The sequence below is a fragment of the Marmota flaviventris genome, chromosome 14, assembly GCF_047511675.1.
Source record: "Marmota flaviventris isolate mMarFla1 chromosome 14, mMarFla1.hap1, whole genome shotgun sequence".
NCBI lineage: Eukaryota > Metazoa > Chordata > Mammalia > Rodentia > Sciuridae > Marmota > Marmota flaviventris.
This window is the reverse complement of record NC_092511.1, coordinates 58476040-58602664: the sequence shown is the minus strand read 5'-3', so window position 1 is coordinate 58602664 and position 126625 is coordinate 58476040. Positions and strand designations below refer to the sequence as shown.

General features: G+C 42.8%; 3 protein-coding genes and 2 pseudogenes across 6 annotated transcripts; 4 read left to right on the top strand and 1 right to left on the bottom strand.

Moving 5' to 3' along the window:
• Positions 1-20589: 20589 nt before the first annotated feature.
• Positions 20590-25428, top strand: Cd207 (CD207 molecule). The gene is made up of 6 exons (XM_027934576.2): positions 20590-20665; positions 20747-20863; positions 21556-21930; positions 22515-22666; positions 24680-24795; positions 25278-25428. The coding sequence occupies exons 1-6, from the start codon at positions 20590-20592 to the stop codon at positions 25426-25428; spliced, it is 987 nt and encodes a 328-aa protein (XP_027790377.2).
• A 3887-nt stretch (positions 25429-29315) lies between these two features.
• On the top strand, positions 29316-49359 carry Clec4f (C-type lectin domain family 4 member F). 4 transcript variants are annotated; one of them, XM_027934573.2, is made up of 8 exons: positions 29316-29427; positions 37617-37646; positions 38512-38619; positions 38921-39028; positions 42239-43042; positions 47358-47509; positions 48398-48516; positions 48970-49359. In XM_027934573.2, exons 1-8 carry the CDS (start codon positions 29328-29330, stop codon positions 49121-49123), a joined length of 1575 nt encoding a protein of 524 aa, XP_027790374.2. In that variant the 5' UTR covers positions 29316-29327; the 3' UTR covers positions 49124-49359. The 4 variants fall into 4 exon arrangements, with proteins under 4 accessions (XP_027790374.2, XP_027790375.2, XP_071457789.1 ...); XM_071601688.1 differs by lacking the exon at positions 37617-37646 and adding an exon at positions 32242-32323 and having other exon boundaries at positions 29350-29427; XM_027934574.2 differs by lacking the exon at positions 37617-37646.
• On the top strand, positions 30953-31647 carry LOC114091950 (14-3-3 protein theta pseudogene; annotated as a pseudogene).
• Positions 49360-52437: 3078 nt separating the features above from the next.
• LOC114091967 (BRCA2 and CDKN1A-interacting protein pseudogene) lies at positions 52438-60714 on the bottom strand (annotated as a pseudogene).
• Positions 60713-74867, top strand: Figla (folliculogenesis specific bHLH transcription factor). Its single transcript, XM_027934281.2, is given in 5 exon segments — positions 60713-60943; positions 63619-63771; positions 65538-65735; positions 65737-65763; positions 74826-74867. Coding segments are annotated over 5 exon segments (651 nt in total).
• Positions 74868-126625: the final 51758 nt, after the last annotated feature.

Here is a 126625-nt window from a genome sequence, read left to right as displayed (position 1 = left end):
TGATCAGATTGAGGTTTGAGTCTGAGCTCAGGTTTCTTTTTTGAACAGGACATTATGAGTGGTGCTGGGGACTTCCTCCTGCATCCCCCGAGAGGCGCTTTCCTTCTGGTATCTTTCTTCTGTGTAATGAGAACCTCTGGACAGGGTGGCAAGGGAGGAGCATCCCCTTGTCTTGGGTACACTCTGGAGAATACTAAACTTGCAGGAGCCCAGTGAATTTCCTGGCCTCTTGGTGCCTTTCTGGGGAGTTCAGAGCAAACCCAGGTCTAGAAGTCTGAGGTCTAGACTAGTCTGCAAATTCGCAGCTTGACTCAAAGTTCTGACTTCCTTAGGTGGTCTCAGGACACAGAAGCTAAATTCTCTGGGCTATGATGGATGATTTCATTTAATATTAGCTAACTAAACCACTAATTATTTTCATAAATATTTGAGCATGCCATTAAGGTTCAGAGCGGATGCTAGAGCTAGGCTGGAGTCTGGTTGGAATACCAGATTTGCTGCTTAAATCACTTTGTAACTTTGAACAAGGTGCCTGATCTCTCTGTACTTCAGTTTCCCCATCTCAAAAATGGGAACAGGGCTAACTGGCCACCTCAGAGCTGTTGTGAGTAAGGTGTTCTTTTGGGTTAAAGGTGATCATTTGGGTTAAATGCTGGCTCAGGTAAAGTCCCTGACTTATGCTGGGTGCTCACACCCTGTCATTTATTGTCATTGGGACAGAGTGAGATCCTGGGGCTGCATGGAGAACATGACCCAGTGCCTGTTATTTGAAAGGCAGACAGTACAGGATGATGTTGCCACATTATTGTAGAGTCTGTAGTTTACAGAAGATAGATTAGAGCCAGGGACAGTGGCTCATGCCTGTAAACCCAAGCCACTCTGGGAGGCTGAGGCAGGAGGATTACAAATTGGAGGCCAAAATTTTGTTCTTTCAAAATAAGAGGGATGTAGCTCAGTGTCAGAACACTTGCCTAGTGTGCAAGAGGTCTTTGCTTTCAGAGAGAGAGCGAGAGAGAGAGAGAGAGAGAGAGAGAGAGAGAGAGAGAGACTGGCAAACAGACTTAGAAGGAAAGAAGGGACAAAGCGTTCATTCTTTGGGTGATATTTAGTTTCTGTTGACATTTTTTATAAACTGAACCTTAGAGAAAAAATGCACCAAATGCAAAAAGTAGTAAAGTAAACTCAGCATGTGAGCCTAAATGTTCAACAACCAGCTCCCAAAAGATCCTGCTTTTCATAGTGAGACCCAGATTTTCATGGTGAGTCAAAACAAATGTGCACTCAGCTCTACTCAGCTGTGCTCCAGATCCACAAGCCCCCACCCCGCCTGCTCTTCAAACCCAAACTCCTTTTGAGCTACTTGACATTACTGGGGTGGGATGTGTGTGTGGCTTAGTGGTGAAACTCTTGCGTGAGGCCCTGGACTTTATCCTCAGCACTCGTTTAAATTTTCAGGGGCAGGTGATAGAGCTTAGTGGTAGAGGGCTTGCCTAGCATTCAGGCAATTCTGGGTTTGGTCCTTAGCACTTTAGTTACTAAAAGAAAGACAACATGCTATCTGCCTTAAGTTGAATACTAAGAGCACAATGAGCATGTTTGTCATAGTCACTGCTGGTATCCTCGGCCCTTAGAACGCAAATACGCAATGTAGGATGTCTGAATTTTTGAATCAGTATCAGCAGGAATTGCAGTTATATCTTGTGTCACGGCTTAGCGTGCCACGAGGTCCTGGAATGTGTGATCCTCCTGTCTCTGCCTCATCAACTGCCACTAGCTACATTTCTTTTGAGTTTTTACATGAATTTATTCATTAATGGATTTTAACTTAGTAAAACAATAAAAGAGCAATATTATATCTACGTTTGTCTTCAGAAATTGGCTGAAGACATTAAATGATTGCAAAACACTATGTTCATCTTCTGAAGGTAGCCCCCCATATTTTTTTTAAACATGCCTACAGACATCCTAAACAGATATTGTGGCAGATTAACAAGCTTACTTAAAAATTAACTCTAGAGCAAGGATAAATAGAATTATGCAGATTATTTATTAGTCAAAGGGATAGTTCTGATTAAGATCAGGTTACTATTTAAGCAATTTTCCTTTGTCTCCATTGGCTGATTTTTCAAGAGATTTATAGTTGTTTCTAACTTGTACCAGCCCAATGTACTGGGAGATAAGTAGTTAGGTTTTGTTGTTGTTGTTTTGGAACTGGGGATTGAATTCAGGGCACTTTACCACTGAATAGCTACATTTTTTAAAAGGTCAGGACTTCATTATAACTATCATCAAGTCATACTAATGTACACTGAGGACAAGATTCACTGCAAAAACTCAAAAAGGAGGGAGCTCTTTCTGTGCCCAGGCATAGGTGATGGCGCCATCTATGGGTCACTGAAGGAGATCGCATGATTGTGATTTTATTTTTTTTTCTTTTTCTTTTTTATTGGCACATCATAATTATACATAACAGTGGGATTTGTTATAATATATTGTTATAATATATTCATAGATATACACAATAAAATAGTATAATTTAATCAATTTCATTCTCCAGTACCTCCCCTTTCCCTCCCCTCTCTTCCCCTGATCCCCATCTGCTATTCTACTGGTCTCCTTTCTATTTTTTTTTTTTTTAATATTCTGATTAGTTGTACATGACAGTAGAATGCATTTTGTCACATTGTACCCAAATTTAGCACAACTTCTCATTCCTCTGGCTGTACGTGGTGTAGAGTCACACTAGTAGAGTAATCTCTCTCTCTCTCTCTCTCACACACACACACACACACACACACACACACACGGGAATAATGTCTGTCTCATTCTACCATTGTTCCCATCCCCACAGATCCACCCCTCCCTCACTCCCTTCTGCACAATCCAAAGTTCCTTCTTTCTTCCCTACCCGCCCCCACCCCCATCCCCATGGATCAGAGAAAACATTTGGCTTTGTTTTTTGGGGAATTGGCTTATTTTACTTAGCATGATGCTCTCTAGTTCCATCCATTTACCTGCATATGCTATCCATAATTTAATTTTTCTTTAAGGCTGACTAATATTCCATTATGTGTGTGTACCACATTTTCTTTCTTTTTCTTTTTTAAAAATTTGTTCTGATTAGTTATATATGATAGCAGAATGCATTTCAATTCATTGTACACAAGTGGAGTACAACTTTTTGTTTCTCTGGTAGTTCACAATGTAGAGTTACATCCCTCATGCAATCATACATGTACCTAGGGCAATGATTTTAATAAGGCCAGTAGCCCTGGCAGGGATTTCAGGAATTGGATTCCACACTCTTCCTAGACATGAGAAATGGAGGGACCAATATGTGATCCTGGCCTGCTTCCTAGCCATAGCAGAGGATGGTGAGGACATAAAGCAAGATACTAAGGGGACACTTGGGAGACATGAAACTCCTTTGATGGGTGTCTGTAGCTCAAGAGCCCCTCCCCACCATTGACCTTGCTGAATACTTCCTAGACAAATAGCAGCCGGGAGTGGACACTTCCACCAATTTTTCCTTTTTCCTTCACTCGGGTTAGACTGGTCTGAGGGCTCTCTCCTCCCAGCTTCCTCCAACGCCCTCCAGATGTCCTCACAGGATCTCCCCTAATAAAACTAATGTGTGTTGAATTCTGTGTTGGCATCTGCCTCTCAGGGGACCTGGAGATGCATTCCTTTTGCTCAAGAATCAAAGCCCCTTTTAAACTTTTCCTCCCCGGTGGGGCCAGTCCAGGTCCCCCAGTGTTGCTGAGCGGCTTTTCTAGAAGCTCCCCATGGGTCTTTTTGCTTAATTTCTTCATGCCCCTGCTTAATTTTTTGAACATATGGGACACAGCGATAATGTCTATCTGAACTTCCTTCTCTGGTGGTTCTGATGTTGATCTTAGTGGACTGATTTTTCTCATCGTAGGTCTTGTTTTCCTATCTCCTTTCAGGCCTGGTAACTGATTAAATGCTAATCATTTTGAATTTGTCCTTTTTGGGGACTTGATATTTTGGGGTACTTATGAATCTCTTTTGCTTTATTTTGAGATGCGGTTATGTTACTTGATAATAGGAATGTCAACCTCAAAAAAATAATCAGAAAGAAATCCTCCAAAGAATAATACTATTTATTTGGAAATAGCAGAGCATTAGAAATACATGTGCTGTGGTGACCATTAACACATTCAGAGAGACTGAGGTAAGGGAAAGTGGTTTTTAATTTTCTTTCTCCTTTTGGGTTCTGGAAATTGAACCAAGGGCCCTACATATGGTAGGCAAGTGCTCTACCACTGTGCTACATCCCCAGCCCTTTTTAAATTTTATTTTGAGGCCAGCTCTTGCTAAATTGCCCAGAGCTGGCCTTGAACTTATGATCCTCCTGCCTCAGTATCCAGGGTAGCTGGCATTATGAGTTTGTGCCACTAAGTCTAAGGGGAAATTTTTTTAAAGTTAAGAATGAGGAAGATTACATCAGATATTTTGAAACAACAATCCTTGGCCACAGTAATTTGTAACAACAGTGGTGTTAGTTGGAAGTTGAACAGACAGTTGCCAGGCAGATGTCCTTGTAGAAATAAATTTTGTATAAGATTGCAGTGGTCTCTGGGCAAGATGGTGGTTCTGGCAGGGTCTTCTATGAGAGTTGCTATCAGGGAATCATGTGTAAGAACCCTTCCTTCATAACCTCATGAATTCATTTCTTTCTTTCCTTTTTTTTTTTTTTGTTGTTGTTAGGGTTGACATGAGCGACTCCATTTTGATTCTGACCACTTTCATGTCTGTCACAGATCCTTTCTGGTCTAACTGTTATGATCTGTGAGGTAGGTTTGGGAGCTGGTCCACCCAGGGATAAGCCTCCTCTACAGGTAAGGCAATAGCTTTCTGAGCTCTTCACCCAAGGCCCTGTGAATTATGAGTTTTCTAGTCTGGTTGATGGGAACAGACACTGTTCTAGTCTTGGTGCTACTTCCAGCCTCTATTCCTTCCAATCCTTTTGAGTAGGTCCGTCCCCACCTCAGGTACTCCCCTCACACACACGTGCTGATCAGTTCTTGCTGGGTACTTGAGGTGGACCCCTTGCAGGTCTCTGGAGTTCTAGGTCTGTGCAGCTCTTGCAACTTAGGCTCTGTCCTATGTTCCTGGTGACCCTGCTCTCCCTGGACTCTCAGTTCTGTCTCCTCAGCTCAGGGACCTTCCTGGCTCTGCCTGTCCTTCCTCCTGTGTTGTAGCTGGAAACTCCCCAGGCAGTAAGCTGAGGTGATCACGGGGCTCACCTCATTTGTTACCTTTGTCTCCGGGACCACTGTCCTTCATTTTTTAGTGTCTTGAAACCATTGCTTCGTTTTCATCCTCTCGAGTAGAAGAGTGAACATGGTCTGTTACCCCCTCTTGGCCAGAAGCAGAAGTCTTTATTTGACTGCTTTAGTTTTGAAGTAGGATGGCTTAGAGGATATCCCTGGAGGAGTCCTAGGGCATCTTAGTAGATTTGCATCCAGTTCCTATTCTCTGGATTCACAGAGTAAACGGAGTAAATGTACAGTTATTCCCCACATAGCTGGGTGTGGTTGGTATTCCAGGTGAAGGGAATAAGTCACCCATCCTAGAGAAGGTGACCATAGGCCACATTGAAAAAGGACTGTTAAACATGCCCATCTCAGGGCATCACAGTGGTGGAGACAGCCAGGTCTGGTCCTGCGGGCCCACGATAGAGTCCCCAAGGATATACATCCAGTGGGTAATATTGGAAGAAAATGGTCTTTCTGGCTCATGGGTCATCTTCTTGGTCTTAGTCGGGGGTCCCTTGAACAGGGGCTTCTGCACGGAGTGGCTTCCTGGTTTCTATGTCCTCCCTCAAGACACATTTGCTCTGTGGTTTGGACATTGCTACCAGAAGGCACCAAACACTTGTTCACAGTAGCTCTGGACCCCTTGCTGCCCAGAAAATTCTCCATTATTGTTCTAGCTGGGGAGGGCTCAAGACTTGAGCAGCTTCAGGGCTGTGGAGCCCAGAGGCACCTGGAGGCCATGTTGGGCAGTGGTTGATACACACCTGCTCGGCTTCCAGCTCAGTCACAGCTTAGTGCCCTGCCCACGAGGTACTGTCAAGATGTACTAACATCTTTAAAATAAAACCATCTGAGTCTAATCCCGAAGAAACAATAGACAAATCCAGAACATTCTATGAGCAACTGGCACAGACTCTCTAATATGTCACTATCATGAAAGATAAAAAGAGGTGTGTGTGTGTGTGTGTGTGTTTGAGAGAGAGAGAGAGAGAGATGTGGTGGTGATGAGGCAGTTCTAGCTTAAAGGAAACTAAAGATTCATGACAATCAAATCCAATGTAAATGGAAAGGGTTTTGGCTCCGTTGTAGACATACAGCTGCTTCCCCACCCTCTCCCTGGTAGCCAAACACAGGTCTCTATGTCCTGGTGGTTCTTGCTCCAAAGAAAGTACCCAGGAACTAGGGGTTTTCCTATCAAGTCACCGTCTTTGGAGAAGATGATCATAGACCACATTCAGGAAAAGGAGCCATGCTCACGTCAAGGCACTGTGGTGGTGGGGACAGCCAGGCCTTTTGTGGCCAGGGAAGAGGAACAGTTCGTTCTGGTGTTTATAGGCAGAACTTGTAACAAGAAACAGCATGCTGTTGGTTGGAACTGGTGAAAAGGGACCAACAAGTTCTGGGAATGAAAAATCTCCAAGAGGGATGGGGGTCTCAGACTTCCATTTCATAGAGGTTGTTGAATCTTTTCTCTACTCTGGGTCTTTCTGATAGCATTTAACAGGGTCATACTCCTAGTACTCCTGTCCTTTCATCCCAAACCTACAGCCAGCTCCCTTTCCTCTCCTTCCTGGAGACCAGTGTTGGAGAAAAGCCACACAACTGGACAGATTGAAGTCGTAGGAGGAAAACACTACTTGTGCCTTAGTGGTGTGTTTGAATTGGTTCTTTCAGGTTCTTGAAAGACTGTAGCGTGCTTCTCTTCTCAACTCTGCATTCAGGGAGTGGTGTCAAGTTGAAACCTGCCATGGTGGGAATATTTACACAATGGCAATTGGCAAACGCTGCATACACATCAGCATTTCTCTTCTAGAACCACAGGGCCACTTGTTAAACATCTGTGAGCACACCGCTGTATATTCTTTTTTGTTTAAAAGTCTCTTCTACTCTTTCATTTTCTCAGGACTTTTTCTTGGGCTAATAGCCTTAACTTTGAGTATAGGATTAATGTTGAGAATGGTATTCATAAAAACAGATCTTAGAAACATAAGAACTTTCCTCTCCCACAAGACTATAGGGAAGCAGATCTATTTGAAATGAGTTTTGATAAGGAAATGTATTGAGAATATGCACAAAGAACATCAGTTTTACTCTCCTGCCCAGAGGGGAGACTTGTTGAAAGCATATAATCCTGTTTCGTTTTATTTTCAAATAACAAAGGAGTCTTTTAAGATGTCTGTACTTCAGGGATTGTTGTTATGTACTGTAAAGTGTTAAGTTTTAATGCTTAAAAGTCTATAATTCTGACTGGTTGTTGCCCAATAAGTTGATGCCCTAATAATGATGCTTACATTGAAATATATGTTTTATCCAAGGGTATAACTTGCAAGGTTTTAAGTTAACTCAGAAAAATAGCTTTGGCATTTTCCTTGTCTAATTGTGCATACTCTGGATTCCTTATCCAAAGGGTCTGAGAACTTTTGGCATTTATTGGGCTGCCTTGAATTTCAGGGTGACTATGACTCTGTGGTCTCAGAGCTTCCTGTCCATTTCCTTGTCTTTGGTGAACTTCTTCCATTCTCCTTTACCACTATTTGAAATCTTCACACTTCCTTTGGGTTTCAGCGTGTAATTTTGGCAATTGATCTTTCCTCTTCGTTTATCAAAACAACTAGGAAAGAGTGAGGGAGAACAGCTGCAGAGAATCTTACAGGCAGATTTCTGGAAACAATGGTGGGGTAGGAGCTAGTAGCTAACCAAACTTCCTTCCAGCCAACCAAAATGAAAGAACACAGTGGCAAAGATCATATAGCAGCGCTAAAACTAGGAATGCCAAGAATCTTGGGAAGAATTACCTAGAGCCCCAAATTTGGACCCCTGCATTGAAATGAGATTATATAATCCAACTTGGTTCTTCTCCTTCAGAGTGACATGGGGAGAAGGCCATGTGGAGCTCCAAAACATTTCATGCACCCAACCTCTTTTATACCAAGCCTTTGTGGTTTGGGTGTGAGGTGTCCCCCAAAAGCTCATGTGTAAGACAATGCAAGAAGGTTTACAGGAGAAATGATTGGGTCATGAGAGTCTTAATCTAATCAGTGAATTAATTCCCTGATGAGGTTAACTGAGTGGTAACTGAAGGCAGTCAGGTTGTGGCTAGAGGAGGTGGGTCCCTAGGGGTGTGCCTTTGGGATATATATTTTGTATCTGGTGAGTAGAGTCTTTTCTCTGCTTCCTGACCACCATGTGAGCCGCTTTCCTCCACCATACTCTTTTTTTTTTAATATTTATTTTTTTTTGGTTTTTGGCAGACACAACATCTTTGTTTGTATGTGGTGCTGAGGATCGAACCCCGGGCCGCACGCATGCCAGGTGAGCGCGCTACTGCTTGAGCCACATCCCTAGCCCCACCATACTCTTCCTGCCATGATGTTCAGCCTCACCTTGAGCCCCAAGGCATGGAGCTGGCCTTCTGTGGACTAAGACCTCTGAAACTGTGAGACCTCAAATAAACTTTCCCTCCTCCACAATTGCTCTGGCTGGGTCTCTTAGTCACAGCAGTGAAAAAGCTGACTAAAACACAACCCCTTAACCAAGTCTTATTAATCCTCTTCCTAAACATATCTGAATCCCTCCAATTTCTCTAAGTATCCATATTTTTAAATGAGCTGATTTTGGCATATAGGAAATTTATTCATGTAGGTTATTTCAGAACCATATGGATATTGAACTCTCTTAATTTAAATAATTATTCCAGATGCTTCCTATGGATTTTATAGGTAAAAAATCATATTATCTAAAAATAATAATAGTTTTATGTTTTTCCCTTTAAAAAAAAGAGAATTGGGACTTACAAGAAGAAAGCCAAAGGTATATTGATAGACAGATGTAAGTAAAAGAAATAGATATAATGTACATCTGGATATAAAGACTATTTTAAGGACATCATATCTCATTAAATCATTTTACAGCTTTGCAAAAATTCTGTTGAAAATCTCAATAGGACTTGCCAAAAGGTAATTTGCCACAAGGTAATTTGAAAGAATAAGTTTAAATGGCGAAGAAAAGTTTTATTCTAAAGGTTAAAAATGGAACTGGCTATATTTTAAAACATTTTATAAAGCAACTATTCATTTTGTAATAATAAGAGAGTTAGGTGATCATTGACACAGAACAGAGAAATCTTTAACAGATTCTGGAATAAAATTACTTTATAAATGTCTTTGGAAGCCTCTGAAGTTAGTGGGGAGGTGGAGATAATCAACAGCATAGTGATGATATTATGTAGGTAGGAAATCCTCCTTTAAAGGGGTCATGGTTTCATTGTGTGATTCAGCTGGGAAGTGCTAAGACCTCGAAGAACAAACTGAAACTTGGAAATCAAAAGGAACTGCAACCTATCTTTTTTCTTTCCTTAAATTTCAGCCACTGTGTTTCGGAGTGAGAAGTATCATTTACTAAGTGAGATGTAAAAGCAAAATGACAAAGGAAATCTGGTATAGAAACATCAAGCTTCTTAAAACATTTAATGTGTTCCCAGTTACCATGAATCACCAAGAAAGAAATACTGTGTGGAATACTTTACAAACTTCCTTTATTTTGGAACTTTTCTGGGTGGAGCACTTTTCTGGACTAGTGTTCCATGCAACAGTTGAGGAAGCCTAGGTCAGTCTTAAAAAGAGTTAATATCGTGGTGGGTGTATTATTCAGGGCTTTTAGGCAACAGCAAAGCCATACCTACATAATTTAACCATAAAAAGGAAATTTATTGGAGCTGGGCTCAGTGGTGCATGCATGTAATCCCAGCAGCTCTGGAGGCTGAGGCAGGAGGATTGCAAGTTCAAAGCCAGCTTCAGCAAAAGCAAGGTGCTAAGCAATTCAATGAGACTCTGTCTCTAGTTCAATCTCTGGTACCAAAAAAAAAAAAAAAAAGAAAAAAGAAATTTACTAGTAAGGTGACCATTTACTCTCAGACTCAATGGGAATGGTTGGGAAATGGGCAGAACAAAGGAAGATCAAAGAAGACTCTCAAAATGTTCTTAAAGAAACTCAGACGTCTCTGAAACAGTGCATTATTGTCTCACTCACACAATAATAGTGGCATCTGAATACCTGAGCCTGGTAATATGCCTGAGATCCAGCTACCAGGTAGTTGGGGGCGGGAACTATTTCTCTTTGTCCTCTGACTAGGGATTGGGGTCCCATCTACCACTGAGTTTGAGATTTGTCTTTACTATGAAAAGTATTCTGGATAGCCAGAAAGGACAAGTCTCTCTACAGCCCTTTTCAGGCTGTGTCACTTGGACTGGTGAAGCTGTGTTTTATTAAACTGCAAACACATCCTCTTTCCAAGAGCAAGAAACCCACTGTCTTTTTTTTTTTAATTTTTTTATTGTTGGTTGTTCAAAACATTACAAATTTCTTGATATATCATATTTCACACTTTGATTCAAGTGGGTTATGAACTCCCATTTTTACCCCATATACAGATTGCAGAATCACATCAGTTACACATCCATTGATTTACATATTGCCATACTAGTGTCTGTTGTGTTCTGCTGCCTTTCCTATCCTCTACTATCCCCCCTCCCCTCCCCTCCCCTCCCCTCTTCTCTCTCTACCCCCTCTACTGTCATTCATTTCTCCCCCTTGTATTATTTTTCCCTTTCCCCTCACTTCCTCTTGTATGTACTTTTGTATAACCCTGAGGGTCTCCTTCCATTTCCATGCAATTTCCCTTCTCTCTCCCTTTCCCTCCCACCTCTCATCCCTATTTAATGTTAATCTTCTTCTCCTGCTCTTCGTCCCTACTCTGTTCTTAGTTACTCTCCTTATATCAAAGAAGACATTTGGCATTTGTTTTTTAGGGACTGGCTAGCTTCACTTAGCATAATCTGCTCTAATGCCATCCATTTCCCTGCAAATTCTATGATTTTGTCATTTTTTAATGCAGAGTAATACTCCATTGTGTATAAATGCCACATTTTTTTTTTATCCATTCGTCTATTGAAGGGCATCTAGGTTGGTTCCACAGTCTTGCTATTGTGAATTGTGCTGCTATGAACATCGATGTAGCAGTGTCCCTGTAGCATGCTCTTTTTAGGTCTTTAGGGAATAGACCAAGAAGGGGAATAGCTGGGTCAAATGGTGGCTCCATTCCCAGATTTCCAAGAAATTTCCATACTGCTTTCCAAATTGGCTGCACCAATCTGCAGTCCCACCAGCAATGTACAAGTGTACCCTTTTCCCCACATCCTCGCCAGGAAACCCACTGTCTTTTAAGTTATCACATCCAGCTCCAAATCCAGGATCCCGGAGGGTGTGATTTCCTTCCTCTAGATCTGTCATGATTCCATTATATCCAGTGGTAAATGAGAAGAAGAAAAATAATTAAAGTGAAATTAATGATATAAAAACACACATGACACAGTAAGAAGGAAAGACTGGGAGTGGCTTTAGCTCTCATTTCTGCTGTGTTCATGAGGCCATATGACTTCCTTCCATAACCATTTATTCTGCTTTCCTTTCCCCTTTAGCCACTACATCAACTGTCTGGGTTCCTTACTTGGTGGCATGAACCACAACTTCATTTTTGGTTCAGCCTATAAGTCATTGGGTTTGTTAAGGTTTCCAGAAGAATTCCAAACTTTACAGATTGAACTAAGTGGACAGACACAAGGTATCTACTGCTTGGGGTCTAGTCATGACCCTCCTTGTCCCTTGTCTTAGCCATCTATGCTGCATAACATACTATCCCCAAATTTATTGTCTTTCAACAACAAACATTTATTACCTTATAATGTTGGTGATTCAGGTATACAGTTGTGGGCTTAGCTGGGTACCTCCAGATCAAGTTCTCTCCTGAGATTCTGGTCAAATCATTGTCTGGGGCTGTGGTCTCACCTGAAGACTTAACTGGTGGGGGAGGGTCATGCTCTCAGTTCACAAGGATATGAATATCAAGAGGCAGGGATCATTGGGTGCCATCTTAATGGATACTCACTACTTCCCATTTATGTGTCAGCAAATTCTCTCTCTCTCTCTCTCTCTGAGTGTTTAACCCAAGGACACTTAAACACTGAGCTATATCCTCAACTCTTTTAATGTTTTATTTTGAGACAGGGTCATGTTTAAGTTGCTTGGGGCCTTGCTAAATTGCTGAGGCTGGCCTCAAACTTGTGATCCTCTTGACTCAGCCTATCTAGTTTCTGGGATTACAGGCTTGTGCCACTGTGCCTGGCTTATCTATAGCCTTTAAAATTTTTTATTTATTTGGTATTGGGGATTGAATACAGGGGCACTTAACCACTGAGCCACACCCCAGCCCTTTTTTGTATTTTATTTAGAGACAGGGTCTCAGTTAGTCACTTAGAGCCTCTCTAAATGGCTGAGGCTGGCTTAGAACTTGTGAGCCTCCTGGCTCAGCCTCCCGAGCTGCTGGAATTACAGGCATACACAACCACTCCTGGCTAAAAGTTTTATTTTGAGATAGTATCTAGCTAAGTTGCCCAGGCTGGCCTCATACTTGGCCTCCTGCCTCACCCTCCTAAGCAGTTGGGATTACTGATGTGCTCCACTGGGAGTGGCTTTCCTTCCTTTGCATCTCAGGGTCAACTATCTTATGTAGTCAACATGGAGATACACTTTCTAGATCCTCCTTCAAATAAGAACCTGTTGCTCACTGTTGGGAGTGCTGTCAGCAGATGGCCTCCAACTGTCAGCTCCTTAGGGAGCCTTAGTCATAGAGGTCCCCTTATATTCATTTAAAAAAAAAGTAAATAAAAACTCAGATCAATGGATTTTGGAGGAAGCAGCAGTCCTGTTTTAAAGCATGTGCTATACGCATAGAACAGCTCCCTGACTTTTCAAGGCCTTGTCTTCCAGCTGATAACTGACTCATTGATGAACTGGTCCACTAGTCTATAAGGCAAGCTATTTATCTGGGTGATAAATTCAGTGAAACCTATAGGCATGAGTCTGTTACTTTTTTTTTTTTTTAAAACTTCAAAAAAAGCTTCTTAGAAAATAGGCTGGGTGTGGTGGTATACATCTGTAATCCTAGCTACTCAGGAGGCTGAGGCAGGAGGATTGCAAATTTGAGCCCAGTCTTTTGTAAGATCCTACTTTAAATTAAAATGATAAAAGTAAAAAGGGCTGGGGATCTATCTTAGTGGTAGAGCACGCCTGGGTTTAATCCCCAATACTAGGGGAAAAAAAAAGCTGTGTTGTGTGGAGTGCCATAACATTCAATAAATGACTATGGATAATGTTGCTGGCAGGAATGTGGCAAGAAGTGAAAATAAATCCAAACTCAAAAGCAAATTTCTTTGTTAAGAAGGACAAGGCATTGCCCCCTCCATGAAGGTGGGTACCAATATAATCAACTTGACACTAGGTAGCATTTTAATCCATCAAGGGAATGGTACCATTGTGTGTGTGTGTGTGTGTGTGTGTGTGGTGGGGATTGAACCCAGGGCCTTATGTATGCCAGGCAAGTACTCTACCAACTGGGCTATATCCCCAGCTGAGAGATGGTACCATTTTGAGGGCTCACAGTTAGCTGCCGGGTTGGTAGGTTGGGCCCTCAGCAATGTCAGCCTTGGGGAGGTGAGACCCATGCTGTGGAGCCCATGCACACCTTCAGTGTATGATCAACACTTTGATCATGAGCCCACTGAGTAATCATGGAAAGGCCAAGCAAAATAACCTTAGAATCATCAAGTCCAGTGATTATTGAGAGTGTCCTCTTCTGGGAGGCTCTTTGGTGAGTATTGATGTGGGACAAAACTGTTCCGCTGAGCTGGGCCAATTCATCATCCTGTTCCTGATAAAAAGGGTCAAATATAATTAATGAATTACTAGATAGTTGAGTACTCCTACCTCTGAGTGTAGAGAAGTAGAGCTGTCTTTACTCTTAATAATTATAGACCATTTATCTATATACTGGTGCTTGTATTAACTCATTGAATCCCTATCATCCCCATGAGGTTGATATCATTGCACCTGCTTTACAGACAAGGTGGTTGTATCACAGAGGCCTTAAGAAACGTTGTAAATAGAGTTCTGTCTTGAAAGTAGCCAATCCAGATTTGAGAAGGTAATCTGGCTCCAGAAACCTTGTTCTCTAAGACCATGGGGTGCCATCTCTTTGTCCCAGTTTCTCTGACCTTCCTTCTTCCTTTCAGGGTGCCACATTCTCTTAGGACCCCACTTTTCCAGGAATTACCTTCTCTGCCATAAAAGTTTACTCCTACTTTTCCCTCAGATCTCTGCTCAACTGGCTCTTCTCAGGGGAGCCTTCTCTAATCCCTGCTGTTCTCTTTTACATGCTCTGATGACTCCAAGTGCTTTCCCTTCAGGGCGCTGAACCCAGCATGGGAGGGACTTATCTGTGTCACATTTATTGTAAATGCCTCACTCTGTGTTCACCATCTATGTAGGGCCTGGCATCCAGAAAGCATGCTGTATGTAAACTTGTTGAATGGCTCTCTGGTGCGTGATTTTGGGTGTGCCTTGATTCCCTTGGAATGTTCTGTGTGTGTGATGGATGGGCAGTGGATTGCTCTGAAAAGACCCTGGACATACTTGCAGCCATGGATTAATTATTATGGACCCTGGAGGTCTAAATGTTGGCCACAAGATGGCTTACTTCTCTCTTCTCATTCTAGTTCAAGATTGTTAACTCTGGGCAAGAACCATCAGATATTTTCATTCAACAATCATCTTGACCGAATGACTTTTGTTATGAGGCTCTGAGTTGGATGTTTCCACATAAAGTTACCTTACTTCACTGGAACTGTCAAGATAGCAGAGGCTCCCCTGTGTCATCCAACCAACTAGTATATGGCAGAACTAGGAATTCTGCCATAGGATACATGTTTTCCCACCAGATTGCTGGTTTTCAGCCTTTCTTCTGTAGAACTCACCTAGACAATTATTAAAAATACTGATGCCTAGGCCCCAACTGACCCTGGTTAGTCACACTCTCTGGGGTTGGGTGCTGACATTTTTAAATATGTGTACCTAAGACTGAACATCACTGCAGTAATTCCTAGACTTGTAGCTCTCATTCTCCTCCTGCCTGACCTGGGGAAGGGGAGGAGAAGTGTGAGCGTGGAGTCTGTGCTTTGTGGGCCAGTTGAAAGGCAGCTATATTGTGAGAAATGGATTTATTTGTAGGAAACAAAAACATGTAACTATATGATTCTTTGCCTTGTGTTTTAATAAAACTTGTTTGGAAAAATGTCATTTTGACAACACTTCACACTACATTTTGCTATTGTTTTGGGCTTTGTCAGGGATGTGCTTTCTTTTTCTTTTTAGTTATCAATGGACCTTTATTTAATTTATTTATATGCAGTGCTGAGAGAATCAAACCCAGTGACTCACACAGGCTAGGCAAGCGCTTTACCACTGAGCCACACCACCAGCCCTTTATTTTTCTTATCTACAAGGTGGCCAAGAATTATCCAGAAAGAATTGTGCTCTTCTGCAGAGCAGGGACCATAGCTGATTTACTCAAGGCTGAAAGTTTACATCTAGCATAGAGCTTGGCATACAGTGGACACTTCAGAAATCTCTCTTGATGAATAAATGAATGTGTGAGTGAATGAATGAGAAGCAATGTCATCATCCATTTTGTTTTGTGTGTGTGTGTGTGTGTCCACAATAGCTGTAGATGGAAGCCACTCATTGTAAGGGGCTTGGTTGAAAACAGTACTGCAGGGATAATTTAGGGGACTGGGGAGAAAAGTGAAGGTTTATGTTCCAGTTAGGGAGACTGATAACTACAGAGCCGGCTCAAGAGCTTGGTAAGGGAAAGAAGTTTGCAAACTTAGTCAGACAGTTAAAGAAACAAAAGCATAGGGCTGGGGTTGTAGCTCCGTGGTGGTGTGTTTGCATTGCACGTATGAGGCACTGGCTTCGATCCTCAGCACACATAAAAGTAAATAAATACATTGTGTTAATATACAACTAAAAATATTTTTAAAAAGAAACAAAAGTATTGAATTGCAACTGGGAATGGTTATCTAATTTACTTTCGGAGAAAGAACAAAACAGAAATGTTTGGAGAGCTGGGGTTGTGGTTCAGTGGTAGAGCACTTGCCTCGCCTGTGTGAGGCCCTGGGTTTGATTCTCAGCACCACATATAAATAAGCAAAATAAAGTCTATTGTCAACTAAAAAAATATTTTTTTTTAAAAAAAATAAATATTTGGAGAAAAATCTGTTGTTAAAGTTGGCAAGGAAAGTTGAGGGGAGCCTGCCCAACATTCATGTATAAAATGAAGTGTTCTGATTCACTAGAATGTGGGCATTTGTCAGGGTTGCATAATTTGTTGGCCTGCTGATTTTAATTTGTAGAGGATAGAATGTCCTGTTGTAATATTGCATATATTATTGTGGGATTTTGTGTTTTTAGAAGTCCTGTTCCTTTTGTGGGTTTGAGCTTAGAATATGTTATAGGTTGTATGTACACATGAGAGATCAGTTCTCATTCCATTACCTCCCTCCCCCAGAAGGAGAGGGGAACTGGGCCTGGAGCAATGTGATATGAATGAATGAATTATAAAATCCTTGTCACGGGTTATGCTGCCATCATCTTCAGTTCCTTCTTGTTGAGGAACCAGTGCTAACTCCTGACCAGTGTGGTTAAAGGGACAGTTTCATACCTGGGGATTCTCTTTGGTGTTCCATGACATTAAGAAATGTAAGATAAATTTGTATTGTTTTAAGTCACCGAGTTTGTGGCAATTTGTTATAGCCACAAGAGGAAACTAATATAGGAAGCAAAACACCCTATCTTCTGTGGAGAAGTAGATGAGCAGTAGATAGGAAATGCATAATGCAGTGATTAGTTCATTTTAATTGAAGTCTTCATTTGAAATGTTGAAAGCTTTTCCTTTGAGACTAGAAATGAGATGTAGATGCCTCAATTCACCATCTCTATTCAACAACTGGAGGTCCTTGCCAATGCAATAAGGCAAGAGAACTAAAAAGTAGAATTGGGAATATAGAAATAAAAATAACATTAATCATAGATAATAGGATTCCATTCATAGGAAACCCTAAAGCATCTACAGATAAATTGTTAGCATTAATTAGTAAATTTTATAAGATTTCAGGATAAAAGCCTATTGAGGGAAGGAGAGAATTAAGCACCACCTCCTGAAGGGAAGAATATCTATGTGTATTATTTGGGATTCTCCTGTAGGAAAATTTGTCTTTCTGCTCTATTTATTTAAATTAGCTTGGACTCATGTAGGTTTATTTTATATTTTGGTTTATAAACCATTTGTTGCCCAAATAGCTCCAACTTTGGCCACTGGGAATTCTTTCAGATTGGCTCTTGTGTCATTTTGACACACTCTCATCCTGTTGTTTATCCTTTTGTTTTTCGAGCACTTCTTTATTTTTTGGTACACGAGATATTCCAGGCGTATCTGAATTCTCCCTAATATAACCTTAGAATCATCAATTTCTCCAAAGATCCCTGGTATCTTTTTTTGGAGAAGCCAAGATATTGGTGTTAAGTGTGTTTGTTGCTACTGGAGTGTTATCATTTCTAGACTCTCTCAGCCAACAAAACTAGGTAATTGATGTATGTATACTAACCTTTCTGAGGACTGTGGGTCAGTTCTGGCCAGATGTAATGGTCATTTTCTCTAATTGCATAGTCATTCTCCTCTCTTCTCTCTACCCTGTTCTTCCCTCCCTCTTGTCTTCTACTGTCTCTACTCCCCAGATTGTTGTTCACTCTCATGTTCTTCATGCCTTGACTGGAGGAACTTAGATTACCACTTCTTGGAGGTAACTCTCAGCACTACTGGGACATTTCAAACAACTGAAGTCTATTTTTTTATTCTCATTGATTGTGTCCATGATCCTCCTTCAAGCATAAAGCTGTTTCACCCCAAGAAGTGGGGAAAGTGGTCAAACTTCCTTCACCCTTATCCAGAGAAGGTCTTAGAACCCTGGGATCATGGAGAGAAATGAGCACAGACTTCCCTTTCTCTTATCACAGTAGTGATTTTTGGTCACTCTAGGTTAGACCAAAGTTCCTCTTTACTTAGGAAAAACAGATAATCTCCTGAATGTTCACAAAAAATTGTCTACTTCCCTGGTTGGAAGGTGTGTCTGAGGAAACTGCCTCCCTGCTCCGTCTTTTCTCCTTCTAGTCCAGGGACCACTTAGAGCACCCAGAGGTTTGCATGGGAGAAGAGCTCAATAAATACCTGCAGATGAGCATGGCCATAGGAAAATAGCTTGTGAATCACTCCTTCCTCAAAAAGGAAATGAAACTTCTTCTGGTTTGGGACTTTTATGTCCGGCTCCTCTGGAAACCCAGGATTTCCTGTTTCTTGCTTAGCTTCCTCCTGCTGGGCCAGCCTTTTGCTCAGCAATCAGCAGAATATCCACCTGAGGCCTCCATTTCCATCACTAGGAGTAATTGCTACCTAACCTTGATTTTTTTCCTAGGACTACTAAGGAGGTATCCAGGGGCCCTATCCAGAACTCATGCTACAAACCAATAGTGATTTGGGAAAAGTCAATTTCTTGTCAGAAGTGGAAGAGACCAGATACTCCCAAGATGTATTTTGTGGCAACTTCTATCAAATGCCCCAGGAGGAGCCTGGGACACCTGAAGGAATCTTGTGTAACTTGGATTATTTTCTACCTCAGGACTGACAGATTGTAGATATAGGGCCAGGAAACAGGAGCAGAAAGGCTGGGGTGACTTTGGGCTTAGACTGGGTACCAAGCAAGAAAACCCAGAAGCAGAATATTCCAAGCCCTTCTAAGCTTTGATCAACCATCAAATCTTCTGCTCACTTATCATCTATTCATCCATCCATCCTCTATCTATCCATCCATCCATTAATCTTCTCTTCTTTCACTCTTTCACTAAATACTCCGTTCTCCCATCCAAGAATTCTTCCATCATCCTACCCATCCATCATCCATTCTTCATTCATTCATTCATCCACTGATCATCCATCCATTCATCCAATTATCTGTAACATCTTCTTTCCCTTTCTTCTCCTTCTTTTCTCCCTCCATTTTCTCCCTTTCCTCTTTCCCACTTTCTGAGAAATACTTGTCTAAAGTTTGCTATGTGCCAGGTTACTCAGATTTGGCAGACTTCTTTTAAGCATGAGAAATTTTTCAGGAGAACATTTAGTCCTTCATTGGGCCCTAAATCATCTCCTTTGTTCCTTAAACATCTCTCACATATGGAACTCTCTAGTTCAGGTTGTAGAGAAGGAGACAGGAGGTAGGAAAATAGAATAAGGGAAAGAAAAGAGAGAGAGAGAGAGAGAGAGAGAGAGAGAGAGAGAGAGGAAAAAACCCCAGTTCCTAGTCTGATGCTACTCAGCCTCTCCGCTCTGTTGGAGGTACTAACAACTACAGGAAGCAGGGAGGAAAACCTACATCTTACAATTATATTTTCACTCTCTAAACTGCATTTTAAAAAAGGGTACTGCATCAGCTAAGATGCCTTAACAAAATAAAGCAGACTGCTTTATTGAAATTGTCTCCTAATTGGTCTCCCTGCTTCCAGGATTCCTGCAGCCTGATCTATGCTCCTCCACAATCAGAGTGATCTTTCTATAATGTTCCTGTGCTTCTTTCTTCCCTTCCTGAAGCTTTCTATTGGCTCCATATTATCCACAAGACAGAAGTCAAGTTCCTCAACATGATCTAAAAGGATCTTCATGATCTGACCCCAGGCACCTTGTTAGCTCCACACCTCCTGCCTTCTGTCATATACTTTATACTCACATAGCAACATCTACTTAAAATTTCCCAGGCATTCCGTGCGGCATTATGTTACCCTGTTTTGCATATGCCCATCTCTGTACCTGGAACATTTTGTCATTACTCTTCCTTTGAATTGTACATGTTCCTCCATTGTTATGCTTGGCACATTGTATTACAATTCCTTTGCTCAGGTCTATATTTCCTTTCAGATGTTGAGTTGCTTGAGTGAGCCGTCCATCTTTGCTTCCCTGTGCCTGGAGCAGAGTTTGGTGCCTGGAAGACACTTGATATCTCTTTGTGGGGTATAAGGATGGGTGGGCGGATGATAGATGAAGGAAACTTTACAAGAGAAATGGGATAGCTTTGAGGCAAGATGGTTAAAGTGTCCATCCACAGACTCCCAGGGAAGACAAATGATTTCTTTCTGAAAACTCAGAGCTTTGAGGAGACCAAGCTGTGGCCTTGGTCTGGCCAGGTATCTAAGCCAGGAATGGGGAACTTCAGGATGACATAGTGACCTGCTGTGGGATCACTTCCTGTTTTCTCTGGATAAAACGTGCTTGGGGGGACAGGCGGCCAGAAGCACCTATGCATGAGTGTGGGGGATGAAGGCCACAGAGATGGAGGTCCCCGATGCGCACTTCACTGTGGACAAACAGAATATCTCCCTCTGGCCCCGAGGCAAGCACCAGTTGTTGTTTTGTGCTCTGGGTCCAAACCCACTCTTTGCTGTCCTTAACAGAACTTTGATTCTTCTTCCAGAGCCTCCTCCCAAGCAGGATCCATCTCTGGTCCTGAGGAAACCTCTCATCCTCCGCGTGGCAATAATCTGCCTGTCACTGGTCCTGGTCGCCTCCGTTGTGCTGCAAGCCATTCTCTGTAAGTCTTCAGGATTCACATCCCTTTTGTCCTTCTCCACAGCTAGTTGGCTCCCTGGGGACCCAGACCTTCTCTTTCCTGCTCTCTCTTTCCTAAGGCATTTCATTTGTCTCCTTTCTCCTCTTTCTGTGTGCAGTAATAGGGTGCCCTGTCCCCAGTAGACTGAGCTGCCACTCTTCCTTCCCAGTTTCTGAGAGGTTTTCCTGATTGGCTCCGGGGCCTGCATGTTTGTGCTTCCATCCTCAGGACACATTCACCTATTTTTTTCACCCCATGCTATTGTCTCCCCTTTCTCCCAACTGAGGTGGCCCAGAGCCCCAGGCTATGGGGAGAGTGACAAGGGGTGCTTGAGGATATGCCTTTCCCAAATTTGCCCTGAACACTCAGAGGAGATTCAGGACTGAGTTCTAATGGCTGCTTCTTCTTGCCTGTGAGGTCTCTGCAGAAAACCTGTGCTTTATCTATCTTCTCATCATCTGTCTCCACCGGAATCCTGGCGCTCCCTGGGTGCCCACTGAATGCTTGCTGAACATTAATGAATGACTGGAGAGTAGAAGTAGCTCCTTGAACTGCCTTGGATTCTTAGGAAGTTTGAGCCTGACCCTCCCCTTCCTCCTTTCTCACCCTGACTACACCCCCCTCTCCTTCCCTGGGAATCTGCTCAACTGACCTCTTAACTTTCATACATTCAGATCCCTGGTTTATGGGCACAATATCTGACATAAAGACGGATGCCCAGTTGCTGAAAGGTCGTGTGAACAATGTCAGTGCCCTGAGTTCTAAAGTTGAGAAGAACAGCCGTGATGTGGAGGCAGCCGGCGTGCAGATCCGGATGGTGGATGCCAGCCTGGATAGTGTGAATGCTCAGATCCTGACATTGACAGCCAGCATAGAAAAAGCCACTGCACAGATCCAAAGCTTAACAAGAAATTGGGAGGAGGTGGGTCATTTAAATGCCCAAATCCCAGAATTAAAAAGAGATCTGGACAAAGCCAGTGCTTTAAATGCCAAGGTCCGGGGACTGCAGAGCAGCTTGGAGACCATCAGCAAGTCGCTCAAACAACAAAGTAAGTGACTCAGGAAATGGCATTGCAAAATGACCAGTGGCCCCCCCTGAGACCTGCTTGCCTCAGACACGAGACCACTGAGCTGCTGGGTGAGAAGCAAGGGGCAGTAATGTGCTGGAAAATTAAGGAGTGAGAACTTAGCATTGGGGTTGAGGAAAACTTTGGAGATATTAGAAGAGAAAACCTCACGGTTCAGCTTGGGCCCCCACACCAAGGAATGGAGCATTATGGGATCTCTGTTCTGGCCCACATCTCACCATTTCCCATTAAATTCCTTACCTCAAGCCCAGGGGCCAGCTATTTGTTACTGTTAGTGGAGAATTGCTTTTCCTTCATGGGAAAGAAGGGTTTGCAATCCATCCCCCTCTTAGTCTCTCTTTTCTAATCCCAGAGACCCTATCCACCAATCTCAGTGAGACTTTCAGGATCCATGAGGATGTCCCCAAGCTCCCATAGCAGGATCCAAAGACCCCAGGGCCCAACCCCATTCTTTGTTGTCTCTGGGATCCCATTCAAGTACCCAGCCCCATCCTGCAGCCCCAGGGAACAGAAGCCAGTGCTCACCTTTGGCCCTTATCCTCCAGATGACATTCTGCAGATGGTTTCCCAAGACTGGAAGTACTTCAAGGGGAACTTCTACTACTTCTCTCACACCCCAAAGACCTGGTACAGTGCCCAGCAGTTCTGTATGTCCAGGAACTCACATCTGACTTCAGTGACCTCTAAGAGCGAGCAGGTGAGTGTGGTTTCTCGGGGGAGCTCTGTAAAGGGGTGTGCTAACACCTGTCTCAGGGACGTTGGGCAAGGCTAATAAAAAAGCCCTAAATATTGGTGACCTAACAATGAAAGATTATTTCTCTTTTATACTACCTGTCTCACAAGAACCAGCAAGCAGGTTCTGCTCATTACGGTTGCTCAAGGACCTCAGTGTCACCTTAACACATTATCTATAATCACTAAGATTTAGGAAAGGGAATGTAGTAAATTGTTCATTGACTTTTATAGCTTCTGCCCAAACGTGACAAAATTACTTCTGCTCACATTTCACCGGAGAAAGCAAATTACACACAGTACTGTCAGCTTTTAAAATTTTTGTTTATTTATTATTTTTTGTTTTGAAACAGGGTCTCTGCAGATTTCTTAGGGCTTCACTAAATTGCTGAATCTGACTTTGAACTTGCAATCCTTCTGCCTCAGCCTTCCAAGTTACTGGGATTACATGTGTACAACATTTTGCCTGGCCAGTACTGCTAACTTTTAAAGAAGGCTGGGAGGGGTGTTCTTTCCATGTGTTCTGAAGACGGAAATATTTGTGAATAGCATTAATGACCTGACAAGACTTAAGAAATTTCTTTTCTAATGAGGCAGCATATTGATCTTTCTATCTGGGAGGTGGGAAGTACAGCAGAAAAGAGCATGTGCTCTGGAGTAACCTAGAACCCTAACCTGCCATCTAACTAGTCCTGGAGCCTTAGGGCAGACTACTTACCTTCACTGGGCTTCAGACTATTAGTTGATGAAACCTGCATAGTAATGGTGCCTGCTTCAGAGAATAAAGGAGAAGATGCATAATATAATATGTGCAAGGCACCAGAATACTGTTCCTGGTATCTTGCACATATTAAAGGCTCACTGAATTTTTTTTTAATCTAAAAATAGCTTTTTAAAAAAATTTTAAAATTTGTTCTAATTAGTTATACATGACAGTAGAATGCATTTTAACACATTGTACACAAATGGAGCACAACTTCTCATTCCTCTGGCTGCACATGGTGCAGTCACACCGGTTGTGTAATCATATGTGTAAGAGGGTAATAACGTCTGTCTCATTCCACCCTCGTTCCCATCCCCACAGCCCCACCTCTCCTCTCACTCCCCTCTGCATAATCTAAAGTTCTTTCATTCTTTCCTATCCCCCACCCCCACTATGGATCAGCATCTGCTGATCAGAGAAAATGTTTGGCCTTTGGTTTTTTGGGATTGGCTTATTTTACTTGGCATAATATTCTCTAGTTCTATCCATTTACCTGAAAATACCATAATTTCATTCTTCTTTAAGGCTGAATAATATTCCATTGTGTATACGTACCACATTTTCTTTATCCATTCACCTGTTGAAGGACACCTAGATTAGTTGCATAGTTTAGCTATTGTGAATTGAGGTGCTATAAACATTGATGTGGCTGCGTCACTGTAGTATGCTGATTTCAAGTCCTTTGAGTGTAAACTGAGGAATGGGATAGGTGGGTCAAATGGTGGTTCCATTGTAAGTTTTCTGAGGATTCTCCATACTGCTTTTCAGAGTAGTTGCACCAATTTGCAGTCCCACCAGCAATGTGTGAGTGTGCTTTTTTTCCCCACATCCTCTCCAACAATTATTATTGTTTGTATCCTTGAGAATTGCCATTCTGACTGAAGAGGCTCACTGAATTTAAACACTGTCATCTGGGCCATTCTCTTGGGGTCTTTGCTCTGTAGTTTATCTGAGTCTTTCTTGTACTCTAGTACCTGCTTCTGGAAAAGTAGAAAGACCTGGGTCCTCAGTTTGTTAGTTGCAGAGCAAAGACAAAATCAGAACTTGAAAGACAGACTCTGGGTTCCCAGTAAAGGCAGGAAGAGGCCTGAGAGGGTCCAGCATGTGCCTTGGGCCTGTGAGTTCAGAGGCTATCACTGAGCATCGATATCTGGAGACAGGAACTCAAACTTCAGGTCATGGCCAACACCTCTGATCATTCTGAGTTTCCCACAGGAGTTTCTGTACAAGACAGCAAGTGACTTTCCATTCTGGATTGGCCTAACCAAAACAGGGAGTGAAGGGAACTGGTACTGGACGGATAATACTCCATTCAATGACCCAAGTTCGAGGTGAGCCTCTTGTACCCTCCTTCCCAACCTGATTCTCCTAGGGCATCAAGGATGGGAGTATTTCCCATGGAACATGGGGTTTGTGATTCATCCCTGTCCTAGCACGATGGGAACTGAGACCTGGCTCACTGCTGGCACTCATTGACTGAGGGACCTGGGACAAATCTGTGGCCTTCCACAGCCTCTGGGATTTGGCAGCAGGGCCTTCAACTCAGCTTGAGCAGGGAGTTCCATCCCAAGTCTAGGTCTTTGCAGAGTGGGTTCATGAAGGGGCTCATAAGTGGTGGGCTTAGAGGTTGAAATCTAACCAATCTCCCTCCTCTTAGGCTTGGGTGCAAAAAATTTGTTTTGGTTTGCTCTTACCTAGGACCAAAGGTGAGGGAAAAACAAAGGGGTTGAAGTAACTCATTTCCTTATTGGAAATAAGTTATTTGTTTTCCAATTTTGCCAATATGTCTTTCTTTGTTTTTTTGATTTGGAAGGTTCTGGATTCCAGGTGAGCCCAACAATGTGGGAAACAATGAACACTGTGCCGATATAAGGTTTCCTTTGCTCATGTCATGGAATGACATTTCCTGTGATAAAATGTTACCTTTCATCTGTAAGCGGCCCTACGTTCCCTCAGAACCCTGAAAGGACTTGCCCCAGCTCAAGGCTTGTTGAATTTGAGGAACTGTCTCTTCTCAATACGCCAGGATGACTTTGTACTTTAGTTTCCCCCCCCCCCCCCCCCCTTCTTCAAAATTAACCCCATGGCATCCTGAAGTCTGGTGTTTTTTTTTTTTTTTTTTTAATGGTGCTGGGGATTAAACCCAGGGCCTTGTGCATGCAGGCAAGCACTCTACCAACTGAGCCGTATCCCCATCCCAGTCTGTCTGTCTTGACTGGGAATTCTCTGACCCCCCACAGGGGCAGCTGGAATGGAAAGCACTTGGGTTAAGTGGGAGGGGAAGGTGGAGAGAATTTAGAAGTTCACACAGCCTGGCTAAGGTGCATCCAGACCCTGATCTCTGAGGCACTGCCTTAGGCTCCCCCATTTCTTCATAAACGCCTCATCTGCATCACATAAAAATTACAAGAAAAGATCAATGTCTAGAAGAGACAGACCCGTTTTACTGCATTTAAACAGCACACCATGTATATCTGTATCAAAACACCACATAAATATGCACAATTGTTTTGTATAAGTTGAAATTTAATTTAAATTAAAGAAGTAAGAATGAAATATGAAAAGAATTTACTTCAGACCCATCAAGCAATTCTCTTGATATTGTTTGCTCGAGGCTTTTCCTGGTTGATGCCCCAGAATTCTCACTTGCCTGCTTAGGAGGCTGGTGGCGGGCAGGTGCCCACATCACATTCCCATTGCCCTCTTCATCTGAAGCTTGAACCCCTTCTTCCCTGGGGCGAGCTGCCCTGTTCAGGTCCGGGGCTGCCGTGGACACACATCTCCTTTTGAGCTGGCTTCACCTTCCTTCCTCTTCCTCCTCCTTATTCCGTTCCTCTCATTCACTTCCTGCCTCTGCTATGATCATCTGTCCAGCTCCTCCCCTGCACCTCCTCTGTTCCGCATTTCCTCCCTTCCTGCACCTTGTGTGGGGGAACTACTCTTTTGGTACCTGAAGGAGTTCATTTCAAATCTTTAGAATGGAACGTTGCCTGGGTCACGGCCTCTCTCCCTGCGCCCTTTTCCATTCCTAATTGTACACGTGGGCGTGACGGAAAGGCAGTCTTCCTTGCTGGATGTGAAATTCTGGGGCACTGTTATGGTTTGGGTGTGAGGTGTCCCCCAAAAGCTCACGTGTGAGACCATGCAAGAAGGTTCAGAGGAGAAATGATTGGGTTGTGAGAGTCTTAACCCAATCAGTGAACTAATGCCCTGATAGGGATTAACTGAGTGGTAAGTGAAGTGGGAGGGTGTGGCTGGAGGAGGTGGGAATTGGGGGTGTGGCTTTCTTGCATTTTTTTAATCTGGTGAGTGGAGTCTCTCTGCTCTCTGATCGTCAGGTGAGCTGCTTCCCTCTGCCACATTCTTCATTCTTCTGCTCTGTTGTTTCTTACCTGGAGACCTCAGGAAAAAAGCCAGCTGTCAATGGACTGAGACCTCTGAAACCTTGAGCCCTCAAACTTTTCCTCCTCCAAAGTTATTCTGGTTGGGTCCTTTAGTCACAGCAGTGAAAAAGCTGAGTAAAACAGGCACCCTTAAGGCATAGTTGGAAGGTCAAAAATAACCAGGAGGGCTGGGGTTGTGGCTCAGCGGGAGAGTGCTCGCCTAGCATGCAGGAGGCACTGGGTTTGATTCTCAGTACCACATAGATATAAAATAAAGAGATTGTGTCCACCTAAAACGTAAAAATAAAATATTAAAAAAAAAAAAAAACAGGAGTAGGGAGGGACATTCTGGTTCTGGAAATGCCACAAAATATGAACAATACTCATCTCTAGTTTTTTATTGAAGTTAAGTAGAGCAAGGTCTATAATATCATGACCTTGGTGATCTCTCTTCTTGGGTGTCCCTGGAGAGTCTTCTGTTCTCTAGCTTTGTTCCGAGGAGAAGTCTGGTCAAGTTTCCCACTCTCTTCAAGGAGACGCCATTCTCAGGTATCAGGTCCAAATCACAAGTCCAGTGGCTGAGGCAGGAATGCAGGCAGAGGCCGCCCCAGCCAGGGGAGCAGAGAGAAAGCAGGAGGGAGCGGGGTTAGTGTTGGGATGGGCTCAGCAGAACAGTCCTACTAGGGTCCCCATTAGGACCCCAGGTGCCGCAGTCCGGCTGCAGCAAAATAATCGGGGGGTGACGAACAACTTGTGTAGATTGATACAGCAGGAGTGGGAGCCGTTTATTGTAGGACAGGAGCGGTATTTATACATTCCACACAGCTTATCTTAATTAGCATAAACTAGATACATCAGTCAACCAATAAGGAATCTCCACACTTAATGGCTCACTGGCGTTACTTCACAAACCACTCCCTCTGGCATTTTGCCAGGCACCATCTTGACTTGTTTACAGACCCTAACATTTCTCTGGCAAAATGCCAGGCGCCATCCTGACTTGTTTACAGACTCTAACACCCAGGGAAAGCACTCTAAATGAGCAACCAGCAGCAGGTTGTTCCATGTGCAAAAGGGTCAGAGCTGAAGGCACAGGCTTGTGTTTAAGCTCTAAAATATGTGGTAAAATCTTTAGAATATGAATTTGAGCCTCACAGGGCTTTAAAAACCTAGCCCTAATTTCCTCTGTCTCACCAGATATGGTCCCCCTAAGCTGAAATGCTCCCCACGTGGCTAGTTCCTTACTAACTGGGTCAGCTAAACTTCACCCAATGATAGTTTCCATTTCCCTGCCAGCTGGGAAATTATTCAACAACCCCAATCACACTCTGCTGCAGGAACTGAAGCCCCTCATCTAGTGCTACTATGACACCAGCTTTCCATAGCCCTTGCTGGTTTGCTCTGCTCCCAAGAATAACCCCATGGGCCCTGCATGACATGTGGTGTCTTTCTCCCCTGGACTGAGTCTACGTGATTAGTAAACTGCTATCAAGCTTATCTGTCCAGTGGCAGATGTCATGGGTTTGGCTATCCTATACTATTTTAGTGCAGAGGATCCCTCCCTCACCCATGGGGTGAATGGGGCATGATAGAACAAGGCTGGTCAGGTATCTATGTTGGTCCTGGTGTGAAGACACGGGCTGGGAAAACTAGACCATTTTTTTCTGGGAAAAAAAAGTTGAACCAGGAAATATCAAAGGGAATGAGGCAGCTAATGTGAAAGTTGGGCTGCAAGGCCCCAGTTAGAGAAGGCCATGGGGCCATCATGGGGCACCTACGGAAAGTGGCAATGAGCAGAAGCCATGAGAGAGAGAAAAAAGGTGAGCAGAAGCCATGAGAGAGAGAAAAAAGGTGAGCATAGAACGCCCGCCTTGCATGTGTGAGGCACTGAGTTCGATCCTCAGCACCACATAAAAATAAACAAAATAAAGATATTGTGTCCATGTATAACTAAAAAAATTTTAAAAATAAATAAATAAAGATATTGTGTCCAACTACAACTAAAAATAAAAAAAAATTTAAAAAGCTTAAAATATAAAAAGAAAAGAGGTGAAGCACATGAGGACTGTGTCTACCAGAGAGAAGGGAACGTTTAGCACAAGAGTTGCTAAGATATAGAGGCGAAGGACTCCCAGGGCAGACCCCCAGCTCTGCTTGCTCAGGTTCCTGGTGCTGCCTTACACCCATTCCTCCGGATCCTCCTGGGTTTCTGTGCACAATGGTTCCTGTGACAAGACTTTCCCCCTGCCCTCACTCATCACTTTTCCTTACAACTGTAAAAGCCTGAGTCAGCAAGGCTGTGTTTTTATCTGGGGCCTGCACCCCATCCCATAACCAGCAAGCACAATGTTGTGCTGTTCCTCTGCTGGTCTTGTGATCTTGGCTCCTCCCATACGTAGGGCTTGCTTCTCTGACAGTGAGGTCACCTGAACTTCTGCTTACAATGGGGCCTTGCCCAACAAGTCCCAACGGGCATTGTCATGACCCAGGCAGCTCCTCAGGTCTTAAACCCGACAATATTTGTTGTGAAATTCTGGGAATTTTTCTATTGTCACATAGAAAGTTGGGAGTCAGGGGCAGGTAAGAACTTTGTCTCATTCACTTGTGTTCTTATTTTATAATATTGATTTTTATTCTAATTCACCAAGCTAACAATGCTTGACGTACTGGTTCTCAAAGCTGTAGTAAAATATTCTCGAAGAACCTGTAGTTTTATATTTGAATATAAAAGAAAAGGAGAAAAAAAAATACTTGACTGACCCCTACTGACTAATCCTAACTCTTATGGACACGCACTCTAATATTTTATTTTTCTACTTTTTTACATTTTTGGCAGGGGTGGGGGGATACTGGGGATTGAACTCAGGGGTTCTCGGCCACTGAGCCACATCCCCAGCCCTATTTTGTGTTTTCTTTAGAGATGGGGTCTCATTGAGTTGCTTAGTGCCTCACTTTTGCTGAGGCTGGCTTTAAACTTGCGATCCTCCTGCCTTAGCCTCCAGAGCTATTAGGATTATAGGTATGCGCCACCTCACCCAGCTATACTTCCTTGATTTTTATCTAATCTTTGTTTTTCTTTGTTTCTTTTTCTCTTTCTTTTTTTCCTTTCTACCCCTTCTCATTTCTTTTCCTCATGTTGTATATAGACTGTGGTTTCTTTGTTTTTATTTTTCCAGTGCTTTGGAAGATACACTGTTATATGGGGTTTTTTGGGGTGTGGTTTGTCTAGTACTTATTTCTCTTCCCCTTACAGAGCATCTGGCTTCTGGGATTGCCAGCATCATCTCTAATATTGTCACCTGGTTGGAGCTGGGCCCTGGACTCAGGGTTTGTCCTCTACCTCCTTACAGACCCCACCTGTCCAGTGCTCCCGGAAGCCCCAGTAGACCTTCCTCTTAGATTTCAGACTCTCTTTTCCTTCTGCCTCTCCATTCCCACTCTAGACCTCCAGGTCTCCCCCCATCTGTCCTGTGGAAACTTCCTATTATCTTTTCTTTTTTCCTCCTCTTCCTCCTCCTCCTTTTCTTCCTTCTTCTTCTTTGTCATAGAATATATGACTCCATTTTTAGGGGAAAAACACAGTTTACCCAAATAATGATCAAATCAGTATGTTTTCAAAAGGGAATTTTTCTTATTCTATGAGAGCTTAAAACAAAAGGATTCCATAAGACTTCCTGAGGAAGATGCATAAACTGAGTCTTGGGAAAGGAGCAGGATTTAGACAGTGAGTGGGACGGGTTCGCAGGCAAGGAATCCAGGAGGGAACAGTGGGAAACTCAGATGCTTGAACCAGCGAGAGAAGCCCATATGGCTGGAGTATAGTGTGAGGTGGAGCAGGGGCAGGGCAGCTTGCTTTCACCTCATCTCGCACTATCAATATAGTTCATGCCTGTTGATGCTGACCTTGACACTGAAGAGTTTTTCAGGTTTTATTCACTGCAGTTATTCTTTCGGCTCTTTTCCATATCTTTGAGGGAAGTCACTATGTGCAGCCCACACTTAAAAAGTGGAGACTCACGCCCTGGCTGCTGATCTCTAAGAGGACTCCTCTGGATCTGGGTCAGGCCTGGTTGGCCCTTGTTCGCCTTGCCCTTGACCCTGGCCTGGTGCCCTGAAAAAGATAGAGCTGATCTAGAAGGCCAGGTTGGCTGAGCAGGCCTAGCACTGCAAAACATGTGGCCACTTGCCTGCAGGCTGTGACTGAGCAGGGCCTGAACTGTCTGATGGAGCGGATAGCCTGCTCTTAGTGGCCTATAAGAATGTGGGTAGGTGCCACAGGTTTCCCTGAAGGGTTATCTCCAGCATTCAGCAGAAAGCCTACCCTCTGACAGGGTGCAGCTGATGGAAGACTCACGAGAACGTGGAGTGGGAGGGGAAATCCATCAGCACCATGGACCTAGAATTATTGAATAAATATTTAATACAGAGAATAGGGTCTTAGACCCGAAAATGAAGGGAGGTTACTTCTGGTACCTTGCTCAGGTGGTGCTGCTGGAACACAAAAGACTGATAATTCCCGAGGAGCTTACCAAGATGCATTTCATATAAGCAAGAAAGAGATACAGCCCACACACCCATTCCACCTGGGGCTGGCTTTTAGCTTTTTTCTATTTTACCATGACATCTTTAGTAACCCAGAGCTTGCCTGCACATTGGCTAAAATGAGGCCTCAGCAGAATTTGATTTAATGAATGAAGACTCAGACAAATGTCACCCCCATCATGCAGTTGCTTAGAGACAACATCATGCACATCAGACAGTGCAGAAGAATGTGATGCCACAGAAGGGGCCGGAACCTAGATGCAAACAGGGTATCATCCTGCCTTCCGCTTGGAGAAACCTTTTTACACGTCTCCATTCCTTATTCCACTTGGACGTTCTCTATAGCAAAGAAACCCATTCATGTGCATGGAATCAATGGCTTAGCATCTTTTCACACTGATGTGTGGGGAATTCTCCATTCCTTGGTTTGTGTTTGTCTTGGCCTTATAGGGGTAAAGTTAAAACAGTATTAATATATTGATTTTATACAGACAGGAGTAAATTCCTAACTCTTATAAAGAAGACTAAAACTGTGCCTGGTATTTAAATAATCTGAACCAGTTGTGCAAGTGACTACATTTTGTATTACTATAAAGATATGAAAATATGATTTTTTAAAAAAATTTTCTAGTTGTTGATAGACCTTTATTTTGTTTCTTTATATGTGGTGCTGAAAATCAAACCCAGTGCCTCACACATGCAAGGCAAGTGAGCTACCGCTGAGCCACAGCCCCAAGCCTGCAAATGTGATTAATTTTAATTTTGGGGGGAGTACTAAAAATTAAACCTAGAGGCTCTTAACCACTGAGCTACATCTCCAGCCTCTCTTTTTAATTTTTTATTTTGAGACAGAATTTCACTGAGTTGCTAAGGCTGGTTTTGAACTTATGATCCTCCTCCTGCCTCATCCCCCCCCAAGCTGCTGGGATTACAGGTATGCGCTACGCTATCAAGCCCGGCTTGATTAATGGTAATTTAAAGAGTGTTCTACATAACTTCTTGATTTCTACATTCCTTCCCTTGTTCTCCTTTGGGGATTTCCTCTCAGTAACAAATTTTCCATGTTCTTACTGTTTTCCTTTTTACTAGGAATCTGAAAGTAGTAGATAGAATGGGAAAGTGCTTAGTGATTCTGGGCTAGGGGTCACAAATCGAAATGCCTCCTATATCACACATTACGTGGGTTATGTCTGCCTGTGACAATAGGGAGCTTCCCTAATCACTCTTTATATGCTGCTGTTTAAGTCGACAACTTCCCTCCCCAATAAATATTCACTTAACATCTCCTGCTTCTGTGGTTCTGGTATTCACTTTATTATATAATAGAAGTAGCCCGTTGCTGTCAGAATGGAAGCATTGTTTCTGGTAAATTAAAATGCCTGTCATTTCTTGTTTTGTTCCTCATATTTTTTATTGGTGCATTTTAGTCGTACACAATGATGGGACTCGTTGTTACATATTTGTATATACACATGATATGGCAATACAATTTGGCCAATATTTCCTCTTTCCTTCAATGCAAGTCATTTCCTAATACATTAGAAAGGGAAAATAAACACTAAGTTCAAATCTAACACATCAGTACTTTTCCATGCAGATTTATGCATATGTTAGAGGGTGCTCAATTTGTAAAATGATTGTTCTTTCGAGTTGGACTATTTTTTTGTGGTGCTAATCATTGACTGTAGTCCTAAAAAAGTCTATGAAAATGTCATGTTCTGTATAATAGCAGAGTAAGATAATGTTTTATAAAACAAAACAAATAAAAATACAGTGTTATAGTCTGCCTTCTAGATGGTGAAATAGCTACATAAATTATTTGAAATGTTTAAACTTGTTTACTTATTTATTTTATTTGTCAAGATTTATTGATTTATTCAAATATTAATTTAGATCAGAATGAATTTGTGTATATTTGTATTTTGGGTTATAATCCAACTCTATTTTCTTGCTCTCTTCCTGTCTTTGGCCCTGGGAGCTCTTTCAGTTGGTTCCTGTGTCCTTTTGATATTCTCTCACCATTGTTTTTTTTTTTTTGGGGGGGGGGGTTATTTTTTAAATACATGACAGCGGAATACATCACAATTCTTATTACACATATAGAACAGTTTTTCATACCTCTGTTTGTATATAAAGTATGTTCACATCAATTCATGTCTTCATACATATACTTTGGATAATGATGTCTATCACATGCCACCATCCTTGCTAATCCCCTGTCCCCTTCCTTTCCCTCCCACCCCTCTGCCCTATCTAGAATTCATCTATTCCTCCCATGCTCTCCCTCCCGACCCCACTATGATTAGCCTCCTTATATCAGAGAAAACATTTGGCATTTGTTTTTTAGGGATTGGCTAACTTCACTTAGCATTATCTTCTCCAATGCCATCCATTTACCTGCAAATGTCATGATTTTATTCTCTTTTATTGCTAAGTAAAATTCCATTGTGTATATATGCCACATTTTTTAATCCATTCATCCCCTGAAGGGCATCTAGGTTGGCTCTAGAGTTTAGCTATTGTGAATTGTGCTGCTATAAACATTGATGTGGCTGTCTCCCTGTAGTATGCTGTTTTTAAGTCCTTTGGGGATAGTCCGAGGAGAGGGATAGCTGGATCAAATGTCTCATCAGTGTTTTCTTTTTAAAACATTTCCTTAATTTCCAGTTACACAAGATGCTGCAAGCACATCTCGTGTATTTCCTGCCTGGGTCTTAGAATCTGCCATTTGTCCAGTGAGCCTGGTTTCCTTTAGAGGAGGATGATCTCAGAGCCCACCATCTTGCTGCTGATTGTGGTTGTTGCTATCAGGCTCTCATTGCTCAGCTGAGAGAGCTGGGTAATGCACAAGTGTGCACCCACTGGTTTTTGAAAAGGTCAATATGCATTATGTTGACAGGATATGAGAAGGGGCAAGAAGAGAAGCACGGAGAAGAGTTAGGAGACTATTTAAATTAAAGCCAGATGAGATGGTGGCTGCTTAAGGCCTGTGGATGGGAGGAGTTGCTATTGGGTTTGGGTGTGGTAGACAGGGTGCTCTGTGCCTCTGAAAACAGGTGCTCACGTTATTCTCTCTACCCTCTGTTCCGGCAGTCTCTGGTGTGGCTTTGGTGGCAGGCAGACTCTCCAGGAATGGTGACCTGGTAGCTCTGAGCCCACAAGCCCACACCTTTGCAAGAGAAGCTCAGAGGAAGGAGCTTCCCTTTGCGACTGTTTCAATAGAAACCTAGGATTGGGTTACATTCCATCCCAGAAGTAATGAGGAAGGTCAGGGAGACATGTTAGGTGGGTCAAGCCATGACTTTGTCCTTGGAGCTGCAGATTGGGGATGGTATGGACTGAGGATGGGAGGAGGATGGTTCTCAAGGCAAACCATAGGGACAATGCCTGAGCACAGAGCTGTGTCATTCCTCAGTTGCCTGGCCCTGGGTTTGCAGGCCTTTGCAGGCCTTGCTTGGGTTTTCCCATTACTAACTGCTGGATCTGGCCTTGGAACAACTCACCAACCCTGTGGTGTTAGGGGTTGATATGGAAAGTGAGATACCTCCCAGGATGTCTCTGAGCTACAGGTCTATAGCTCTAGTTGGTAAAGGAATGGATCGTCAAGAGCATGACCCTGTGACCTTCAGTAGGGGCAGGAAAAACAAATGCATGAGTGAGTCCAGCTGTGAAGTAGTTCTGGCAATCGAGTTTTCTCTACCCATTTGGGTTTTCTCTGGCTAGACAGCAGAGGACCCTCTCAGCAAGGACATAGCAACCTCCCAGGTTTTGTTCCCTGCTGGCAGATGGTGTTCTCATGGGAAATATAAAATTGGGACCCTGGAGTGGAGGTGGGAGGCAGCAGGAGGGTATGGGGACAGGAAATGCAGAGCAAGAGGAGGAGTCCTGCTGGTCATAATCTGGAGGACTATGTCCCTCTCCTGGTCCAGACTCCACCTTTCTGCTGAGCAAGGGATCCCCAAAGTTCTGCTTTCGAAGCCCTCTCATCTTCAGTGGCCCTTGGGGGAAAGAGTTCCTGAGTGGGACCAACCCGAGTATTTTGTGTGGGGAAATAGAAACCAGGACTGCCCGTTTCTTTCACCTCCATCCCCGGGGAGCCACCTCCAGCAGCTCCTTTCCCATGTGGAGAAAGGGCTTGGGGGACACTGCTGGGGCCCTGGAAGGGCTGCTGACTGGCCGAGAAACAGCAGTCCTGGGGTGACTTTCTATTTCCCCAGGTCAGCGTTCAACAGGCAGGAGGTCAAACAGAAGGCCAACAGGTGTACTCTGCAAGCCACACCGCTCCCTGCACGGTCCTACTGACACACGAGCACCAAACATAGCATTATGAACAGGGAGAGGGCAGCCACTCCCTCTCTACCTTGCAGATCAGCCATCCTTGGGCTACCTGCCCACTGAGTGGACAGGGGCCTCCATCACACAGCCTCCTCCTCGACCCGTGCTGCAATTCTAGCCCCTTTCTATGTGGCTTTTCCACCGATGGAGTTTGAAGTCATTTTAGTTAGTGCCTAGGGGCCTATGGGAGGCTGTCGCCAGGATTTGTGAAAAAGGCACAGGAAAGGGAAGTGGAGAGAGAGGATAAAAACAGGAAAACAACAATATGGGGAAGTAAGCAATTTGCAAATTTGTCATTGACAGCTTGCAAGAGTGGTGGCGATGGGAGACTGACTTGCACTAATACTACCATCTGAGGCAATGGGGAAAAGGGGAACCCAGGGACAAGAATCTGCCAGTATCCCCAGAACTGGCTCTTGGAGGGATGTCTTGACCAGCCAGTGGAGAATATTGGTTCTGTTGAAGTGACTATCCCTTAGTAGGGACAGGGACATCAGGCTTGCATAGGTCCATGGTGACATCCACTGGGATACTTCACTTCCCTTTCTTCTAGTTCTAGGCCCACCAAGGGGTAGGAACCTCCTGAAGCAGTAAACACGGCTAGAAGTTATACATCTCATGGAAAAGCAGCACACTGGGCCCAATTTGATTTGATTTCGACCCTAACTCCCTGAATTAGCACAGACCACACAGGTTTAGGGCTCTATCCCCCAAGACAGTCTCCACTTCCCATACCAGCAATGAATGGGGCTCCCAGGTGACCCCACACTTCTGCCTGGCTGACTACAAATTTGGGGATTCTCATGACACTCCCTCAGTTTTGATGGCTTACTAGACCAACTCACAGAACTCAGGAAAGCATTAGATTTCCTATTAGAGTTTATTGCAAAGGGTACCATCAGCCAAATGAAGAGGGCATAAGGCAAGGTCCAGAGGGGTCCCAAAACATGACAGCCTCTGTCTCCATGGAGTCAGGTGGGACATCCCAGAACATGGGATGTCCAGCCCAGAGACACTCCTTGAGTTTTGTTCAAGAGTTTGTAAAACCCCATCTCCAGTTTCTCTCCCCTACCAGGATGTCTGAGAGGAGGGAGTGGGGATGAGTTTCTGAAAGTTCTCCCTGCTAATGGTGGGTCTTTAGTGCACCAACCATCCTGAAACTCCCTAGTGTACCTGAGCCAGTCATTAACATAAACTCAGGTGTGGTCATTAGGTATGACAAAAGGCACTCCCATCACTCAGCAAATAGAGTTTCAGGAGCTCTGTGCCAGGACCTAGGACAAAGACCAAATATATATTTCAAATCATCTCAGCTTCTTTCCTGTAATCAGGTTTTAAGGTACCAAGTGGGCAGTGAGTCACCCCATCCCTTCCCTTAACCTGCAGCTCCCTGCCACATGGACCCTGCAGTCTTCCATCACCTGACCTCCTTTTACTTTAGAGGGACTGGGGTGGGACTAAGGACTAGCCACAGTTGCAAGAATGCTTTCTCTGCAGAACTGAGACACCTCTACCCTCTTCCCAAGCAGCCAGTTTCAGCCCCCAGAGAAGAGAACAGGTGTATTTGTGACTTTGAGGCAGAGGCTGGAGTTTGGGGCACTAAAGGAGGAGGTGCCAATGGGAAGAGGAAGAGGACAGGGCCCGGGCTGATGGACTCCTGGAAGCCTGATGGGAGGGGCTGTGCTGGGCTGGGTTTCTGCAGAGTCAGTAGGGAGGGCTTTGAATGTGATCATGACCTTTCCAGGAGCATATAAGTCTGGGGTATTTCCGTTTTGCTCCCACTGTTACTGGCTTGCTGGTTACTTGGTCTTTGTCCTGGGTCCTGCTCCTAGCGGGAGCAGCAGGGCTGAAGGACGCAGAGATGGAAAGTGACACGGTCCACTTCTGCACAGATAACCAGCGTGTCTCCCTGCATCCCCGAGGTGAGAAAACTTTGGGATTAGCCCGCCTGTCTCCCAGCCCTCTGAGCTCTTCCTTAGCAAGTCAGAGCACAGATCATTGCTGTCTTGGCCTACACAATAAGCAGGTAAGGGCAGAATGTGGGTCACGTAGAGGATAGGGCACCTCTTGGTCTCTGCATGAAGTCTCCCTAGACCTCTTTTGTTGAGGATGGCAAGGAAAAGGGGTTGCACTTTGAATTTAGTCGGACCTGGTTTTGAACCCCAGTTCTGTACATGGGCGGACCTGTAAGCCTCTGGGGGCTCTGGGCTGGTTTCTAGCCACTGTCAGTGTGTTTCCTTGGGCACATTTTGTCTCTAATCACAGTCCCATACCCATGGTGGCATTCTAACCCCAGTAGCAGAGGCTCCAGGACTGTTGCATGTCAGTGTGTGGGGAGGCAGCAGTGTGGCCCCAAAGGGCTCTGGCTCTTGCTCTGGTCAGGATTCATGAGCAAGACTGGCCCGGGGAGTCCAAGGGCTCTGGCTCTGTCCTTCCTCTTTTCCCCTCTCCCTCCCTTTTCTCCTTTCTTCTTTCACTCAAATCACACTTTCCTTGCTCTCCCCTCTGTGCCAGGTTCTGTGCCCCTGGTGCCACTGCAGCCTCCTTGGGATTCTGAGCACTGGGGTCTCAGCAGCATGCCTTTCCTGGTGTTGCTCCCATACCCCATGATGAGCTCTGGCAAATGTCCCAAGTGCTTCCCTTTCCTTCGGCAGCCACCTGGGTGATAAACATGATGGGTTTTCCATCCCCACTAGATAGACCCGGAGCTTGGGTCAGAGAGACTGCCTCTGTCCCTGCGGGCATGGAACCCTCTCATCCTGGACCACCCTGGCTTCTCCTTTGCAGAGGTGGATTCTGAGACAGTGGCTCCGGCAGCCCCCAGGATGTCAAGGCTTGTTGTGGCCACCCTGGCTGTGATCCTGGTCTCCTCTCTTGTGGCTCTCTTTGTTGTGGGTAAGTTTTCAGGTGACCCGAAACCCACTGACTCTTTCCTTCCTGTGTGAAGGTTCCAGGGGACCCAGATGTACATTCTCTGCTCCCAGAAGGGCCATTTCACTACCAACCCGGCCCAGACCACAGCTTTCCTGGCAGTAGAGACCACTGGGAGCCTCCCAGAACTGAGGCCCATGAAGGAAATTCTGAGAGTGTCCTTGGTGCCATCTCCATCTTTCTGGAATTCTAATTGGTGTAGGTCAGCCTATTCTCCAGGGTCAGTGCTGGGGATAGCACTGACCCAGTTAATGGGGTGTCTCAGCTCTCCAGTCCCGAAGCCCTGCACCGGGGGATCATCCTTCCTTCCAAGAGTTTAAAGCCATGTTTCCGGGAGACAACACTACTGGCCAGTCACCTGTGGAGCCCCACAGTGAGTAGCCATGGTGGGGTAGGGGCTGGGAGGGAACTGGGACACTTGGAAGCTTAGACCCTGGGACTAGCTTCTCCTCTGAAACCTCCAGGTCTCTGAATAGGTTCCATCTTCCTTAGAAAGATTCTAAAATTTTTCAAATTCATCATTCAGCCCCAGAGTGTAACTGTTGGCCCTTTGTGATCTCCTCCTCACACCTATCCCAGACAATCACTGATCTGATTCCTGTAACTGAAGATTAGTTTGCTTTTTCTAGCATTTTATATAAAAGGGGACATGACATATGCACTCATTTTTAATTCTTTACTGGTCATGTAATTTGCAAATATTTTCTCTGCATCTATGACTTGCTTTTTTATTCTCTGAACAAGATTGTATTGTGTGTGTGTGTGTGTGTGTGTGTGTGTGTGGTGCTGGGGATTGAACCCAGGGCCACGTGCAAGTGAGGCAAGCACTATACCAGTTGAGTTATATCCTCAGCCCAAGATTGTAATTCTGATAGCCCTATTTATTTATTGGTGCTGGGGATTAAACCCAGGGCCTTGTGCATGCTAAGCATATGTTTACCACTGAGCCATACCCTCAGCCTCTCTCCCTCTCTTTCTCTCTCTCCCTCTTTCTTTCCTGTAATGGACCATGCTTTTGGTCTTTTTTTTTTATTTTTAGGTGCCAATGGACCTTTGTTTTATTTATTTATATATGGTGCTGGGAATCGAACTCACTGCCTCACACATGCTAGGCAAGTGCGCTACCACTGAGCCCTAGCCCCAGCCCATGCTTTTGGTTTTGTTTCTGATCAATCTTTGCATAACTTAAGGCCACAAAGATGTTCTCTGTTTTCTCCTGGAAATTTTATAGCTTTTGTTTTGTTTTTGCATATGGCATTTGTCTCAGCACTATTTTTTAAAAGCATTATCCTCTAAGAATTACCTTTTCATCTTTGCTGACAATCATCTGTCCATATCTGTGTGGTGGTACTTTTGAAGTCTCCATTCTGTTGCACTGATCTATCTTTTTTTTGTTTGCTTGTTTGTTTTGTGGTGCTGGGGATTGAACCAGGGCCTTGTGCATGTGAGGCAAGCACTCTACCAACTGAGCTATATCCCCAGCACTGATCTATCTTTTTTTTTTTTTTTTTTGAGAGAGAGAGAGAGAGAGAGAGAATTTTTTAGTATTTATTTTATGTGGTGCTGAGGATCGAACCCAGCGCACTGCGCATGCCAGGCGAGCACGTTTCGGCTTGAGCCACATCCCCAGCCCGATCTATCTATCTTTATAAGACAGAATATTTGACTGGGCTTCAAAGGCCATCTGCTGAGGCCTCACACACCCACCTAGACAGAGCATGAGGAATAGTACACGAATATTCCAGAAACAGTCCCTGCCTTCTTGGGTTCTTCCCCCTATTTTTTTCTTCCCTCTATTTTTGGGGGAGGCTAAAATCAGGAGGCAACCAGAAATGTCTGAGATTAGGTCCTAGTTGATGAGGTGAGCCAAGAATGCAAGCAGGCCCAAGGCAGGGGCTAGTGGGGCTGGTAGGAAGACCCCCCAGATTAAAGAGGCTGCCGAGTCTCTAGGAATTACCCCGACAACAAAGGCCTGCCTTCCTTCCTTCCTTCCTTCCTTCCTTCTTTCCTTCCTTCCTTCTTTCCTTCCTTCCCTATGTTAGGCAAGTACCCTACCACTAAGCTACACCCCCCAACTCTTCTTATTTTATTTTGAGTCGGGGGTTCCACTAAATTGCCCTGGCTAGCCTTGAGTTTTTGATTGTCCTGCCTCAGTCTTCAGAGTGGCTGAGATTAGAAGTGTGCGCCATCACACCAGACTTGACAAAGGCCTTTACTCAGGTCTCCCACATCCTCAAACTTTTCTGTAGGCCCCTTTCCCTATGTAATATTGAAGTTCCAGCCGTTTGAAAGGACATTTCAATGTAGATCCGTTGTTATCAAAGGGCGTGGCACTCCTCCATTCTGGCCTTGTAAACTGAACGGTGTGCTTCCTCCTGAGATACTTATCTCCCCGCACCCGCCCAAATTTGTGATCATAAAATGTGTATTTGTGGTCTACAGAGTGTTTAGGAAGTAACAAGGGCAAATCAAGGGACTTCATGCTTAGCGTACAGATACACCATAGGACCAAACACGGGCTTTCCTCATACCTATTTTTTTTTTTTTTTATAATGACCCATCTATGGTGAAATTTCAGTAGAATTAAACTTCAACAGCTTTAAAGGATATAATTAGTTACTTTCAAGTTAAGCAATTATTATGGCAAAAATAATTCAAACTTTACTGCCTGGCTCTGGGTGATCTACTTGTAGGCAGGTATTTCAATCCCCCAACCCCTTGTTCATGTGTGATAGCTAGGTTGGTATTCATTTTTTAAAAAAAATTTGTTCTAATTAGTTATACATAATGGTAGAATACATTTTGACACATCATACATAGATGAAGAATAAATTCTCATTCTTCTGGTTTTACATGATGTAGAATCAAACCAGTCATGTAGTCATATATGCACATAGGATAATAATGTTTAATTTATTGTACCATCGTTTCTACTACCATACTTCCTCCCCTCCCTTCACTCCCCTCTGTGTAATCCAAAGTACCTATATTCTTCCCTAGCACCCCCCATTGTGAGTTAGCATCTGCATATCAGAGAAAACATTCAGCCTTTTGTTCTTTGGGATTGGCTTATTTCACTTAGCATGATATTCTCCAGCTCCACCCATTTACCAGCAAATGCTATAATTTCATTCTTCTTTAAGGCTGAGTAATACTCAATTGTGTATATGTACCACAATTTCTTTAATCATCAATCTGTTGAAGGGCACCTAGGTTGGTTCTATTGTGAATTCAGCTGCTATAAACATTGATATGACTGCATCACTATAGTATGCTGATTTTAAGTCCTTTGGGTATAAACCAAGGAGTGGGTTAGCTGGCTCAAATGGTAGTTCCATTCCAAGTTTTCTGAGGAATTTCCATGATGCTTTGGTCTTCATTTATTTATATTTCTGGTCCACATCCTCAGGTGGCCCATCCCCAGGGTCTGGGTGGCTGCAGTGTCCTGCAGGCTGCCTGAAAGGGATGCAGGGCTGTATCATGGACATTGCCCTTGGATCTTTTAAAAGCATTCTGATGGGCACATTTGATCTTCCCTACATAATGGGCCTCTGGCTGCCTTCTCTGATTCTTCCTCCCCCAGATCATCATTATTTTGACAGCATAGCAGGAATGCAAGAGGTGATCCAGATGTTCAGAGGGCATATGGAAAATTCCTACACTTGGCATGAAGAGATCCAGATGTTGAAGTACAGAGTGGACAATGTCAGTTCTCAGATCCAGACACTTGGCAGTCATCTGGGAGATGCCAGGGCTGACATCCAGATGGTAAGAGGTGCTCTTAAGGCCGCCAATACCTTGAGCTCGCAGACCCAGACATTAAACAGCTCCATGGAGAGGGCCAATAGCGAGATTGAGAGGCTGAAGGGAAGTCTACAAGATGCAAATGCTCTAAACACCCAGGCCCAGATCTTTCTGCAGGGCAGTTTAGACAACACCAGTGCTGAGATACAGGTGCTGAGAGGTCATTTGGAAAGGGCAGATGATGACAGTTCCGTGTTAAAAAGAGAGTTGGAAACTGCCACTGCCCAGATCCAAATAGCAAGTGGCCATCTGGAACAGACGGATGCTCAGATCCAAGAGCTAAAATCAGAGCTGGAAAATGCCAGTACTTTAAATTTCCAGATTCAGGTGTTAAATGGTCAGTTGAAAAATGCCAGCAGAGAGATACAGACCCTAAAAGAAGGAATGAAGGGTGCTGAAGCCTTAAGTTCCCAGACTCAGATGTTAGAGAGCAATTTGCTGAAGGCCAAGGCTGAGATGCAGAGGTTAAAAGAGGATTTGGAGAACACCAAGAATCTAACTGCAAAAATCCAGGAGGGTCAGAGTCGCCTGGGGAACCTCTCTGCAACCACTGCTTCACAGGAGCAGCTACAGAGCACCCAAAGTAAGTGAGAGGGAGGGGTCTGGTGGGGCAGGTCAGTGTCTTGGGTGGGAATGGTGGGTTGCTCACCTCCTCCAAGTTTTGCTTTCCTCTTCTTTAAAGTGGGGATGGTAATATGTGGTTTACAATGAGGATCCAATGAGTTAACACATGGCAATATTTGTGCACTCATCTGACATTTTTTTTTCTTCTTTTTGGTACCAGGGATTAAACTCAGGGGCTCTTTACCACTGAGCCACATCCCCAGCTCTTTTCAATTTCTAGTTTTTGAGACAGAGTCTTGCTAAGTTGTTTAGGGCTTTGCTAAGTTGCTAAGGGTAGCTCTGAACTTGTGATGCTCCTGCCTCAGCCTCCAAAGCTGCTGGGATTACAGGTGTGCAATACCATACCTGGCTCATCTGACATTTTATTGAGGCCCTATTAAGTGTCAGGTATGAAGATGAATAAGACCTGCTATGTATCTTTGACAAGCTTTTAGACAAGGAGGGCCAAGCTGCATGAAAGATACACAGACATGTATAAGAGGTGAGAAGTGAGAAACAGGTACTGGGAGCTGGGGTGAAGGAGGAGAAGAAAGAAGCAAGAAGGAACCTTCTGAGGGTTATGTGTGGGGAGACATCTTTTGTGGGAAAGGATCAGAGGATCCTGTGTTGAGATGATGGCCTTTGAACTGAGTCCTAAAAGACTAATAGTATTTGCCAAGAAAATCAGGTAAGAAAGCAGCACACAGCCATAGAGCTGTGAAATTGATATTCTGGAAACTTCAGTTACTTTGACTAACCTGTGGGAAAGAGGGAAACTTTATGAGGTGCAGGTGGAAAAGGCAGCAAGTATGGACTAGAGCAGTGACTTTCACGCTGCTTTGAATGTAACCATGACATGAAATTCATTTTACATTGTAACAGCATCAATAGGCATACCCACGCACTTCAAAAAGCAAATGTTTTATTGCATCTGGTGCTCTCAGATATTTTATAATCTATTCTTTATTAAAAAAGCTTGTCATGACTCACTAATGGGTCAGTGAATACAGTCCAGAAAACAGCACTAGCTGGGTATGGTGACACACCTGTAATCCTAAGTACCAAGGACACCGAGGCAGGAGGATTGCAGGTTCAAGCCCAGCCTGGGAAACTTAGCAAGACCTTGTCTCAAAATAAAATTAAAAGGACTGGGGCTGTAGTTCAGTGATAGAGCGCTTACCTAGCATGCACAAGATCCTGAGTTCAATCTCCAGTATCAGGGAAAACAAAGAAGAAAAGAAAAACACTGAACCATGAGGGAAGGAAGTAGCCTGGGAGACACAGCCTGGACAGGGAAGGCCTCTGAGCTTGGGTTTCCTCTCTTTTGGGGAATGAAGAATTACAGAAGGGCTGCATCTCTAGGAGGAGGCTCCTAGAGGTGGAAAATAAAAAAGGAAGGGGACCAGGGAGATTTTTCATGCTGGTCTGGGATGCTATGGGGGATCAAGGATGTCACCTAGAGCTTGTCTGAAATCCAAGACAGAAACCTGGGATACAGCCATAGGGATATAGTCATAGTCATTGGGGGCCCTGGGTATGTTGGCTTTGGTTGCAGCAGTGGGGGTGAGGGAGTTTGCATGGGACAGAAGTCACCATGAGAAGAGGGCTGAGGATGGAAATAAGAAGCCAACCTTCAGGTGGCAAGAAGACAAAGAGGTTCTTCTTTCTAAAGAAGAGCAACATATGCAATATAGAGGTGGTGGCAAATATTGTAAAAATAGAGATGAGAAAATAACGGCTGTGTTTTCATGAGCATTTCTGTAATTTCCATGTGAACCCACTGGCAAACTTCCTTGAGAGTTTTTTATTTATTTAAAAAATTTTTTTTCTTTTCTAGATTTGGATAGGCTTGATGGGCAGGTGAGAGAAAGGAAGCAACAAAGAAGAGGAGGCCAGGGATAGAGAGGGAAATGAAATGCACAGGCTGGGGCAAAACCTGCCCCTCTGAGGCTGGGTGTGTGGAAGGCGTGGTTCATCTTGGTCTGGAGATGTGGGAACAGGAAACAGAGGGGCTGGTACTCAGTCCTGCCTCTTTCTGGCTAGAGTGGGAGGAGTTTGCTAAGGGGGAGGGGTCTGGAGGAGCTGGGAGAGAAGGTCTGGTTGAAGCAGCTGCTGAAGAGATGGGCTGACAAGGGAGGCGTGGCAGGCAGCCCCCAGGGCCTGCTCTGCTCCATCTGGTTCTGGTGTGGGGGCCGGCAGCCTTCCCTTCTTCATGATTCTTCTAGGTCTTGCTCTCCTCCTCACTCCCCCATGGTCTTTGACTGTTGTAGCAGAGATCCGTCTTCTCCACTTTGGGAACACACTGTGGAGAATCACTCAAGGAGCTTAAAGACTAAGCTCTGGAACTGACTTTTTTTTTTTGGAGGTGGCAGGGTCCTGGATGCAGTCTGGGGACCACAACTTTACAAAAAGCTCCCTACGTGGTTCTAATAGCAGTCAGACTGAGAAGCATTAATTAGAATTTTTCTTAAAGGGCCACTTTTTTTCCCTTAATGGTAGACATTTTAGTCTTCTGGGTTGTCCATTCTGTTGCTGAGGGATAAAGCAGTGGAAGATAATATATAAATTAATGGGCATGGCTGTGTGCCAATCAACCTTTCTGTAAAGAGACTGGCTGGTGGGCTTCAGTTTGCCAATCTTTGGTTTAGGCTGAGTTCTCATTCCTTGGAGAACATGAGAATTACCTGGAGGGCTCGCCTACTTGTAGATTGTTAAAACACAATTTCAGATTGAGCAGGGCTGGCTGGGGTGGGCCTGAGAATGTGCATTTCAACTCTGTTCCCAGACAATGCTGATGTTGCCAGTGTGGGACTACATTTTGAAGAGAACTCCTATTGCACACACTCACCATCTTTTTGAGATCTTTGCCCTTACATTATAAATGATGTTTCTGCTTGGTTCAAAGTGTCTTCTTCCTATTGCCTCCACCAGGTTGGAATTTTATATATATATGTTATAGTTCGACACGATACCTTTATTTAATTAATTTATTTTTATATGGTGCTGAGGATCGAACCCAGTGCTTCTCACATTCGAGGCAAGTGCTCTACCCACTGAACCACAATCCCAGCCCCAGGTTGGAATTTTTTGTAGTACAAATCTGAGCATGTTAGGATCCTTCTTAAAACCTTTCTCTGATTTCCATTACTCATAGAGAAAAAATCCAAATGCTTTACATGATGTTTTAAGTTGAGTGCTGGTGAATCTGTCCAAGTTTATCTCCCATCCTTTATACATTGACCACAAGTCATCTGCTCAGCTTATTTGGTATCTTCGACAGGCCAGGCATACTATGTCATTGCGTGCCTTTATGCTTTGATGCCTACTCTTTCCCATGTCTGAAATGTTCTCCTGGACACTGAACTTCTGAAAAACTCCTCTTCAATCTCTCAAGACTTATATTGAGTGACATCTCACTGAGGATGCCCCTCTGGAGCCACACCTCCCTCCCAGGTGAAATGAACCATATCCTCTGTTCTAACATGCACATGGTTTTAATCAACACCTTCTCTCTTTTCATTTATTAGACTCTAAGTTCTTCAAGGGCATCATCAATCATGTCTTACTGATCTTGTATAACAGCCCCTGGCTCAGAGAAGTTTAGGAATGTTTAATAATGAATGTTGAACACAAGAATAAATAGAGAGTAAGTGAGCCTGTGAAGCTCTATTCACACTGCTGTGGTATAGATAATGTCAGAGATCAGGTGTCATGGCAGGGAGAGATGAAAGAGCTGAGCTCACAGGAGCAGCTCTCAGAGGTTGGGGATTATGAGGTCTGGCAGACTAGGTAACGATAAGTTCCCAGGATGGCCATGGGTGTGGGCAGCTGAAGGATGGAGATGAAGGGCCAGCAGATGTCAGCAGGGAGGAAGGGCAAAAGGGAGGTGGCACCAGGTGACTACTCTTAAATAGTGGAAATGAAGGAGGCTCTGAGATGACTGTAAAATCTTCCAGGAATTGGAGTGGACTGTCAGGTGCTAGCAGTGAATTGAGACAGAGGCAGTATAGCCCCAAAGCAGGGGTCTGGGAAGACAGTGTCGACTGAGTAGAGCTGAGCCTCCCAGGAGGGGCTGAGACACCTGGGCATGGGGCAGGGGGCGCTTTGCTTCCAGGAGGAGTGAGTAGTGGATTGGTGGTGCAGCCTCCCAGGCCTTGATCCAGGAGCACTGAGCATCAGAAATTCTCTGGGCATTTGAAACTCAGTGGTTGGCCCCAGGAGAGTGCAGAAGGCCAGCATTGGGACATCCACCATTTGCTCATGGTTCTCTCTCTCTTCCCCAACCTTTGATCTAGATCAACTACTCCAGCTGATCCTGCAAGGCTGGAAAGCCTATGAGAAAAACTTGTATTACTTTTCTCACGTCAAGAAGTCTTGGCATGAGGCTGAGCGGTCCTGTGTGTCCAAGGGAGCCCACCTGGCATCAGTGACCTCTCAGGAAGAGCAGGTCAGAGCTGCAGGTGGGGGTGGCTAATGGAGTCGGTGTGTGGAAGGGTCTAGGGTGCTTTGGCCTCTTCCCTATCAGCACTGCATTGGAGATCTCTGTGTCTCCTCTGTCAGGTAGAGAGCAAATATTTATTGAGTTCAGATGAGTACCTTGACCTGGAGGTAGAAGAACTGATAGCAAAAGTCCATATTCTCAGTGAACAAGGGAGACACCCAGGACCAGCAGATGTCATCAGGGAGGACGGGCAAAGGGAGGAGGCACAAGGTGATTGCTCTTAAATAGTGGGAATATGTCCCTCCCCCATGCCCTCTATTTCCTGTTAGGCTTCCTTTCCAGTCATCAGTCCTGATTAATGTCAGCTAACTCAGTGGTGGTGGAGGGCTCATGAGCGGGAGACCCAAAGCTCCCTGGGGAGACCAGACACCACTTATAAGTCTAGAACCACCAAATGATAATATGGTCCCAGGAAGCCCACCTGCTGAGCGTCCTTTTCAGAATTTGCTTGGATATTAACAAAGGACTACAACAGGTTTGATCCAGTTAGGAGTATAGAACTCTCCACTCCTGTGGCTCTCTTGAGACTGTTGTTATAGGACTGTTGAGGGACATGCTACTTTGTAAAACACATCTCCTTAATATGGACAGAATGTTTTTGTCCAAATAAAGCCATACCCCTCAAGGTCAAGGACCTAATAGGGACAGTCAATATGGAAGATGCTGGACTTCCCTGAGGGAAGTCCTGAACAAGTCCTGGGTTCTGAGCAAGCCACAGAAGGTGCAGGGAGGGCTCTCCAGGTGGGCTACATGCCCTGGGACCAGGGAAGGGAAAGCCTGGAGAACCAGCTCCTCATGTGCAGGGTCAAACACAACCCTGCCTCTTCTCCACAGGCATTCCTGGTACAGTTCACAAGTAACTCCTACCACTGGATTGGCCTCACTGACATGGGCATGGAGGGCACCTGGCGCTGGGCAGATGGGACACAGTTCAATAATGCTGGGAGCAAGGCGTGAGTACAGCTGCTGTGTGGTGTGTGGTATGTGATGTGTATGTGGTATGGCTGAGTGATGCCCACAGAGGGGTATCAGGAGGATAGGTCCTGGGACTGGCAGGTAGCCTGTGAGTGTTCTTCTTGGCTTTTCTTTTTTTGTTTTGTTTTGTTTGCTTCCTATCCTATGCCCTACTCAGGCCTGGTCCCAAGAGACTCTTTCCCCTATTAGAAGGCATCTAAGTGTGCATTCTGGGGTGAGGGCTGGCAAAATCACAGGCTGTCCCTCCCTGACTGAATCCTCAGTAACTAAGGGGGGAACCTCAGCAGAGCCACCTTCAGGGTACCTCTGTCCCCAGTCCTGTCTTTACCCTAGACCTCTAGAGGGTGAGGGGCTGGTATCAGTTCCTCATGCCACTTCAGGAGGAAGGGACACTTGCTTTATCTGACACAATAAAGCCCTATTGCTTCCAGGTTTTGGGACAGAAATCAGCCAGACAACTGGAGGCACAAGAATGGGCAGACTGAAGACTGCGTCCATCTTCGCAGCTTGTGGAATGACATGAACTGCAATAGCCCCTATCACTGGGTCTGCAAGAAGCCCATGGGCCAGCAGGTGGCAGGCTAGAGCTGAGGGAGCGTCCCAGCTGCTGTGGCACCTGAAGGGCCTCTGAATTCAGTCTGTTCCCTAGGTCTTCCTTTGGCCTTTGTGTTTCCTGCCATGTCCTTTCACTTAACCCTTTCTAGCTTGGTTACGTCATAAGATCCAGCAGGATCAATGGCTCCTCAAAGGGAGAGCCTTGATGTACCTTTGTATTCCCTCAGTCACCAGCCTAGGCTGCCAATAAAGACTCCCTGAATGAATGGAAGTTCTGTGTTTGCTTGTCCCTGTGACAGCCACCGCACTTTCTCCCTAGATTGACCCTCCTTTCCTTTATGTTCCTTCTGTCCCAAATAAACATACCCTCATTTAAGGGTTTTACAGCTTGTAACTTTTAGCTACTTTGTCGAAAGCAGCAGATGTTGGATACAACCTACAGAGACTTCAGAAAGAGTCCAAAGTCCCAGGAAGTTCCAGCCTTCCAGTTGTTCCTTCGGTTTCCTTTGGGTACAGATGGGATTGGAACTGGATGTTTTCCCAGCCCTTTAAGTCACTCCAAAGACCTGGGATAAAACCAGCTTGGTCATGGTGTACAATTTTCTTATATATGTTGTTGAATCTTATTTGCTAATATTTTATTAAATATTTTTGCATTTCAGTTCATCAGTGATATGGGTCTGTAATTTTTCTTTCTTTTTCTCTTTCTTTTTTTTTCTTTCTTTCCTGTGGGCTGGCTTCCTCTGTCTCCAGACTTAACCCCCAGAGCCGTGTTGCTGGCTCCAGCCTCTTCCTGTGGCCTCTGTTCAGCCTTCCAGGGATTTAGCTTTCCGTCAGGTCAGCTTAGAATGATAATTTCTATGTCAGGTCTCTGTCGATCTCCACCCCATGCATCAGGGACTCCTATGCAGACTTCTGGAGCCCTTTCTCTGCATAGCCCCTTCTTCTTCCTACTCTGTCCCCAAATTCCAGCACTCCCCTTTCTGCCAAGCTCCCGGGTTTCTCTCCTCAGCATAATCAGATTGTCATATCCTGTTTGGTATCCTCCTCCCTGCCCTGTGGAAAGAACCTCCAGGAGGGAACCCAGGGAGGCTGTGGGCTCACCTGTCCCCTTCCCTATCTCAGGAACTCAAATCAATTTGCTTTGCCTGTTGGCCAGTGTCTGAAAATGATGGTTTCATGTATGTTGTCCGGTTTTCTAGTGGTTTAGGGGTCGCCTGTCCAGTTATTTCATTATGATCACAAGTGGAAATCTGTTATATCTTTTATGATATCCTTGGCTATGTGTTTTTGGCATGCTTATTAAGGATCAGACTGGATCTGTGTGAGTTTGTGTCTTCTATTCTGTGCCATTGGTCTATGTGTCTGTTTTTATGCAAGTATTATGCAGTTTTTGTTATTATAACTCTGTAGTATAATTTGAAGTCAGGTATTGGGATACTTCCAGCATTGCTTTTTGGCTTAAATTTGCTTGACTATTTTGGGTCTTTCATTCTTCCAAATGAATTTTAGAACTGCTTTTTATAGTTCAGTGAAGGATGTCATTGATATTTTGACGGGGATTGCATTTCATCCACATAATGCTTTTGGTAGTAGGACTATTTTAACAATATTAATTCTGCCTATCCATGAACATGGGACACCTTTCCATCATCTGTGTCTTTTTCAATTTCTTTTTTCGATGTTCTGTAGTTTTCATTGAGGAGGTCTTTCACCTTCTTGGTTAGGTTTATTCCTAATATTTTAGCATATGGTGAATGGGATTGTTTTCCTGATTCGTTACTGGCCTATAGGAATGCTACTGATTTTTGTATGTTGATTTTGTAATCTGCTACTTTCCTGAATTTGTTTATCAGCTCTAGAAGTCTTCTGATAGAGATTTTTGGGTATTCTAGATATAGAATCATGTCATCAGCAAGCAGAAATAGTTTGACTTCTTCTTTTCCCATTTGTATCCCTTTAATTTCCTTCTCCTATCTGATTGCTCTGGCTAGAGTTTCAAGAACTCTATTAAATAGGAGTGATGAGAGTAGACATCCTTATTCCAGATTTTAAAGAAAATGCTTTTCCCTCATTCACTGTGATGTTGACTTTGGCTTTGTCATATATAGCCATTGTGATGTTGAGGTAGGTCCTTTTATCCCTACTTACTTCAATGGTTTTGAATGGGTGCTGAATTTCACAAAATTCAGCACATTTTTCCCCCCATCTCTTGAGATGACTGTGAATTTTGTCCTTAGTTTTATTTTTGTGGTGAGTTTCACTTATTGATTTGAGTATATTAAATAATCCTTGCAACCCTGGGATAAAACCAGCTTGGTCATGGTGTACAATCTTCTTATATATGTTGTTGAATATTATTTGCTAATATTTTATTAAGGATTTTGGCATTTCAGTTCATCAGTGATATTGATCTGTAATTTTTCTTTCTTTTTTGATGTGTCCCTATCTGGTTTTGGAATGAGTGTGCTACTGGCTTCATAGAATGAATTTAGAAGTGTTCCATTCCCTTTATATTTCATAGGAACAATTTGAGAAGCATTGGCATTAGTTCTTCTTTAAAAGTCTGGTAGAGGGGCTGGGATTATGGCTCAGTGGTAGAGCGCTCGCCTAGCACAGGTGGGAGTCATGTTCGATCCTCAGCACCACATAGAAATAAAGGCATTGTGTTGTGTTCATCTACACCTAAAAAATAAATATTAAAAAAAAAATTCTGGTAGAATTCAGATGAGAATTCATCTGGTCCTGGTCTTTTCTTTGTTGGAAGGCTTTTTATTACTGTTCTATTTTCTTTGCTAGTTATTGGTCTGTTTAGGTTTTCTAGATTCAATTTTGGCAGGTCATATGTGTCTAGAAATGTATTCATTTCTTTTAGGTTTTCCAACTATTCAATTAAAAGCTTTCAAAATAGTCTTGAGTGATCCTCTGGATTTCTGTAATGTCTATGATGAGTTCTCTTTTTTCATTTCTATTTTTATTAATTTGGGTTTTCTTTTTCTTTTTAAATAGTTTTATTGCATTCCTCAAATTACTACACCATGTTTTTTTTTCTTGGTGGAAGTTTTTAAACAACCATTCATAATTTGACAAAAAAAGATATTTTCGGGGTAAAAATGGGAGTTCATAATCCACTTGAATCAAATGTATGAAATATATGTCAAGAGCTTTGTAATGTTTTGAACAACTATTAATAAAAAAAAACAGAAAAAAGATATTTTGTGAATATTTCATAGACACATGGAAAAGAACCCTACTTTTTGTAGAGGACTTAAATCTGAATAAAGTCATGAGTTTTTCAGTAACTCTCCACTGGGTTTTCTGGTAATTTTACAAAAATAAGCCTATCAATGTCCATGAAAACTGGGCCAAATAGATAGGTGATATTTCAGTTTATCCATAATTTCACTCATCTTGCTTTCTGGAATTAACATCATAGTTTGCAAGGGCTTCATTGGTATATCATCAAAAGACCACCTGACTCTCAGGCAAGTGTCACTCTCCTTCTGCACTGAGTAGTTGAACTTCAGGACTGCCTTCTCACAGAAAAACTCTTCCTCTGCATTTACAAACATTAATTTATCCTTCTGGTTGCTCCTTCTCTCTTTGGAATCAGATTTTCTTGCTTCCACAAATGTCTTACTAATCAGAAGGTAGAAGGAGCTCTTCCCACATGGCTTATTAGTTTTGTGTGACTCTGCTAGTTCTTTCGGAAGCTGCTGGTGCATGGGCATTGCAACCTGAGGAGGGACATTAGTGAATCTTTCACTTAGGAGAAAGCCCACAGGCTTGGTGGTGTCATTTAAAAGCTTGTCCAGCTTTTCAACCATACGCTTTTCACAGTTCTTCTCACAGAAGCTTAGAACCAACTCTTTAATTTGGTCAGCACACTGGGTACCCTTTCTTTCAGTTAAATTTAAAAGGCTTATGAAACCAAAAATTTCATCTTCATTCACATCATCATCATCGCTGTCTTCGGAAACATTTGTTTGCTTGATCACACTTCCAATATGGTTCTGTTGGATTAAGAGATCTGTTAGTTGTGCAGTGTTCACAGGAGCCCTTAGGAAAGGCTGCTGCAGTAATTTCTTAATTCTGTCATGATCATTATCTGAGATGGAATAAGCTTCAAATTCAATATTCACTTCCTCAACAACGACCACATTGTCTTGGTCCTCTTCTTTGTCTTCTTCCTTGTCTTAATGGACGGGGTCTCTGGGAGGCCGCGGGGCTCCGCTCCCCATGGTCTGTCATTTGGCCCGGGACTTGGGTCTTCTTTTTCTTTTGATTAATTTTGCTAAGGGTTGATCAATCTTGTTATCTTTCAAAGAACCAAATCTTCATTTCATTGATCCTTTATATTGCTTTTTTGTTCTATATTTCATTGATTTGGGCTCTAATTTTAATTACTTCCTTCTTTTTATTGATTTTGGAAGGAGTTGTTTCTTGTTCTTCCAGGGTATTGAGATGCATCATTAGGTTGTTTATTTGGGATATTTCTGATATTTCTTATGGAGGCACTCACAGTTAAAACTTTCCTCTTAGAATCACCTACATTGTGTTCCAGAGGTTCTGTATGCTGTATCATCATTCTCATTTGATTCTAAGAACTTTTAAAACTTCTTCCCTGATTTCTTCTATCACCTATTCATCATTCAGTGGTGTATTATTCAATCTTCACATGTTTATATGGTTTCTGTAGGTTTTTTTGGTATTGATTTCTAATTTTATTCCATTATGATCTGATCAGATTCAAGGCATTATATCAACTTTTTGATATATGCTGAGTTTCTTTGTGGCTTAAAATTTGATCTACTTTGGAGAAATTTCCATGAGCTGCTGAGAAAAAAGTGTATTCTGCTTTTGTTAGATGAAATAATCTACAGATGTCTGTTAAGTTAATTTGATTTATAATATTTTTAGGCCTGAAGAATCTTGACTAAGTTTATGTCTGGATGACCTATCTATTGTTGAAAAAGTTGCATTGAAATCACCCAGTATTAGTGTACTGGTGTGTATTTGAGTTTTTAAGTGGTGTTGGTTTTATGAAATTAGGTATACCAATGTTTGAGGTAAATACTATTATTATATCTTCTTGTTGGATTGTTCCCTTTACCAGTATGAATTGCCCTTCTTTATCTCTTCTGATTAATTTTGGCTTGAGTTCTGCTTGGTCAGATATGTGAGCAGCTACTTCTGCTTGTTTTGGTGCTCCATTTTCATGATATATCAATTTCCATTCTTTCACTTTCAGCCTGTGCTATGAGTTGGGTCTTATTCTTTAATCCATTCTGTCAGTCTGCATCTTTTAACTGGACAGCTGAGACCATTTACATTTCATGTTATTATAGAGAGATGTTTATTAATTCCTTCCATTTCCACCTAGTGTTTAATTTGGTCCTGTTTCTCATTTGCTACTTTTCAAATAAGATTTGTCCATTTGTGTTCTCTGGGTTTTTTTTTTTTTTTTTTTTTTTAGAGAGAGACAGAGAAAGAGAGAGAGAGAGAGAGAGAGAGAGAATTTTAATATTTATTTTTTAGTTTTCGGCGGACACAAAATCTTTGTTTGTATGTGGTGCTGAGGATCGAACCCGGGTCTCACGCACGCCAGGCAAGCGCGCTACCGCTTGAGCCACATCCCCAGCCCCTGGGGTTTGTTTTTGATTTCTTTTGTATGAAGAATTTTTAAAAGTATTTCTTAGTAGTCATTGGGTTTTTTTTTTTTTTTTTAGTTTCTGCTTATCTTGGAATATTTTTATTTCTTCTTAAATTCTGAAGGATAGTTTTGCTAGATACAGCAATCTTGATTGACAGTTATTTCTTTCAGGCCTTGAAGCACGTCATCCCTAGTTCTCCTGGATTTTGGAGTTTGTGCTGAGAAATTGGAAGGAGAAAAATAATTTAAAAACAAGTTTAAAAATAATTTAAAAACAAGTTAATAATAAGAGAGAAAGAGAACAAGAGAATTTGGCTTTTAGAGGGAGATGAAAGGAGAGAAGGAAAAACAAACAAAAGTAAAATAAAAAGGAATAAAGTAAAACCTTAACCCTCAAAAGACAAAGAAAAATGTTAAAATGAACAAAAAAAATTAAATATGTGTATATACAAAATTCAAAGTAGATCAAAGACTTAGGCACTAGAACACAGACCAAATATTTACCATCTTGGCTTAGGATCTGAGTTCCTTAACAAGGCTCCTAAAGCTTAAGAGGAAAAAAGATTCGTCATGAAAAATGAGAAAATCATCTCCACTGAAATGGTCAAAATTGTTGATGAGGATGAGGATTTATGGTCACTGCCTACATCCAACTATCCTTCTTTCTGTTCCTTCTTGGGCCGGGCTGTGGAGGGGAAGAAAATGAGCAAGTGCAGGCTGGGGGATGTTAACCCCTTCCTCTTTTCATGCTGCAGAGTTCCAGTGTTTGGCTGGGGCTTAGCTCTAATCAGCCTTAGGGGCTTTGTTGGGTGCTACCTGTTCTGGAGAGATTAGATCAACACACCTTATGGCCAGGTAGCTTCTGCTGGGAGTCTGGAACCTCTTGAGAATCCTACTAGCCGGCCAGTGGGTCAACCCTTCACAGGTGTCATACATTCCACTCACTGCCCACAGTGTGGTCTTCCCAGGCTTAGTCTCTGAGAGTAATCATGCCCTCCTGTTCAGTTTCCTGACCCTTCTTAGCTGGTCACATGAGCCACCAGACTCTAACAGAAAGTGAATTGTTCAGCCTTCTATTTTTCGGACTTGAATCTCCCTGGGTACAATGGTGTCTGTGCCTGTTTCACTCACGTTCTGCCAGGTACACCCTGGGCCACGTGGTAGGCTCTTGCCAGGACAGCATGGCAGTGTTTGCTGTGATCTCCTGGCTTCTGCTGCAGCAAGTTGCAGCATGGCTGCCTCAAGATGGCCCCACTTCAGGTCTCTCCTTGCTTGGTGAGAAATACATAGAACTTTTTGAACAGAACTTTTTGCTATGCAGCCTCTGGATCAGCTAAGTTCAGGCTGCTTTTCTGTTCTGTAGGGTTTTCTCTGTCATCTTTGTCCATTGTGTTTCTCTCTCTGTGTTACCCTCTCTCTGTGGTGAACCAGCACAGCTGCAGGTTTAGCTCCAATGGACTCTTTCTTGTTCTTTGTTCAATGCACCAGAATTTCTGAGTCTCTAAGAGACTTTGACTATCTATAATTGAATTTCATTGATCAATATTCTTGCTGCTTGAATTGGGAACCCAGAGCAACTGGAAATGGAGCCTTCCTCTGAAGGTAGCCATATTTAAACTCTCTAGTAGCTTTTTTTTGGGGGGGGGGTACTGGGGCTTGAACTCAGGAGCACTCGACCACACTGCGGGGGCATCCCCAGTCTATTTTGTATTTTACTTAGAGACAGGGTCTCACTGAGTTGCTTAGTGCCTCGCTTTTGCTGAGGCTGGCTTTGAACTTGTGATTCTCCTGCCTCAGCCTCCAGAACTGCTAGAATTACAGGCATGTGCCACCACACCTGGCTTCTCCAAGAGCTTTTATTTATATATTTCAAAGTTACTTTGATTAATGTATAAAGATTCATAACCTTTAAATATATGTGAGGAATTTCACTTTATATCAAAGTTCATTCATTCAAAGAATATTTATTATGCCTCTACCATGTACCAAGCACTTTTCTAAGTTTTAGGGATGCAACATTGAACCAAAGGATAAAAATCCCAGTCCTCATGAAGCTAGCGTGAAGAGGTAGTTCAGAAGGAATCCTGTGGAGCTAGAAACCTAGGGGCACAGACGTTCCACAGTAGAAAGCACCTGTTCATCATCAATCCAGTCAACCACAGCCTGTGGTCTGAAGATAATGGAGAGGAAGTGGGACAAGGGCAGGTTAACCTGAAGGACTCCTTCCTGCTAATATGCTAGGCTCACTTGTAATGCCTGGGTTGGTTCCTTCTCTTCTCCAGAGTAGGTTCTGAAAGTTTCAATTTCCCAAGAGAGAGGCAGAAGAATGAAGTTCTCCATAGACTGGCTGGAGCCATCTGGGGAGACAGAGAAGTTAGGTTCTCAGTTGACTTGGGGGAAGTGGACAGCTTCTCACCCTGGAGTACCTGCCCACTCTGGCTCCACTATGGGAACTCCATAGAGCTGCTGCTCTGGGACATGGACTACTTTGGTGGAATTAGCAGGCTGTGACAATTGTCATTCCATGGGCTGTGCTGTTGACATTCCAGTGCCCCTATCTTCAGAGATTTTCTCTCTGGGTATGAGAACCCATACCTAATGGAAGGTAGGGTCCCACACATTTTGATTTAGGGAATGGCCTGACTCCAGCATAGGGAGAAGAAGCAATAAACATGACAGCTGTCCTGAAATGATCTCCCAGGCCTGGTTTTCTGAGGACAAGTGCCGGGTTTCTGTTCTCGTGACTAAAAGGTTCAGGGGTCACTCCAGTTAAACGGGGCTAACTGGGCTGCACGAAATAAGCACACAAGAGACACAAATACCTTTTTCCTTGGGGTTGCTGTGACAGCTCCTCTGACCTTAAGGGTTCGCAGGAAGAGAGAGAGTGAGAGTGTGCGCTGACCCCTTTTATTGAGGAGAAGTTATTTAAATGAGGCAAGGGGTCAGGTTTCAGGGGGCTGAATATCTTCATTATGTCCACTGTCAGCAGGTTGACTGACACCTGGGTAGGCCACACCCAAGGCACTTCCATGGAAGATTCTATCCTAAACAGGGCAAAGGGTTATATTACAAAGGAACAGGTGAGCATAGCTTCACCCATGGGGCTGTAGCAAGACACACCCATGCATGAGACACCAACCCTCGCACCCAAGAAGGGCGCCACATTTCTGCAACGGAGTGCCTCAGCACCCAGCCGGGGAGTGTAACTCAGTCACGTGTAAGGTTGGCCTCCCACAGACAAGGAGAAGTTTGTCAGTCAAGAGAATGAACACAATATAGAGGAAGATGCAGCAACATTTTGAGGATGAGGGAAGCCACTAGTTTATGAGTTTGGTCAGTAACTTTGATTATCTTCTACCAACGAATTCCCCATCTTCCATGCTCTGAATTTTTACAGCAGTTACTGCCTAGATACCCAAGTTTGGGCTCATGTCTAACCCTCCTGAATGCCCGCACCATGCCTGCTAGAGGGACCTTCCCCTTCTGTAGTGTTCTCACTTATATTAATCAGTTATACATAGCTCTACCTCTGCCTCTAGTCATTTCTGCTGCAGTTTAAAGGCAACAAACTCTAGAAGTCCCAGCCCCAGTGGGAGTCATGGAGGAGGAAAGAGACCTGGATTACTCTTGGGAGATTTGAGGGCCCATGTGCTTTAGGAAAAAAAAAAGAAGCCTTCCATCTGGGACTCAAGAGGAAGGCTATACTAGCTTCCTTCTGCAGAACAAGGTCCCAGGCAGCAGGGTGTCCATAGCCTAGCTGTGTCTCTCAGCTCCTCCTACACCCCCAAAGTAGCGCACCCCATTGCCTTTTGAACCTCTCCAAAGCCCTGCTTTTGTTGCAGTCTTCCTTCTTAGTTGTGACGAACCATTAGATTCTGGGACTGAAACCTGGGCTCTCTTCAATGTGGTCCTTATGCACCTTTCATCACATCTCTGAAATGGGGGAAACCAGAACTGAACCAAGCCCCTTACACATCCTCAACCAGCTCTTATTGTGACTTCTGCACTGGTGCTCGGATCACCCCTCTGCCTGGGTCACGGATCTGCACAACAGCATAGTTTCTAGACTTTTTATCAGGCTCACAAATCATAACTATCACAATACGGGAGGAGTTAAGTGGGGCAGGGAGAGATTGGTACTTATAGATCTATTATATCTGGGGTCTAATCCTGGCCTTGACCCTTTCTAGCTGAAAAAGTCAGCGTTTTGATCTTTATATTTCTGTGAAGTGACGACAGTTAGAGAACCGTGGGGACAAAGCCTGGGGGGAGTGCCTCTGTGTCAGTTCCTCTTCTCTATTCTTTGTGGAGTCACACTTTCGACCCACTGTTAACCCTGCTGGTGGTGTGGTCAAGGCATTAACCCCAGCTCATACCTGGTGTTGGTGCAGCAAGTGGAGGCCCTCCAGGGAAAGGTGTAGGGGTACATTTAACTGCATTCTTTCTAACACTCGCTAAATGAATTAATATGTTTTCTTATTTTTAGATGAAAAAAATGTATCATTTGAAGTCTGAAAGAGGGGCGTTTTCTCTTTAAAAATGGTACCTGATGTCTTTTCGTCTGCCTCTAAAATACCTCATAAGACACAGAAAAAGAACAAAATTGACAGCAGCAACAGAAACCAAGATGGACAGTAACTCAATTGCCAGAGAAATTTTATCAACTAGGTTTAAGACCCCTGGAGCTAGCCTGGATGTGAGCAAGCAATGAACAGATTCTGGTTGAGGGACAACCTACAGAATGAAAGCCCTCTGCTACTCAAACTGTCAACCTCAGCAAGCTAGGGTAGGACTGAAGAAATGTTCCAGAGTGAAGGAGAGTTAAGAGACACCATGACAAGGGCTGGGATTGTGGCTCAGCAGTAATAGCGCTCATCTAGCACGTGCAAGGCCCTGGGTTCGATCCTCAGCACCACATAAAAATAAATAAATAAAATAAAGGTATTGTGTCCAACTACTTCTAAAAAAATGTTGAGAGAGAGAGAGAGAGAGAGAGAAACACCATGACAAAATCAAATGTGCTCCTGGATTGGATCCTAACTAGACAGGAGAAAGGCATTGTAGAGATGGCTGGGGGAATTTGGACAGGTCTGTGGATTAGATGGTGGCAGTGTCAATGTTGACTTTTCTGGTTTGAACGACAATTGTTTTTGTGTAGAAGAGTGGCCTTGTTAAGGAGGAAATACCCACTGCGGTATTTAGGGGTGATGGGACTTGGCGCCTGCGACTTAACTACTTTAGAAAAACAACCCGTAGTCCTACCAAATCTTAGGCTGAGGCAGGAGTGTGGCTTGAGCCCAAGAGGTCAGGTCCACCAGCCAGGGTAGCATAGTGCGACAGTGTCTCAAAACAACAAACATTCAAATAGTTTGGGAAAAAAATAATAAAAATGGGAATAGTCCTAAAAAGAAATGAGTTGGAACACGTGAAAAAAAAAAAAAAAAAAAGAGAGAGATAAACTCAGTGAAGGGAATACAGGAGTTCTTGGTTACTCTTTTCGAGATCACTTCTGCACCTTTTATTTCAAAATGAGTTTTTAAAATAGTGTGTGCATCCATCAAAATTTCAGGGGAAAAGTTTATACGTGTGTATATAAGTACACATGTGCATAGTACATCCAGGAGCCAAGGTCTCAACTCAGACTAATTAAATTAACTAATTAAATTAATTGGGGGGATTGGTACCTCACCTGTGAATTTACCACTCCTTCCCTCAACTGCATCATGCAGTGCCTGCAAATTTGAGACCCCAGGTTGTAATCCAGCGCTCATGATAATCACCGACCGGTGGGGCTTGTTAAACTGGGGGGTTGCTGGCCCGTCTCGGGTGAGGGCAGCAGGCTTGCGGTTCTGCGGTCCGGAAAGCGCACAGGTGGTCTAGATTCCGCCCCCGCCCGGGCCTCGTGCGGCCTCAGGTGCGGCAGGGCAGGTGAAAGCCGGACGCCCGCTGACCCCCCGCGCGCCGTCATGGACGCTGCACCCTCATCCCCTGAGTCGGGTCCCCTGTCGCCTGTCCTTCTGGGCGCACCTCAGGCCGAGGTGCTGGAAGACGTGCTGCGGGAACAGTTCGGGCCGCTGCCCCAGCTGGCTGCCATCTGCCGGCTGAAGCGGCTGCGCTCGGGCTGCTACTCGTCGACGGAGGACCTCCAGTTGGTGCTGGAGCGGCGGCGCGTGGCCAACGCCAAGGAGCGCGAGCGGGTGAGGGGTTCCCCAGGGCCGCTGGGCGCGGTCACCACGCGACCGCGTCCTGGGAGGGAGCTGACTTCCCGCAGAGGTACCCACCACCAAACATCAGCAGGATCCCCTGTGCGCCCCTTTGCCGTCGAAACGCAGGCCTAGAGGCGACTTGGACCTCTGGAGGCCCGACGTGGGTCCTTAGCTTGTCGGGAGAATAAGTGGCCTTGTTACTGGGCACCTGCGTCCGGCTGCTTCGTTCCTGGGGGTGGGATTGCTGCCCCATCTGCTGACTCTCTTGGACTTGTGCAGGGAGGTCCAGGAGAAGGGTAGAGGGGGACCCTGCCAACTTCAAAACTCTTTCCCCTTGGCAGGTGCTTTTAAAAAGTTCAGGGCTGCTGGACTTGAACTTCAGTCTCAAGCTGTGGCGTGCTTGGGCACAAAGGGGACCCCTACTTGTTTTCTTGACCGTGGCCTCTTAGCCTCGAGCAAATGCAGGGTGAGGGGGAGAAGGGGGCTTAATGGAAGTTGTTGTTCTTAAATTTTTTTTTTTTTTTTTTTTAAGTAGCGAAACACAGTGCCCCAGTGTGAGCCTAAATTCCTTCTCAACCCCACAGAATGAAAAAAGCGACTTTCCCAGTCAGGGTGGGGACGCGGTTAATCCTGTGGGCCGTGGTTGGAGCGTCATCTGCTGGTATTTTGGGGTATCTCTGACAAAACTTGGCCCCAAATGGTCAGGTCTGGTCTCTCTCTCTCTGTTCTGCCCTTTGTAATCTTTGGGCTTGGTTGCCATGGAGGTGAACCTATAAGGGGAAGGACGAGGGACATAAGAGCCAGAGAAGCGCTCATTTAGGCCTAGGGCTTGGAGGATAAGTTCTGTGGAGGGCAGGCCCTAAACACCCCAGCCAGGTCCTGTGAAATTAGCCTACTAGAAAGCTTTGTATGGGAAAGAGTATGAGGAGGAAGGAGCAAGTCAGGGCAGAAGACTTAGGGAAGTTGGGGAAGTTGTAAAAAAGGGTAAGTATGATTTTTTTTTTTTTACCAGAGACAAGATATTTTATACAAATTATCCTCTGATCTGATTTGATGGCCCTAAAATGAGATTATAATCCAACATTTTAAGTGAGCCTTTCCCACCAAGAAGGAGTTGCCTTCTGTAGGGAACTGGGCCTCATTTTATCCACTTGAAAGCTAATTACCTTTATTGTTCTTTATAATGATAAAATCAATATGCCCAGGGAATACAGAAATGACTGAAGAGGGACCGGCAATACTCATGACAGATGACCACCAGAACATATTTGCATATGTCCCCCTCAGTCATTCATTTTTCCTAGTTGTATGTCATGTATATAATTTTACAAAATTGTGATTATTCAATATCTTATCATTGTAGGTCTTTTCACCTAACATTACTAAATGCATTTCCTTGTTTTCTTTTTGACTTTACAGTCAAAGGAATGGACCATAACCAATTCCATCTTCCATGGATAGGCTGTATGTTGTTTGTAACTTTTTACTGGTATAAGTCTGTGTGTATCTGATAATTGGTCTTGGAATAAAAATGCTAGAAGTGGAATTACTGGGACATAGGGCACATCGGATCTCATGACTTTTGATACCAGTTTCCCACTTGCTTTCAAGAAAGGTTTATATATATTTTTTTTATCCCTGATACAGAGTACAGGACTGCTTTCTTTTTCATGGTATTCCTGATCCAATTAACAAAACAAATGTTACAAGCTTGGTATATGAAAAATGGTATTTATAATTTATTGACCTTCAATCTTTTTATACATTTGCTGGTCATTGGATTCTCCTGTCAATTAGCCTGGTCTCTCATCTGTTTCACTTCAGGTTGGGACAACTCTCAATATATTGGTTTTGTGGAGTTGTAGGGGCCAGCTCTCCCAGAGCCTATGTCCTCTAGACAGACAAACATCAATGTTCCAGGCCTCCAGAGCTGAGGTATTAGACCTTGAGAATAGGGGAAGTAAAAGTGAGGAGTCTTTGAAGTGTGAGCAACATATGGACTTTCACACTTGGCCTTGTATCAGTAACTTACTGGGAAAGAGGTTGATAAGTTGAGGGCACAGTGATGAAAGAAAGATGTATGTACATTTTATTCAGCAACAATAGTGCTTATTGAAGACTAGGTATGAGATCTGGATGAGGAGGGCTTTTTTTTTTTTTCTTTTCATCATGGTTCTTATTCACCAAAAAGATATATAGTAGGTACTTTCTACTTTGCAGATGAACAGACTGAGTCTTAGTGATATGAAGTATCCACCTGCTCCAAAAGGCCAAGGATGGAGCTGGGTTTTTAAATCCTAGTGTAGTTGCTGCAGAGAGTTCAGCCCCTACTTTTATTGTTTCTGTTATAATGAAGTAGGTGCATTCTCAAAGGAAATGAAGCAAGGTCAGTGTGAACAACACACCTTCCAGCCCATCTGCCTGCAGAACTGAGTCGATTCTACTACCCCGTCATCTGGCTGTTAAGTTCAGTGCACACAGAGATGTGACCCTTTGTGGGATGCCTGCCTTGATTCACCTCCCAGATGAGAGGGTGGTGGAATCGAGACCTCACAGCTCTCTTCTGTGGTTTGGGGGATGTCTGCATAAGTTAGTGTCTGTTGTCTTAGCATGTGTGAGGCCCTCAATTCAATACCCAGCATTGTCTGTACCTTTTTGTCTTGTAGATAAAAAATCTCAACCGTGGTTTTGCCAAACTGAAGGCACTTGTGCCATTTCTTCCCCAAAGCAGGAAGCCTAGCAAAGTTGATATCCTTAAAGGTGCATCTGAATACATACAAGTTCTCAGTGATGTTTTGGAAGGATCCAAAGACTTAGAGGTAAAGGTTTAAAAATTTAGAACATTGATAGTCACCATTTATTGAGCTCTTTCTGTATGCCAGGCACTGTGCCAAGTAATTTTTAGTCTTTAAAAAAATTTTTTTTAAATTGTAAATAGACACAGTACCTTTATTTTTCTGTGGTGCTAAGGATCAAACCCAGTGCCTCATATGTTCTAGGTGAGCACTCTACCATTGAGCCACAACCCCAGCCCCTCCAGTTAATCTTTATAATAATCCTCAGAGCTACTTGTGATATTTGACAAAGGAGGAAATCAAAATTCATGTGAAGGCCACACAGCTAAGTAGTGTGAAGACTAGGATTTGAACCCAGATCTGGATGAGCTTTGCAGTCAAGTCTCTGGCCATCTATCTACTTCCCTTCTGTTACTGTCCAAGGCACTTAGATGCTAGTTGCTAAATCTTTAATAGGACCTCAACAGCTGGAACTTAGGAGGAGGCTTCCATGAAAGCACTTTGGGGTGGCAGTTTCCTATCAGCAGAACACTCATCAACAGAGATCCAGAAGGGGTTTTGCAGTTATTCAATGAGACAATCTAAATGAACCTGCTTTGTAACCTGTAAAGCATTGTAGTGTTGCTACTATTATCAGAGTGGCTTAGCTTAGAAGTGTCCATAGGCAGTGGGAGGTATAGGCTCGTTCATGGGTTTCATAGAGAGGCAAACAGTGAAGGCCTGAAAATGGATCCATGATCCCAGGGGAGATATGAAGAGAGAGAAGGCCTTTGAGATGAGCTCCAAGTGACACCATTAGCAAGAGGAGATCATTAGGATTAAGTGACAGGGAGGTGGAGGAACAAGATGGGATCATCAAGTTGAGAAGGAGAGAATGATGGAAAACCAAAGGTAGAAAATCAGGATGCTGCTGAGACCAAGGAAGGCAAAGGAAGAACAGTAATTAGGTTTAGCATCTGAGAGATGGAAGAGGAGCGGGCTGGGAGTGAACTCATGGGAAGTCAGGTGGGCATTATCAGTGAATATCTGGGGTTCAAACAGGGAAGTGGAAAGCTTCAGGTCTATTCACCTTGACAGTATGAGAAAGGAAATAAAGATCAAAAGAATGGTAAGAAGAAAACTATCCGGTCAAGTGAAGGCATTTTCTAAGTAACAGTGTGCTGGTGTTTAAGGACAGAAGAGGATACTAGAGAGAAGAGAAATGAACATTCTAGAACCTAGAACATTCTAGTAGAACATGTTATACTAGAACATTCTAGTAGAACTTTTTGTCCACTAGTCCTATTCAGTTGACTCCTAGGAAGCTATATTTTGCAATGGCAGGAATGGATTGTCCTATTGGCCAAATTAGATGGCATGGTCCTAGGGTTCAAATATGTGCAGGTGACTAATTGTGTAACAAGTGCTTTGTTCTGTGCAGTCATTATAAAATATAGGATTTATTTCATGCCACAATATTTCAAATGCACAACATTTTGAGTTTACAGAAGGAGAAAATACAGGCTACTGAGCAATACTTTCTCTCCATAACTGAAGCATTGCCCTTATGTAAAAAGTTTGAAATATATTTTATGTAGCCAATATAGCCCAGTTGATATATTTCATATAGCTCAGGGATGTAGCTCACTTGACAAAGTGCTTGCTTAGCATGTGTGAGGCCCTCAATTCAATACCCAGAATTGGAAAACCAAAAACTCAAAACCCCCCAAACCAACAAAAAAACACAAAAGTACAACCAAGAAAAGTCTGAATGTCATATTATACTGTTTGACAACTAATTTGGTTTCTAGAAACAAGAGCCAGAGGAGCAGAACTATAGCAACAATACTTGTGAATCACATGTTTCCTTGGCTAGAGAGCTATCAAGAAACGTTATCCGACATACCAGCTGTGCCATTGGCTTGAAGAGTGAAGAGGAAGGGCCCTGGGCAGATGGTGGCAGTGGTGAGCCAGCATACACTTGTTGCCCAGGTCTGACGCTGGCCACCAGAAATTACTTCAACGGCCAGGAGTCTGGTACAGTATTCCTTCTTAAATGGCTATATGGAAGTCAGAAACCTCCAAATGTATGTATACCTTGAAGTGTGTGGCATTTTCCATGCTCAAACTTGATTAAAACAAGATTTTTGTGAGAACATCTGGGTGGGGAGGAGGGGCTTCCTAGCCTGGAAGATTATGATGTTCCTAAATTAATTGGTTGTCAGCTCAAGGAAGGGAAAATTCCTCCAGAACCACCCAATACAAACCTAAGCTTATTTTTATTTTATTTATCTATTTTTTACATATATTTTTTTAGATGTTGACGGACCCTATTTTATTCATTTGTTTATATGCGGTGCTGAGAATCGAACCCGGTGCCTCACACATATGAGGCAAGCGTTCTATCACTGAGCAACAACTCCAGCCCCCTAAGCTTAGTTTTAAAATGGCCATATTTAATACAGCAGAAGGCTTTCTGGACTGTGTGTTCTCCAGAACAAGTAGCTTGCCATATGTAAAGATACATGGCAATGCTATTTTAAGGTCGGGAGTCTGGTTGTAGGGGAACATGTTCTAAGTAATAGCAAAACCATTCATAGTTATTGCTCTTTGTTACTTTGTCAAACTAAAGTAATAGCTGAAGGTGGCTACATGCTTCTCCAAATTCAGAAGGAGGACTTTTGCCTCTCGCTCTATCCTTTTCTCTGTAACTAATGCTGTCAAAATGAGAAAGGCCTGTAGGAAACAAACCAATGAACTGTCACAAGCATGTTGTCACTGTAATATAAGGGACAGAGTCACCAATGATGGTTGTTGGGAGAAGGTTAGAATAACAGTTGAATGTAGGCTTTGGAGGCAGACTGCTGAGGTTCAGACCCTGTGTTTGCCATCTGCTGGCTGTGTGACCTTGCCTGAGCTGCTGAACTTTTCTCTGTGATCCTGTTTTCCCATCTGTAGAATGAAAGTAATGCTTGTACCTACCTTGCACGTAAAATAAGTGAGGTTCAAATGACATCATGTCAGTAAAGTGTTCAGCATGTCTCTGGTATGGGTTCACCTGGACAGATACTACATTTGCTTGACTTTCCACGAGTAATCAAGATTGATTGGTGAGCAACAATAAGCTACTGGCATCCCAGCTAGTTTGTGGCAAATGTTTGTAGCTCTGCTCTGACTGGAGATCTTCGGTCTTCCTGTTCACTGGCTGGCCTTGGCTTCCATGTCTGATTTGATTACTGTACTCTAAGGATCCCATCTGAGTATGTGCTCAGCCTAGATTTTCATATTCTGACCACCTGAGATATGAACCTTCTCTTGCTGGTCAACATTTAGGAGACAATCTCTGTTGCTACTGCATGAGTGGACATGGATGACAGACCAAAAGAAGGTGAAGAAATCACCTGACCTGGATCAATACTGGTTAAGTTAATACTAATCATGTTTCTGCAAGTGACAGTGTGAATATGTAGTGGATATCAAGGTGGGATCTGACTTGTATTTAATTCTCATTGTTCCTTCTTTGGTAGGTATCCTCATGTCATTCTCTATCTTCTTGCCAATCCCTTTTGGCCAGACTGGGGCAGAAGCTTCCATGGTAGCAGAACAGACCATAAATATATGTGTAATCCTTGTTTTCCAAGAGTAATAGATCCTGGGATAGCTGCTTATAGTTCATCACATAATGAACTTCTGTTCATTAACCAGTTCTCATGGAAGTTTGCTTCCAAAAAGGAAGGAGATAATTTTTAGTCTTTAGCCAGACAAGTTTGTTAATTAGAAGAGTATGCTGCTAATTCTTAGACTGAACAAAGAATGAATCGTGTATTTGACATTTTCATATACTGGATATATAACTTCTGTCAAGGTCACTTTCAAGTCCTGTTTGTAAAGTATGCCATTTTTGTGGGAGCATTCTAGGATTTTATCAGTTTGGTCAAGAATTTCTCATCCTTTGACATTCAAATCATTCATTTTGAAAACTGAAAAAAATTTGGAGCCAGGGCGTGGTGGCACACATCTGTAACCCAGTGGCTCAGTAGGCCAATTCCAGGGATGGTTCACTCTCCAGTGCTAATAAAAAAGGAAATAATAATCAATTTACAGAAGGGTTACAAGTGTAGTACAAAGAACATTTTTCCTCACACATTTGAGGGTAAGTTGCCAGCCTGATGGTCTCTCACACCTGATTACTTCAGTGTGCATTTCCTACACATGGGACATTCTCCTAACACAACTACCCCAAATCAGGCAGCCAATGTCTTTGCACTCTTGCTGTGTAAACCTCAGGCCCCATTCATGTTTCACTTATATCCTAGATAATGCCTTTTCTAAGAAAAAAGACCCAGAGGAGAATCATAAATTGTGTTTAGTTGTCTCTTTAGCTTCCTTTGGTCATGACCTTTCTGTGACTTTTATGATCTTGACGCTCTTGAAAGATTATGGGCCAGTTTTATGGTATGTTTGATATGCACTGTTTTCTCCTGATTAGATTAAGACATGTATCTGTGCCAGGAATCTCACAAGTCATGCTGTTTCTATTCATTGCATCCTACTGAGGCACATGTCTATTCTATTTCTAGTGACATTCCTTTTGATCACTTGCTTGAAGTGGTGACTGTCAGGCTCCTCCACTTGAAAGTCAGTCTTTTTCTTTCATAATTAATACGTATATTCTGAGGAGCTGCTTTGAGATTTCCTAACTGTCCCATTACTCATCAAACATCCTATATTATTAAACTTTTAACTTTGAAGTAATTATAGATTCACAGTAAGTTGCAAAGGTAGTCCAGAGAAGTGTCATGCACTTTTAACCCAGTTATTCCCAATGACTGCATCTTATATTAACTATAGCATATCAAATCCAGAGGGTACATAGTTCTGTGTCATTTTATCACATGTAGATTTGTGTATCCACCAGCACAATCGCAATACAGAACTGTTTATCACCATGAAGATCTTTTTTGTGTTACCACTTTGTAGTCACACCTGCTGCCTGACTCTCTGTGCTTCTGAATCCCTGACAACCACCAATGTTTTCCATCTCTATAAGTTATTTCAAGAATGTTTTGAAAATTGAATCATACCATATTCTATCTTAAGAGACTTTTTTAAAAAAAATTTTTTGAAAGGGACAATGCTCTTGACATCATTCAGGTTGTTGTATCAGTAGTTTGTGTTTCCTTTTCATTCCTGAGTATAGGCCATGCATCACATGGATGCACACCTGTACATTTTGTTTTTAATTTACTATTTTAATTTACTTTTTATGTTAGCATGGGTGCATAGTTTTCTGTTAAATTCAGTAGCTTATATGTCATTATTTTTTTTTGCTCAAATTGTCCTTATTGTGGCCAATGAAAGCCCCTTTCTGTTTGTTTTATCATCAGTATTCTTTGGTCGCTTCTTTTCTTGCAGAAGATGTTTTGAGCTCATGTTGTCCCACCCCCAGCCTGGAATGATGATTCCATTTATCCAAGGACATGCCTGTGTGTAACCCATCTGCTGCCATCTCCTCCCTGTATGGCTGGTCTCTTCAATCTTTTTTAGGATTTATCAGACTTCACAAGGGCCCTCTCTTTGGCTCTCATGTTCCACCTGGGCCATGCTTACCAAAGGCATGGGTGCTTCCTCTGGTGTTAATGCCAATTTACCCGCTTGGGCCCCAATACTTGCTTGGGGTCATTATGGCTTTTCCTACCTAACCCTGTCTCAACTATTGGCATTAGGACTGAATTGTTCAGACAGAAAAAGGGGGAAATTATGTTTCCTTTGAGGTGAGCATTTTTTCTACATTATTTTCCCTTTTAACACATGGAACTCTGAGATTGTTATTTGCATGTGAGTTGAACAATTATCTACTGACTTTATATAAACTTGTACTTTACAATCAGAAACTAGGATGAGGTCAAGGATGCTATGCTCAGGCTAGCCTTTATTTGACAAAAGGATCCTTGTAAGGGTTCAGCCCATGTTACCCAAAGGGGTGACTACACAGGGTTTCAGAATCCTGGCCAGATACCCTGACTAGAGACTTAGTGACAGCTGATGTAGCTCATTGAACTGAATCACTTATATGTAGAGGGGTTAGGATTTAGGAGGAAGGCCCTTTCTAGCTTCAGTGTGCAGGAAAGGCACCCTTCTTCCTGCCCTTGGGGTCAGGAGTGGAATTCCTGGTGCTGGCAGGGATGGGCATTGTAGGGGATTTGGAGACAGGGTCAGAACGGGCTATGCAAGGTCAACAACATTCCTGGGAGGCAGAATCCTGAATGAAGTACATAAGAATCTGCTGATGGCAGGGACGGAGATTAACTTCTGGGGCCAGAGCAGGTTTGCCTGGGAACTGAAGCAGCAAGTATCCATGTAGGCGGAGAGGTTGGGAGCCATGAGGGGTTCCACAGCGGGGCTTGGTAGGGATAAGGATTGGTTTCAAGGTCTGGAAGAGGATTGTTTAAAAATGAAGTTTCCAGGTGTGGGTATTTGCCATCTTGGGGTTGGGCATTGCTGGGTAGCAAAGTGTTGGTTGTATTGCCATGTTTATTCCTTCTACTTGTCACTTGTGAATGGTGGCTTGGGCATTTGATAATGTATACAGCTCTGAATTGTATTCAGCATTGCCTGTGATACTGTAGAGATTACATCTTTGAAAAAAAAAAAAAGAAAAACAAAACACCTTCAGTTTTGGAGTGAGATGCCAAGAATGCCAGGGTTTAAGGGGCTTTGGAAAGGGACATGTGGCTGAACACAAATGGCTGTCCCAGGGGCCTAGAACTGCTGCCAACATAGATTTCTGAATTTTGGCATGCTGTGAGAAAGTTCCTTGAAAGAGAGTCTGAGAGAAGGAAGCTGCATGGGTGGTAGATTCCCACTGCCCCCTCTCCAGGTTGTGGTCATCTGTGAAATTACTCCTTGGAGACTATTCTTCCAATAACATTTTTAACCTCTGAAATGAGGGGAACAGAACACTTTTGGAAAGCCTGGAAGCTTCTTCTGTCTTGCACCTTGCCTTTCCCCAGGCGGAGGCATGCAGTAGTAAGAAGTCTATCACAGAGCACAGCGTGTCTAGGTTTTTGCATAGGAAGCACATTGCCTGCCTGGGTGTTCACTGGTGACTGATGGGGCATGTTCTGATGAGTGTAGCCCAGCAGGATATTTTGGAATGCTGAATCTCCCTTTGGACGGGGCAGGTGCTCTCTGGTTTGCCAGAGTCCCCACCACTCCTCTTTGCACGGTACTAGCATCTTGCCTGTTCAGGTGATTGACAGTGCTGCTCTGGACTAAAGGCATGGGGCTTAGGGTAGGCTGCTCCAGTGAGTGCATTCAGCTCTGGGATTTTCTGTGTTTTCTAAAGTTTGTGGGTCTAGGAGCTGATGCTTTGATCCTACATATGCTGTAGGTTGTCTGGGACTCTGGAAAGGTGAGCCATCTGGGGCAGGTGGGGCAGGATGGATCTGTGTTGGCAATGATGATACATCCAGTGGAGGATTCCCAGGTTGCAGCTACTGAGGAATAATACAACCAGATGCCCAAGAGGAGACCCTAAAGGCTAAATCTCATCAAGATAAAATGTTAGAGGGAAGACAAAATTTCTATTTCTTTGTGAAAATAAGAAAGGGAGATTCCTTTTAATTTTTCTCTGGGTAAAGAAGACTGAATTGATCATGAATGCAGGTTTACATGCTTCGAGTGTATGTGTGGATGTGTGTGAAATTTGGTGTTTTTTATGACAAGAACTCTATCTGGTATGTCACCTAATCCTGTCAGAAAGTGTACCATTATTCGAGAGAGCCAATAATTCCATCCTTTTCTACATATAATGGGCCTTGTGGTGAAATTAATTTCAGTCTATGTCTATTCCATTAGACTTCCAGAAGGAGTATTTACGAGATTTTATAAAGAGCCTTGTAATATGCCCATCTCATTGGCCCCAGGTGAACATAAAGAATGGCAGAATTGAATGGAAGGGTGTCTCAGAGGAGAGGTCAGACTTTTTGGATATGCTGCTCATTTTCCTTGAGACAGATGGCTGTTTGGGTTAGTAGAGAATCACCAAATTCTAGGACAACACAAGTTAGCCCTAGCCTCTGAGGAAGATCGGTGTGTCCTACCACCTTTGATGTCCTTTCCTTATTCCTGTGTTATCCAGACAGATAAGGCATAAAGTGGAATTCCAAGAACACAGTGTTAATGGTAGATCTCCTAATGGAGAGGGTAAAGGGATTATAAATACTACTCCATTATTTTAGGGACCCTTCTTGTTCCCTTTAGATCACTCTTCCTCTTTGGAAATTCCCTCACTATATATGTTCTTCCAGCTACTCTGGTGTGTGAAAGATGTGTTTGAGGCACCTGCCTCCTTGGGGTGGTCTGAGATGAGGAACCAGAGACAGTCCCATGTATTCTGTGTTGAGGAACAGGACCCCCAGTGAAGAGACTGAGACTGCATTGGGTTTGGTGGCCAACACTCCATTCATGATAGGAGCTTCATTTGCTGGAAGAGTTACACAGCTGTCTCCCTGGATATGAGAAGACCAGGCTGGGACTACATTGCTGTGTTCTGGTCTCTAGGTCCAGATGGACAACTGAAGCAGGTTGCCAGATATAGGCATGACCTAGATGTGAGGAAACGTAACATTACCTCCCACGCTGTATTCTACTTGTTCCTGAGGTCTCAGTCCTTATAATGCAGATTATGGGGAAATTCCATATCTTGCCCCGTTAAGGTCCATCTTTTTTGAATAAGTATTGAATGTTCAATATTTATGTTCATTCAATGTTCAGAATCCCTCTGGGGCTTTTTTTTTTTTTTTATAAAGAGAGAGAATTTTTTAACATTTATTTTTTTAGTTTTCAGTGGACACAACATCTTCACTTGTATGCGGTGCTGAGGATCGAACCCTGGCCACACGCATGCCAGGCGAGCGCGCTACTGCTTGAGCCACATACCCAGCCCCCATCTGGGGCTTTTTGCTTCTTAGGCCATCTCTCCCACCTCTGTCTCTAAGTACAGTGTGGAGTGAGCACCGTGGAGGCTGGCAGGGACTCTGCTTGTCCTTGGGCTTCGCTGGTCTTGGGTGGTGCTGAGCTGACATCCCCTGTAAATTCTGTGACCTCATGGTGTCTTCTCCTCTCTGAGCCAGACTTGTTGGGACTGTTCCATTCAGAACCCAGGACTTCTGGTTTCCATGGCTTCCCCACTTCCAGTTGGGATTATAAGGCTGCCTTGGGATCCATGTACCTGGAGATGCCACTCAGCTCTGTGGCACTTACCTCTTCTGAGAGGCTCCCTTTGGGGAGTAGAGGCGAATCCCTGTTTCCCTCAGACTCTACTGTCTGTTTCTTGGGTTCTATTGTCTTATGGAACTCTTCCCCATCTTGGGTCAAGGCCCAAGACGGCATAGTACAGGGTCGTCCTCGGGGATCAGGGAGCTGCTTCACACTGCTTCCATCCCCTCTCAACAACTACTTCCTGCCATTTCAACTTCTGCCTCCATGTTTGGTTGTAGGAAGGTTTTCCCACATCATATCTTGCCTTCTTCCTGTTCTACGGCTACCTGATGAATAGCCATCTAAGCTCTGGCCCACCAGAATCTATATATTCTCTTTCAAATGAAAGTTGCTTTTCAAACTATTGTGAGCCTGGGGACTGAACCCTAAAACTAAGTAAGCAAGGACTTCTGTTCGTCCCACCTCCTCCTACCAAGCATTGGCTCATTGGATGAATGAAAAGTGATTGGACAGTACCTCAAATTACCCAGCCGCACAGCTCACACTGGCAGGGCACCCCTGTTCTGAAAGATGTTAATCAACAGGCTGAGTTTCTATTCCTCAGACTACCCGCTTTGACTTATATGAGGTCCAGCTATCATTTTTTTTTTTTTTTTTGATGAACTGTGACATCAAAGACAACATTGATAAGCAAGTTTTCCTATTTGGGTTCTTAAATATTAGATTTCTGGAATTTTCCAGCTAACTCTTAAAAACAAACTCAAACAATTTATCTAAAATACACTAGACCCCAGGCTGATAGAATTCAATTACTCTTTTAATTCTTTAGGTAAACATAACAATACATGAATTTGTTTCTTAGATTTAATTTACATTCTGTATATGTAAAAAGTTAATTTTTAAAAAGGCTTCTAAAGCTAAATCTAACAGAAAAAAATCTTAAAGACTGAATGAATCAAGAACAGAAAAATAGGGCTGGGGTTGTAGCTCAGTGGTAGAGCACTTGCCTTGTACCTGTGAGGCGCTGGGTTCCATCCTCACCATCACATAAAAATAAATAAATAAATAAAAAAGTATTGTGTCCATCTACAACTGAAACAAAAAAGATTTTAAAAAATCAGAAAAACAGCTCTTCATACTTATTTTGTGCCAGACACTGTTCCTGGCCCTTTCTACATAGTAACCTATTGAAATTTTGTAACTACTTTGTGTGGTACAAACAGTTCTCTCCACTTTGCATCTGAGGAAACTAAAGAACAAAAATAACTTGCTCAACATCTAGCCAGTCAATGAAGTGTGTTTGAGGGGTGTGGGCCATAGTATCAAATTCTTTTTAACCATTTTTATTCTAAAAAAGAAAACCCCTCAACCTTGAAGTGGAAAGGAGAGCAGACCAGAAAATACATTCAACTTTAAAACTAAATTATAGCTTTTGGCAATAACATTTTATCATACACAATTATATACTTTTTTTTAAAAAAATTCAATTATATACTTAATGGGTTCTAATGTCTGAGTTGCCTAGAGATGAGTCAAGCTTTTGTTTTTTTTCAGTGGTGGGTTTATTCTTCCTTTGAGATTTCAGGAAACTGAGAAGACACATGATTTCACCACCTTAGTAAAATGTCTGCTGGAAATCTACTAAAATACTTCCAATTTTTTTCCCTTATGCTACTGAATTAAGAAATTAGCACAGGGCACATAACAGTTGTGTGACTTTTTTTTTTAAATCATGAGCATGTTTAGGTGACCCATTAATGGGGACAATTTTCAAATTTTTGGACACCTAAGTTGTTTTCAATTTTTTGTTTTTATAAATGTAGGAGAGTGCCTGTTGTGTTTAGCTCTTTCTGTATTTTGTATTGTTTTTTCAGGATAGGTTCCCAGAAGCAGAAGAGCTCCTGAGTCACAGGTAGGTATGTTCTATGACTTGCTTATTTGTAATGCCACTAGCAATGCACAGTGCCAGTTTGACCACATTCTTGCCAACAAAGAGATGTCTAAAAATGGAAAACAAACAAACAAACAGGTGTCTTTAAATATCTTTTTTTTTGAGGGGGATGGGGGGGTCTGGGGGGGGGTCTGGGGATTGACCTCAGGGGCACTTGGCCACTGAGCCACATCCCTAGCCATATTTTGTATTTTATTTAAGAGACAGGTTCTCACTGAGTTGCTTAGCACCTTGCAGTTGCTGAGGCTGCCTTTGAACTTGTGATCCTCCTGTCTCAGCCTCCCAAGCTGCTGTGATTGCAAGTGCTCACCACCACGCCCAGCTGTCTTTGAACATCTTTGATTACTAATGAAATGAAATGAAATTTTGGACTGGGGATCAAACCCAGGCCTCACTCATACTGTGTTCTATGCCCCTAGCCCCAATATTTCTTTATTTTTCTTTTGTGAGCGATCTGTTCTTTTCCTTTAGCTATTTATAATGGACTTTCTTCTCTGTTTCAGACTCCACAAGTATGAAAAGTGAAAAAGCCCAGGGTCACCTTCTAGAGAAAAAATAAATTCAGTCTTGAACATTTTGGAGTCTTTTTTTTTTTTTTTTTTAAGAAATTTGCAATAATTCTGAGTTTAACAGTCACCCTTTAAATGGCCTTGTCTCCCACAGACTCGCTCGACTCCACTTTCTACTTCATGCTTTGAAGAAATAGATTGGAGGACCGTCAGCCTTTGCTCCCAGCCCCTCCTGAGCGTTCACCCTCACCCTCTCAGGACCCACACCTGATGTCTTGCCTTGTGCTTTTCATCAATTTGAGGAATAAGTGGCTGTTACCTTTCCCAGGGAAATTAACCTTTAATTGGAATGCAAGCTTACGATAGAGGAGTGTGGAATCCTGAGCACTGGCCTGTGGGAGTGGACATTTTCTAAATGCCCAGCTCAGGACAAGTGGCACCTTTGTGGGAGTTAGTCACCCAAGCACCTTGAGCACAAAGATAGCCTCCATCTTCAGAATAGTTGCTCACAAAGACCTGATGCTTCATCTATGCTGGTGTCTGTGCTATACGTTTTGTATGGGTTAACTTGTTCTTACAGCAGTCCTAAGAGAGAGGCATGAGTATCCCCCTTTCTCAAACGGGGACACTGAGGCACAGAAAGGGTGTTGGTACAGGCTGCCCTAACAAATGCCTTAGGCTAGGTGGTTTAACAGAAATTTATTCCTCAGTTTCAGAAGCTGAGAAATCCAAGATCAAGGTCCGGTAGAGTTCAGTTTCTGATGAGAGGGCTTCCTTCCTAGCTTAAGAATATCTGCCTTCTCCCTGTGTCTTCCCATGCCAGAGAGTTATCTAGCTCTGGTCTCTCTTCATCCTTTATAAGGCCACTACTGCAATGGGATTATAGTCACAACCTCTACCTCTTTAAGACCTGTCTTCACCATAGTCACATGGGGGGATAAGGGTCTCAATGTATGAGTTTTGCAGGAATATGATTCTGTCTGGAGTACTCTGCTACTGGCCTCCTGCCCCCGAAATTCATGTCCTTGTTGCTTATAAAATCCATTCATTCCCCTCCAACAGCCCAAAGTCTTGTCTTATTCCAGCATCACCTCTAATGGCTTAATTCTAGAATCTCATTTAAATATCATCTAAATCAGTTATGAGATGTGAGGTATGAGTCCTGTTCCATGACAAAATTCTTCTCCAGCTGTGAACCTGTAAAACCAGTCAAGTTAGCTGCTTCCAAAATATAGTGGTGGGACAGACACAGATGGGCATTCTCATTCCAAAAGGGAGAAGTAGAAGGATTGCTATATCTCAAGTGAGTTCAAAACCTAGCAAGGCAAATTTCATTTTATCTTAAGTCTCAAGGACAATCCTCTTTGGTTTGATGTCCTGCCTTTTAGTCTCACTGGGGGGTGGGGAAGTATCATCCCTCTAAAGCAGGTAGAACCAGCCCTGTCCCTAGACTTGTGTAAGTGGCTGCCCTGGTTCTCTGAATTGTAAGTGGGGTTATTCTTCCCTTTCCTTGAATAGTGCATGTTTGATATGGTCCAGTCCTGTGGACTCTGAGGAGGTCAGCAGCCTTCCTTCACTCCACCCTACCTTCTCTGTCCCCTCTAGTTCTCACTGGTAGTGTGTTTGCTGGTATAATCCCCCCTCCATTTCTTTTGTAGAGGTGGCTGATTAAGTCCATGAGTTACACCCATGGTTTCTTTATAGATGGCTGCTCAGTCGCATCATTGCTTCATAATAAACTCACTCCTCCTTTTCTTCTCTCTTCCCCTCCCATCTCCCTCCCTCTTCAAAATGGATAGGTTGACAAAGGCTGAATGTTCTGATAAGTGGGTGCTGATTCATAATGCGGGGGGCATGGGAAGAATAGAGGAACTTTCTGACTGGGCGAGAGGAGGGGCCATGTGGGCAGGAAAGATGGTGGAACGAGATGGACATCATTACCCTAGGTACATGTATGACTGCACATGGGGTGCGACTACGTCGTGTACAACCAGAGAAATGAAAAGTTGTGCTCCAGTTGTGTACAATGAATCGAAATGCATTCTGCTGTCATATTTTTTTTTTAAATGGGTAGGTTGAGAATTTCTAACTCTCCAAGTTCTGGTCCTTTTTGCTTTTAATTCTTTAATTCATTTTTCTTCTCTCACATTTTGTTATAAGCAGTACCTTCTATACTTTGCTTAGAAATCTCCTCTGCTAGATGTCCAGTTCTATTATTTGCAGGTTCTATCTTCTGCCAAACACTAGGATACAATTTGTCAATTTATAAAAAGGGTCCATCTTTCCTTCAGTTTCCAGTAAACCATTCCTCATTTCCATCTGAGATTTGATTAGAATAGTCTTTAAATTTTTTTTGTTAACATGTATTAATTGTTCATATTAATGGATTCAGTGTGCACTGATTAAAGCTAACCACCTTTCCCCTCCCCAATCCCTCGTAATTACTGTCTACTTTCAGGTTGACTTTTTTTTACATATATGAAATAAAATGTTATTTATTTACTTGTTCGTTTCTGGTTTATTTCACTTAGCATAATGTTCTCTGGTTCCATATATTTTGCTGCAAATGACAGTATTTCATTCTTTATGGCTGAATAATACTCCACTGTGTACATTTACCACATTATCTGTTGATAGGCACCATGGCTGACTCCAGCTATTGTGAATAGAGCCATAATAAACATGGGCATTCAAGTATCACTTTGGTACGTTGATTTCATTTCCTTTGGATATATACCAAGAGGTGAAATAGTGGGGTCATGTTTTAGATCTACTTTTAGTTTTTTGAGAACCATCATATTGTTCTCCATATGGCTGTGCTAATTTATGTTTCTACCAACAGTGTTTAACAGTTCCTTTTTCTCCACCTCCTCATCAGCATTTATTCTTAATTTTTTAAATAATAGCCATTCTAACTGGGGTGAAATGATAGCTCATGGTGGTTTTGATTTGCATTTCTCTGATGGTTAAGGATATTGAACGTTTTTGCATATTTTTTGCCACTTATATTTCTTTTACAAAGTGTCTATTCATATCAATTGCCCATTTTAAAATCAGATTTTAAAAATTATTTTATATATCCTGGAATTATCCCTCTGTTAGAGGAAGAGTTGAAAAATATTTCCTCTCATTCTGTAGGTTGTCCCCTTACCCTGTTGATTGTTTTCTTTGCTGTGCAGAAGTGTTTCAGTTTGACATAGTCCCATTTGTCCATGTCGCTTGCTTCTAGACTTCTATCCAGAAAGTTATTGCTTATACCAATGTTTTAAACTGTTTTCCCTATGTTTTTTTTTCTTGTAATTTCAGTTCCTTTTTTTCTTTTTTTTTTGGGGGGGAAGTACTGGGTTTTAAACTTAGGGGTGCTCTACCACTGAGCTACATCTCCAGCCCTTTTTATTTTTTATTTTGAGACGGGATCTCACCAAGTTGCTTAGAGCCTTACTAAATTGCTGATGCTGTTCTAGAACTTGTGATCTTCTTGACTCAGCCTCCTGAGTTACTTGGATTATAGATGTGCACCATTGTGCCTGGCTAGTTTGTTGTTACAGTTAGGTCTTTGATCATTTTGAGTTGATTTTTGTACAGGGTGAGGGAAGTCAAATTTCAACCTTCTCTATGTGAATATCCAGTTTCCCCAGCACCATTTGTTAAAGAGGGTGTCCTTTTTCCAATGTTTGTTTTTGATGCCTATATTGAGAGTCATATGTGTGACAGGTTTATTTCTTGGATCTCCATTGTGTTCTGTTGGTTCATGTGTCTGTTTTATGCCAAAACCTTGCTGTTGTGAGTGCTGTGGCTTGGTAGTATGTCTTGATGTAGGTACTGCAGTGCTTCTAGCTTTGTTCTTTTTGCTCAAGTTTCCTTTAGCTATTTTGGGTCTTTCATGTTTCCATATGAAACTCAGGATTTTTTTCTAGTTCTGTGAAGAATGTCATTTTTTTTTTTTGATGGGGATTGCATTGGATCTGTAGATCATTTTGGGTAGTATGAACATTTTAACAATATTTTCCCATCCATGAATGTGGGAGATCTTTTCATTTTTTTTTGTCTTCTTCAATTTCTATCTTCAGTGTTTCGTAATTTTTTTTATAAAGGTATTTTCTTTAAGTTTGTTCCTGGGTATTTTATTTTTGCTTTGTCACTGTTGTGAATGGGACTGCTTTCATGATTTCTTTATTAGCAAGTTCATTATTTGGTGTAAAGAAAAATTACTAATTTTTGCATGTTGCTTTGGTATCCTGCTACTTTATTGAATTTCTTTATCAGTTACAGTCTCTTGGTTTTTCTCTGTATAGAATCATATCATTTGTAAATTTTTTCCTTTTTACTTGTGTGCCTTTTATTTCTTTTCCTTGCCTAATTGCTCTGGCTAAAACTTTTAGTGCATTAAATAGGAGTGATGAGGGTCAATACTCTTGTCTTGCTCTTGATCTTAGAGGAAATGCTTTCTGTTTTTTTTTTCCTATTCAACATGATATTGGTTGTAGACTTGTCATATGCAGCCTTTATTATGTTGAGGTATAATGCTTCTGTACCTATTTTGTTCAGGGCTCTTTATTATGAATGTATGTTGAATCTCATCAGATGCTTTTCCTGTACCTGTTGAGATGATTCTGCTATTTTTATTCTTTATTACCTTGCATCCTATGATGTGTTTCCTGGGATGGAACCAACTTGATGGTGGTGAATGATCTTTTTAACGTGCTTTAAATTAGATTTGCTAGTATTTTGTTGAATTTCTTCATCTAAATGCATCAGGGATATTGGTCTGTCATTTTCTTTTTTGTCATATCCTCTGATTTTGGTGACAGGGTTAATAATAACCTCATTGAGTTTGGAAGAATTCTTTTTCCTTTAATTTATGGAATTGCTTGAGAACAATGTGTGTTCTTTAACAGTTTAGAAAAATTCAGCAGTGCAGCCACCTGGTCCTGAGCTTTTCTTTTCTGGGAGACTTTTTCTTACTGATCAGTGTCATTGCTTGTTATTAGTCTCTTCAGGTTTTCTTTCTAATGATCTCACGGCTCATTTTTCTAAGTTATATGTGTCCATACAGATTAGTGTTCAGAAATGGGGTCATTTCTTTTAGGGTTTCCAATTTGTTAGCATGCGGTTCACAATAACCCCTAATGATCCTTTGTATTTCTGTGGTGTTGGTTGTTGTGTCTCTCTTTTCATCTCTGATTTTATTTATTTGGGTCTTCTGTCTTCCCCGTCCCCAAGCCCCTGGCTTGGTTAGTCTCGCTAAAAATTTGTCAATTTTGTTCATCTTTTCAAAGAACCAACTCTTGGTTTCATTGATCTTTTATACTATTTTTTTGGTCTCTATTTTGTTTATTTCTACTCTGATTTTTGTTATTTATTTCCTTCTATTAATTTTGGACTTGGTTTGGTTTGTTACGGCTTATTTAAGTTCCTGAGATGCATCATTTTTTTTTTTGAAATAATTTTCTATCAATATTCTGTTCGTGATTATTTAAGTATTTTTTTTAAGAAGATGGAAGCTCTTTATTCAAGTCTCTTCTTTCCTTTTTGAATGCTTTCCAGAAATCAACTTTGACAGGTTTCTACCAAGAGTCCCTTCATGTCAATCTAAGCTTCTTCTTGCATGTACCTAAGAACTCTTTCAGCCTCTACCTCATTGCTCATTTCCAAAGCCACTTCCACTTGATTAGATATTTCCTGCAGCGGCACCCCTCTCTCTGCACCAAAATCTATATTAGTCCAAGTTCTCCTAAGAAACAGAACCAATAGGACATTATGCAATTGTGGTGTTTTAAGCCTGACCTGGGGTCTCTTGTGTTTTTCTGTTCCTCTTTAAGGACTGGGAGTCTTAGGTTTGCTGCTATGAGAACTCTGAAGTGTCTCGGTCTTCCAGTGATACTTGGGGCCAATAACATTTATGCTTCCTTTTGTTAGATTTTCAAAGAAGAATCTGGAATAGAGAGTTTCTGGAGTCTCAATGAAAGTTTTGATATAGGCTATTAATGTGAAACTTAATGAAGTCTTTCCTATCTGACATGTGAACAATTTTCAAGCCATACGTGGCACCACTATTCTCAGATCTCTCATATTCAGATCAAGTCTGGGAGAAGCAGAACGTATTTTCTTTTTTAAAAAATCCTGTGCTATGTAGAGAAGCAGAATTGCTTCTTTGGGAAAAGGAGAGTGTATCCACCTTGCCAGTGTCTTGTACTAGTTCTGTTTTTAAAAGTCTCTGGTCCCTTCTAAGAGGCCAAGCAGCATTGTAGTTCAGGCCCATAACCTCTGGAGTCCTAGTGCTTGAATTTGAATCCTGGCTCGGCCGAGCCAGGCCATCTACCAGAGGTGCAGCCTCAAACAAATTACCTAGCCTCTCTGTGCCTTAGTTTCTTTATCTGTAAAATGAGGATAATAGTACCACCACCCTCATAGAGTTCTTTTAAAGATTAAAGTAAGAAAGAATAAATATAAAGCCTTTGGAATAGTGCCAGGAGTCAACAAGAATTTGCTGTGATTAGTTTGAGAAAATTAACACTATGAAAATAATTTTTTGATAGAGATGACTTGGGAGGATTCATGAAACCTGCTGTTTTGGACTAAATAAAATTTCTTTGTTCCCTTTTGGCATTCTCTAGGAATACAGCCCACTTTACCTGTGATTTCCATTCTCTGGAGAAGGGGTTCCTGGCTTCCCAGATCTAATCACTAATTGGCACCAACGGTGTCACAGCCACCAGGAGTGTCTCAATAAACATGTCACTTCCAGGGTTCCTGGGCCAGCAGACCTTCTGTCCTGCAGGGTGGGAAGAGGGATGAGAGCTTACCTTGTGTGGCTGTGCTTGTAGTTCAGGTTTGAGAACTGTGCTTCTGGGAGGCTTGGGGAGGAGAAGGAGGCTGCAGGACCAAGAAAGAAGTTATCCTGGCATCTGGAATGGAATCCTTGCCAACTGCTTTAGGGTTGCTGTGACGGACATGTTCTCTTTTCTAAATCAGTAGTGGCTGGCACAGAGTGGCAATTCTTAAATGGTATCCTGCAAAGGAATCACTGGGGGGTACTTGTTAAAAATGCTGATTCCTGGGCCCACCTGCAGAGATTCTGCATTCCATTATGGTATGGTCCAGTGATTTTGTGGAGGAGTCTGAGAGCTTTGGCCTCCAGAACCTAGAATGAGCAGAGGGGCTGTAGCATGGTTTGGGATCAGTGGTCAGAGGTTTTTCTGGAAGCTGGACATTTTTTTCCAACCACCTTTTAAAAAGCACTAAGTGTTGATTTAGGTGAGCTTTGTGGAATGCATGGCAATTATGGGGGTGTACAGTCTCAAGCTTCCCCTTGTCATCCCTACTCTCTGAGGGCCAGGCCTTCAGAAACACAGTCAGACAGAACGAGAAACCATCCAGGCCATAGCTTACCGTGTCAACTTTGTTGTAGAAGACAAACAGACCCTGAGAGGTAAGTGGCTTCATCAAGGCCACAGAGCTGGCTAAAGGCAGGTTAGAGACTGCAACCAAGTGTCTGGGTTCCCATTTAGTTCTCCACTCACTACATACCCGTTTCCTCTGGCATGGGAGAGTGGGGAGGGGAAGGGGTGAAGGAGAATGCCTAGTGAGATTTGGAGCTGGACCCAAAGCCTGGGAGGAAGGAGGGGCGGTGCCAATAAAAATTTTGTCCTACTTGAAAATGGAGTCAGAATAAGGGAAATTTTGATTTGGAATTCAGTCAACCAGTTGCTGTTAACATCACTAATAGAGTTATCTTCCAAAGGCAGGATGCTTCCCTCCCCCTCGCCCGACCAGAAAACCAACAAAACCAACCAGAAAAACAACTCCAAGCATGGGTAAGACTTTTTTTTTTTAAATCTAGGGAGGAGACATCCCTAATGGAGCCGCCGCTTCAATTTTCTTCCCAGTAACAAGGTCCTCATGCGGGCGCTGTACTGTCTGGGACAGTGAGCGGTGCTGAGCACAGTAGACGTGGGCAGAGCCAGAGCCGCGGGGTCTGCGGCAGCGGGCGGTGGCACTGCGGGCGCGGGCGGGTACACTGCAGCACGGTGGCCTGGGTCGGGCCTGCAGAGGCCCGCTGGAGGGGGCGCTGTGCGCACGGCAAGGCGGCCTTTTGTCAGCGTGCACAGCCGAGAGCTCTCATTTCCTCCCAGCCTCCTGCGGGAAATGGATTTAATTCTGACCGTAGGGCCGTGAGGGACGCGCGCGGGAAGCAGAGCCTTTTGTCAAGGAGTGGCAGCTCTGGTGCTCTTAATTGGCACCAACGCGCGCGGAGAAGTTGCCGGGCTGGTGAGATTCCCTGCTGCTCTGATAAGCAGGGGCTGCAGGATGGGTGGAAAACACTGCTCTGCAGAGTAGCTGCATGGATTTATGAAGCGCATCCAACAAAATCCCACAGAAAAACACAGATCAACCCACAGTGGCAGACCGGAGATGCATACAATGCTGTGCAGACGGTAAGACCCGCTTGGGAAGGGGTACGGTGGGCTCGCCTTGGTGGAGCTCGGTTTAACAGCATCTGGGACCCCTAAGCATCCTGCCACAGTGCAAGAGCTGGCTGGTCCAGCTAGGTGAGCCACTGTTCGGGTGCGCTGTGGCGATGCAGCCCTGGTCGAGGTTGTGTGTTTTACGCCTATAGGTTTTTGGTGACGGTGTAATATTGAGCTCTTTAGAAATCGGGGTTGCAAGCAGCGGTTCCCACATGTGGATGGTGGGACCCTCGTATGGAGCGTAAAGCCCGGCCTGACGGGTGAGGCTGTTTTCTTGCCTGGGTCCACCTTGCCTGGCGGGCCGCCCCTCGTTTCCCCCTCCCTTCCCGAAAGGCTCAGCCGGCCGCCGCCCTCCCGGGGAGCAGTGCTGGCTCCTGGCTTCCCAGGGGCCTGGCGCTCCGCAGCAGGGGCGCGCCGAGCAGGTGCCGTGCCTGCAGCTATCTGCATTTGGATTGGGGCGATTGGCACGTGAGCGGGCCCGGTGGGTTTGGATTTTTATGTGACTCTACCACTTGGGAGGGAGAAGAGGCCGCTGTCCCTAAGGAGGTGTTGCCAGACACTTCATCTTGAGCTTCCATCTTCTCTTCCCTCTCTTTGGTGTGTCTCCTCCTGCAGCCTGGGAGGAGGCCACCCTCTGTCCAGCTGGCAGGAGGGAGCCGCGTAGGATTGTTTTGAAATGCGACCACAGCCTACCTGGTGCTGGGGGGAAGGGCGGGAGGGGCACCCTGCTTTAGGATGCGGATCAGGCGCTGGAGTCTGGCCTATTGTCTTGCCTGGCTCTTCCTTTTCTCATCCCTAATCTCTGTCCCCCACCAAAAATAAATAAATAAAAAAATAAAAAGTGAGGCCCAGCCTACACCTTATCAAATTCTTTAAAAATTGTCATTAATCTATGACACACAATTCTAACCCATCTGTTTCTTTACGCCCACTCTTCCCTCTTCTGGCAGTTTGTCATCTAAAATTCAACTGACTCAAGTGAGTCTTATAAATAATACAAATCAAACCTCAGTTTCCTAGGCAGACCGTTCTGACTAACCCCTAAGGAAGGATTGGTTTAGAGCAAAGGAACTGGAGAGGGTACATGGGCTCAGCTCTCTTCACAGTTGGGATTCTTGAGTCTGCACAGGGTATGGGCTTGCCAAGTTCAGTGAAAAGGGTGTTTGCACTAATGGGATTTAAAAATCATGTTTCATTTTAACAACGAAATAGCTAGCCAACATTTGAAGTGAAGGAACTTTAAATGAATATAACCAGGTAACTATGAAATTTTAGGCTTGCAAGTAACACCTCCCATTTACATATAATATGTCAGAAATTTCAAAAGGTGATTAGAGCATTCAATAGTTTTACTAATGTTCTACCTTCCTTCTGCAGACAGAATAGATTTTTCTTAATGCCTATGAACCAGGATCTTGTCCAATCCCTTTCTTCCAGCACATAGGGGAACAAGTAAAAGCAAACTTTTTCATTTGAGTGTGGCATCAAGCACTTTGAGGACCCACTAAAGATAAATTGTTCTTTAACCACAAATCCATAAAGATTTTGAAGTCAGCCCTGTGTTCTTTCTTGTCCACCAAATTGCCTAGCCCTATTAGAAATGTGCTTGTTCCATCTACAGTACACAAGTGTGTCTGAACCAAAATAACACCTGTGGTTTCTGGGCTCTGATTGGAATTTGCACTAGTACAGTGCTGGAGTTAGCAAACCTTAGCTATTCTTAAAGTTTACTGATGATCAAATGTGTTTGATGGCAGAGGATTTAGTGTTGAGGTTTTAAATAAATATATTTTCTAAAGTCTTAGATAGATAGACCTATCTATCTATCTATCTATCTATCTATCTCCTACCTTGTTCCACAAGGGTTTTAGGATAGTTTACAGGGATTCATAAAATATAATAAGGCTGCCTAATTTAGAAAGAAAAGAAAAAGGGAAACTCAGGGTAAAGACACTGATTAGGGCAGGAAACGAATCCTGCTCTAAACCTTGTTAGCAGCTCATGCAAAAAGGTAATTGACCAGCCCACAGTGCATATGTTTTATTTATGTGTTAACTCATTCCCTCAACACACATTCTGTGAGAACTTACTAAGTTCCAGGTTCTGAGAGAAGCATTAGGGGGGAAAAAAGGGATGAGACAGATAGACATGGTCTCTACCCTGATGGCACTTAAAGGCAAGAAATGCATATTCAGCAATAAATCTCACAAATGAATGTGTAATTACAAATTGTGTTAAGAACTGTGCAGGGAAAACAAAACATCACATGTCCAGAATAGAAAAACCAAAAACTTCTTAAGAGAAGCACAATTCTTGATTCTGAGATCAGAAAGGAATTTTGCTCAAAAATCCTGAAGTGTTTGGGATGATGTCTTCAGTCATCTCCTTATCAGACACAGGAGAGTCTCATATATATATTATTTTTTTCCCACTCCTAGTACTGAGGATCAAATTGAGGGTCCTGGGCATGCTAGCAAGCACTCTGTCATTGAGCTACACCCCAGTCCTTTTAATATTTTGAGACAGGGTCTCACTAGTTGCTGAATGCCTCCCTAAGTTACTGAGTCTGGCCTTAAACTTGAGAAGCTGCTGGGATTACAGGTGTGTGCTACCATACCCAGCTCAAAACACTTGTTTTCTGGCAATGTCCCTCAATCTGAGCTAAAAATATCACACCACAGATCTCTCAGAGCCCTGGTGTTCTAAGAATATTTGTAATTTGAGGAATCTGTATTCTTTAAAATTAATAACTATATCCAATGGTAATCTAAGATAATAATTAAATTGTGTTCTGGCTCATGTTAATGGCAAACCCAATCAGGTGCTGGGGCCTATGTTAGCCTCTGGGTCATTCCATTTGAGCAAGGGGCAGGCTTCATGGGTTGGGTCACAGCTCCAAGGAAGGCAGGGGAGTTTGAATATTGGAGAGAGGTTAGTCTGCACAGGGTGTGGCTTGCCAAGTTCAAAAGAACAGCTCCTGGTGACCACTGCTATGTTGGCAAAGAACGAAGATCTCATGCCAGTTCCACCTTCCTGTGGACCAAGTTGCAGCAATTTATAAGCTGCAGGTGTCGGAGTAAAAAATGCAATGAAAAGGTTGCTGTCGTTGGCTTTAGCAGTCATTGGGTTAGCCCTCCATTTAACGTAGATCCAGTAACTCCCCAATAGGCAGTTTGACATAATGGTGAAATGGAGCCAGATTGCCTGACATCAAATCTGTGTTTTCCTACTTCATCAGCTGCAAGAGTTTTAGCAAGTTGCTCGACTCCTCTGTTCTTCCGTTTCCTCTTGTGATAACATGGGGATAAACATATGATATTGATTTCACGGTGGATTTATGAGGATTGGTAAGTTATTACATATGAGCCACCTGGAGCATAGACTGTTTTTATTAGTATGAAATGACAGTTCATTTATGTAGGCATTTCAGAGGATGGTTGGATCACAGAATTTTAAATGATCTGATTATCTTCAGGTAGCAAACCTGGTTTTGAGGATGTTAGTGTTGTTTGGCACACCATGCTTGGGGACATTACTTGTACTAGTATTATTGAAGTCAAAATTTGAAAACTGATAATATGTATCAACCAAAACCTGAGGCTATACCTTTCTACTATTAAACTCCAAATGGTGTTTTTTAGTCTCAGCAATATATTATAATACAATATTATCTGTTGTAGTAAATCAGTTCTTATTGGTTTGACACTTTAAAGTTTGATAGATGCATTTATTTTGATATTTTAGTCAAAAATTTGTAAAGCATAGATGTTTTGAACTGGTCCCTGTGAATAAACACATTTTTTTGTTTTATATAATTTTATTTTTATTCTAACTAATCATACATGACATTAGAAAGCATTTTGACACATTGTATACAAATGGAACATAAATTCTCCTTCTTCTGGCTGTAAATGGTGCTGAGTCACACCAGTAGTATAATCATACTGTATATAAACTTGTTCTATCTAACTCTATTTGGGTATCCATTATCCAATGTTCCTCAATCCCCATTTTTCCACCCTTTTAAAAACCACTATTATACATTCTAATTAACTTTTTTCCTTAAATACACAAGAGACCATATGGTATTTGTCTTTGTATGTCTGACTTATTTCATAATGTAAGTTTCCTCTAGTTCCCCCCATTCTGCTGCAAGTGATACAATTCTTTTTATGGCTGAACAATATTCTATTATGTATATTTGATATTTCATTGTGTATGTGTACCACATTTTCTTTATCCATTCATCTATTGGTGGGGACCTTGGCTAATTTCATATCTTAGCTGTTGTGAATTGTGCAACAACAAACATAGTCATGAAGGTGTCTCTTCAATACATAGACATTATTTCCTTCAGATACATATAACCAGAAGTGGGATAGTTGGATCATATGGTAGAGATGCAGTTTTTTTTTCACCAACTATTTTTAATCTGAAGTTTGTTGAATCTTGTTGTGGAGCCCACAGATACAGATACACACCCACACCCACACCGAATCAGATATCTTGGATGCTTGATTACTTAGGGTCCTGATTGTCCAGGCCTGGTGGGTTTCCTGGATGGGAAATTTCAGTTCATTTTTTTGTGTGGTGCTGGGGATTGAACCCAGGGCCTTGTGCAAGTGAGGCAAGCACTCTACCAACTTAACTATAACCTCAGCCCGGAATTTTAGTTCTTAAACCAGGACAGTGCCAAACAGTGGTGGTTGATCATCCTATTTGACACAATCACTTGTAACTATTGAAGCTCCATTATGGAATAAATCTTTATTTCAAATATCCTTGTTTCATTGTATGTTTTGTTTTGTTTTAATTTTTACTGATGATAAAACTGAGATCCTGCTTTCTTTTTAAAATTTTCATTTCCCTGGCATATAGTCATTTTTTTAAAAATTAAATTTCTTCCATGTCATTTTGATATTTGTCTTTTTAAAAAAAATTTTTTTAGTAGTTATTGATGGACCTTTATTTATTTATTTATATGTGGTGCTGAGAATTGAGCCCATTGCTTCACACATGCTAGGCAAGCACTCTACCACTGAGCCACAACCCCAGCCATTGATATTTGTCTTTTTAATTTTTTTTGGGGGGGAGATGGTGGTGAGTATGTGTGTGGTACTTGGGATAGAACACAGGGCCTTGTGTGTGCTAGGTACATGCTCTACCACTGGGCTACAACCCCAGCCCCTGACTATTTTTAAACAAGTTCACATTGATTACACCTGATATATTTTATCTTAAATTTTGTGTTTAAAAATATAATTCCAGGCTATTTCTTCACCCTCCCACCACCTTTTTTAAACTTAAATGTAGTCTAAGATTTCCTTGTTCTTGAGATAAAAGAGAAGTTTTCTTAAGTACTCTTCATTGACATTAAAAAAAATCAGTATGTCTATTAATTCTCCCCCAAATGAGAGAATGAATATATTTTAATTTCTTACCTGTTTCCCCCAATCCCACTTCTTTTTTTCCCATACTGATATAAATTATTTAATAAATAAATGAGAGAATAGATAAATTTCCCAGGTAGAAGAATTCCAAAGGATGTATGTACATACAGGCCACCCTCGAGTAAGTGGAGCACAAATTCTCTAAAGAACATGGTAACTTCTTTAGAGTATGTAAAAGAGAAAAAGAGTAATTTTTACAAATGAAAAAAAAAAACCTGACAAATACTACTTCAACAAATTATCAAGTTTACTTAAGAGTAATGTCATGTTCATAATACAAATCCATGGAATGACAAATGTATGATGAGAATGTCACTTTACCAATGTGGTCTTCCTCCAAAAGGCACACAACCCAATCCAATTATGAGAACAACATCAGAAAAATTTCACTGAAAGGCAGTCCCCAAAAATGTCCAAAAAGTAATTCTGAAAGCTGTCACAGTGACAAAAAAAATGAGTCTGAAAAACTCTCATGTCTTAAAAGAGGTTATGGAGACATAGCATCTAAATCCAATGAGATAACCAAATGAGATCCTGAAACAAAAAATAAAAGACACTAGGTAAAAATTGAGAAAATCTGAATAAAACATGGACCTTGGTAATAATGTGTCAACCTTGATTATTACAAGTGAAAAATGTACCCTACTAAAGTAAGTAGTTAATAATGGGGGAGGAAGGCTTTCAGTTCCCCCAATCCCACTTCTTACCTTAAAAATATCTTTAGTTAAGAAGCATTTTTTTTTAAGGAAAGATAATGCATGCTTTTATTTTCCAGAATTATTTGTGACATTTGTTTGATAGCCACATTAACAGTTGTTATTTATAGACTGAGTCATGTAAGTGACCATGCATAATCTTTTTCTTATATGCAATCTTCATTTTTACTTGTTTCTTGGTTAGTTGGGTTTTTTCTCAGAAAATGTGATTTGTTCTTTTGCTGTTTCCTGACAAAGAACTTTTGTATGTTGTCCTTATGTAGGGCACATAATTGTTCCTCAGAATCTTTTTCACCTGAAAACTCTACATACTGTTCTTTGTCTTCCAGTGTGCTGCATCATGGAAGATACACTTATTTTATTGATGTTGACAGTAAGTTTAAGAAAGTCTAGGAAAGTTTTAGATTTTTTTGCCCCTTCTAATAACTACTTTATTAAAAAATTTAAGAAGTATAAAACATAATGTATATGTAGAGACAAGCACAAAACAAAGGTACTGCTTAAGGAAGCCTTATAAAGCGAATGTGTGGGTAACCACCAAGCAAGTTAAGAAATGGGATGTTGCCAGCTCCCAGAGCCCAGCGCACCCTCTGGACACACCTTTCTCCTGCAGTTAACGGCTCATCTTTCTTTTATGCTGTTCATTGACTTTCCTTCATTTATAGTTTTATAATCTAAATTTGCATTTCTAAACAAAATAGACTTGGTTCTCTTATAAAGATTGCAATTGTATCATTTGTGTCTTGCTCAATATTATGACTATAATAGCCTTGTGATTGTTGTGATGCTTCAGAATATAGAGTTCATGCCAAGAATGTTTGGGTCCCTGCTTTGCTGGTAGTTTTAAACTTACTTTGTCTGATTGTTGGGTAATCAGCATGGCCAAGGAGAAAGTGGTTTGTGGAAGACAGTGGTCAGTTTTAGGTAAAATGCATCTCAGGTGGGAATGGCTAGTGGAGAGGTCAATGTGTAGGTCTGGGCAGAGCCTGAGAGGGAGATCTGGGCTGGAGGTAACAAAGACATAATCATAATCACATGGATGGAGATGGTTTCAAGATGGTAGCAAAGGCCTAAGCATTTATCTTAATGCTTACAGGCCCCACGCCTTTTTATTTTTTCTGGTACCAGGGATTGAACCTAGGTGCCCTTAACCACTGAGAAACATCCCAAGACATTTTTTCAAAAAGCATTTTTTTTAGTTATAGATGGACACAATACCTTTATTTATTTATCTTTATGTGGTGCTGAGGATCGAACCTACTGCCTCACCCATGCTAGGTGAGTGTTTTACCACTGAGCCACAACCCCAGCCCCACCAGCCATTTTTATATTTTATTTAGAGACAGTGTCTCATTAAGTTGCATAGGGCCTTGCTAAGTTGCTGAGGCTGCCTTTGAATTTGTGATACTCCTGCCTCAACCTCTAGAGCTGCTGGGATTACAGGTATGTGCCACCATACCTGGCTCCCTTTCCTCTGATAGTTTTAGAGAACAGAGAGTACAAACCTTGGGCCTAGATTCTTTTAGGATTCTATGGAAGACATGATATAGACAGTGCCAACCAACATCAGCCAGCCCAGGGTTCCACAAGGGTCCCTCCTCAGAAGAGGCAGGTGTGCCCTGGTTGAATTCTAGAGTAATCCTAAACTTGGTGCTACAGGGCTGGATGGGCTGTTGTATGATTGATGGGGTGAGAATCAGCACTTCCATCTTGAGTGGTGGACCCCCAATGTTGACATACTGAGAGAACTCCCAGGAACATGGAACTAGAACTCAACTTCAAACAAGGACAATTCTGATCACTTGATAAATGCAGCTAAAAATAAAGAAAGATAAGTGCATAATAAATACTGTTTGGCCCAGCAGTAAATATCCCTAACATATTTGATCTGATACAGGGCTTTACCAGAAAAGGATCTAGAGGCCAGGGCATTCAGGAGGTGGTTCCCAAAGCAAATTTCAGTGTTCATTTGATATCTAGAATGATCTTCCCTTGCCCCGCCTCATAGGGACTGGGAAAATTTTATCAGGCCAGGCAGCAAATCCCTCTGGTTTCTCTCTGTGACAGCTCCAAGAGTTATATGACACTCTTCACCCCATCTCCTTATTCATGCAGCTATTTGGACCTGAAGTGGGCCTATGAGGACTTGGAATCTCAGTAGTCACATTAGGCCATGCATAAAGAGGAGAGGAGTTGGGATGAGAAGACCCCCTAGCCCCACAGAGAGCTGGGCATGGAGTGCGCCTATAATCTTAGCCACTTGGGAGGATGAGGCAGAGAATTGCAAGTCATGCCTGGGAAACTTAGTGGGACTCTGTCTCAAAAATAAAAAAGGACTGGGTATATGTAACTTAGCGGTAGAGTACTTACCTAGCATGCTGAGACCCACCAACCGCCCACTCCCCCTAAAAAAAAAAAAAAAGACACGAGAGACATCATGGGTCTTTTCTCTATTCCACTTGATGGATGATCTAGAGAGGCATCTGCATGGCTCCTTAAATTGATTTCAGTTCTAGTAGCTTTCATGAGACCCAGCTGGACTTTCGTTCCCATGTCAACAAGGCTGCCCTTCCATTCTGCCTGCTGTTAGTTTGCTTGGGGCTCCATTTCATTCAGCCACACAGCTCTTGCTGCAACCTGGATTACTTGGAGTACCCTCCCTCTCCTTCATGCTTCTAGCCTGACCTCCCTCCATCCATAGCTGTGCTCATCCTCCCTCTGCCCTCAGGATGTAGCCCCAACGGCCTTCCCTCTTCCTCCTTCACACTCCATCCACCCCCTGGGAAGGTAGAACCACTCCAGCCTTCAGAAGGACTCCCTTCACCTGTCCCGCCTCAGTTCCTGAGTGGTCCACAGCCCATTCCTCCTCCTCAGGTGGTCTCCCCTCTTTTGTCTAGGAAGTTCTCTTAGAAAGCCAGTAAAATAGACAAACTTTAGCAAGACTAAGAAAAAAAATTCCATAAATCTGGAAACAACATATGGAACAAAGATGATAAAATATTTTTAAAATCATGTGAATACGGCATTATAGAATCCTAACATGTGAAGCTCTGGATGAAATGGGCAATTTTTCAAGAAAACATGAACTAACAATATTTACTCAAGAAATAGAATGCCGTGTTCCTGGACGGGAGGAACCATGGTGCAAAGCTGCCGATCCCCCACAGTTCCTGCCACAGGGGTGGCAGCTTCCTGGTAACCAGAAGCAATGCAGATTTGTTCCTATTTTTATATTCCTTTGGTAAATTTCTGTGGCATTTTGAAAGTACTTGAGTCTTTGTGCTCAGTTGTGAATCATTTTCTCGAAGGGAAAATCCATACAAGTGCATTTGAATGTCATTGATAAATTACTTTTCTTGAACAAATGAAGCTATTGAACTTTGAATTGCACAGGGACTTGATGAAGACAGGATTTTTTTAAACAATGGACGTGATGTTCCACCTGTGTCATTTTGTTGGGTATGAATTTCATCGTGTTTGTTTGCTTTATTTGGCATGGAGTTCCCATCAGGATCTTACTTACAAAAAAAAAAAAAAATCTACAGTGAAAAGACACAGGAAAAATGAGGGCGGGCTCAGTTCTTTCCTCTTTACTGTGTCAGATGGCAGAGCATCCATACTGATTATCTCAGCATCCCTTTATTTAGAATTTATTCTCCTTCCCTCTTAACACCACGTACTCCTAGCTCTTTCCAACACCCTCTTTTCTGTCCTAAATTAGCTACATCTGTTACCATAGTTATGCAGACTCCAGCTTTACCATCCATGCTTGTGCTGTGGGAGACTTCCTTTCTCCCATTTTATAAAATAGACTGATATTTTTCTTTTTTTTACCCCTGTGTCCAAATTTTTAATTTTCAAGGCAATGCAGGTACCCTAGTTCTTAAATAGTTCTAGCAGAAAACAATTCCTGCTGCACCCAAATCCCCTCTCCCAGACAAACCACTGTAGTTGTGTTTTTTCATTTTGCTGTAGTTACCTCTCGTTTGAAAAAAAGTATGCATATATACTGCTGTTTCTGAGTCGTCTTCTGTCGTCGTCTAGTGACTCTGCCATGAAAATCAAGGATGTAGCTTATTTGCAACACGCCTGCAAACCCCCCACCCCGAAACTGCCCTTCTCCTGGTCATCCCTGCAACTCCAGACAATAGATTAGTTAAAACTGAATGTCCCACTCCATCCGCTGTTGATGTGGGACTGGACTCTCCTCTGCAAGATGAGGCTCTTACCACCGCTTCTTCCTCCTTCCCTCCAGCTCTGCATTATCAAAGGGGATAAAATATTCATTCTGTTCCATACTCATAATTGATCTCTCTGATTTGTCCATAAGGAATTTGTAAGAGCTGAAAACTCTTGAAGTATCACCTGACTGGGTTGATATTGTTCACTGTGAAGTAAGTAGCAGGATTGTACTTACTTAATACACCTTGGGCCACTAAGTGGAAAGTGTTCAAAGGGTGAAGTTCAAATGGATTCTGTTTTCTCAGGTCCCCTAGGCAGCTCCTGAGAAGGACTCTCTTTTGTGGGGACACCACACCATCGCAGCTGCCCTGGGTCTCCCCTGCATTGTGTGTGGTTGGCCTGAGACCCATCCTGTGACTGAAGTTGGTGAATTGAGAAAAAGCAGTATATGCAGGCTATTTTGAGGTAGAGGTCAATGACAGCTCAGTGCTCGGCCGTGGGCTGCTCTGTGTGCTGGTTGGAGGTTGGGCAGGGTCTGTAATTTGTGTTCAGCCTCTAATTTTCGATCCCTGCTTTCCGTAGTACTGAGCATCTCATCTCCGAGTCCAGGCTGTGCCATACAGATGGGCTTTTCTTGCTCCAGCCTCCTCTGCCAGAAATCTAGACTGTGGTTTCTTTCTCCTTCAGACATTAATCACCAGTGCTCCATCTGCGTTTTGTCTTCCAGAAATTTGTTAAAGTCTCTTCCTTTGGTTGTAACCCACTTTTGTTTTGCCATTATGGGTTTATGTTTTTATTCCCTTTTGATCCATGTAAGGGAGTCCAAGCAGGGATAGAAGCATAAGGATATGGTGGGATAGGCCTACCATCTTGAATTTTAAAGCCAGGGGGGTTAATTTAAATTCAAGCCCTGGTGAAGTTGCTTGTCTTTACCATAAAAATGCCCTCATATAGCTGTAGTACCTATGAATTCAGTCCCAGTACCTTCCATCTAGAATAGTCCAGAGACACTGAAAAATTCTTCTATCCCACTCAAGATTATTGACTTTAGTTTACATATAGTTCTGACAAATATGGTTATTTCTTATCAGAAACTTCAGAAAAATAGAAGTGGCAAATTAGAAGATCTGAATAATAGTCCAAAAGGAATTAGAATAAAAGTGAGGTTAAAAAGTTTAATACTTTTAGGAATGAGGTGCAGTTATTACTCAAGTGTTATGGGAGATCATTTTTCAGGGTTACCAAAAGTAAGAAGCTATCAAAAAATAAATGAGCTAGCAGAGTGGATCCTCACAATGGAGGCATTTTCACCTGGATGAGAAGGAAGGGTATCAAAGACTCTTTGTCCAGTAAATATGGAGTTACAAGAATTTATAAGAAAATACTATCATTTCCACATTTCCATCTCCAGTTGTCTAATTTTTCAGGTTTAGCTATGATAATCAAGACAAAAGAATTTTTAGAATCCTGCTATATAACTTTACTCTTAGTGTTCTAGGCTGTTTTACAAAATAGATTATTATTTTTCTTTTTTTCCCCTATGCCCAATTTTTTAATTTTCAAGGCAATGCAGGCACCCTAGTTTATAAATCAAATAGGTTCAAGCATAAAACAATTCCTGCCCCATGCCAAATACCTTCTCCAAGGGAGAAGCTTTAGCTTCTATTTATTATTATTATTATCATTATTTATTATTATTAGTTTTGAAGCTTCTATTTATTTTATTTTACAATCTATAACAATTTTATTTTATTTTTTGATAGCAGAATGCATGACAATTCCTATTACACATATATAGCACAATTTTTCATGTCTCTGGTTGTATATAAAGTATGTTCACACCAATTCACATCTTCATACATGTACTTTGGATAATGATGTCCATCACATTCCACCATCATTGCTAACCCCCTGTCCCCTCCCTTCCCCTCCCACCCCTCTGCCCTATCTAGAGTTCCTCTATTCCTCCCATGCTCCCCCTCCATACCCCACTATGAATCAATCTCCTTATATCAGAGAAAACATTCGGCATTTGTTTTTTGGGGATTGGCTAACTTCACTTAGCATGATGTTGAAGCTTCTATTTATTATGTTTAGTTTCAATCAATAAGACATATCAAGCTGAAGGCCATCAAAGAATTAAAATCTCTTCTTAAAATATATTGTAAATATATGTCATATTATGAAATGGTATGATGTCTTGGATTTATCTCAAAATGATCTTTTGTATGGAGGGATAAATAGGGTTGAGATAGACCATCTATCATTAATAATTGTAGAAGCCAAGCAAAATCTACCTAAACTGGTACACTCTGTAGGGTGAAAGGAAGAGCTCTTCATAATTACATTGGAACAGGGCACACAGCCTGGATCTCCCAGGCAAACTGTAGCCTACCACGAAAACACTAAGTGATGAGTCCTCCGGGGTTATCAGAGCATGTTCTTTAACTTTGTAGATTTTCTTATTTTTTCATAATTAAAAATATCTACTGTTTTGTACTGCTACTGTTTTATTAAAATGGAAGATTTTCATCTTGAGCCAGGATGCTAAACATTAGTCAACTTCAAACACAAAATGAAAACAGCTAGAGAATATTGTCAAAGGATAAATCTATTAAGTTGATGTATAATAATGAGATAAAAATCCTAGATTCTGCAACTGGGACACCCAACAAGCAATACTTAATTAAGTCAACAATGTTGTCAAACAGATCTATAGCTTCAGTTTCTACTGTGAGTTGGGATCCTCAGGGTGTTAAGAATGGGTGGAGGCATCCGTCAAAAGAGCAAGTTTGCTGGGAAATGAGGAGTAGGACTGAGAAAGTGGGGTTTCTGTTTGCAGAGCAAGTCCACATGCCCATCTGTAACTATTAGTGCTTCTCAGGTCCTTCATAACCTTTTATCTGCAAAAACATTCTTTTAAAGTGAGTCTGATTTTGAGAGGGAAGGTTTCTATTCCCACTTTGTAACACCCACAAAATAGTCATCATGGCCTTAGTAATGTTTTTTTTTTTTTTTTTTTTTGCTGCTGTACCTGTAGGATGGTGTTGGGAGGCATTTGGACAAGGATGAAGGGTGGGGTTGGCCTTTCAGATGCCAGTTATTTTGATTCTTCCAATCAGGGCCTCGGTGGCTGTGGATTTGGAGTGAAGTCCTTTGTGCCCTGTTCAAGGCAGGGATGAGATGGATGACTGCCCAGCTCCCATATGGCAGGCAGCAAGAGGGCACCTTGAAGCCAACCTGAGCTGCCAGGCAAGGTACCACATTATTATGCAGATACCAGTTCTTAGAAGATGATTTGTTGTGATGCTATGCTACTAGTATTGTTTATTCCTGAGTTCCCCTCTGTATTATCCAGAAGGTTGCTTTTAAATCTGTTTACCTGCATTTTTAAAGAATCAAGCTTATTGGGCTGGGATTGTGGCTCAGTGGTAGAGCACTTGCCTAATGTGTGTGAGACACTGGGTTTGATTCTCAGCACTGCATATGAATAAATAAAAAGGTCCATCAACAACTAAAAAATACTAAAATCAAGTTTATTGACATATTCATATGGTAAAATCTATGTTCCTTAGATGTACAGTTCTGTCAATTTTGCAAATAGAAACAGTCATGTAACCGCTATTACAATCCAGATTGAAAAAGTTTCCTCATGTCCCTTTGTAGTGACTCACAGGCCCTGGCAGCCACCCACCTGGATTTGCCTTTAGTTCTGCAGAATGCCATGTGAATCGGATCATACAGTGCAGCCCTTTGCATTAGACTTTTTCCATGTTGGGTAATGTTTTTGAGGTTCATCCCTGTTGTTACAAATATTAATAGTTTATTTTGATTGCTGAGTAGCATGCCTTTACATGGATGTGCTACAGTTTGTTTAGCTGTTCACCCAGGAAAGGACATTTGGGTTGTTCCCAGTTTGGGGTGATTATGAATAAAGCCATTGTATGCATTGGCACCTACAGGTTTTTGTGTGAATGTAAGATTTAAGCTTTTTTTTTTTTTGGGTAAAATACCCAGGAGTGGGATGGCAGTGGAGTGTGGCGTGTGCTTAATGTTATAAGCAACTGCCAAACTGTTTTCACAGTGACTGTGCCATTTTTCATTCCTCCAGCAACATAGAAGAGCTTTAGTTACTCTACCCTTGATTTTGTTAGTTTTTAAAAAATTTTTAATAAAGTAATCTCAGCATGGTTTCAGTTTGTGTTTCTCTAATGATCAGCGGAGCTGAGCATATTTTCATATGCTTAAATGGCATCCCTTCTCTGTTTTGGTGGTTTGCTTGTCTTTTCAATGTCAACAAGGCTCTTCCATTTGCAGGCAAGCAGGGCTGGTGTTTCCTTTAATCTCAAAGAGGGAGCAGAAACATAATGGAGTCCTAGCAGGACTCTATGGGAGGATGTGGGGGAGTTGCCTAAGAGGCAAGTGACATTCAGGGGATGAAGTCAGAAGCTGGGGGATCTGATCCTTGCCTCCTGCACAGGCTGCTTCCAGTGTTCTCCCTTGAAGGGTTTTGTGGTTTGCATTATGAGGGGCTGCCTGTTCCATTAGGGAGAGTAGGCAGGAGGGAGGAACACAGCTGACATATTGATTCTATTTTGTTTTATTTGCTTATTCCAAGTTCTGTTTTTTTTTTTTTTTTTTTTTTTTCCAGTAAATACCTTTTTCAAACAGGTGAGGGTGGCTCAGATTGCAGGCCTACGGTTAATTTTTGCAGGGAGGAGAAAGGGACAATGAAAAATGTTCAATAAAATATGCATAAGGCTGCTTGAGGTCTGCTAGCGGTCATGTCAGTAAGGAGATGCAGAAGCTAACCCTGTAAACAGGTGAATACACAGAAGAGAAATCGGGCAGCCCAAGGAGAGTGACAGGAGGCCATGGGAAGAGTAGCCAGCGAAGGTCCCATAGGGAGGTGGCCTCAGCTGTCTCAGGTGGGGTAGTGGGAGGAGGAGGAGCGCTGGTGGGTTGCAGGCATTCTCATGCCATTAGAGTGACTTCCCTGGCTGAGGGTGGGGAGAGGGGGGTGTGGTGGGCGTTTGAGGAGAGACGGGCTGGTAGGAAATGATCCCAGGAAGGGCAACTGCCTCATTAGGGTAAGATATCATTTGAAAGGGAGTCTTTTTAGTGCAGGTGAACACAGGGGTCAACTGCCCAGGTACTATCCAGGACTGAAGTCGCAGAGTTTAACCAAGGGCGGGACTCTGTGAGGTGAGGACAGTGGAGAGACACAGAGGAGGAGTTAGAGGTGCTTATCAAGGGACTGATTTATCCATAAAGATTTATCATCTTTATGGCTGTGTAATACTCCATTGTGTGTATGTACATTTTCTTTATCCATTCATCTGTTGAAGGGCACATCCATTTTGATGTGATTGTACAAGCAAGGAATATTATGTTAATCTAGTCCAGTCCAATCTGGACTAATTTGTGCTAGATAAGGACAGAAGGGAAGAGTGGAATTGGGGGTAGTGAAAAAATGAGTAGGGGGTCTTGGGGGTGTTGAATAATTGCTAGCAGGGGATGCCAGATGCCGCAGTCCGGCTGCAGCAAAATAACCCGGGGGTGACGAACAACTTGTGAACGTTGATACAGCAGGAGTAGGAGCCGTTTATTGCAGGACAGGAGCAGTATTTATACATTCCACACAGCTTATCTAATTAACATAAACTAGATACATCAGTCAACCAATCAGGAATCTCCACACTTAATGGCTTGCTTTTGTTACTTCTCAAACCACTCCCTCTGGCATTTTGCCAGGCACCATCCAGACTTGTTTACGAACTCTAACATTCCCCTGGCTAAATGCCAGGTGTTATTTTGACTTGTTTACAGACTCTAACAGCCAGAGTAGGTGGGCTGGAAGAGGACAGTGCAGGAGGAGGGTTTTGACATCCAGATGTTGGAGGTAGGGCTCTTACTGGTGATGGCAAGATCTAAGGTATGAGCATGGGAGGAGGTAGCTGAGGCTGGATGGAAGGAGAGATGGCTGGCCTCAGAGGCTGTGGAGACGTGAGGCTAGTGTTGGATAAATTCCTGTGTGGATATAGACGTCATCGGGAATGAGTGAGGTGATGATGGAGAGGAAGATGGTCAGCCAGAGTTATCGTCACAGAGAACAAGAGGAGTGACCAGAAGAAGGGTCAAGGAGAGTCACAGGAGGGATGATGGATGTCAATCAGAAGATGGAGTTCTGAAGGAGTAGATTTAGGTGGAGGTGGCCTAGGGCACAGGAAGGATTTGCACTGTACCCCAGCCGGCGCTCCGTGTGTGGGATGAGGAGAGAGAGCTGGCGGCAGCGTGCGCTCGGAAGACAGCCAGGCTTTGCTGCTTCGATTTTTTTAATTGGTTCTTTTTAATTATACGTGACAGTAGAATTCATTTTGATACAATTGTACAACAAAATTTTTGGATTCATTCCACTGTCTTTACTTTTCCTACCCCCTACCTTCCCTTCATTCCCTTTACCTAATCTACTAAATATCTACTCTGCCCCTCTCCCCCCTTATTGTGGATAGCTTCCACGGATCAGTGAAAACATCTGACCTTTGACTTTTTGGGACTGGCTTATTTGACTTTGCATGATAGTCTCCAGATCCATCCATTTTCTGGCAGATGTCATAAAGTCATTCTTCTTTATGGCTGAATAATACTCCATTGTGTGTATGTACCACATTTTCTTTATCCATTCATCTGTTGAAGGGCACAAGCTTCTTGATTTGTATATCACAAATCAGGCTGGATTAGGGAGTGCTCTTGTTCAATTTGATTGGTTCCTGAGCAGGAAGGAAGGTAACTGAGGAGGCATTATTGACTTTGGGATACCTCAAAACTCAATTAAAAGCAATTAATAGTATCTGGTGCTGTTTACCAAAGTTGTTGTCCCATGAGGGATCTCCTAGCCAGTTCTTATGAATTGTAAGAGCAGGAGGAAAAGCTCCCTTCCCGGTGGCCTCTTGTGTTTTCCTGTCTTTAATTCCTGCATCACCTCTCAGCCGTAAATCCCCTGCAGGGGACAGAAGGCTCCTGTCCTTTTGTATCATCTTGCTCTGCCCCGACTCCCTGGTCTAGCCTTGCTCTGCTGATGGTGACCTTTACTGTAATACAGTGCTTACAGGAATGAGGGAAATTGATGGGAAAGATGCACTTTCTTGTGATTCATGCTTCTGTGCATTAGTAAAGGACATTTCTATTTTTTGGAGGAATGAAGACTTCTATGGGATTTTAAAATACATCTGGCCGAAAGTCTCAAAAAAGCACCTTGGCCTACCTGGCAATTCTGAGGCAATTCCTTTCCCACTTCCCAGAATGATTGAAAGGACTCCTCTTTTCTCTCTTTCCCCTCCCACCCCACTCGAACTTCATTGAGAAACAGAAACAATGAGCCTGCAGCTCTCCCATCCTCCCACCACGCAGCCCCCGCCCTCCCTGCTGTTCCGAGTGGGCCTGTGTCTTGTGGATGATCTCCTCCTGGCCCGTGGGCCCCTTTCCTTCTTGCCTTCTCAAAAACACCACTGCAGCAGCTGGCGTTCCTCCTCTGCGTCAGCAGCTCTCCCTCTCCTCGCATCTGTCTCTCCGAGTTGCGACCTTCCCCTCAGCTGTCGCCATGCTCTTGTGTCCCCCACCAAGCCGTCTCCAGCTACTGCCCCATTTCTCTCTTAGGTTCTTGGCAAAACTCCTTGAATGAGTTGCCTTTGCTCCCTGCTTCACTTTCTGTCACCCCAAGTCCCTTGTGTGCCCTGGGCTTCTGTCCTCTCATGCCACTGAAGCTGCTCTCATCAAGGGCATGGCAGATGACAATGGTGATGTTCCTATTGGCAGATCTAAAGGATGGTCTGGGGGCTGGGGTTGTGGCTCAGCGGTAGAGTGCTCGCCTAGCATGTGCAAAGCCCTGGGTTCGATTCTCAGCACCACATAAAAATAAGTAAACAAAATAAAGGCATTGTGTCCAACTACAACTAAAAAATAAATGTTTTTTTTAAATTTATATATGACAGCGGAATGTACTACAATTCTTATTACATATATAGAGCACAATTTTTCATATCTCTGGTTGCATGCACAGTATATTCACACCATTTCGTGTCTTCATACCTGTACTTTGGATAATAATGATCATCACATTCCACCATTGTTAATAAACCCATGCCCCTTCTCTTCCCCTCCAACACCTCTGCCCTATCTGGAGTTCGTTTATTCCTCCCATGCTCCCACTCCCTATCCCATTATGAATTAGCCTCCTTATATCAAAGAAAACATTTGGCATTTGGTTTTTTGGGATTGGCTAACTTCACTTAGCATTATCTTCTCTAACTCCATCCATTTACCTGCAAATGCCATGATTTTGTTCTCTTTTTTTGCTGAGTAATATTCCATTGTGTATATATGCCACATTTTTTTTTTTTAATCCGTTCATCTGTTGAAGGGCATTTAGGTTGGTTCCACAGTTTAGCTATTGTGAATTGTGCTGCTATAAACATTGATGTGGCTGTGTCCCTGTAGTATGCTGGTTTTAAGTCCTTTGGGTATAGACTAAGGAGAGGATTAGCTGGATCAAATGGTGGTTCCATTCCCAATTTTTCCTCAGAGCTTTAATGTACACACAGGTCACTTGGGGAACCTATTAAGAGGTTGATTCCAATTCCACAGGTCTGGGGCAGGGCCTGAGAGTATGTGTCCAGCTAGCTCTCTGGGGGGATCCCGTTGCCGCAGCTGGCCTTCAGACCTTACTTTGCTTAGTGTTGAGTTGTGAGGCTGCAGACATCTGGATCAACTACTTCCTTGAATTTTCTTCATGGGTGTCTTGGAGTACAGGCATCTCGGGTCAAATCTAACATGGCCCTATAAGAATTCTTGATTTTTTTCTTCAAAATTATTTCTTTTGCATATTCCTTATATCATCTTCCCAGTTGTCCAAGCCAAAAATGTTGAAGTTGTCCTTGGTTTCTGTCTTTGCTTCACTTTCTCTTCCAATCCATCTGCAAATTCTATTGGCTCAGTGCTTCAAAATGTATCCCAAATCTTTCCACTTGGCTCAGTAATAATTGTAGCAGCTCATATTTATTCAGTAGTTCCTTCATTGTCAGGCTGTGGTAATGATAAACATTTATGTATATTTAAAGTCTAATTATAATGGCTACCTTATAGGATAGATGATACTATCAATCTCATTTTTTTTGAATGAGAAAAAGTGGATCCATAATAGATAATAAATATCTGTGGATTGGGTACATGAATAAATTTTATAAGTAGCAATAATAGAACTATGACATATGATTTTTATAAAGACAGGTTATTTTGGGGGTTTATTTTTCTCCTTTATTATAAATAAAATAGTAAATAGTCTATTAATATGCTTAGAGAATTGGGGAGACAGTATCTTATTTTAAGGTTTTTATGTCCTTGCTAGGCATAAATTATATTGCAAATGTCCAAGGAGTCGAAGTATCACAGAATTTATAGTCTCTGACTCCATCAAACCATTTTTGACAGGGGATGTATGAATTCAAGGCACTGAAACTATTTATATCTGATAATTACAATATTGTGCACCTTACTGAGACATTATATTTCCTGTGTCCTTGAGAAAAGCAAGGATTCTTTTCTCATTACATCACTGCATTTTCTATAGCCTGTGGGGTACACTGAGAAAATGACATCTAATCTCCAAGATACATTCTTTCCTAAGTTTCCACTATGTTGATCAGTTTTGAGAATATTGTACTCTCTGCTGGCCAGTACACTAAAGCATGATGAGAAATTGTGGCATTTCAGGAAAAAGCTGCCCCTGTGGTCACGTGGTGGACACTAGTTCATGTAATGAAAAGAATCTAAAGGACCTCATGTTATATAAACTGGAGAAGAGCAGGTTAAGCAACTTCTTTTTTATAGCGTTTATTTGAAAGGAAATCCTTAATAAACTTGTTCATGAAATGAAGTCATCTTTGGTAATGTGAATAATTTACCTTACTTTTTACCAGTGTAAATTTCTCCTAAGAGTGGGCAAAGAAGATGCACTTTTTTTTTTTTCCTAGTAATTTAATTATAGCCTTCTCTACAGAACCAGTCCACTCTTTTAGAGTTTCAACATGCCAGGGCAAACTAACTCCAAATGCAGCACTGCATCCCCTCTTGTAGTTCCGTTCTAAGAGCTACCCTAGGAAGGAAGCTGCCCTTGACATCTCGTTTGATAGGTTGACTTGTGGTTCTTTTGTTTAGGATGCTGTGAAAGCCTTACACATTTGGTAGAAACTGTCTTTGAATTTTGATCTCTTCCCAGGTAAAGGATGTGTGGCGGGATACTCTCTTGAGATGCTGGGCGGTGGCAAGGGTGCCGCAGCTCCTCCTCCAACCTTGTGCTCAGGGCAGTAACCAACCAGTGCTCCGCAGCATGCTGTGTTCAGTAGACTGCATGAGCTCATCAATACGGCTTGTGCTAGATGATTTTGCCCAACCGTAGGTTAATGTAAGTGCCCTGAGCACGGTTAAGGCAGGCAGGCCTAAGCCATGATTATGATAGGCTAGGTGTGTTAGATGCATTTTCAACTTCACATCTTAAAATTCTGATGAGTCTTTCAGCAGGATGTGGCCTCATCCTAAGTGGAGGAGCATCTGTGTGAGGAAACTCAGAAAAGCTCAGAAGGAGCCCTAAGCCTTAGCAGGACCGGCCACTCTGACTTCCTCCTCTCAACCAGCCCTGCCGCTCCTTGTGTTTCTAAGTAACAAGCATCAGATGTCACGCATGTAACATTCCCCCTGGAATTCCAGGGTGTCAAAGGGGAAGGGCCACAGAGATGTGCCAGTCCAACCCTGTAGTTATGGAGATGAGACAAATGGAGCTGAGAAGGGAGAAGGCACTGACCCCGGGCCAGGCAGATAATTAATGGTAAATCCAGGGTTCCTGTGAATCTGCTCTTCAGGGCATTTCTATTTAAAGTCGACATTCCCTTTTTTTAATGTCAGAGTTTTCAAGATGCTCTTTGATCCTGAGGAAACACGACAGGAAGAATATATATATTCCTTTCAAGAATCTAAAATGTGGAGCAGGGTGGGGAGAGGCAGGTTCTCTGGATGGCCGGGCCTCCATGTTGACCCTTCATTCTCCTCCCTGGACATGGGAAAAAAATTATAATTCAGACTTTGTAACTTTGTGACAAAATATGCTAGTTTCCCATAGCTGCTTTAAGGAAGTACCACAAACCAGGTGGCTCAAAACAGCAGAAATCTACTCTCTCTCACTGTTCCAAATCTGCAGGTCTGAAATCAAGTGTTGGCAGGGCCACATGCCCTTTGGGGGCTGCAGGGGAGAATCCTTCCCTGGCTGTTCCCTCTTTTGGGTGGTAGCCAGCAATTCTTGGCATTCCCTGACTTGCAGTTGCATCATTCCAATTTCTGCCTCTGTTGTCACATGGCCTTCTCCTCCATGGTGTCTGTCTCTGTGGCCTTGGATGACCACATCTCTCTCTCCTGGTGAGAATGCTGACCATTGGATTTAGCACTCACCCTCATCCACTCTGACCTCATCTTAACTTGATTGCATCTGTGCAGACCCTATTTCTAAATAAAGACATGTTCACAGGTTTCATTTGGATGTAGATTTTTGGTAGATATTCTTCAACCCAGTATGCAAGGTTACAATGGTCTTATGTCTTAACTTTTGCTAAGAATTTGTATGTCCTAGAAAGGGATGTTGTTTCCTTGATCCAGGAGAGAAGTGGGGGGTGGGGGAGAGAGGGAGGGAGAGGGAGCAGGTATAGCTGGAGCACAGTTTCCCAAAGTAGTTTTGGTGGAACACTGTTACCAAGAGATGTAACATGAAATAAAAGTTTCCATGGTGAACAGAACTTGAGAGACGCTGCCTCCACCCTTCTCTTGAGCATCGTCAGACAACTGGGATATGAAAGGCTCAGAAAGGTCTATAACAAGGACCTGTGTTCACCCTGCTGATTCCAAAGCTTGTTGGAAGGGAACTATTTTGTCTGTTTAACACTTTATTTTATTATTATTTTAAAAATTAGTCATATATGACAGTAGAATGCATTTTGACACATCATACATAAATGGGGTATAACTTCTCTCATATGCACATAGAGTAATAATATCTGATTCATTCTACTATCATTCCTATCCCCATGCCCCCTTCCATCCCTTCACTCTCCTCTGTCTAGTCCAAAATACCTCTATTCCCCACCCCCCTTATTGTGAATTAGCATCCGCATAGCAGAGAAAACATTTGGCCTTTGGTTCTCTGGGATTGGCTTATTTCACTTAGCATAATATTCTCCAGTTCCATCCATTTACTGGTAAATGCCATAATCTCATTCTTCTGTAAGGCTGAGTAATAGTCCTTTGTGTATATATACCACAGTTCATTTATCCATTCATTTGTTGAAGGATACCTACATAGTTTAGCTATTATGAGTTGAGTTGCTATAAACACTGATGTGGCTGAGTCACTATAGTATTCTGTTTTTAAGTCCTTTGGGTATAAACCAAGGAGTGGGATAGCTGGTCCATTCCAAGTTTTCTCAGGAATCTCCATACTGCTTTCCATAGTGGTTGTACCATTTTGCAGTCCCACCAGCAATGTATGAGTGTACCCTTTTCCCCACATCTTCACTAACATACATTGATGCTTATATTCTTGATAATTGCCATTCTGACTGAAGTGAAATGGAATCTCAATGTAGTTTTGATTTGCATTTCTCTAATTGCTAGAGATGTTGAACATTTTTTCATATATTTGTTGATTGGTTGTATTTCTTCTTCTGTGAAGTGTCTGTTCAGTTATTTTGTCCATTTATTGATTGGATTATTATTATTATTACTATTATTGTTATTATTATTATTTTTGTGTGTTAAATTTTAAATTGAAGAAGACCTTAGAAGATCTTTCATGCTCTTGGATAGGCAGACTTAACATTGTTAAAATGGCCATACTACTGAAAGCATTATATAGATTTAACGCAATTCCTATTAAAATCCCAATGATGGTAGCTGAGGCTGTGGCTCAGTGGTAGAGTGCTTGCCTCACGCATGTGAAGCACTGGGTTTGTTCTTCAGCACCACATAAAAGATGAATGAATAAATAAAGATATTGTGTCCATCTACAGCTAAAAAAAAAATAAAAAACTTATAAAAAATCCAATGACATTCTTTATAGAAATAGAAAAGGCAATCATGAAATTCATTTGGAAAAATAAGAGACCCAGAATGGCCAAAGCAATCTTTAGCAAGAAAAATGAAGCAGGAGGCATCACAATACTAGACCTTACCCTATACTACAGAGCCACAGTAACAAAAACAGCATGGTATTGGCACCAAAATAGATACATAGACCAATGGTACAGAATAAAAGACACAGAGACAAACCAACATAAATACAGTTATACTAGACAAAGGCATCAAAAACATACATTGGAGAAAGTATAGCCTCTTCAACAAATAGTCCTGGGAAAACCGGAAATCCATATGTAGCAAAATGAAATCAAACCCCTATCTCTCACCCTGCACAATAATCAACTCAAAGTGATTCAAAGACTTAGGCATTAGAACAGAGATCCTGCACCTAATAGAGTAAAAAGTAGGCCCAAATCTCCACCATGTTGGCTTAGGACCTGACTTCCTTAACAAGAGTCCTATAGTGCAAGAAGTAAAATCAAGAATCAATAAGTGGGATGGAATCAAACTAAAAAGCTTCTTCACAGCAAAGGAAACAATCAATGACGTGCAGAGAGAGCCTACAGAATGGGAAAAAAATTTTTTTGTATATATAACACTTTATGTTGGCTAAGAATTGCCTCCCAGCTGTATGAAACAGAAACCAAGCCACAATGGCTTAGCCAAGTAGGGTTCATTTCCCTCACCTAGAAAGTCCGCACCTGGGGGCTGGCGCAGCAGCTCAAGACAGCACTCACCTGCAGGGCTGCTCTCTCTGCTCTGCCACGATCAGCAGGTGGTGGTTCTTTCTCTTGGAAATTTGCAAACCAGCTACTCCATTTCCAGCCTCCTGTCTGCCTTCCAGACAGGGACGGGGAGGAGGAGGACATGGTGAGGGAAAGGGGATGCTATTTCCATCAGGAAATTAGACTTTCTCAGAAATTCCCGGCAGATTTCTGTTTGTACTTTATTGAACCAGGACTGTATCAAATGGTTGCTTCTAGATTCAGGGAAGTCTGGGAAATGCAATTTGTTTTTAAATGGGCATATTATTCCCTGGACAAAATCAAGGTTCTATTAGGGAGGAAGAAGGGGAGGTGAACATGTTCAGGCATCTGGCATTAGTGACCAGGAGCTTGCCCTTGTTAAACACTTGACCTGACCATCCTTCATGAGAGAGTGCTTGCTATGGAAATCTAGTTTTCTACATCAGCCTCCAGGATTAATCCTACCAAACATTTCAGCTGAGCACAACTCTAGCAGTTTCAGTGTGCCCACGTTCCTATGGGTCCATGCTCTACTAAGAGCTCTTTAAATTATTTAATGGCTTGATGTATGTTCCCATGCCTAAGCTAATTTTATTTTCTTTAATGTGCTTTAATGGAATTTGGGATTTACCTCTCTACAACCCCCATCCCTGTCCCCAAATCTCTTTAATATAGTGCTGAGTAATGATCTCAGAATGTGCTATATAGGCGGCGCTGTTTCTTCTGGCCAACATTTAAAGCAGCAAAGACCAGAAGCTGCAACCTGCCCAGACAGTGGATGCTTTCAGAGTGGCTCAGGAGACCTGGTCAGAGGCACAGTCTTCAGTGATCATTTCTGAGGTCACACATTCTCCTCTCCAGGGGAGCCAAAATGCAAGCCTGCATTCCTAGATAGAAAGCTCTTTATGTGGGGCCTAAAATGGACCCTTAATAAGCTCCCTTTCTTTTTGCCTCTCCGCAACTCCCTTGTCTTTATTTTTTTTTTAAACTTTGTGTAGCCACACAAGAGACCAAGAGGAAGGAAGCTGGTTCCTGCAGCAGAATTTAGCGAACCCTGACAAATAATAATGCCGAAATGATACAGATTCCAAAAAAGGCTTCCTTTTTTAAAAAAATCTGTGTTCAAATAGGTAACATTGATTATATTGCCTCTGGAGACTTGGGGTGAAAAGGAGGGCAGAATCCATAATCATATCATTGAACTTCAGGATAGGAATGCTCTTCCGGAGTGAGGGCGTGGTGTCCTTGGAAGAGCCTCATGGGATTGTGCCATTCTCCACACCCTGTTGTGAACTGCAGGCTCGCTCCCTCGCTGGTTCTGGGTGGAGGTAATAACCCAGCAGGGAGGACAAAACCCCTGTTTTTCCTATGAGCAATACCATGTTAGATTTTTTTTTTTAAAGCCAGTAAAATTTTATGTCATTATAAATTTCTAAGAAAACTCAGGTCACAGAGGCTTCACATCTAAATGTGGTAGCTTGAAAGAAGCAAATAAATGCCTTTTATCATTTTGATAGTTGACTTACTGTAAAAAATTTAAGTTTCAAATGGTAATCTCACTGAGCATCAAGGAAACACTATGTTTATTGCTCAGTTATATTTTAGAAAGGTCAGTCTGATATCGTAAATGGTTCCCAAGCCACTGACACATAAAGAGAGACAGTCCTTAGAACACATAATATGTACAGAAGAGATATATTTTAAAAAAGGTAATGGTAGCAGAAGGCAGGAAGATGTTCTCTTGTCCACTGGTGCTGTGGCATGATGGGAGAGCACATGGCACGATGGAGAGCATTTATCGTACGGCTCTGTGTTGTCATCTCGAGGTTTGGATTCCTGTTTGAATCTCCTTTTGGAATTTTAGCTCTTGGAGTACAGGGGCTATTTGCTAAGTCTTTACTGGCTCAGTTCTTAGCTCAGAGCCTTATTCTGTTTTAAAAACTGTGAGGCAAGTAAAGACACTAGGAGAGCAATGGTGCCCAAGTAAATTCATCCAAAAACATTTTGTCTTATCAAAAGCTTTTGACTTAGCCCCAGGCTGTGGGTCTGTGGTGGGAAGCCCAGGAAGGGAGGGTTATAGTTTGCTAGAGAGAGTGGATGAGATCTGGCAGGGAAATCCCAGAGACTAGGGGAACTTGGTGAATATCCTAGGGCTACACAGCTTATAAACTGACAGCTAAAGACTGGACTCCAGGTATTCTGCCACGTAGACTGGTGTTTTCCCATCCTACCCATCTGGAAGGTGACAGAATCAGAAAGCCTCAGTTAGAATCCTGATTGCCTCCAATTACTAGTGGTGACTTTGGACTTGTCTTCTCACTGTCCAGCCCCGTCCCCTCCTCGCAGTGGGTCCTACTCCATCAAGGTACTGTGAGGACTCACAGGGTTAGCTCTAGGTGTATGCTCCTGGCCCTGTGAGCTGGTGCCTGGGTACCAGCAGCTGCACGCCCTGTTGGTGCTGGCGCTTTCTGTATTTGCCTCTCCTTTAAAGCTCCAGAATGAAAAGGAAGTTGAGTGGCATGCTAGGTACTGTAATCAAAGACAGCCATCCGAGAGATTTACCATGATAAATAATTCCTGCCAATGAGTGCCCTCAGAGCTCAGGGGAGAGGCCTATTAATTCTGCTTCAGAGATCAGAGAAAGCTTCACAAAGGGGTTGACACTGGAGCCCAGCCTTACAAAGCAAGATGGACTCTTCCTGCTCTGTTCGATTCCTTCCTGGAAGAATCCTTTTAAGTGCAAACATGATTTTATTTGGTGGTGGTGGTGGGGGTGGATTTTACAAGTGATAGTCGCAACTACAGACTCACTAGCTCATTATTATTTGGGGCCTGAAAAGGGAATATCTATTCTTTACAGATTTCCCCTGTCATTTACATAATCCTGTAGGTTTGTTTCACAAGGAATTTAGGTTGAAATTGTCCTCATTTGGGCCATAATCTGCCATGAGAGATACTTACGTAATGTACAGTTAATTTGTTTCTTTGACTATTGTCTAGAGGGGTTGGATTCAATGTATCTCCTCTCTGCAGGGTCTTTTGTTGTCCTTGGATACTCACCTCACATATGTCCCTGAGTACAGGCAACTGATTAATCATGGAAATGGTGACATTCCTTGGGGTAATTGGACATTATATAAAAAGCATCTGCTGTGCTTTCCCGAGAAAGGGACAGGCAATCTACCAGTTAGCACAGACAGCTGCTCTCCTGGGAGGATTTGTGGGGAGCGCAGTCTGCCTTTGGATGGGATCTGGTCCCTCCCTGCCCCTCCCTGGCACATGGCACTTCCCTGCTTTGTGCTGGGATGTTAGACACATTGTGCTAACCTCAGAGTTGTGGCCTATGCCTCAGGTGGCCAGCCGTTTCACAACTAAGGATGATTTCCACACTCCAGAGGCCCCTCCCACAGTGCGAAGGTACAGTCTCTGGTTCTGTGCTTTGAGCCACTGCTCAGAAAGGAGTATGAGAATAAGAAAGAGTAGAGGCCGGGATGTGTTTCAGTGGTAGAGTGCTTGCCTAGCATGCGGGAGGCCCTGAGTTCAATCCCCAGCACCACATAAAAATAAAGGTATTATGTCCATCTACAGCTGAAAAAAAAATAGGCGCAACCCTGGCACAAGGGTAGGTTAGGAATATTTTATAATTCACCTTGAACTCTTAGGCTTAGTTCTCTTAACTGATTCAAAGCTTGGAAGGAGAGACCCATAGAGCACATCCAGGCTACCACCACGTCCCATTGGAATTTTTGTGTCCTAAACTATCCCTAACCCATTCACGGTTCTCCATTGTCCCCATGTCCTCAGTGCAAGGCCCATCAGCCCCACCTGAACATCTGCTGCCTCCAACTGGCCTCCCTCAGGCCCACTTTCCCCCTCCCGCCCACTTTCCCCCTCCCCACCCCCTGCTCTGTTTTTCATACCACAGCCAGTGTGAGCTTTTTTGTTGTTTTAATATTTTTATTTTTTTAAATTTATATGCAGTGCTGAGACTTGAACCCAGTGCCTCCCACCTGCTGGGCAGGTGCTCTACCACTGAGCCACAACCCCAACCCCCAATGTGAGCTTTTAAATATGCCAGTCGGATCTTGCCATCCTCCTCCTCAAAGTCATTGGTGCTTCCCGTTTTCAGAGGAAAAAAAGCAAAATTCCTCTCTCTTCGAATCTCGTCACACTTTCCTCTCTTTGCCCACTCAGCTTCAGCCACACTGGATTTTTTTCTACTCCTTCAACTCACCAAGTGCTTTCTGACCTCAGGGCCTTTGCACTAGTTGAGCAAAGGAAGACCCCCTTTTTCATGGGGGTCTTCCTTAGCAAATTCCTTCTCGTTCTTTTTATCTCAACCTCACTTTTACCTCTTCAGAGGGCTTTTTCTCTCTTGATACATACATACTGCTTATATACACACATACCTCTGTACGTGTGCACGCCCACAATATTTTCTGAGTGAAATGCAAGCATTAATGCTGTCCATTTACTTCTAAAGACTTCAATGTGTTTCCTAAGAACCAAAAGATTCTTACATAACCAAATACAATTTTTGATGATTTGTAAACCAGGGGAGCATTTTACCTGTTTTTTAGAGTTTCCATCCTAGATGTATAATCAACATCAAACGTTTTAAATTCAGAATGATAAGAACTAAGAAGGGAATTAAAATAAATTGATGTAGTTATCATTTATCAATCACCAGGGTAATGATGGTTTCAAACAAGAAACATCACCACACACAAAAATTCTGGGTCTCAAAATATCTCCACACAAGATATTTAGTAATTCCAAGAGATAGGGGCTGGAGATATAGCTCAGTTGGTAGGGTGCTTGCCTCTCATGCACAAGGCCTTGGGTTCAATCCCCAGAACCACACACACACACACAAAAAGACAAATAGCAACTTTAGAATAGAGAAGTCTGGCAGATACGACCTTAACCAAGTCAGAGGAAAAAAGGCAGAATTCCTCGCTCCTCAAATCTCATTGCACTACAGTCCCATTATTTAATCTACAGACTGTAATATAAAATGATTTTTTTTGTCTGGTCCATGATTTGATCTGGGATCATGCCTCTTTGGACTCCTCTGAGTCTGGAACAGTTCCTTCGTCTTTATGTTTCGTAATCTTGATACTTTTTAAGGGTCCCAGCCAGTTCTGCCATGAGTTCTTCAATGTGGGTTTGATGGATCCTCATAATTAGGTTCAGATTATGCATTCTGGGAAGGGATGCCAGGGAGGGGGTGCTGTTGTCTTCTCCATGTGTTCTTTCAGGTGGCACATGCTGACTTGACTTGGTTAAGGTGGTGTCTGCCAGACTTCTCTAAAGTTTCTCTCTCTCTCTCTCTCTCTGGTGGTGCTGGGGATTGAACCCAAGGCCTTGTGCACTCTACCAACTGAGCTATCGCTCTGTCCGAGCTCTAACTCCCTGCTTGCTGGATGTTGCCTGGTTTTGCTCACTGTTATGCTTTCCAATAGCATTCACTGAATGTTTTTTTTCCTTCAGAAAAATCACTGGGAACATCTGATGAAGTAGTTTTTTTTTTTTTTTCTTTGATGCAAGTGTTCAATTTGGATACTGTTGATTGAATGAGCTTCTCAGACAATTAAATCATCTGTGTTTGGCAAAAAAAAAAAAAAAAAAAGATTTTCTGGGTGCTTTTAATACTACGGAGATGTTCGCTAAGGCTACTCAATTCCCCTTATCCTTGACGTCTGTCAGATATTTACTCAGACTTTTATAATAATTGTATTTTACTTGGAATGTTAGGTATGAATGTTTTCACTGTCAATACTACAGGAATTTGTAAGCAGATAATATTATGACCCTAAATTGCCAAATTAAGCTCATTTGACTTATTAAAAATAGCAACAAGATATGTGAGGGAGGGCGCTCTTGTTATGTTTCGGGGGTATTCAGTAAGAGTTTCTTATAAGGAAAATAAAATCACAATAACTTCTTGTCTCATTTGAAACACTTTTACCAACTCCTTGCCTTGAAATAGACAGTAAATTTGTGATGAGAAACAAATATTCTGAAATTCGCTGCCTGGAGTGGTACAAGTAACTCCAAGAAGTGAGTCATTTAAAGTCAGTGTCTTAACATGCCGAGCACATTAAAACCTTGGTGTTTTAGTCAGGTTTTTTCACTGTGACCAAAAGACCTGACAAGAACAATGTAGAGGAGGAAAAGTTTACTTGGGCTCACAGTTTCAGAGGTTCTGTCCATCATTGGCTGACTCCATAGCTCTGGGTCCAAGATGAGGCGGAAGGTCAGGCAGAAGTGGGGAGGAAAGCACCTCAGCAGAGAGAACTTTGCTCAGCAGGGACAGAATATAAACCCCCCAAATATGCCCCCCCCCGTCACCTGTTTCCTCTAGCCACACCCTATCTGCCTATAATTATCACCAGTTAATCCATGTCAGTGGATTCATGAATTGGTTAGGTTAAAGATCTCATAATTTAATCATTTCACTTCTGAAAATTCTTGCATTGTCTTGCACATCAACTTTTGGGGGACGTCTCGTATCTAAACCATAACACATGATTTGAAAGATACTGCCACTTTCTAATAGCTGGTTCTTTATTGTTTATATTGTTTTTGCAGTGCTAGGGGTTGAACCCAGGAGTGCTCTACCACTGAGTCACCTCCGGAGCCCTCTTTAATTTTGAGAATGGGTCTTGCTAAGTTCCTGAGGGTCTTGCTAAATTGCTGAGGCTGGCCTCCAACTTGTGATCCTCCTGCCTCAGCCTACAGAGTCTCTGGGATCACAGGTGTGTGGCACCCTGTCCAGTTTGTGCTTATCTTTAAATGTGATATGCTGCAGCTCCCAGGAAGCTGCCACTCCTGAGTTTATTTAAAATTCAACTAACACATCTTTCCAAATTATAAGCTATTTGAAATTTTACACCCTTACGAAGGAGGAAACATTTTCTCAAGTCACTGTTCAGTATTTTGAAGCAAGTATTCTCCCTTATAAATGGTTGATCATAAATACAAAGCAGCAGCTTAGAACCACAAGATATTGCAAACAGTTCCTGTAGAGCAGAGGTGCCTCAAGCTCACGTTCACCTTATGGCAATCCAACACCCAGGGAAACAGTTCAGATAAAAACTCTGTTTTGCACTTTCCAGTTTATGTGTCAGATGTTGAAGTACATGCTATATAATTACAAGGCACATTACTCTCTGGGGTGAGACATGCAAAACCATACTCTATTCTTCACGGCCATTGAGGAGGTATTTGAATATAATTCTGACTACAGTCATTTTTGACCTGGTTGACAGACATCTGGCTCTACCCCATTGTCAGAAGTAACTTTGCTGGGATACTTTTGACCTATTTGGCTAATTCATTAGACACACAGTCTTGGATCCCACATGGAGTGTATTGGAAAGCAGTACTCGTATTTTCAAAGCTGGCTTCTCATTTAACGTGTATAACAAGGTCCACAGGAAAGGATTTAATAAGCGTTTCAAGGAGAAAGTGTGTTTTCCCCTCATGGGCTAAGTTAAACATACACTGGAAAATTTAAGTTCTATTATATGACTTAAAAGAACATGAAGATGTCTGTTTTAGAAGAGGTATAGCCAAGGAACTCCTGTTTAGGCTCTCTGGGTGCTGTTCAAATGATGCTCGACGGCAGGGAGCGCAGACTGGATTACCACATTTCTTTACCCAGAGCATCTTGAGGGCTCAAGTGGATTTTATTGCCCTAGAGAGAGCCCCAGAGACCCTCAGTGGCTACTGCATTTACTTGTCTTTGAATTTTTATGGCCTTTCTCTTCTTTGGTTCATTGTTGCTCTATAGCCAGTAAGAGGTGCAGACCTGTAGGCACCATTGGATCTGACTGGACATTTCCCCTTGAACTTGACCACCCTTATCACAGGCATCATCATATTCTCTCCTAAAATTCCCTCTCTTCTCATTATGAATATGCAAAAAAGATTTCCCTCTCTTCAACCAGCAGTCCGTCTAGTCTTTTTAAGGATCATTTCAGCTGGGTGTGGTGGCATATGATTATAATCCAGTGGCTCAAGAGGCTGAGGAAGGAGGATCACAAGTTGAAAGCCAGCTTCTGCAACTTAAGTGAGACCCTGTCTCAAATTAAAAAAAAAAAAAAATGGGTTTGGGTTGGGTTTGTGGCTAAGTGATTAAGCACCCCTATTTAACCTCTAGTTAAAAAAAAAGAAAGAAAATGATTATTTCACTTCACCTGAAAGAAACTAGATGTATAAATATTAAATGTTAGGTAAGCCGGGTGCAGTGTGCACTCCTGTAATCCCAGCAGCTCAGGAGGCTGAGGCAGGAGGATTGTGAGTTCAAAGCCAGCCTCAGCAATTTAGCAAGGCCCTAAGCAACTCAGTGAGACCCTGTCTCTAAATAAAATATAAAAAAGGGCTGGGGATGTGACTCAGTGGTTAAGTGCCTCTGGGTTCAATCTCAAGTAACCATCCTCCCCGGCCCCTGCCAAATAAAAGGTAACACTCAAAACTTATTTCTCCCCTGTCAGGAGCTTGCTCTGAGCAGATAAAGCTCAGCTCATGGGTGCTACTGGGCTTGTGCCGGTATTCTCAGGTGGTGTAGTTTGCATGTGACAGATAGGATCAGACATTACTCTCTGTAAAACCAGCTTAGAAGACTTTCAAATCTGCAGAGGCAGGCAGGGAAGCTTTTTTTTTCTTCTTTCCCTTCCTGAAAAGAAAAGAATTGGCACAAGGGATTGCTAGTTTCAGATGTAGTTGAAATAGTGAATTTAAGGTGTGGTTTATTATGATCTCTCAAATAGTTCAGCTATGTTGAACCAAGTGCTTTCAGACTCTATGATGATGCAGTTCTTTGGAACCTTCAGGGTTCTCGGAACAGTTTATAGAAACTTCCAATCCCATCTGACGTCTTCGTTTTATTGCCAACTAGAGAGATCTCAAAATTGGTTAATGGGTTGTCTGTGGGAGCCCATGGCTGGGTGGGACGTGTTTGTGAATGGAGCTGTAATTATGATCCTGGTCTCTTGACTCCACAGTGGTTAGGAATAGTCCGATGGGCAAGGGAAGTGAGAGTAAAGGGAGAGAGACAGTGAAAGAAGTGAACAGGGGATAGGAGGAAGGGAAAGATGTGAAAAAATGCCGAAGGAGGGCCACAGATTGTAGTTGTTTAGTTTGAGTTACAAATGATTTTTACTAGTTAGATTTTAGTTGTCACTGGATCTTTTATTTATTTATGTGCAGTGCTGAGGATCAAACCCAGGGCCTCACACAGGCTAGGCAAGTGCTCTACCACTGAGCCATGACTCCAGCCCACTAGTTAGATTTTAAGTCAGGGTTCAAGTTGGAGAAGGGGCTGGACCTGACCCTAGAAGAACAGAGGCTTGAATCCTGACCACTCACAGAGGGTTCACACATCCCTTGGGGCAGGTTGTGGCCCAGGTGGACTGTGGTTCTCTGCTCCCTCTCCAGGAATTAGCGGTACTTTGTAAGCCAGTTTTGAGAGAAGAGACCGTCCTGTTCTGAGGCAGAATGAAGCACAATGAACCACTCATGAAGATGTTTATTTCCTGCCCAACAACTGCAAGCCCAAACTGGGTTCTTTTCTAGGTTTAGAATTTTATTCCTTGTAGGTTCCTTATGTATGGGGGGTTACAGAAGAGCTGACTTTCTAGAAGTTGCCAAAGTAAGTGTTAACAGCCAGTGCATTTTTATTTTTTCTTTCTTTTTTCTTTTTAGTACTAGGGATTGAATCCAGGGGCACTTAACCACCGAGCCACCTCCCCAGCCCTTTTATTGTATTTTATTTTGAGACAGGGTCTCACTGGGTTGCTTAGGGCCTTGCTAAGTTGCTGAGGCTGGCTTTGAACTTGCAATCCTCCTGCCTCAGCCTCCCAAGTCACTGGGATTACAGGTGTGCACCACTGCACCCAGCCCAGTGCATTTTTCTAAAGCAAGGCATTGCCTAGTAACATCTCCAGTTATAGATGGCCTCCTCCTGTCCATTTTTCTCATGCCCTAAGCTCTCATCGATTTTTGTTTTTGTATTCCTGTGTTCCCATTCCACTTTATACATTTGCTACTTTATTGCATTGCTAAGAATATTTCCTTCTGTTTATAACTAGTTCTGTGATTTATTAATCAATTTCCTGTTTTGATTTTTCATTAATTAATGATAATTAATTCCTTTCTTCTTTCCTTAGGTTTGTTTTAAGTCTTTTTAACTTTTAAAGTCAAATGGATATTTTATTTTTATTGCTGTTAATAAAAGTATTAAAGGTTCTAAGTGTGTTTTTAAATGAAACTCTGGCTATAGCTCCTAATTTTTCTAAATAATGTGCCTTTGTGGTTTAGATCTGCTTTCTGAACAAACATTAATTAAAGGGAGAGTTTACAGATTTTTAGATGGCAGGCTTTTTGTTCTGAATAAAACTTATTACCTAGTTTCAATGTGTAGTAGTCAGAGAATATGTCTTTCTCAATTTTTAGGGTTTATTGGAAGTTCCTTTGTGGCCTAATTTGAAATAATCTTTAGAAGTGCTCCATTAATGTGTAACCCATCCATCTCTAAGACCCCCAACTTGTTTTTAATATGTAGTTTGCCTTTAATTTTAATATGCAATTAAAATGGCCAAGCCCCTTATCTATAAACTCTGGGAGGGCCAGTGCCTGTGGAAGGTTCTTTTTGTTTAGGGTGGAGGGGCTGCTCTGCTCTGTCTACCTGTTTGCTTTTGAGATGGGTCTCGCTCTGTTGCTCACACTGGCCTGGAACTTAGGGGCTCCAGTGATCTTCCCGTCCCAGCCTCCCAGGTAGCTGGGACTCCAGGTGTGTGTGTCACCACGCCCATCTTTACCTCTTGCACTGTTGCTGCAGCAGCTAACCATGAGTTCCCTCTGGCTGTGGGTCCCGACAGGCTGGGTGACAGTGCACCCTGTGTTCTCCACGGCTGCACACAACAGAGATTTGTCTCTTGCTCTTGTGGCATGTCTGTGAGTTTGGGTGGCGAGTCCCGTTGTCAGCATCTGGAAACCGCTAGAGGCTAAGGCAGGAGGAAGGGCTCTAGGATGCTTCTTCCCAGAAGAACTCATGTTCATATTTCATTGATCAGAAAGACAGGTGGCAAGGCCAAGCTGGAAGAGAGTGGGGAGATGCCATCCTCTTCTACAGGAGAAAGTGGAGAGGAAACAGATGTGGCGAACAACAGCCACCGTCATGCTCGAGAGCCTGCTTCCCAGAGGGGCTGCCGTCTTTGGGAACACGTTTGCCCTCACTTTCTCCGTCCTCCTCCCAGAGCAAGGCCCTTCTGTGTGTCAGACCTGCAATCACCGGGTTGGGCATATCAGGAGGTGATTATAATACAGGGCCATAAACATTTAAATTCAGTGTCAGGTATCAGTGACTCTCCAAGTTTATTGGCTATTCTCCGTCACAGGAAATTTCTCACTCGCTCTTCCTTTCTCTAGGTCTCTGATTTGGGCCATGTTCATGTCTTGGTGCCCTGACTGTCCTTACGTATCCCATTGTTTTCCTGCTTGCTGCTGATTTTTTTTTTTGGCGGGGATGGGGGGCTTTCTCTGAAGGGCGGTTCATCCCTTTGTTTGATCATCCTCTACACACCAAGGCTGGGGAGGGTTGTTGGCATGGGAGCGGGGGAGCTCACTGTTCTTTAAAACAAAACAATAGCAACAAAACAAAAACAAGGCAAACCCCCAAGGTCTGTCTCTGGACAGCTGATGCCTTTTCTAGAATGAAGAGGTGTTTTGCTGAAGGGTTTGCTTTTTTAACTGGTATTTCACCCTGCTCTAGATGCTTGTGGTGAAATTGCTTACTGTCATGTAAATGCTCGGTGTACACTTTGCTGCCTAAATCTGTGGGGTTCCTGATTGGGTATGGTGAGAATGTGTATAATGAGGAATACTTTTAAATCTAATTAACCAACCTATTCAGATTCTCTACACCCTCCCCTCCCTCAGGCCTCTTTAATCTGTCAAAGACTGAGCTGCATATTAATGTCACCCATTATTGTTGTGATCCTGTTGTTTTTTTCACTGATTCCCTAGTTTTTGCTTTACATATAATATAGTCTATATAAGTGAGTAATTATTTAATTAGGTAATTATTCTATCTAATTATGCGAGTATGTAATTATTCAATATGATAGTTTCATTGTGGGATTTGCTATTTTTTAAAATATAGTCTTTGAGGGCTGCTTTTTTTTTTAAACCTTGAATTTTATTGTCTCTGATCAATACTGTAACTCAATTTGTTTAGCTGCATACTTATCCACTGATGATTTTTAGTCATATGATTCATCACAGATATATCTCTATTAGTAGCGGGAGGTGGATCTTGTCTGACACACGATTCTAGCACAGCCAGGTCTTATTTGTGTCTTCCGATCTCTGGCTGCAATACAACATCAGAGCCCAGGTCTGTCCTTGGCCATGTCGCACGACTGACACTGTGATCCTGGAACCGACGAAGCATGAGAGGCGGGCACAAGGGTGACATCGGTGTCAAATGGTCTGGCCTTGCAAGGAGCATCGTAGTGGGGAGGTGGCTAAGGGTTCTGGAGGTACAGACCTGAACCAGGAGGCAGCTGTGCAGGGGAACAGCGTCACTTTTCAGCCACTGAACTCACTCCCCTGCACACAGCGAAAACGAGTCACCATCCACACCTCTGCTGTCAGCCCCATGGGTCTTGTGATGAGTCACGTTATTCATCCATCGTCTGGTTCCAAGACAATGACCAGCCAACATTTTCAGAGTTCTTATGAGTTCTGCTTTGATTTTGTGTGCCAGTCAACCTCGGTTTTTAGTGAAAAGCGGGAGGGTTGGTCATGCATTGCCAGTCAGACACCTGGCTAAACTGGAATTTCTTGTGATAATTTGATCATTTTAAAGATTCTGGCCTTTCCTTACTGAATTTTTGCTTTTGCTTGTGATGTCTCCTATGTAGTGTTTCACTTATTTTAAAAAGTTAAATAAGCTTTATAGGAATATCTAGAGGCCTCATAGGAGATGGCTTCAAAATCAGATGTCCCCAGGTCCATATATTAGCTGTGTGTTCCAGAGCAGGTTCCTGGAATTCTGTGGGTGGGTCTCAACTCCCTTTTCTATAAAATGAGGATAATCATTTCCTCTCTAAAGGATGGCAGTGGAGTGCGGAGGCAGTCTGTAGTGTGTTAGCCAGGACTTGCTCTGCTTCAGAGATGTGAGAATCCGAATCACAATCAGTTGTTCTTAAGAGAGAGATGGAATCAGGACGGGGAACTTGGATGAATTATACACATCAGGGCTGTGAATAATAGGGTGACCTCCCTCACTCCCCCAATCGTGCTTTTATAAGCATGCTGGGTGGACGAATGATTCCATCTGCTTCAAGATGATATTATTTAAGTATCTACTCACTTTTCTTTTTTAAAGTAGGAGTGTGGAGAAATAGATTTTCTTGGTGTCTAAAAATAAGGAAAGCATTAATAAGATTTTCTGAACTGGGTAACTTCTTGAAAGGCATATGAAAAGTTCTAGAAGTTATATAACAGGCTAAATAACTTATCTCATTACACAGAACTGTATCAAGTCTTAATCTGGTTTAGAACTGTCAACTGGATGTGGTGACAGACTTCAGGGGACTGTCATGCTTACACCAGGAAACCTGGAGGGGTATTTTGTAAAAATACCTAAAAATTCTAGGTAGCACAGGCAAGGAACCTGTTTTCTGTCTCCTCAATGAGAGCAGATGCAGTCTAGGTCTCCCACAATGTGAAGAGGGAGTCAGGAGAGGATCTTGCACTGACTGGAGCTATGTTCTCATACCAGTGAAATACATATATGTGTAAAATATTATATTTTAGATGTTGAAGGATCTTTATCTTATCCATTTATTTATATGTGGTGCTAAGAATCGAACCCAGTGCCTCACACATTCTAGACAAGCGCTTTAACAATGAGCCACAACCCCAGCCCCTAGAGATATTTTAATGCTGCTCCATGATTAGAATCTCAGGATCTGCACTGCTGGCCCCTATTTTTAATCCAGCTCCAATCCAATCTTTGCCCCTCCGACTCCCCTTTCTGTTTTCATGCGGGTCCAGTTCTCCTTCCTCCTGATATAGTCTTCATGTGGCAGGACAAAGGTCATTACTATCTAGCTCACTGTTGTCTGCCTTTCAAGTCCCCTGGCAGACTTGGGTTTTGTGTCCTGTGGCTGCTGCTTCCCTTGCTTCTTCTACCCTCTCCAAGTGGGTGATAGGAAATGGGGAGAATGGAGTGGGCTGGGGAGGAGAGGTGGGCAGGGTGGGGGAGGAAGGAGAGATGGAATGAGAGTTTACATTTGCATAGTGATGTTGAGTTTTTCTGAAAAAGGGAAGGAGAAGAGAAATAGGAAGAAGGCAGAGCAGCCTGAGGCAGAGTTTGGGGGGAGGGAGGAGGAGGTTGGAGGGAAGGGCCCCTTGGGTAACTGTATATTGTACAAAGAGAACAAAGAGAAAAGGAGGGCTTTAAGAAGCACCGCTGGGAGGATGATAAGTTCAAGGGCAGCCTCAGCATCTGCAACTGAGACCCTGTTTCAAAACAAAAAAATAAAAAGGGCTGGGGATGTAGCTCAGTGGTAAAGTGCACCTGGGTTCAGTCCCCAATACCAATAAATCAATAACACACACACACGCACGCACACACACACACACGCACGCACACACAAAAGAAATGAAAAGCATTGCTGGCACTTTCTATTCTTAATGGCATTTGAGAAATTCTAGCAGAGAATTTGGTATATTTTGAATTCTGGTTGCATGAATGGTGTCTCCTTGCCTATGACAGCCCTCAGAACTGACCCAGGTGTGAGTGTGTCTAATTAAAGGCTAGTCCTACTGGCCAAGTAGTCATTTTCTCTTCAGTTAACTGTTATGCAAATCTCTGCCCCAAAGCATCCTATATGTACTGGCAGGGCTTCAGAGGGATCTCTCCAACTTCTGCTCATTTCTCTGTTCAGGTGTCTCACCCTACTTCTTTATGCTGACAAAAGTGATCACTGTCATTAACAGTAATAATGATGACAAAAGGCAATCGCAGTAATTGGGGCAGTTGGGTAAAGCACCAGTAGAAATGAAAACCAGCTTTCTCTGTTTGAAATTCTAGACGTGAAAATCTTCAAATTCTTTCTCATAATTACTCCACAATTCTGAACTCTTTCTGGAGGTGATTTCAAAGCATCTAAACGAGAATTCATCCTTTCAGGAAAACTCAGAAAACTTCATCAGCCCGAGCACGTGCAAGCTGCTCTTCTGGGCAGCGGAGATGGGTCGGTGCATGACTCCTCAGGGTTCTGGGTTTAAAAAGACTTCAGATAAAATACATATCCAAATAGGTATAATGCAAGGTTGAGGGTGTCTTAAAAGGGCATGGACACCCATTGCTCCAGGAGTTCAGAGGTTCAGGTGCAGACCCACTTCTTAGCAATGGGACGGGACATGTTCTGAGAAATCATTGTGAGTTGATTTTGTCTTGGTGAGAGCACTGTGGTGGGTACTTACACACCGCCTGTTGCTCCCAGGCTGTGGACCTGTATAGCACGTGATGGTATTGAACATTGTAGGCCATTGCCAGTATTTGTGTGTCTAAACATGTCTACACATAGAAAAGGTAGGAATTTTCAAGCTTCATTGCAATCTTATGGGACCACCTTGGTATATGTGGATTGTTGCAGATGGCAATGTCGTTATGGGGAGCAGAGTTACATGTGACTTTGGAGTTTGGACATCAAGTCCATGGGTTGTTTTCGGGGCAAGACTGTTCCTTAACAGGTATCATCTCAGTGCCTTATTTAATTTATTCCCTGTCTGTAGATTCCACAGAGAATTCCGTGCCCCCCCCCCCCCCCGCCCCAAATACTGTCACCCTCTCTTCTTTCCTGCCAACAACTGGTTCACTTCTCTGTCTTGCACTCTTTGCATCCTGACTCTTTTTCCTTGGGAGTTCTGACATTGGGGTCCTCTCTCCCCTCCTCCCAGATCCTTGTATCATCCTGACCCTCTGAATACCCCTTTCCTGGGAGCATTTTTATCCTAAAGGCTTCCCTGGGCCCCACTCCCTGCTTCTGATCAGGCACCAGGTAGGGCCCTATGGCGGATGCCAGTGTAACCCAAGGCTGCCATTTGGAGAAATGAAGGGGGGCAGATGTTTTGGAGAGAGAAAGTGCTGGGCCAGCACTGGGTGGTCAGTCCTACTTCTCTAAGCCATTCCCAATAACACAGGTCGATCACTTGGCACTTTTCCCAAACCCTTGCCAATTGTTCTTTCCCTTTCTGTGTCAACTCATGGCTTCCCATGAGTTTGTGTGACCTGTGTACCTGCTGGCTGGTTGGTTTGGGCTGTCAATGGGGCCACTACTTTCTCGGCATGCTATAGATTTTGTTAGAGAAAGGGTCCTGGGCACCCCAGAGTGTGTGTGGGGTGGGGAAGAGACAGCAGGCTCCATCAGGAGGGGTGGGCGGAAGGCACGGTGGAGGCCAGGCCCAGCCTTTCTATTCTAGAGCTAAGAACAGACTGGTTTCCTTGACAACAGAGATGAAGTCTGCTCATCTGCTCGGGGTAAGCTTTTGTGTGTCTGTGGAAAGCTCTGGGACTTGGGGACAAGAAAGGCAATCCTTTCTTTATCATCTGTGCGGCAAGCCATTTCTGAAGATGCGCCAGCCCTTACTGTATTATTAACACTATTAAAACCTTCCCCGGTGTCACCGTGATATCAGTTATATAACCTGCAAATTGGAGTCCAGATATAGGATCTTCCTTTCGGCTGCATCCTTGATGTATTTTGCCAACCCACAACACCTTTTTGATGACATGTTTTAATATGTCAGTCAAATATGTACTCACCTCCACTGCTCTTGAAGGATAAATCAAAAGCATTTCTTCCTTCCTCAGCTAGTAATGATTTGTGTGGCCAGGCTGCTAGGAGGAAATTAAAATTAGCCCTTGACAAGCTGACGTTGGCTCAAACCTGCACTTGTCAGATGGCATCCCCAGAAAAGGTTTTTGGATCCAAACCTTCATTCTTGATGCAAACCAGAAGACTCCAGCTTTTAAGCTGGCCCACTTGCTTTCATCACCAGGCTTGATTTCAAGGCAGCAAGTCTTGGTGTAGTGGCTTGGTATTTTATTCATGCAGCACCTTCCCTTACTATGCATTATTAAAGCCTCCTTAAAAAAGCAGCCTGAGGATCATTGGGGAGACTTTGAGCCAGCAGTGATTTCAGTCTCCATGCAGGAAGCAACATCCACTGTTGGAAAAACTCAGAAGATTCTACAAAATTGTAGCCTATGGCAAATCTAAAGGAGATGGTCCTTGGACCTTGGTCTTATAAAAGTAGCTAATTTGATCAAGCATGTCTTTTTGTATGTATGTCTATGTCAGTCTACTGACTGCTTGAATGCTAAATAATATAGAAGGGAAACTGTGAGCAGGATGTATGTGCACAGAGTGACTGTGAGGAGGTGGGGAGTAATTAGCAGGGGAAGGTGGATTTAGACAGATGTATGAACAGACAGATGGTGGCCAGAACCTGGAGCCTTTTCCGTCAGGCATTTTAGCAATTCTTCTTTCTCAGTGATGTTCATCTGGGACTCAAATTTAGCTCTGGCATGTCCCTCTGTCCCCAATAAACAGGGCGAGCTGTGACATTATAAAACGGTTCCTTTGTTTCCTTCATGTCCCCAAAGGAGAGCCACTGACTTCCCCAGGCAAACAGTGGGCTCAGCTTAGAGGCAGCTTCAGTCTACTGAGCTCTTTGTCTGGAGGCCACCTCCCTGCCCCTAGGGATTTCGCTGCTGTATCTCTAGATGACAGGATCCTCCTCTCCATCCCACCTCCCTCACGCCTCAGAGCCATCTGAGGATGGTGGAGAAATCCAGGACCAGACTCTGGTTTGGTGCTTTTTATCCCCCATGACACAGCCCCAGAATGACAGCTCTGTGGTCAGGCTCCTTTGTGTGGTGTGTGGTTTGAGGGATTGGGGAACGCTTTCTGTTTTATACATATGTGATTTTCACTGGTCCACTCACTCACTCCCTGCCTTCAAATGTTTCTAACTAAGAAAGTTAGACAGATGACTTCTGTAGTCAGCCTAGTGTTGAGCAGGTGTGTGGATTTGGATCTTTAGGAAGGAGTGTCACCAGTTAAATTCAGAGCTGTTTCTGATTGATACAAAACAGTTTTGTGAACTGTAAAGATCCAAAGGCTTCATATTTTTTTGCTTCTTCATGGGCTGGTTACAAATCCCTGGCTTTCTCCCACCTTCCTACAGAATCAGGCTGCTTCTCGCTGCTGCCCTGTGCCACTTCATGCTCAGAACCCCATGGGTGGGGGATTTGAAAATAGGACCATAAACATCACCTCGAGGTATTGGGTCCGACACAATATCAGTAGTTACATTTTGCCTGTGGTTATTAAAAATGAAGGGTGAAAATTCACCTACAGAATTTCCCTTTAGTGTCTTCTAGTCTA

Coding starts and splice junctions, on each gene's coding strand:
- Cd207 (XM_027934576.2), top strand. CDS start 20,590: ATGAAGGCCACAGAGATGGAGGTCCCCGATGCGCACTTCACTGTGGAC. Junction 20,666..20,746: donor TATCTCCCTCTGGCCCCGAG/GCAAGCACCAGT, acceptor TTCTTCTTCCAG/AGCCTCCTCCCAAGCAGGAT. Junction 22,667..24,679: donor TGACCTCTAAGAGCGAGCAG/GTGAGTGTGGTT, acceptor AGTTTCCCACAG/GAGTTTCTGTACAAGACAGC.
- Clec4f (XM_027934573.2), top strand. CDS start 29,328: ATGACCCAGGCAGCTCCTCAGGTCTTAAACCCGACAATATTTGTTGTG. Junction 39,029..42,238: donor GTCACCTGTGGAGCCCCACA/GTGAGTAGCCAT, acceptor TTCCTCCCCCAG/ATCATCATTATTTTGACAGC. Junction 47,510..48,397: donor TGACCTCTCAGGAAGAGCAG/GTCAGAGCTGCA, acceptor TCTTCTCCACAG/GCATTCCTGGTACAGTTCAC.